The sequence below is a fragment of the Schistocerca nitens genome, chromosome 7 (genome assembly GCF_023898315.1).
Source record: "Schistocerca nitens isolate TAMUIC-IGC-003100 chromosome 7, iqSchNite1.1, whole genome shotgun sequence".
In the NCBI taxonomy this organism is placed as follows: Eukaryota; Metazoa; Arthropoda; class Insecta; order Orthoptera; family Acrididae; genus Schistocerca; species Schistocerca nitens.
The window spans coordinates 237,859,852-238,004,030 of NC_064620.1; the positions used below are offsets into that span (position 1 = coordinate 237,859,852).

Sequence of the window (144,179 nt, forward strand, 5' to 3'; positions counted from 1 at the left end):
CAGAAGTTTGTGTGAAACCAGTTGTCTGCGACTATCCATTGACTTGTGTTGAAGGTTTACCAAAGTCCTCAGGTCTCCAAAACACAATTCCTTGAAGCTTCTGTTGTCAAATTTGTCCTTAAATGTGAGGCAGTGGGGCCTCATGTTGATCATTTTGGTTATTGCATCCTTTAAAGTGGTATCAGAGCCGAGGACGAGTGTGAACTTCACTTGAAAGCTCCCGCTGAAGTCGTAGAGCTGTCAAGACTTGAAAGAAGGTTGTGCCATTCATCTCTTCAGCTTGCAAAGAACTACTGTGCAGAGAATGTTCAATCAACATCATCCTTACAGTGCTTGTTGATGAACCAATGCTCCCAACATATTACTGTTGAATCTTTCCTGAAACATATGAACTTGGTATCTGTTGTTTCAGCCGTGTCCAAAAGAACACATACCATTGGTAATCTTGCAGCTCTCGAGGAACGAAATTACAGTGAAATCTAGACCGTTAGCTGCTTACAGGCATTGATGAATATCAACAAGGACAGTTGAAAATGTGTGCCTCCACCAGGACTCGAACCCAGGATTCCTGCTTGTATGGCAGATGCTCTATCCACCTGAACCATAAAGGACACAGAGGATAGTGCGACTGCAGGGAGTTATCTCTGGCATGCTCCCTATGAGACCCATATTTCCAGCTTACTGTCCACACACTACATTTGTAGTGCTCCTGACCACTATACTCATTACTCATGGCAGCCAATATACCAATTCTCATAAGAGTTTGAGCAATGTGAGTGCATCCGTACTGAAGAAGATCACTGGCTGGTAAGCCTTGTCTATATGAAGATGGTATCTGTTGTTTTGGGCATGTCTAAAAGAACAGATGCCATTGGTAATCTTGCTGCTCCCGAAGAATGAAATTACAGTGAAATCCAGAACATTAACTGTTAACAGGCATTGATAAATCTCAACGGGGACAGTTGAAAACATTTTCACCTGTTCCATTGATATATTTAAACGCCCGTCAGCAGCTGAAGGTATTAATATATAATTCTAATTTCATTCTAGATAGCTGCAGGTCATCAATGGTATCTGTTCTTTCAGACATGTTTGAAAGAACAGACACCATACCCATATAAGTATATATTTCTGGCAACACTGGCCATGACCTTCTTCTTCTGTGTGGACGCACACATATTACCCGAACTTTTCTGGGACTTGGTAAGAATGTCTTCCATGAATTATGAGTGTGTTGGGTAGGGACACTATGGATGTAGTGTGTGGATATATAAGGTGAGAATGTAGGTCTCGCGAGAAGCATGCGTGAGATAGTCCCTGCAGTCACACTATCCTCTGTGCCCTTGGTGGCTCAGATGGATAGAGCATCTGCCATGTAAGCAGCCGGCCGAAGTGGCCGTGCGGTTAAAGGCGCTGCAGTCTGGAACCGCAAGACCGCTACGGTCGCAGGTTCGAATCCTGCCTCGGGCATGGCTGTTTGTGATGTCCTTAGGTTAGTTAGGTTTAACTAGTTCTAAGTTCTAGGGGACTAATGACCTCAGAAGTTGAGTCCCATAGTGCTCAGAGCCATTTGAACCATGTAAGCAGGAGATCCCGGGTTCGAGTCCCAGTCATGGCACACATTTTCACCTGTCCCTGTTGATATATATCAATGCCCGTCAGCAGCTGAAGGTATTAATATATAATTCTAATTTCATTCTAGATGGCTGCAGCTCATCAATGGTGTCTGTTCTTTTGGACATGTCTGAAAGAACAGACACCATATCCATATATCTGGCAATACTGGCCATGATCTTCTTCTTCTGTGTGGATGCACACATATTATCCAAACTCTTAAAGGACTTGGTAAGAATGTCTTCCACGAGTAATGAGTGTGTTGGGTAGGGACACTATGAATGTAGTGAATGGACGTATAAGGTGAGAATGTAGGTCTCACGGGAGGCATGCGCAAGATAGTCCTGCAGTTGTACTATCCTCTGTGCCCTCGTTGGCTCAGATCGTTAGAGCATCTGCCATGTAAGCAGGAGATCCTGGGTTCGAGTCCCAGTCTTGGCACACATTTTCACCTGTCCCTGTTGATATATATCAATGCCCGTCAGCAGCTGAAGGTATTAATGTATAATTCTAATTTCATTCTAGATGGCTGCAGCTCATCAATGGTGTCTGTTCTTTTGGACATGTCTGAAAGAACAGACACCATATCCATATATCTGGCAATACTGGCCATGATCTTCTTCTTCTGTGTGGATGCACACATATTACCCAAACTCTTAAAGGACTTGGTAAGAATGTCTTCCACGAGTAATGAGTGTGTTGGGTAGGGACACTATGAACGTAGTGAATGGACGTATAAGGTGAGAATGTAGGTCTCACGGTAGGCATGCGCAAGATAGCCCCTCCAGTCATACTATCCTCTGTGTCCTCGGTGGCTCAGATGGTTAGAGCATCTGCCATGTAAGCAGGAGATCCCGGGTTTGAGTCCCGGTCGAGACACACATTTTCACCTGTCCCCGTTGATATATATCAACAACCGTCAGCAGCTGAAGGTATTAATACATAATTTTAATAAGTTGGAAATGTGGGTCTCATGAGGATTGTGTCAAAGATAAGTCCTACAGTCGCACTATCCTCTGTGTCCTCAAATGCTGAGCCAGATAGAGTGTCTGCCATGTAAGCAGGAGATACAGGGTTTGGTCCTGGTCGAGGCACAAATTTTCAACTGTCCCCGTTGATATTTATCAATGCTTGTAAGCAGCTAATGGTCTGGATTTCATTGTAATTTCATTTCCTGAAACAATCGAAACTATAGCTGTCTTGTCTTCTGACCCCTTGGCATGAGTACAGATGGGCTGTCACTGAGATCAATCATTTGACATCTTCTTGCATGCTACATCTCCTGAAAACCTGACACAGTAGCCATGAGTGAAGGCTAGGAGGGAGAGTGACTAATCCAGTGTTAGTCTACTTCTACATCTACATGGTTACTCTGCAATTCACACTTAAGTGCCTGGCAGAGGGTTCGTTGAACCATTTTCATACTACTTCTCCACCATTCCACTCTCGATTGGCACATGGGAAAAAGGAACACCTTAATCTTTCCGTTCAAGCTCTGATTTCTCTAGTTTTATTATGATGATCATTTCTCCCTATATAGGTGGGTGTCAACAAAATATTTTCGCATTTGGAAGAGAAAGTTAGTCACTGAAATTTCATAAATAGATATTGCCACAAAGAAAACTGCCTTTGTTTCAGTGGCTGCCACCCCAACTCATGTATCACATCAGTGACATTTTCACCCCTATTGCACGATAACATGAAACAAGATGCCCTTTTTAGCACTTTTTTGATATCCTGTCACATCTTCTAAGTGTTCTGCCAACAAAGTGCAGTCTTTGTTTTGCCTTCCCCACAATATTATCTATATGGTCTTTCCAATTTAAGTTGCTCGTAATTGTAATTCCTAGGTATTTAGTTGAATTGACAGCTGTTAGATTTGTGTGATTTATTGTGTACCCAAAATTTATCGGATTTCTTTTAGTACCCATGTGGATCACCTTGCACTTTTCTTTGTTTAGTGCCAATTGCCACTTTTTGCACAATACAGAAATTCTCTCTAGATCATTTTGAAACTGGAATTGATTGTCTGATGATTTTACTAGATGGTAAATTACAGTGCCATCTGCAAACACTCTAAGGGGGCTGCTCAGATCATCACCTAGATCATTTATGTAAATCAGGAACAGCAGAGGACCTATGACACTACCTTGCTGAATGCCAGATATCACTTCTGCTCTGCTTGATGATTTACCATCTATCACTACACACTGTGACCTCTCTGAGAGGAAATCACGAATCCAGTCACACAACTGAGATGATACTCCATATGCACACAATTAGATTAGTAGTCGCTAGTGAGGAACAGTATCAAAAGCCTTCTGGAAATCTAGGAATATGGAATCGATCTGAGATCCCTTGTCATCAGCACTTATTACTTCATGGGAATAAAGAGCTAGCTGTGTTGCACAAGAATGATATTTTCTGAATCCATGTTGGTTATGTATCAATAAGTCATTTTCCTCAAGGTGATTCATAATGTTCGAGTACAGTATATGCTCCAAAATCCTACTGCAAATTGAGGTCAGTGATATGGGTCTGTAATTCAATGGGTTACTCCAATTTCCTTTCTTGAATATTGGTGTGACCTGTGCTACTTTCCAGTCTTTAGGAACAGACCTTTTGTCAAGTGAGCTTTTGTATGTGATTGCTAAGAAAGGTGCTATAGTGTCTGCATACTCTGAAAGGAACCTGACTGGTATACCATCTGGACTGGAAGACTTGCATTTCTTAAGTGATTTGAGTTGTTTTGCAACACTTAGGATATCTACTTTAATGTCGCTTATGCTAACAGCTGTTTTGGTTTCGAATTCTGGAATATTTACTTTGTCTTCTTTCATGAAGGAATTACGGAAAACTGTATTTAGTAACTCTGCTTTAGTGGCACCATCATTGGTAACATTTCCATCACTATTGCACAGTGACGGTATTGACTGTTTCTTGACACTGGTGTACTTTATACATACGAAGAATCTCTTTAGGTTTTCTATCATATTTTGAGACTATGTTTCATTTGAGCTTCCATGAAACTTAGACTGTCTTGGGGATTTTGCGTTCTTCTGAATTTGGCATGCTTTTTTTGTTGCTTCTGCAACAGTGTTCTGACGTGTTTTGTGTACCATGGTGGATCAGTCCCATCTCTAATTAACTTATGCGGTATGAATCTATCTGTTGCTGTCAATACTGTATCTTTGAATTTGAGCCATATCTGGTCTACACTTACATAATTAGCTTGGAAGGAATGGAGACTCTCTCTTAGGAAGGCATCAGCGAATTTTTATCTGCTGTTTTAAAGAGATATATTTTGCATTTATTTTTAGTGGTTTTAGTTGATATGGTTTTGAGCCTCGCCGCAATGACCTTGTGTTCACTAATCCTTGTATCCGTCATGACGCTCTCTATTAGCTCAGGATTATTTGTGGCTAAGAGGCCAAGTGTGTTTTCACACCCATTTACAATTTGTGTGGGCTCATCAACTAATTGTTCAAAGTAATTCTTAGAGAAAGCATTTAGTACAATTTCAGAAGATGTTTTCTGTCCATCACCGGATTTGAACATGTATTTTCGCCAACAAATCGAGGATAGATTGAAGTCTCCACCAATTATAACTGTATGAATTGGGTACTTATTTGAAATGAGATTCAAATTTTCTTTGAACCATTCAGCTATTATATCATCTGAGTCAGGGGGTCGGCAGAAGGAGCCAATTATTATTGTGGTATGGCTGTTGAGTATAACCTCTACCCATAGTAATTCACAGGAACTATCTATTTCAACTTCACTACAAGATAAACTACTACCAACAGACACAAACACACCACCACCAACTTTATTTAATCTATTCTTTCTGAACACAGTTTGCGCCTCTGTAAAAATTTTGGCAGAATTTATCTCCGGCTTTAGCCAGCTTTCTGTTCCTATAATGATTTCAGCTTCAGTGCTTCCTATCAGAGCTTGAAAAGCTCTGGTTCTTTTCCAACACAGCTACAACAATTTACAACTACAGTACCGACTGTTGCTTGGTCGATTCTCGTCACTTCTTTGTCCTGTACCCTTTGAGACTGGAGCCCTTTTTGATCTTTCCTGAGACTGTCTAACCTAAAAAACCATCCAGTCCACGCCACACAGCCCCTGCTACCTGTGTATCCGCCTCCCGTGTGTAGTGGACACCTGACCTATTTAGCGGAACCTGAAGCCGCACCACCCTATGGTAAGTCAAGGAATCTACAGCCTACACAATCGCAGAACAATCTGAGCCTCTGATTCATATGCTCCACTCAGCTCTGTACCAAAGGTCCACAATCGGTCCTGTCGACAGTGCTGCAGATGGTGAGCTCTGCCTTCATCTTGCATCTTGGATGACTTCCCCAGTATGCACACGGAGTGCACATTGGCTTTCTTCCCATCCTTCCTTAGCTGCCATATCCCTAAGGGGCTCCATCACCTGCCTAACACTGGAGCTCACAATGACAAGCAATCACACCCTCAGCGTTTGTCCGGACCTCTCAGGAAGACCGACCACTGCCGCAACAGGCGAGGCCACCCTTGCTGGCTCGGAAGTACTTTCAGCAGTGGGCAGTACCTCAAACCTGTTATGGAGGCATAAGGGGTTCAGCCTTGCAACCAGCACCAACTTTCACCTTCTGCCCAGGGATTTGCGACCCCGCCATAGTTCGCCAATCACCGTCAGGCAAGTGTCGACCGGCAGAGACATCTGAATTCGAGGGTGCAGTGGCATCAGAGATCCCAGGTGATGCTACAGGTTCCCAAGGTGCCAAAGCACTCGCCTCAGGTGTCCCAATGTCACCAAGGCCCAGGGCAACAGCCTGGAGCCTGTCAACCACGGCCAACACGGCTTCCAGCTGTTTACGGATGGTGGCCAATTACCCCTGAATACATACACAACAGGCGTAGTCCCTATCCATCCCTAACAATATTTTTTTCCCCCTCTCTTTTATCTCACAAGCCATTCAAAACAAACAGATGACTGACAACGATGTGAATTTATGCTACACGGGTACTAAAAAGTGATGCTACAACTCTCAAATACTATAATACACCAAAAATTTGCAAATTAAACTACGGAAGTACCCAAAAACATGCAAAGAAATTAAGAATTAAACTACGAAACAACTAAGTGAGCTAGGAGTATGACTTGCTGCTGGCTGCTGCTTATCCAACGGCGGCAGGGAGCTCACAGTGATTGCCACTGGTACCCCTTAGCAGATGCACTTGGGTGACTGCTGGATGCCACACATTTTTAATCTTGCTTCCAAATCTTCGATGATACTGGCACCAGTTACTTCCTTCTACCCATTCCTTGTCTTCCTGTTCTTGAAGAACAGTTTTGGTATGGCACATGGGATGTAGTCTGGCATCTGCATGTGTTCAAGTGCTGCTATTTGGGTGCTCAGCTCATGCATGCTGACCACCAGTTAATCAGTTGTTAGCACACACATGCTGGAGGTAATGGGCAGCCCCATCCCTAGTATGTACAGTCTGGGACTATACATCGTGTTGTCGTTTGCCTCCATGCTGAAAACATTATATTGCAAGCTGTTTGCTAGGCTTATGCTTTATCTGCCAGAATGCTGAAATACAACTCCATGTTAGGTGGTTAAATAATCTGAATGTTAGGCAGAAGTCATTTGAGTCACAACATGCGGATGCAATTTTCTGGCAATAAATCTGTCTGTGCCAACAACTTAAGTTCCTTCAATAACTGTTTGGGATATTTGTCTTTTAATTGTTCATCTCCAAGTAGTCTCTGGAGCCATATCTGCACCATGTGTAAGAAATCTTTGATGAGACAGTTTTTAATTCAATGTATCACTGAGTTTGCAAGAGTTCTTCCACTTGAACTATATGTGTTTCATTTAAGTATGCCACAGTAAAGACAAATGAATATGCACTATCCTTGACACTATGCTGTTGGAAAATGCGCTCTGGTTGTCGAACCATAATTCTGGTCTTGTTGATCATAGTGGTGACAATTTGAAGTGGCTAAGAATCATACCCCTAGTTGGTGTTGTAAATGGCCAAAAGTGCTGAACAGTTGATAAATTTACATCAGAGTACTGTATGGTTGGTGAGCTCTGCTAGATTACCTCTTCCTTGACATCATTGTTGGTACTGACATTAGTCACTGAGTAGCACTTCTGAATACTCTTGCATTCGTTTTATGGGCTTGCCACTGCGGGACTTTTACTTGTAAGCTGCGTGGAAACCTACTCTAACTAGATAAAACACTATCTTGAATAATCCACCTTCATTTCACAATAATTTAACATTGACAAAAGCATTTCACAACTGAGAACTGTGCTTCAAGCTGCTAGAACAAAAGAAAGTAATCTTAAAGATATTACACACTAAGAGTATGCTTCATTGTACATGACTGATAGGTCGATCATTGAGGTTTAGATTAGATTTGTTTTTCATTCCATAGATCCATGCTGAGGAGATCCTCGTGGATGTGGAACATGTCAAATTTTTTTTTCCTCTCTCTGTTGGGAGGAGCACATCACAGAACTGCAGAAACGCAAATCTGTATTTGCAATTCGAGTGTTAGCTGACATAGGTCACTAGAAGGGCATTCCTGGCCAAAATAAGTCTGCTAATGTCAAACAAAGGCCTTAATTTCAGAAAGAAATTTCTGTATAGTAAGAAAGAAGACATTAACAGGAGAAATGGAAATGAGCGTACGGCATTGTGGGCTGGGAGTCCCTCGTTCGGGGAAGTTTGGCCGAGGGCAAATACTTATTGCATCTGATGCCACATTGAGCGACTTGCACTTCAGAGATGGTGATGCAATGATGATGAGGACAACACAACACCCAGTACCTGAGCAGAGAAAAATCTCCTGCCCCAGCCGGGATTCAAACCCGGGCCCCTTGGCATGGTGTTCCGCTGTGCTGACGATTCAGATAATGGGGGCAAACACTGTAGGAGAACCAGAACAGAAGAGAGTCAAAGCATGTGAGATGTGGTGCTACAGAAGTATGCTGAATACTGGAACATCTGAGAATGTATGTTTGGAACACAGTATTGTATGGTAGTGAATCATGGACTGCAGGGAAACCAGAACAAAATAGAGTTAAATTATATGAGATGTGGTGCTACAGAAGGATGCCGGGAATGGGGTGGACTGATAAGCTAAGAAATGAAGAAGTTCTCCTCAAAATTGCTGAAGAAAGAAACATATGGAAAATACTGAGAGGAAGAAGAGACAGGATGATAGGACATGTGTTAACACATCATGGAATAACTTCCATGGTACTTGAGGGAGCTGTAGAGGTAAAAACTGTAGAGGAAGACAAAGATTGAAACACACATCAACAACAACTAATTGAGGATTTAGGGTGCAAGTGCTACTCTAAGATGAAGTGGTTGCACAGGGCAGGAGTTCATGGTGGGTTGCATCAAATAGTCATAAAGGTGATGAAAAATACAGAGATAGGTGTGTGTGTGGGGAGGGGGGGGGGGAGTGAAACAGCCGTCTAAATCTAACCAGAAGCCCTGTATACAGATGAAACACTGAAACTTTCTGACACATTAAAACTGTGTGCCAGACCAAGACTCACACTTGGGACCTTTGCCTTTCACGGGCAAGTGCTCTACCACTGAGCTACCCAATCATGACTCACGACCCATTCTCATGGCTTTACTTCCGCCAGTACATCACCTCCTGTCTTGGTCCGGCACACAGTTTTAATCTACCAGGAAGTTTCATATCAGTGCACCCTCTGCTGCAGAATGAAAATTTCATTCTGGAGATGAAACACTGTCTACCACTGATCATGGCCAAATTCAGTGGCTGGAGATCAAACAAAGGAAGATATTAAGAAAAATCCTAAGCCCACACTACACAATGACAAACTAAACCACATCAGAAATGAAACCCCATACCAAAAAATTCTCAGACAAAATGAGGAAAAGAAGAATTGATTTTTATGGATATATCCTCAGAATGAACCCAAATTGACTAACCCAAAATTTTTTACCACTTCCACAGCAGAAAAACCAAACCAAATTCATTTAAGGAAACAGAGAAGGTCTTGTGGGAGTATCAGTCAGGATGCACTCTCCAGAGACCTTCCGCCACAAGAAGAGAATGATCCTTGGACTGTACAGAGAGAGGGTGGTGTGGTCTGAGTCTTGATCCGAGGCAGTTGCATATATTTGTGTTAGCTAATAAAGTTTATGTAAATGTATACACTGCATTTGTTATTCATGGTGGTCATAAGTACCAGCTCATACTGTGATTTATCCACATTGATGCCCCGTGTCAGTCATGAAATGCACAGTTCTTCGTATTTTTGCCACTTTTCATCATAACAATACAGCTATTACTATCACAAAACATTCTGACCAGTGCACTGCATCTGGATTGCAGTGCAGAATGTGAAGTGTTCTCAGTGTACATAGAAAGTGTTGAAAACCAAGTGCACTGAGAACTCGAGACTTGCACCTACTAACGTCATCAAACCTTTGATACATCAGCAGTGCCTACCATTTATGAATCCATTCTCACACTGTGAGTAAAACTACATTAATAATAGTGTTACCAGTGGACAATGATCCCAGAATGTTTGTAGGAACATTTTCACATCATCTGTGCCTTCTGCATTGTGTATACAATGGGAACATTTCCACAGCACCCTGCAACAACCATTTGTGTGTCACAAACAATGGCAGGCATGTTTCCTCACACTAAGGACCTGCTTTTAGATTTGGAAGACAGTGCCTTCATGGGCAGTGTTCTTGTTCAAAACTTAGTGTAACATATATGTGACACAAAATGCATGCCTTCCACATCATGAAACACAAGCATCTAGATACTCACCATTCTGCTGCAACAAACCAGGCTCTACGCACAATCGACAGCCTCCTTGCCTGCCGCAAGAGGCAATGTTGAAAATTCAGCCTTCGCTTTGTGTCTGTAGCTTAGTACACACCTCAAATTGCCACCTTTTGATGTTACGAACTCCACCTTGTGGTTCATCATGATGGACAATTATTTTGTGGCACCAGGAGTCCTTAATGATGATGCTAGATGCATTAGTTAACTCTGCCATCTAGGGGGTCAAGCAGAAATCGTTAGTGATGTCATAATGTCACTGCCCCAAATGAACAAGTACAACACAGTAAAGTTCGCAATCCTACAATGTGTCTATGTACCCCTGAACAACAAATACAGAAACCTATGTCCGATTAAAAGATACACATCTTGAGACATCTCCAAGCAACTATAGACTGTGTCTCCATGCTGGGCATAGTATTATGGAATCTAACAATGGTTAAACTACCATTTGGACTACAACTAGTCATGATTATGAATGAGTCTGGACCTCTTGACAAACAGCTCATGCTAGCCAACCTCACGTTCCCCATCATCCATTACCATCAATTAATAAATGAGAATGATGACATGACAGGCAGCAGTCAGATGTTATCGTCTTCAACTCCAACCACTGCCATCAGAGCCAGCTTAACACAACCTGAAGGTGACATTATATCTCCATGTCCAGCACCAATATGCCACAGCAAGAACGCCCTGCCCCTACCACAGGACAAGGAAATGTGCAGTGATACAACCTCTTCACAACTGTTATTCTGATGGTTTCATACTGCCTTTAGGCAGACAGTTCAGCAAAACATAGTTGCCTATCATCCTCGCATGTTGCACAGGCTCATGTCACCTCTATGGCACCCCTGGATGAATGCCTCTTCATTCAAAACCTAACTTGCCTCTTCATTCAAAACATAACTATTAAACAATTCTTCCTTGTGGATATGGGCTCTGATCTTAGTTCCTTGCCCCATGACAGCACACTCAGTTTTGATCCATCATTGACTATTAGTCTACACTCCGCAGATGACTCGGATATCTCCACCACCGCATACAAAATTCAGCTTACATTGGATTTACAATGTACAGTTTGTGTGCAAGCCTATTATCAGCATGGACTTCCTATGCCACTACAAACTTTCGCCCAATGTAGTTCATATGACATTAACATACCACACTGCCATGGCTTGGGTTTGAGGATGGTTCTCTAAGACTTCACCTACTACACATCATTCTGCAGGACATGTTTCTACACACAAGTCTACGACAGAAACAATCTGCCAGTGCATCTCTATGATTCAAAGCATTATCTCCACTCAGCAGCAATACAAAGACTGCTTCACAGAAGCACGACTAATTCTCAATAAAAATTCTGACCTCCGCCACTACATCAATCCATCAGGAGCTGAACTTGCAACAGCACACACACATATACTTGAGCTTGCTTCACAAAGGCCAGCTGTGACAAATGGGACGCAACCCCATGCCACACACCCACCTCACACCTACAGCCAGATTTCATAGGCATGCCACGTGCAAATGCCGGATGTCAACAATCACTTCAAAATGGTCACAGCATACAAGGTGCCTACTTCCTCCTCTCTACCTGCCACATCATCAGTCTCAATACAGCACTCACCACATGCCACAGCCATTGCCGTTGCCTGACAACAACACACCCCTCAAGGTCGGTATGCCATTACCTGCAGTGTTAGTAAATAGTGCACTAGCCACTGTCGGATACTCCAAAAAGGACTGCAGACGTTTGTTATCTTGCTTCACGGCAACTCCAAGACAATCTCCCTCTCCAGTCTCAATTATGACTGGGTCCAACAAGACACTCTGGCTGCATCGCATCCCAAGGGCGACACTATTGTCAGCCAAAGCACATTCCAGCTCTGTTCGCCACCAGCACAGTCACCTCTTAATGACTGATCTAATGATCTGCCACCACATCCAACTTTGCTGTCCAGGACACATTACGGCCACCCACGACATCCCCTGCAGCACCTGGTGCCCTAACACATCTACAATCTATTCATCAATTATGTCAATCACTCAGGAAACGCTCTGGCCATGGCTACTCAAGCGCCAGCCGCAACACAACCAGTCAACCACACCTTCACCTTCACCCCCTCATCTACCGCTATACTCGACGCCGCACCACAACATATGCAAGGTGCAGCCCCCACAAAAAACCGTCCTGTCATGTCTCCCAATGTGTCAGCAACGACATGACTGCTCAAGCGCAGCTGTGCCGACCGCACATGAGGACGCAACTAGCCCACAGAGCTCCACACTCCCGACGGAGGGTTCTGTGGGAGTATCAGTCTCCTCTCAGTTTCCAGAGACCCTGGTCTACGAGAAAAAAAAGATCTTTGGACTGTGAAGAGAGTGGGTAGTAAGATCTGAGTCTTGGTCTGAGTCAGTTGTGTGTGTTGTTGGTGGCTGATAAAGTTTACGCAGATGTATCTACTGCATTCTTTATTTATGGTAGTCGTAAATATCAGCCCATACTACGATCTACCCACAGACTTAAAAGAACTCCATGTCACAGAAAATACGCTCACATATGAAAGCGAAAAAAAAGTAACCCAAGATAAGAGAGAGAATATTCTAGTGAAAATCAAAACCAAACAATACTCCAAATATCTGTAGAAGAAAGTAAAGCCAGATCAGAAAGAATGAAACAATACTGGGCTAACAGTAAGGCTAAGATCATTAAAAAGTGACTGATGTAGCGTAGGTCTACCTCAAAGACTGATAAAAGAAGTAGATACTAATATTTTCAAAAACGTATGCTTAGGTTTCTTGGACTACATCCTCGTAATGTATTTCATCGGCAAGAAATGTGCTGCACTGTATGGTAGAAACAGATATAATACAGTGCTATACCTGTGCTTCTTTACCTAAGAAATTCCGGGCAGAACTATTTAACGTATTAATTTAGCTTATCTGGCAGCAAACAATAATTACACGTTCCTTATTGCGCAACAATAAACAAAGCGAAAATATGCAAAATATACCAACTCATACACAATGGAAAATGCTTCCACCACCACGTTGAGTGTCAATTTAGTATGTGCAAACATTACTTCTGGTGTTAGCAGATCATTGTTGCTTGTTTGAAATCACATATATAGGTCTTTGTGAGACCAAGGCATGAAGTGTTTAATGTACTCCAGTTTTAGGACTCTCCAGCAGTCAGAACTGTACCGAGATAGTTCTACATCATTGGCAGATCTGCCGAAGTTGCCCACCCCCCACTCTTCTAAAATTTAAATAATTTCTTTCCGTAGTTTTTCCTACAGATTTAGCAAATTTTGTGAATTTGTTAATGGATTTAACGAGAATGCAGCTTTATTGAAAAATATAACTGGAATCAGTTCCCATGAACAGCAATCTGTCGTTTCACTTGTGCTTTGAAAGTCATGGGTCGAAATGCTGGTGTTTGTCGATGACGTTATCTGAATGCAATCCTGTAAGTTATCTGAACATTTGTCACGGAAGAAGCTCAAGTTTCGGAGCAAAAGCACTGGCTGTAGGTGCAAGAATATTATTGCGGTCCGATGTAAGGCTTCTTCACGTAGGCAGAATGTAGGAACACGAAGGACAGGTGACCTAAATGTACCTCTCCTGATTGTTAAGCCAGTTTTCTATCTTGCACTTTTCTCCGGGCAGTTTTGCGCCCCCCTCTTTGCCTGCGCCCTTGGCGTGGACCTATCTGGGCCACGCTCTCGACACGGCCCAAAGACGTTGTACGACCCTGTCTGCCGTGTTATCATCTGAACTGTACCCGGGAAAAAGATTGAGTGCTGTGCCTTTATTGTTGTGTCAGCAGCAAACAGTTTTCACAAGCAAGTTCACAGTACGCATATGATCAGATCGATAGTCCAAACAAGTTAACAGCACGCATATGATCAGATCGATAGTCCACCCAAACTCTCGTTTCGCATGCCACGATATAAATTCCTCAATCTTAATTGTTATAGAAGCAATAATTCGGTTACCACATTTTGACATATAGTTTACGAACTCTTGAATCAAGAATTTCGAAAACAGGCATTGAAATTCCAACAAGACAAAAATTAATATTATCTTGAGACGTTACAGATTTAACCTAGTATCCCGCATTGCTTTATGTCGATAAATCTTGGTCATACTGAACAGCTTTGTATACCCTAAAAACTGACGGAGCATTTTGATTATATAAAAAAAAATCATGTGATTATAGTTGGCGGAAATCTCTCCTACTATCGTGAAAACGCTGTTTACAGAAGAAAATTGAGGTCACTGCATTTAAAAGAGAGTTTACAATTCTTTTAAATGAGGTATTCTAACTTTCAGGTACTGTTACGTTGTCGACCTGCCACGAACCTACTTTTTCCGCATTTTAATTTTCCCTATTGAGGGGACTGGACAGGCGACTGAGAGATTTCAAATTTTATTTTTTCTGTCTGGAGAGATTTCTTCCACTGAGAAATTCAAAGTATACACACTTCCGTTATTTACTGTTATAGACGTTACAGGAAACCCAAAGAACTAGTAAAGCTTGGAGATTTTTAATGCCTTGATCCCAAGTGACATTACTGGAGACGTCTGTTATTATTCTCACAACACTATCTTTGGCCAAATTTCGGTTCTGCTGCTGCAGTTGAAATTGTAGTTCTGCGGAAATTCACAATCGGATTGTTAGCATTAGAAGCTGCAAGTTGGTAAACATTTACAACATTTTTGCGTATTTCAGTTGTTTCGTCTGCTAAATACGTCGTCGCAATATGCTTGATAGGCTGCTGTCATGGTCGGACAAATTTTAAGTCGTCAGTTGCCCTTAGACAGTTTACGTACAATAGCAGGTTAGTGCAACTGTTATGGTAAGAAGTGTTATGAATTAGAGCCGTCACTGTGTAAAATACGCAGTGTGCTTGTATGAGACTTGCTATGTTTTTCTTCATAAAACCATATATAATGGTTTCAAAATCTTGCAGGTTAGCAGCTCCTATGACTCACTTCTTCGCTCTTGTTGCTGTAGGTTGTGTTTTTTACTTGAGCTTCAACCGTCAGTTCGCGATGGCTTGGAGGTCTCACGGAAAAAATAACAGTGACATGGTCCGCAATTTACGCGGTAATTATTTCCGTTTGGTAGTTGCGCACCGGTATTCAATAATGTGTTTATAGAATATTTTATTGTATATTGTTTGTCTGTGCAGCTAATGGAATAATTCGTAGTAAGATTGTGGAAGAAGTTATGGAGCAAGTGGACCGTGGAAAATACGCGAAATTTAACCCATACATGGATGCACCTCAAGGGATTGGTTATGGCGTAACTATCAGCGCCCCTCACATGGTAATTTGGTACATTATATTCCTGCTCGAAGGGCAACCTATCTGTCTAGAATAATATTAAAATTTACGTACTTTTAAGAAATTACTAAGCATAAAGGTTTGTGCAAACAATACTGTACCTTTTTACTCTTTAAATTCGATCGGTAAGCAGCAACACTCCAATTATTCTTGAAATGTCGTGATTCAGCAGTAACATACTCTGTGTCCGTAAGGCAACACGGAATTTAACATAATGCTATTATTCTTCTGAGCTGTTTTTCGTGTTTCATCTGGAATAATGAGCTACGAAATTCTGTAACTCTCAGCAAACTTAACAATTATGTTTTGAAAATATGAACAGTCACTGGATGTTGATTGTCATGAAAAGTTATAAAGTGGAAAGACTGCTAACTGTGAGTTATGATATTAATGTTGGAAATTCTTAGACTACCAAAAGTATTTTTATATGAAGATGAGATAATTCGATTTTTTTTTTCTTTTTAAATAATTTACTCTGTAACCCACATCCTGAATATTCACATGCTCGGGAAGTGGGAACTGCACACTGAACTGTTGATGGTGGCCATTTGAAAGAATTTGCTGGAACCATGAGATATCATAAAGGAGACGGTTACACCTTGTAGTACATGTGAGATACTAATTATTTGTCCCACCCACCACTGCTTGTCATAGAGACAAGAAATTGAGTTGCTCACAACAAAGTCTTCTAAAATATACTGAAGCCTCTGAATTTCACACACAGTGACAGGTTGCATTGCATGGAGAACTGTTCTTGGAATGTATATGCCACTCCAGGCTGCAACCCAGTAGGGACTTCACTGAATTTTTACCAGTGGCATCATAGGAGATTACCGTTGTTGTTGTGTATATGTGTGTGCGTGTCCCCCCCCCCCCCCCCCCAATGTACGTTCATTTAAAAGTAAGAGTTCCATGTTTTGTAATAGTTTTGAAATGACCTATACGAATCCAATAGCACCTCTTATAGCATTAAGAGCTTCGCGCTGGAGATAAAATCTTGTTGCTAGATGTATGGGGTTCCCCGAGGTTCAATCTTAGGTCCACTACTGTTTCTCATATATTAAACTATCTTCTGTCTAGGATACAACAAGCAAGAATTCAGTTCTTTTTGCAGATGACACTAGTATTGGAATCAGTCCAAGCATACATACAGAAACGGCAAAAAAGTTCTTTAAAAGTACTAGTTTCTTGCAAATGGTCTCACCCTCAATTTTAAAGAGACAAATCATATTTATTTCTGCATATCAAGAGGTACTACATCAGTGAAGAGTGTAACACATGGTGAGGAAATAATGAATAGCGTGGAAACTTCAAAATTCTCAGGGGTCTATATTGATGAGAATTTAAATTGGGGAAAAAACACATTTTGGAATCCATAAGGCAATTTCGTTCAGCCACATTTGTGCTTGGAGTCGTTGCAAATCTTGGGGAGAGACAAATCAATAAGTTAACATATTTTGCATGTTTTCATTTGATAATGTCATATGGAATAATGTTCTAGGGTAGCTCTTCTTTAAGAAAGCCCTCATAGCTCAAAAGAGTGCTGTAAGAGTGAATAATCATCTTATAGGCATCTGTTTAAGGAGTTGTGCATTCTGTCTACTGCTTCACAGTATCAATATAAGATTAAAAAGCAAACCTGTTGCAATAAACGTTACATATATTGACCTAGGTTTCAACAACTACTGGGGGTATCAGCATTACATTGCTAAAAAGCAATAGTCAGAATTTGGAGCAGCAATGCTCAACTCAAAAATAAAACAAAACATTGTAGCCTTTGCCACGTGTACCCAGCTGGGAACATCAGACAGTGTTGTTGAATAACAGCCATTTTCAAAACTGTAAGGCTTCACTATATATTTATTCCCTCATGAGGTTTGTTGTTAATAATCCACTAAAGTTCAAAAGGAATAATGAGGGACATAATTACAACACCAGAAGGAAAAACTCCATTCATTACTCCACATTAAGGTTTCTTTAGCACAAAAGGGGTACACAGTGCTGCAACAAAAATTTTTGGTAACTTACCCAGTGATATGAAATAAAATTTGATAACTAACTGATAAAGTCTCTCCTTGGCAGCACCTTCCATTATGTAGAATCTGTTGAAGAATTTCCATTATTGTTACGTGTAAAAGGTGGTGCGTAGGAATTACTAACTCACATATGTATGTCATTTTGTAAAAATAAATAAGTCTTAGAAATGTTCAGAATGTAACAGTATGTGAATGTTAAATGACTCATTCCACATCATTACAATCTATCGTGCAAAATGATCTATGGAACATTACAGAGACCTCCTGCCCCATCACATGCACTTTTCCGATCTATTGTAGAAAATATGCATTTTTTGTCTTAATTCCTGTACAGCGTTTTCCAGGCTCATAAAGCTGAAAGCGGTTTTTAAAATTTGATGCTGCACCTTCAGTCACATACACATGTTTAGGAAATATATGACCTCTAGATGCTGTATTGTCAATTATCATGCTGCCAGCATAGCATGCATGTGCACCGTCATGAATGAGGTCACTGACAATAGTAAAACTGTGTGATGTTCCAAAAAAGTGAGAAACATCTGTGAATATTGACATTTGTGATGTGTGCCAATAGAAACTTGGAACTTCATTCTGCAAAGCATCAGACCAGTTCTTATCAAAGTCTAAATGAATAACTAATGTTTCAGTATTCTGCAAAGTGGCTAATTTTATTTCTGTTATGACCTGGCTCAGAATGCTGTGGATATAATGCTGAGCTATTCCTTTCATGACCCAATGCCTAACCCCTGTAACAAACTTCCTTAGCTCCACTGTCTTCATCAACAACTCCCCTCCCTCCCACAGTGCATAGGTTATGTCACTGTCCATATCCTGAAGGTATAACACTTCAGTGGTCGTCCCTTAAACACCAAGACGCACTGCACACTCCTCAACCATTTCTCTTGTGGCTCTTGACACCTACACAAAAACATCTAAACAAAAGCATCAGGTCACCATCTCTGTGTACTTCAGTCCTGTGGCACTGCTTTTGGTGGAAAAAACAAGTTTGATTAGTGTAGTAAATACATGTGCATACTCCCTTCACTGGCTGGCATTTTACACATTTTGGTTCTAAGGATAATTATTTTGTGAGACCAGTTTATAAATTTGGGTTCTCCTTTCCCATTAGGAGATATGCTGCTTTTACTGATCTTGTTGTGTATCGTTTTGCCTTTTTAACTTTTCCACTATTTTCATTAACAGAGAAGATATCAGCCTGATTTGGCATCATTTGGGTAATATTCCAGAGCAACATTAAACATATCATATTGTAATGGATGGTCACAGTAGGAATCTGACATGCTCAGATACCTTTTTCGGTCTTCTTTTTATGAGCTTTCGAAGTAAATAATGTGAGGAAGTGGGTATGTATTTCTGTATCTGCTGTTTGGCGTAACTATCTGGTATCAGATCAGTGTCGATAATTGTACCTTCTCAGTATAGGTGGGTGCCAAGATAGCAGTGTTTAGGTTCTTCAGTGCATATATGACTACTTTCGGTTTCTACATTATACATTTCACAAAGTTTTGAAGATGTTGCTTGTGTACAACTTATTTCAATTTCTTCTACTTTTCTTTGTGCATACTATTTTCTTCTTTTCCATCTTACCTTGTCTGGGTGTTTAAGGGGGGAGGGGGGGGGGTCTATATGAGGGACTGAAACAGAAATGCTAACATTCAATGCATCAATAACTTCCCAGGAATCTGCACTGTCTTCTTCAGTTTCACATTCCAGTGATTGTGATTGTTCAGGTGGGTTATCACTAAGTTTCTTGCTGGAGTGAGTAACTACTAACACATTAACCAAACAATATACATTTTGTGAGAGAGGTTTTAGAGAAAATAATGAAAAAAACATAGAAATGCATTTTTTAATTTTTTGTAATAAATATTTACATAATATAGCTAGCTATAACAGAGAAGTGTTGTCTATATCAATTGTCTCTGGTAACAATAAGGAAGTTCTGTGACTTTCCAAATTAGTAAAAAAATTAAATTTTTGTGTGTTTACTACTTAGGTTTGTAATTAAAAAGAAAATGCATAATTATGTATGTGTGTCAATTAAATTTGAACATTTAAAGAGGGAGCTTTGAAGCAAAATATCTGCCAGGTCTCTGTACTATCAACCTTGGTTAATTAGTTATATTTCTTTTTAGTTCTGTACTGTTTTAAGAGTTATTTACAAAATATACGTTTTTCGAAGAACTATACCATTTACAAAAACAGATAAAATGAAAAAATCCTGTTTCTTAATACACTTGGTACAGAGGTCTAACATTTTTTTGGAGAAACTGACATGCCCTATATGATTTGAGATTAAATTGCCTGACTGCATTTTCTAATTATGTTTTTAGGCATCTATCCAACAATGTCTTGACAATCACATAAGCAGATCATAAATCAACCTGCTTCCCCCCTGCAGGTCCAGGGGTTAGAATAGGCCTGAGGTATTCCTGCCTATTGTAAGAGACTACTGAAAGGAGTCTCACACATTTCGGCCTTTAAGTGATGGTCCCCTGTCGGGTTTGGCCCCCATCTTTCTAAATTTTCCCGAAGAGCGAGCCAATTGGGGAAGATCGCCTTACATGGTGCATTGTGTCCATCTTGCATTGCAATCCCCCTCATTCTTCATCTCTTGGGCGAGGACACCTTCCTGGGTGTGTTTTCCACCATGCACTGTGCGGTGTCGCTTTCTGTGCCGACGATGACCATGGACTTCTTAGCATCTCATCCAGCACAGTAGCCAGTCCATTGTGGTGGGGCCGCCATGTACCCTGTTGGTTGTAGCTCCCTTACAACACAGTGATCGCTCTTTTGATGATGCCTGTGCCGTTAACTCCCCACATTTGCCATGGAGTACCTAGATGCCCATCTCCATGGGGCATCGGGACTCCCGGCAATGGCCACCTGCCAGGTGGCCCTTGCTGAGGCTGGGTGGCACCTGTGTGGTGGGCCCCTGGTTGGAGTGGGTGGCATCAGGGCGGATGACACGCCATGAAGCATAGTACGTCATCTCTTGCTGGTGGTCCGCCACCAGCAGTCTCTAAGCGGGCAAAGTCTAACTTCAGTGCTAAGAAATATTACCCCAAATTGTTCCCTTCACTGGCCTTACCATGGGAGGAATGTCAGGCTAAGGATAGCAGCGAAGCTTATTCACCCCGGTACCTCATATGTACGAGAGTTGATGGGGAATCTTTCATGTCCATGAAGCCTCAGTTTTTAGTGGAACATTTGGAGAATAAGTTTGGGGAGGTGGAGGGCTTGTCCAAAATGGGCTATGGATCAGTCTTGATAAAAACAGCATCCTCCGCCCAGTCAGGGGCATTACTCACTTGTGACAAGTTGAGGGATGTTTCTGTTACCATCATGCCCCATAAGAGCTTAAATATGGCACAGGGTATTACATTCCACTGGGACCTTCTTTTGCTGTCTGACAACGAGCTATGTGCCAATTTAGAGGGGCAAGGTGTTCATTTCGTCTGGCACGCCCATAAAGTCCGTGGGATAATCAGGTTGCCACTGGTGCCTTCATATTGGCCTTCGAGGGTGACACGTTGCCTGAGAAGGTCAAGGTGATGGTCTACCGCTTTGACATCAAGCCATATATCCCTCCCCCGATGCAGTGTTGGAAGCTGAGCCATATGGCTTCCCGCTGTACTTCCAGTGTCACATGTCAAGATTGTGGATGTCCATCACATCCCAATACTCCACGTGCCCCACCTCCCATCTTTGTGACCTGCAAAGAGCATCATTCACCTTGCTCACCAGACTGCAGAATTTTACAGAAAGAGAGGAAAATCATGGAATATAAGACCCTGGACCGACTGACCTACACTGAGACTAAGAGGAAATTTCAGCGCTTACATCCTCTGGCTTGACCTCCTCTTACATCGCTGCTATGAGAACAATTGTTGCCCCATCAGTTCTTCGCATTCCTGTCGCATCTCAGAACCAGAAGACTACACCTGCTCCCTTGATGGTAGGGGGTACTTCCCTCCCTGTTGCTCCTGCACCACCTACTTCTGGAGCAACATCCCCCTCCCCCACCCCCTCCAACCATTGGGGACATCGGTCCCCACTTCTGAGCCGGAGAAGCATGAGTCCTCTTCAGCTCGTCTCACTAGGAAGGGGACTCCCTCAGGTCAAGTGACGACCTGTGTGATAGTGACCATTTCCCAGTCTTCCTGCCACTGCCCTGGCATCAGGCCCATGGAAGCATACCCAGATGGGCTTTAAACAAGGCAAACTGGGAAACTTTCATGTCTGCTGTTACTGTTGAATCTCTCCCACATGGTAACATCGATGTGATGGTTGAGCAGGTGACTACAACAATTGTTTTTGTTGCAGAAAACACGATTCCTCGCTCTTTAGGATGCCCTTGGCGAAAGGCAGTCCCTTGGTGGCTGCCGGAAGTTGCTGAAGCAATTAAGGAGTGTCATAGCTCTACAGTGGCATCCTTCCCTGGAGCACCTCATAGCCTTTAAACACCTCCATGCCCGCATATGCCGACTTATCACACGACAGAAGCAGGAATGTTGGGAGAGATAAGTCTCCACCATTGGGTGCCATACGTCACCTTCCCAAGTCTGGGCAAAGATGAAACGTGTTTTTGGGTACCAGACCCCAACAGGTGTTCCTGGTGTTAACATAAATGGCGTTTTATCTACCGACGCAAAAATGATTGCCGAGCACTTTGCTCGAGCCTCTGCGAGGGAGAATTACCCCCCCCCCCCCCCCCCAGCTTTTCGACTCTCAAACGTCGGCTGGAAGGGAAAGTGCTCTCATTCACTACATGCCACAGTGAATCCTATAACACCTCATTTACAGAGTGGGAGCTCCTCAGTGCCCTTGCACATTGCCCGGACACTGCTCCTGGGCCAGATCAGATTCACAGTCAGATGATTAAGCATCTCTCATCTGACTACAAGTGACATTTCCTTGACATTTTCAACCGGATCTGGTGCGATGGCATCTTTCCATCGCAATGGGGGGAGAACACCATCATTCTGGTGCTCAAACCTGGTTAAAACCCACTTGGTGTGGATAGCTGATGGCCCATCAGCCTCACCAATGTATTTTGTAAGCTGCTGGAATGTATAGTGTCGGTGCTTGAGTTGGGTCCTGGAGTCACGTGGCCTACTGGCTCCTTGTCAGGCCGTCTTCTGCCAGGGTCGCTGTACCACTGATAATCTTGTGTCCCTCGTGTCTGAGATGCCAAGGTGGTTGCCACCTTTTTTTGATTTACAAAAAGCGTATGACACCACCTGGCAACATCATATCCTTGCCACATTGTATGAGTGGGGTCTCCAAGGCCCGCTCCCGATATTTATCCAAAATTTTCAGTCTCTTCGTACTTCCCACGTCCAAGTTGGAGCTTCCCATAGTTCTCCCCATATCCAAGAGATTGGGGTCTCGCAGGTCTCTGTATTGAGTGTGTCTCTATTTTTATTGGGCATTAATGGTGTAGCAGTAGCTGTAGGGCCATCTGTCTCACCTTCTCTGTACGCAGAGGACTTCTGCATTTCGTACTGCTCCACCAATACTGGTGTTGCTGAGCAGCACCTACAGGGAGCCATCCACAAGGTGCAGTCATGGGCTCTAGCTCACGGTTTCCAGTTTTCATCTGCAAAGTTGTGTGTTATGCATCGTACTGTTTATCCAGAACCAGAACTTTATCCTACTGATGATCCACTCACTGTCATGGAGGCATATCGATTCTTAGGACTGGTTTTTGATGCCCAATTGACTTGGCTATATCACCTTTGTCAGCTTAAGTGGAAATGCTGGCAGCACCTCAATGCCCTCCACTGCCTGAGCAACACCCACTGGGGTGCAGATCACTCTACGCTGCTGCAGCTCTACAGAGCACTTGTTCAACCCCGCCTTGACTATGGGAGTGTGGTTTATGGTTCGGCAGCACCCTCAGCGTTGCGTTTACTTGACCCAGTGCACCACTGTGGCATTCGCCTAGCGACAGGTTCTTTTATAACGAGTCCGGTGACCACTGTCCTTGTGGAGGCCGGAGTCCCTCTGTTGAAGGTTAGACATGCACAACTGCTCGCCAGTTATGTTCTACATTTTCTTAGATCTCCTGCACATCCGAATTACAGTCTCCTTTCCCCACCCGCGGCAGCCCGTCTCCCCCATCAGCAGCCCAGGTGAGGACTAAAGATTGCGGTTTGCATTCAATCCCTTCTGTCTGAACTGGAGTCCTTCCCTTTACCACCTATACTTGAGATCCATTCACGTACACCTCCATGGTGTACACCTAGGCTGCGGCTTTGCCTGAACCTTTCACGTGGCCCTAAGGACTCAGTTAACCCTGCGACTCTTCGCTGTCACTTCCTCTCGATTCTCGGCATGTACCAGGGCCATGATGTGGTTTACACTGATGGCTTGATGGCTGATGGTCACTTTCGCTTTGCCTATGTTCATGGAGGACATATAGAATAGCACTCCTTGGCTGATGGCTACTGTGTTTTCACTGCAGCAGAGCTGGCGGCCATATTTCGTGCTCTTCAGCACATCCGCTCATGCCCATGTGAGTCATTTCTCCTGCGTACTGACTCCTTGAGCAGCCTACAAGCTATCGATCAGTGGTACCCTTGTCATCGTTTGGTAGCGACCATCCAGGAGTCCATCTATGCCCTAGAACGGTCCAGTTATTCAGTGGTGTTTGTCTGGACCCGAGGTCACGTCGGAATGCCAGGCAACGAACTTGCTGGCAAAACAGGCTAAGCGGAAACCGCTTCTGGAGATGGGCATCTCTGAACCTGACCTGCATTCTGACTTACGCCGCAGGGTTTTTCGGCTTTGGGAGACAGAATGGCATAACAGTACACACAACAAACTGCGTGTCATTAAGGAGACTACAAATTTGTGGAAGTCTTCCATGCAGGCCTCTCGCAGGGAATCAGTTGTCCTCTGCCGGCTCCGCATTGGCCATGCTTGGGCGAATCATGGTTACCTCCTGCACCTTGAAGACCTGCCTCAATGTTGGTGCGGCGCCCGGTTGACAGTGGCCCATCTTCTGGTGCACTGTTCCACTTTGACTACCCAGTGACGGAACCTTGGGTTGCTGGACTCGTTGCTGCCAATTTTACCTGACAACGCCTCATTGGCTGATTTAGTTTTGCGTTTTATTTGTGAGGGTGAGTTTTATCATTTGATCTAAGTTTTAGCGCGTTTCCTTTGTCCCTCTGTGTCCTCCACCCTAGTGCTTTTGGGGTGGATGTTTTAATGTGTCACAGAGTGGCTGGCTTTTCCTTTTTATTCTCGTGGTCGGCCAGTCATATGCTCTCTTGTTTTTACCCCTTCTACTTGTTTCTTGCTTCTCTCTCTCTCTCTCTCTCTCTCTCTCTCTCTCTCTCTCTCTCTCTCTCTCTCTCTCTCTCTCTCTCTCTGTGTGTGTGTGTGTGTGTGTGTGTGTGTGTGTGTGTGTGTGTGTGTGTGTGTGGTCCTTTATTTTCCCTCCATAGCAGTGTTGGTTGTCCTTCTGTCATTCTTCCGGTTCTTCCTTTCTCCTGTTATTGTGCTGTATGTCTCCTTTCTTCTTTCTGTTCCTCTTTCCCTTGTGTAATTGTAGTTTGGTCCCCTTCCTCCCACCCCACCAACCAATTGACCTGCTTGCCCAATAACTTTTGAATTTTTTTGGTCATAATATAATATGGAATGGTTTACTTAGGAGCTGTTTACTTCATAGAGAAGCATCTGCTCACTTAAATTTTCACAGCAGACCAAAGTATGGCACATATCTACATGAAAAGGCTCTCTTGATGGTGCCATCATACTTGACTCATGTTCAGGAGGATAACGGTTCGAACCTGCATCCGACCATCCTGATTTAGGTTGTCCGTGATTTCCCTAAATCACTTCAGGTAAATGCCAGGATAGTTCCTTTGAAATGGCATGGCTGACATCCTACCCGGTCCTTCCATGATCCAATGGGACCGATGGCCTCGCTATTTGGTTCCCTCCCCCGAACCAACCAACCAACCTATGCCATAAAGGACTGATTGTGCCATTTTGTATTGTGTTGAGTGGTCTTTAGTAAGGCAGGCCTACTTCTTGCTGAAGCTACACACTATGACACAGAGAAGTTTGTTCTTCATAATTGTATTACATTTAAATTGAGTTATGTTTAACATCTACTTTACCAAGTACCTATCCTCTGCGTATGTTCCTGAATCAGTAGTTCTTATGTGGGACTGTAACTATGACTGACATTGAAGTGACCGGAATGTTACGTAGGTGGTGTTCCCTAAAACTATGAAACAGGATGGGAAATTCTCAAACCCTCACATAGGATATACTTCTTGACCCAGAAGGCATGAATGATTATGTACCATGTTCAGTAAGTGAACTGAAAAACAAAATTAAGGGGGGTAGGACGTCAAACGGGCTGACTTGGAGCAGGAGAGGCACCAGAGGACATTTTAATTTACACTGTCTATACTTTTACAAGTAAATTCATAAAACTGTGTCAGCATGGCCAGGAAGGATTCAGGATTCACACTCATAACAGCGGAAGTTCAAAAACATAACGAAATAATTTTTTTACATGTGAAATTTCATTATTTTTTCACTTACTATTGGCTGCATTTTGTTGCTATAGGTACACTTTCCTTCATAAGTAAGAGAGAATGTTTGATGAATTTTGCACAGCATACAAACCATACTTACAGGTGTCTGAAACTCTAGAATCTATTTAATGTATGAAAAAAATGAATGAGCTGTTACGTTTTAAACTTTATGTTTAGAAAAAAAATCAAATTTTGTAGTTAATCATCTCAATTTTTACCACAGTTTTTAATAGATTTGGAAAATTCCAATGTTTCATACACCTGTAAGTATGGTTTGTATGCTGTGCAAAATTCATCAAAGAATCTCTCTTACTTGTGAAGAAAAATGTACGTATAGCAACAAATGCAGCCAACAGTAAGTGAAAAAAATGATGAAATTTCATATCTAAATAAAATTATTTTGTTATGTTTTTGCACTTCCACTGCTATGAGTGTGAATCCTGAATCCTTCCTGGTCATGCTGACAAAGTTTTATGAATTTATTTGTAAAAGTATAGACAGTAGAAAATAAAATGTCCTGTGGCGCCTCTCCTGCTCCAAGTCGGCCCGTTTGACATCCTACCCCCCTTAAGGAAAATGGCATATATGCATCAGATGTGCTTGCTGCTGAACTCCTAGAAAGGTTTCGGACTCCAGAACTGTAGAGTATTGTTGGTTGGTTGGGTGATTTCATGTTCTATTGATCATTTGCATGACAAATTGTAATGTGGAACAAATCATTTTATCACATCGCAAATTACTTTGTCAATGTGGCTACATGTTGATCATTCACAAGTCTCTCTCTACGTTATATTTCACGAATACAGGGTGCAGCAGAACCGACTAAGCAGTTTTAAGGAGCTATAAAAAGTAAATCTGATTGTATAGAGAAAAAATGTTTTTATTTTTAAATTGGTACAATATAACATTTTACATTCATTTAATTTTGAAAATAATGTTCTCAGGATGGTGGCCATTAGCATTAATACATTGTTGTAGGTGATCCCTGAAGTTCTGAGCAGCTCTTGCAAACACAGTGCAGAATAGGGCATAATGTCAATAATCTGCTCTTTTAACTCTGGTAAGGTATGAGGGCAGCTTTTGAAAACCTTTTCCTTCAGATATCCCCAAAGAAAGCAGTCACAAATGCTCAAATCTGGTGACCGCGCAGGCCACTCGACATCACCCCTCAAAGAGACGAGGCATCCCGCAAACATTCCTCTCAAAGCATCAAGTGAAATTCAAGATGTGTGAGCAGTATCTCCATCCTGTTGGAACCACAAGTCCCCCAGTCCATGTTCTTCAAGAGTCTGGTCCATTCTGGGTTTCATAAAATTTTACAGCATTGAAACATAACGTGTGGAATTCATTGTCACGGTCACTCCTTCCTCCTCAAAAAAGTAAGGGCCTACCATACCAGATTGTGATACGGCACGCCATACTGTCACTCTAGGAGAATGTTGCGGTCTTCCATGAATAATTCGGGGGTTATTTTCAGCGAATGTTTTGAGTGGAATGTAGAACTGTCGCTGAAAAGCTCATTGTGTAGCGATCACAGATATGTTGTTTTCATAATAAGCGTGAACGGCAAAACCACGATGTGCACTGGTGCAGACCATGTTGGCTACTGAAATGGGGTCAGTGACTGAACAAAGGCAGACCACGTGCAACTGCCTATCCCCACCACAGCCCCAGTGGTAATCGATAGAAACTGTGTAGTTGGTTCTGCTGCACCCTGTACTTGTTCCATAGATCATGAATATGATATTCTGTAATGAAGTAGAACATGTTGGTTTAATTCATCTGTTGGATAAGAGGAGTTGTCATTCTGAAATTATTTTAATTTGTTTTTAAATGTTGGTTGGCCACCTGTCAGACTTTTAATGATATTTGTCAAATAACCAAAGATTTTTATTGCAGCACAAGTCATCCCTTTCTGTGCCAAAGTCAGATTTAACCCAGAATAGCGAAGATCATCCTTTCCTCTAGTGATGTAGCTATGCACTTCACTATTATTTTTGAATTGGGATGAGTTATTTATAACAAACTTTGTAAGTGAATATATGTATTGCGAATGTACTGTGAATGTCAGAGTTTCTTAAATAAATGTCTGCGAGGTGGTTTTTGGTGGGCTACAGCTATCATTCTGATTACACACTTCTGTGCAATGAATACTTTTTCTCTTACTGATGAGTTATCCCAAAATATGATGCCATATGAAAGTAGGCATAGTAGACTATTTTCCTCTCTTGGCTCTGTGATCAAAAATTGTGGTTGCAGCATTGTGCACCTTTTTTGTGCTTAAGACAACCTTAATATGGCATAATGAATGTTATTTTTTCCTTCTGATATTGTAGTTATAAACAACATTGTTCCTTTTGAACTGCAGTTAATTGTTTACATAAACTTCACGAGGAAATAAGTACTGTAAAGCAGTAGTCAAAATGCGTAACTCCTTAAACAGATTTCTACGAGATGATCATGGGTGAGTACCACATTTTATTCTTACAGTGCGTTTGTGGGCAATAAAGACTTTCTTTGTTAAAGATGAGTTACTCCATAACATTATTCTGTGTGACATTATTAAATGAAAATATGTCAATTAATGATTTGCATCTCCCAAAGATTTGCAATGATTCTAAGTGCAAATGTTGCTGAACTAAGTTGTTTTAGTAGTCTGAAATGTTTTTTACCAGTTTAAAATCTCATCAATATGGAAACCCAATAATTCTGAAGTTTTTTACCCTATTTATTATTCATTTACCATGTGCTACATAGCTCTAGTACATCTAGATGTGCAGAACTGAATATGTTGAATTAATAAAACTGACAAGGGGAGGCCGCCAATTGTGAAATTCAGATTAGGTTCATACTGCGCATAATAAAATCTCATGGCCAGAGGTGTAATGTGGCAAAGCACCAAGATGCACTTCTCAGCCGTTGTCGAGAAACTCGAAGGTAAAAAGAAACTGTTGCGTGAAATGCTCTGTACGATTAATAATTTTCTACAGCATCGTGGCGCAAAGGTAAGCGCTCGGGTTCGTAATCCGAAGGTCGCCGGATCGAATCTCGCGCCATGCAACATTTTTTTATTATTAGTTTTTTTGTAATTCAAATATATAAACTACTACTGAATTGCTTATGCATGTTGGTGAAGGCGGATCGCTCTCCAATTGTACCGCCTCCATTTTTCCGTTTGTTTAACGGGGTGTACCAAAGCTCTCACGTCCGCACTGATTTTCGACGATGTTATAAGTTGCGCTAGGGACCACATCTACCTTCTTTCGAAGTTAGCAGGCAACTACGCTGTTATGCGGCGGCTCGTTTCGAAAGATGATGTGACTTACCAAACGAAAGCGCTGGCACGTCGATAGACACACAAACATACACACAAAATTCAAGCTTTCGCAACAAACTGTTGCCTCATCAGGAAAGAGGGAATGAGGCAACAGTTTGTTGTGAAAGCCTGAACATCGTGTGCATGCTCGTGTTTGTCCGTGTGTCCATCGACCCGCCAGCACCCTCGTTCGGCAAGTCACATCATCTGTGTTTTTAGATATATTTTTCCCATGTGGAATGTTTCCCTCTAAAAACTAAGATGATGTGACTCACCAAACGAAGCGCTGGCAGGTCGATAGACACACAAACCAACACAAACAAACACACAAAACCCAAGCCTTCGCAACAAACTGTTGCCTCAACAGGAAAGAGGGAAGGAGAGGGAAAGACGAAAGGATGTAGGTTTTAAGGGAGAGGGTAAGGAGTCATTCCAATCCCGGGAGCGGAAAGACTTACCTTAGGGGGAAAAAAGGACGGGTATACACTCGCGCGCACACACACACACATCCATCCACACACACATATCCATCCACACACACATATCCATCCACACACACATATCCATCCACACACACATATCCATCCACACACACAAGCAGACATCTCACAAGCAGACATATTTAAGGCAAAGAGTTTGGGCAGAGATGTCAGTCGAGGCGAAAGTGAAGAGGCAAAGATGATGTTGAATGACAGGTGAGGTATGAGTGGCGCTAACTTGAAATTAGTGGAGATTGAGGCCTGGTGGGTAACGGGAAGAGAGGATATATTGAAGAGCAAGTTCCCATCTCCGGAGTTCGGATAGGTTGGTGTTGGTGGGAAGTATCCAGATAACCTGGACGGTGTAACACTGTGCCAAGATCTGCTGGCCGTGCACATTTGAATGGCAAAAAACAAATACTAAAAAAAAAAAATTTGCATGGCGCGAGATTCGATCCGGCGACCTTCAGATTACGAACCTGAGCGCTTACCGCTGCGCCACGACGCTGTAGAAAATTATTAATCGTAGAGAGTATTTCACCGCAACGGTTTCTTTTAACTGTAGATTTTCTCGACAACGGCTGAGAAGTGCATCTTGGTGCTTTGCCACATCACGCCTCTGGCCATGAGATTTTATTATGCGCAGTATGAATTGAATCTGAATTTCACAATTGGCGGCCTCCCCTTGTGAGAGAGATCATTTGTACAAAACCAGTCACTCATACTTTCCAAAACACTGTTTACTATTTCTCCTGGTTCTCAAATTTTGTAATTTTTTAAAAGAAGTTTCTGTCAACCACTTAATTTCATTTTTAATTAATGTTTGAAATCTGGTATTTTTCCTGGTAAACTCAAAATTTTTATGGTGATATAAATCTTCAGAAAGAAGGATAAGCAGCTGTCCAACTACTGAGCAGTTTTTGTTGTTCCAGTATTCCAGTCTCTTACGTACAGCCAGCTTAATAAATATTTTATAAGCATGTTCTCTCAAACAGCCAGTCTGCCTTTGAAGTTAACAACTAGGTGTTAACTGCATTTTGAAAACAAGGACCTGTTTGTCATACTTTGTGATCTCACTAAAGCCTGTATACCATTTAGCACTACACCCTACTTGCAAAACACAAAGTTTATGACACACACACACACAACCCAACTTTAACTGTAATTTAGTCCTGTTTAAACAACAGGAGACAGTTTATCTTTATTCAGAATAGATGCTAGTTACTGAAGGAGGTTCAGACTGGCATGCCACCTAGCTTTTGGCTCTTGGTTCATTTCTTTCCATTATTGCAGTAACAATTTACCTTCCCACATAGGAACTAATACAGTAGTATGATAAGCAGATGACACACTGCTTTATACATGCTGCGCCACCATAAAATTGCAGCAGGCAATTAAAGAAAAATTAAAACTAGCAGTGAAGTAAAGTAAAGTAAAGTGAAGTTAAGTTCTATGTACTGACTTGGCAGAAAATCCTAAGAAATATTACTCTTATGTCAAAGCAGTAGGTGGCTCAAAACAAAATGTCCAGACACTCTGTGACCAAAATGGTACTGAAACAGAGGATGACGGAATAAAGGCCGAAATACTAAATGTCTTTTTCCAAAGCTGTTTCACAGAGGAAGACTGCACTGTAGTTCCTTCTCTAGATTGTCGCACAGATGACAAAATGGTAGATATCGAAATAGACGACAGAGGGATAGAGAAACAATTAAAATCGCTCAAAAGAGGAAAGGCCGCTGGACCTGATGGGATACCAGTTCGATTTTACACAGAGTACGCGAAGGAACTTGCCCCCCTTCTTGCAGTGGTGTACCGTAGATCTCTAGAAGAGCGTAGCGTTCCAAAGGATTGGAAAAGGGCACAAGTCATCCCCGTTTTCAAGAAGGGACGTCGAACAGATGTGCAGAACTATAGACCTATATCTCTAACGTCGATCAGTTGTAGAATTTTGGAACACGAATTATGTTAGAGTATAATCACTTTTCTGGAGACTAGAAATCTACTCTGTAGGAATCAGCATGGGTTTCCAAAAAGACGGTCGTGTGAAACCCAGCTCGCGCTATTCGTCCACGAGAGCCATAGACACGGGTTCACAGGTAGATGCCGTGTTTCTTGACTTCCGCAAGACGTTCGATACAGTTCCCCACAGTCGTTTAATGAACAAAGTAAGAGCATATGGACTATCAGACAAATTGTGTGATTGGATTGAAGAGTTCCTAGATAACAGAACGCAGCATGTCATTCTCAATGGAGAGAAGTCTTCCGAAGTAAGAGTGATTTCAGGTGTGCCGCAGGGGAGTGTCATAGGACCGTTGCTGTTCACAATATACATAAATGACCTTGTGGATGACATCGGAAGTTCACTGAGGCTTTTTGCAGATGATGCTGTGGTGTATCGAGAGGTTGTAACAATGGAAAATTGTACTGAAATGCAGGAGGATCTGCTGCGAATAGACACATGGTGCAGGGAATGGCAATTGAATCTCAATGTAGACAAGTGTAATGTGCTGCGAATACATAGAAAGATAGTTCCCTTATCATTTAACTACAAAATAGCAGGTCAGCAACTGGAAGCAGTTAATTCCATAAATTATCTGGGAGTACGCATTAGGAGTGATTTAAAATGGAATGATCATATAAAGTTGATCGTCGGTAAAGCAGATGCCAGACTGAGATTCATTGGAAGAATCCTAAGGAAATGGAATCCGAAAACAAAGGAAGTAGGTTACAGTACGCTTGTTCGCCCACTGCTTGAATACTGCTCAACAGTGTGGGATCCGTACCAGATAGGATTGATAGAAGAGATAGAGAAGATCCAACGGAGAGCAGCGCGCTTCGTTACAGGATCATTTAATAATCGCGAAAGCGTTACGGAGATGATAGATAAACTCCAGTGGAAGACTCTGCAGGAGAGACGCTCAGTAGCTCGGTACGGGCTTTTGTTAAAGTTTCGAGAACATACCTTCACCGAAGAGTCAAGCAGTATATTGCTCCCTCCTACGTATATCTCGCGAAGAGACCATGAGGATAAAATCAGAGAGATTAGAGCCCACACAGAAGCATACCAACAATCCTTCTTTCCACGAACAATACGAGACTGGAATAGAAGGGAGAACAGATAGAGGTACTCAGGTAACCTCCGCCACACACCGTCAGGTGGCTTGCGGAGTATGGATGTAGATGTAGATGTAGAAGTGGTTTTATTCTAATGAACTCCTTTGTAAATGTTAGATTGATACTTACCATAAAGATGACACGTTAAGTTTCAGATAGGCACAATTAAGACCCTTACACATAAGCTTTCCACCGCAGTCTTCATCAGAGAAAGAAATGGAATTAAATTGAAAGAACTTCTGTGTAAAAGTGCAATTATCAATTGTGTATAGGATGATTAAAGCTTTTGCACTGTTAAGTGGCCAGTGGTTAATAAAGGGCATATTTACGTCTCCATGACAAATACAGTGATGTGCTGGTTTGTCATGCAGCTTAGGTTTTACCTCATAAATCAGCAAGCCATCTTATCTGATACGCTTTAGCTCCATAACCTATTGAACGTATCATAGTGCACAACTGTAATTTACAGTAAGCAACTGGCAGGCAAGAAACACAATATTTATTTTTCCCTACCATATGTATTCATTTCAGAGATTCTATAGAGTTCAGTAGTGCTTGAAATTCATCATAGTTATTTCATTTTCATAGACTTTGTTTTGGATATTTCACTGTTATGTGAGACAACTGATTTAGCAAGAGAAGAAATACATAGCTTGTTTACATAAGTAACATTTACTTACATTAAGTGTAATCTGCTTTTATAATTTATTTATTTATTTATTTATTAATTCAGCTGTTTGATGCATTAAACCATGACATTTTGATTGTACAGTGAAATTTATGTAGTGTATTCTAGAATAAAGGTCTAGGTCAGGGCTAGTTGTGTACTTAACTTTGTTTGTGCAGCAATCGTATCAGTACTTTCTGTGAGATATGGTGAGAAGGAAAGAGGGTGTGACAGCTGCTGGGTGCACACAGCCAATGAGAGAGCAGTGAACAGATAATGCCTTTAGTCAAATCTTTTGACATACGTACATATTCTAAAGGCTAATTCTTTGTCAATGCAATGACTTTCGTCTGTCATTGGCTGTTTGTTTTTAGTTCCCTTTTATTGTCTGATCTTATCCTTTCTCAATGTCTTCGAAATACACTTCATCTTAGGCAGTCTTATTCATGTCCTTCCCACTTCTTCTTTTCTTCTTCTTCTTTGGCACTACAGCCCTTGGTGGGCCTTGGTATCCTCAACAATCTTCCTCCATATTTCTCTGTTCTCAGCCTTTTTCTTTCATTCAAGGATCCCCATCTTGGCAAGGTCAGCCAGCACGTTGTCCATCCATCTAGCTCTTGGTCTGACCTTCTTTGTGGTGGAATACAGTATGGCATTCATTATTCGTTTGTGTATCCTGTCTTCTGTCATCCTTTCCATATGTCCTAACTGTTATATCCTAGCCAGTAATGCCAACCGAGCCCGCTGCCGAAAAGGTTGGCAGCATCAAAGTCCGGACGCCGTCCGCATAAGCAGCGCCAGCGATACAGGAAATCGCCGCAAGTCTGCGCGCGCCACCGCTGGCTTCTGGCTTCTTAAGCGCTGGAGTCGCGAGCGCTAGGACAGTTCTGGATTCGCCGCTCAGTTGTAGACTCGCCACCGAATTGTGTACTTGCTAGTCAGTTGTGTGTTCATCGCAGCAGAGTTGTTGTTTGTCGTCAGCCGACGCTGACCTAGCCGCACCGACTCGAACTAGACAGATTTCTGTAGACCATGTTCACCACTGTGTTCTGTATCGTCGTTAATAAAGATAAGTACCGACTTTCATTTAATCAGAGTGTGTGGGTTTTCATCTTTCTGTTCACTGTTCCAGCGGACCGGTCGGCCCGCTATTAAAAGTGTGGCGGTGACTTCGTAGGCCGTTTCTACAGCGAAGTGTTGTCGCTATGAAGGCCGCCACAAAACTAACCAACGTATTCTTTGAGATTTGATAAATTTCACTGTATCTTTCCCTTGTATAAGCTCTTGTATTTCATGGTTGTATCTCACTCTCCAACCTTCTGCATCTCACAGGCCCATAGATTTTTTGTTTTGTAAGATTTTCCTTTCAAATGCCCTTAAGCTGTTACTGTCTGTTTCTGTCATTGTCCACATTTCTGATCCATATGTGGCAACAGGTCACGCAAGGTAATAATATACTCTCAATTTAGTTGTTCTTTTAATTAGTGTTCTAGAATATCTTTAGGTTTGCATAATAGGCTTTGTTTCCTGCTTGTTAAATAATGGAAGCATCCAACAGCTTTGAAACATTTATCAGAGATCTTCAGGTCCTGTGGTGTCCTTCTAGCTTCATAATCGGACAAAACCATGTATTTTGTCTTCCTTTCATTTACAGTAAGACGAATTCTTGTTCCTTCTGCTTCCATTTCTCCATATATTTCTTTAAGCGATGTTACATCCCTTGCCACTAAGGCAATATCATCTGTATATGCACCTATCTGGGTGGACTTTATCATTATTGTTCCTTTTTTATCTACTTTTTGATGATACTTTGCAGTGCTAAGTTAAACAGGACTGCAGAGAGGCCATCACCCTGTTTCACTCCGTCCTCAAAATCAAACTGCGTGGTCATTCTCTTATTCACTTTTACTTTTGCGTCCTTCATTGTTAGCTCGATTAACCTTCTCAGTTCATCACAGATGCCCAATTCTTTCAGTCCTGGACTATTAATACTATCGAAAGCTTGTTTAAAGTCAATGAACAGGAAGTGGAGATCTATATCATATTCATAAAATTTTTTCATTATTTGTCTAACAACAAACAGCTGGTCAGATTTACCTCCGTTTGGCCAGAACCCACATTGGTATTCTCAGAGTATCTTTTTAGCGCACTTCTTTATTCTTTCATTGAGCAGTCCAGAGGAAGTCTTATATACTGTACTCAGTAGTGTTATGCCTCTATGGTTTTCACAATTGAGCTTTTCTCCTTTCTTATATATTGGGCATATTATTCCAGTATTCCACTCTTCCAGCATGCTTTAATTTACTCATATGTTCTTTATTAGTTCAAATGTTTCACGTCTTAAGGTACCACCACCACCACCAACCAATTTTATTGGTTGTGACATGATCCCATCTTCACCGGGTGCATGCTTATTTTTTAGTTTATTTATCACAGTTTCCACTTCCAGCATTGTTGGGTTTTGTGCCTCATCTCTTTCAATTTCTCTTGCCTCTGTGTTCTCTTCCTGTTTCTGTGTACCTCTTGGGGCCTGATCTGAGTTTTTGTTGGGTGTATCTTCAAAGTATTCTTCCCTCCTCTGCAATATTTCTTGTTCATCTCTTATTATCTGTTTCTTGTTCATCTCTTATTATCTCGCCGTTTATGTTTTTGCATGAACGTTGTTTGTGTTGAAACTCTTTTTCTAATCTTTCCCACAGCACGATAGAGAATTCCTTCATTTCATTCTGTTCATTTAATTCTTCTATCTCCTTAAACTTTGATTTCAGCCATTCCTTTTTCTTTTTCTTGCATGTTATTTAGGCATTGCATCTTATTTCTCTGTACACCTCCATGTTTCTTCTTGTTTCTCTCTGTATCATTGTCAGTCTTGCTGCATTTGTATGTTCTATACTAGCCTGCATTCATAATCAGACCACTAATTTCTTGCATTTCTTCTCATCCCAACTACATCTCCTGCTGCCTCTTTCACCTCTTTCTGGGTGTTAGTCCATCTCTCTTGGATTCCCATTGTTCCTTGCTGGGAATCAGTGCATCTCTAACTTTTGCTTGGTATGCTTTCACAACTTCTGGGTCATTCAGTTTTTCTGTGTCCCAGTTTGTATTTTTCTCCATTCCAGCTTTAGGTATTTCAGATAGTTTCTCTCACTACAGCTTTTACAGCATGTTGGTCTGAGTCACAGTTATGGCCCCTGCAGCTTCTCACATCGATAATTGATGTGGCATGTCGTGCCTTTACTAACACTTGGTGTATTTGACTGACTATTCCACTTGCATTTTATTTCCATGTTCCGAGATGTATTCTTTTATGTGGCAAATGTGCTCCTGATGATTAGATTATTTGTAGCAGCAAACTTACATAACATTTCTCCTTTCTCATTACTTTCTTCATGTAATGTGCATATCCCAGATATTCTTCCATATTCGCTTGACCCAACCTGTGCATTAAAATCGCCCATAACTAAGAACAGATCATACTTTTGTACTTTGCTGCATGCCCTTTCTAGATCTTCATAAAATTTTTACTTTGTTTATTCTTCTGCTACCTCTGTTGGTATGTACACTGTTATTATCTTTATCTTTCTGAATTTCCTTTTCACTCTGTCTGCTAAGTCTGTCATTTATGGATTCAAATTCCAAAACACCAGCCTCCTTCGTTATTATGAATTCTGTTCTGGCTTGCCCTGTTCTTCTGTCTGGTCCACTGTACAGCAGAGAATACTGGGGCATATCTATCTGTCCTTGTCCTTGTCCTTGGCTTCTTATTTCTTGTGGTGCTGCAATGTTGTACTTTAACTTCATGAACTCATCAGCTGTTTCTTTCATTTTTCCAGGTTTCAACATTGTTCGCACATTCCATGTTACTATTGCCAAATCTTTTGTCCTTTTTCTTTGCTGAGGTCATGTTTTTTGTGTCTCATCCATCATCCGAGGTTCTTGTCGAGGTTCTGTAATACGTCATTTTTACAGTGTGGGGTTATCGGCCCCATGCCCAACCCCCCATCTTGGAGGACCTGGATTTCTTTAGGGTTTACTCCCCTAGGGAGGTTGGCTTCCCTATGCCTACAGAGCTGTACCCTGCCCTATGTTGCGGGACACACTTCGTCTGGCTCCTCAGCCAAGACCAGTCTGGCTTGAGTGACCCTGCCAGTGACTATGCTACCGCCGGCATAGCTCTTGGCTTCATCGGGGCATGCAAACCCTCACGCCTTGACACTGAAGGTGCCTACAATAAGGCAGTGTCCCCTGGGAGGAGTCCTTCCTACTACTTTGTCTTTAAAAATACTAATGATGAAGGTCTTGTATTGGATGACTCGTACAATAAATTTTATTTTTCTCTCTTCCATATCATTTAGTAATTTTCTCTCTTTGTTTTATTTTCCTTAAGACTTCAAGGTTGGTTTTCCTTTGTGTCAAGCTCGTTTTTGTCATTTTCCACCAAATCAACATTTCAGCAGCCTCAAGTCAGTTCCTTTCCAATTTCCTCAGAGTCTGACTTTACTTACAAAGGGTGATACATCCATACAAATGATGTTACGACATCTGTGTTCGTATGTTTGTTGGTTAAAATGTTTTTCGTAGTCATAAGTGTCTGTTTTCACTTCCATTAAGCATGTATTATCCTCTGTATTTACATTACCAAGATAACAAAATTGTTTACCCTAATCGGATCTGATGTCAGTTTATGTATTTCTTTTAATTTCTCCCATATTTTTTGTACTACCATTATGTGCAGCAGTCTGTTAATTTCTTTTTTGGAGTCTGCAACTATCACGGTGTCGTCAGCAAATATAATACAATGTATCATTTCATCATTGGCTTTTATGCCTTTTGTGTTCTCCACCGTGATCTCAATAGCTTCCTCAATGAACATATTAAACAAATATGGAGGAAGGGGGGGGGGGGGGGACCCTTGTGTCTGACTCCTCCTATAATTGTGGCCTTTTTCTCTGCTTTACTGATGTTTATTTTTGTGCTTTGGTTCTGTTACAGTTAATCATTCTTCTGTCCTTCAAGTTATGTCCAATTTTTATTTTATTTTTATTTATTTATTTATTTATTTATTTTCATAGTTCTAATGAGTAGCTCCCGGTTCACATTGTCAAAAGCTTCTTCTAAGTCAATGAATATTTTAATAACTGAGATGATTAATTTAGTTCAAGCAGTGCTGTTAGGTACTAGCCTAACCACCACCCTGTAATTCATGACATATTCAAAAGAAATAAATGTGTTACAATAAAAATTATTAATTTAATTTTTTCGAGTAAAACTATAGTCCAACCTAACATAGGCCTCGGGCTAAGCTACAGATCAGTCGGTCACTACAAATAGGTATTTTAGCTTTCACATTACTGTGTAAACACAACTTTGTAATTGGTAACATGCTTCGGAAAAAAAAGCCAAATATTTGCAACAACAATGAAGAAACTGGTTACTGTTTTGGTGCTAGAAATCCTTTGCCTCTTTTCTTGCCTTCATTGGTTACATGAAATTGTCATCCCACTGGGTATGTGAAACTGCCGTGTTGCCAGCCTACAACTAGTAGGGAAACACTGCCATAATGCCTCTGGCCCTGGTGGGAGTTCTAGCCATGTCCTACGATGTAGTGTATAAATAGAACAAATTACAGCATAATAAGTAGATGACATTTTATAGTGCATTGGGATCTTGTGGTACATGAGGCTGTTCCAACAGACTAGTTGTAGAAATGGTTCTCTAGTGAAACATAGTGAAAAATTTCATCAGTGCAACTGATACATTTTCAGGTGTGACCGAAGCCTCCTGTTTATGGCAGTCTGAATAGGAAATATGCATGTGTGAAGGGGCCAAATTCAGTGACCAATAGCGAAAATCAGGAATTGTAGCACTGACTTACTGTCTAGGCAGTGCATGTTTACTGATTTTAGGGAATGTTAACAGAAGTCATTTAATAAATGAATGCCATTTATCCCAATGATATGTTCAGTGAATTAGCACTAGAAAGCTGTATTCAGTGTTTGGATTAGTGGCCTGGTGTACACATCAGCAAAATTAGGGCATCCCAATTGTTCATTTTCACAAACTTTAAATTTCTTACGTACAACTGCCCTTTTGAATACTGTTTTTAGGGTATGTGCTAGCATACGTTGTTGCAGTGAAGAACAGCACCCTCTTGTGTTGCTATAATTTGTATTTGTGTTGTAGGAAAGTTCTTGTGGAATATAAATATTTTTGGATTAAAGGAGACCACTTACCGAAAAGCAGAAAGCATCAGCTTGTCAAAGGTGTACAAAAAAAGAAACACTTGGTAGCTTTCATGCCCCCTCCTCCTCCTCCTCCTCTCTCTCTCTCTCTCTCTCTCTCTCTCTCTCTCACACACACACACACACACACACACACACACACACACACACACATGTTGGGGCATGGGGAGGGGGGGGGATTAGCAAGTTTTCTTTCTTTTGTGTGTACCTATTGACAACTCATGCTTTCTACTTTTCGGTGAGTAGTTTCCCTTCATCCAAAAGCGTTTATAACTTATATTTTCTTGATACTCAGGGATAGAATAAAACAAATCTGAAAAAAGGAAGAAAATGGCTATATAGCCGAGACGTTTGTCAGTAGATACATAAATCAACAAGACAGCAATCCCAGTAGTTCAAAGAATTATTTTTCTCCAGAGTGAATGATCCAGGATGGGTCATATACATTTTGAATTTCTCATCGATGGTGGTCCAAAGTAATTTCTTTTTTTCTTTTCCAGGCCAACTAGTTATCTTTTACTTAGAGAATTTCAAAAGACAAATGTCGAAACAGAGCAGAAAGTTACTGACAAAAATCAACCCAAAGAGCATGCTGTAAACTCTTGGAAGAATAATTCTAGAAAGAATTAAGGGCAAGATCAGTGGATACACCCCTTCATATCAAGCCAGTTTCGTTGTGAGATGCTGCTGCATAGAACAAATACTGAGCTGCACCTCCTACAACTTCACAGGAGTAGATTTCCAAGCAGGCCTCAAAATATTAGCAGCATTCATAGACGTGATGACTGTGTATGGCACGGGTAATGCATGGATTAGTCTGCTGATTTTTAAGTGTTTCATCTAATCAAAAATTGATCTAGTTCCTGAATAATATGCTAAGAACCAGGCTATTTCAAGTGGTCACGGGTGACCAGATCAGTAACATGAGGCATCTACAAAAGAAACTGCCTCAAGATCATCCTTGCCACAGTCTTGTGTAACATATTTAAGATTTGAGCCAACAGAATGCTAGAATCCATATTTTTTTAAACTTCTGCTGACATCGTGGTCCTAGTAATGAGAGGAACTTCTGTAGCAGCAATGGAACACATTATAATTAGTGAAAGTAGAACTCCAGGGATGCATTATTTTAAATGTAGACCAACATTCAACTTGCGTGAACCTGCTTTCCTCATAACAACACAGATCAACCACCAATTGAAAATGTGTTTTAATAATAGCTTGCCTACACACAACACTGTCCTAAAATATTGTAAGTGTTACTTTGGGTAATACCTGAGCCTTCAGGCAACATCTTGTCAATTCCTGGGGACCAACAGCAACACCCTGACACACTCAGCCTTTAACTCTTTTGTGTATCATAGCTGAGTTATCAATGACTAAAAAGCACTTAAACATACTAGAGACTTCACACCTGACTGAACTGTCAGCTACAGTCCACCTTCCAGTACCTCTAACCTACCAACTGTTAGCTATATTGCTTCACCTACTTAAAAGACAAGAAGCTTTGTTATCAATATTCCATAACTGCTGTCAGTACATGTGGATATAGGTGCAGCTGCTAGTTAAGAGACTCAGGACCTGAAGCTTACTGATCTGGACTGGGGAGAAGCTTTGTATGAATGCTTTTGACTTATAAAGTTTTAGGACATCCTTCCCAGAATAATGACAAATGCTACACCCAGTTGATTCATTCATGTTTGCTTCATGTTGAAAGAATTGTAACAGGATCTGCACTAGCTATGCTACACAAATGGTGCATGTGCTTTCAGCTGAAAGGTTGTGTCTATGTTATTATAACTATAAAGTGTGTTGTACAGAACTGAAAAGTTGGAAATATCCAAGAAACGTGTTTCTTTTTTCACCCACCTTACAAAGTCAGTTGGAACATGAAATTGTACTTTGTGCTGTAATAAAAATTAACATGATTATGATAATCATTTGTTTAAAATTATGGTATATTGTTATGTGATAGTAATTTTTGTTTTATATTACTTGTTTTGTACTATTATCATTGAAATGAGACTAATTCACTTGGAAACACCTACTGTAAATAAAGGAAATAATAAATTTGCAGTAGTTATTTATCTATGCAAGAATGTAACAAAAGTGTGCATTATCTTACAATATTTCTTTAATTTAGCATGCTCATGCCCTGGAACTCTTGAAAGATCACCTGAAAGAAGGTGAGAGAGCATTGGATGTTGGATCAGGCAGTGGTTACCTTACTGTCTGTATGGCACTCATGGTGGGTGAAACAGGACGAGCTGTTGGCATAGATCACATCCCAGAGTTAGTTGAATTTTCACGAAATAATGTTCGCTCTGACAAGCCAGAGCTGTTAGATTCTGGAAGAGTCAAACTGGTTGGTAAGTTTCTCATATTTTCCTTTCATTTGTTGGCCCTTAGGTTACACTCTTAACTATTAATATTTGACCCTCATAAGTATCGCTTAATGAAATATTTGATCTGAAAGTGCTGTTGTTCTTATAAAATTCTGGTTTAGTGGGGCTGATCTGACAGTGTTGAATCACTGTTGTACTGGGAAAATGGGGCAACTGGCAATTCCTTATGAGCAGTCTCTGTTTTTTTAATGTAGTATAGATGATTTGTACTTTTCTCTATGTGAGTATTTGGATAGTGAATGGACACACATGATAAACTCTGTAGGTTTGCTGAAATGCAGTTCCTACTTTGATGTGTGATTGGTGCATGAGAGAAAGAACAACATTTATGAGACTAGGAAATTATTTGAATTTGAGAGGGGGCTGCATTTTTCTTTTTCTCTCTCCCCCCCCCCCCCTCCCCAAGAAAGTGTGAAGTGAATTGTTTAGTCATAAGGTAATAAAATATAGAAGAGAGATTTACAGTAACTAGACTACCATTTGGCTTGAAAGGGCTTTCACAAGGTAACGAAAATAGGACAAGGAGAAATAAAGGAAATGTCAAATAGAAATTAATTGGATTCAGTCAGAAAATAAGTAAATAGCCCAATGTGAATTCTGAGAAGGCGAGTTCTAAGCTATGGGTATTTGTTACTGTAAGTGGCACATGAATTGCAGCATGATATTTTCCTTTGTCCAATCATTCATACTTCATGAATGAAAAGGCTAGATTGCTACCCACCATACAGTCAGACACAACGAAATGACTGTTGCACATTACAGCTTTTGGTCAATGTCTTCTTCACCAAAGGAAACACATACACTTTCACACAAACAAGGATACATGACCATTACCACTGGAAGCTCCAACCAGAATACAGCTCTCACGTAAATGGCCATTAGGAGTTGAACGAGGAAGGGGGAGGGATAGCAAGGTGCGGGTGTGAGGGAGAGGGGGCTGGGGGTGTGAGAGAGTACTGCCTTCTGGTGGGGTGTGCAGGAACGAGAAACTGCCAGGTGCACAGTTGGGAGGTGGAGTGTGGCAGAAAAAATGGGGAACGGAAAAGGAGAGGGGCACGGAAGGTGAAAGAATGGGCAGGTGCAATGTCAGAGGGCAGCACACACGGGGTAAGGGAATGTGAAAAGGTAGGTGGTGATAGAATGAGGGGGTGGAAACTGTTCGGTAAAGGGTGTGGGGGCAGTAGGTTACTATAGGTTGAGGCGAGGATAGTTTCAGGAGCAGAGAATGTGCATTTCAGAAAAGCTGATGGTGGAGGGAAGGATCCAGGTGGCACAGGTTGTGTAGCGGCCATTGGAATCAAGCATGTTAAAAGCTGCATGTTGTCCCACAGGTTGGTCTGCTTTGCTCTTTGCCTCAGTTTCATGGTGGCAGTGTCCTGGTGGACAACCAGTTGGTAGTCACACCAATACAAAAATCTGAAATGGGTGCAGTATTACTGATATACAACATGGCTGGTATCCTACCTGCAGTGTACCTCCTTGTCGAACCCCTCATAGCACCAGCCTCTGCGTAGTGGACCTTTTCAACTTGCCTATCCCCCAAAACTCTTTGCCAACACTCCAAATCCAGAGCACAATCAATCCTGCAACACTGTTCTTAACCTTTGCACCAAAATTCTCAGCCCCATAGAAGTTTCAGTTCCATCCAAAGGCCTCACCTTTAATCCTACACCCAGTTTCAGCCATTCTGGACTTGTCAAAGACCTACTCTCCTCCTCCCAATCCCTCAATTGAAACACTTCTTTGCCACCATCCCTCCAACCAAAGCCAACCCAATTCCAACACTGAAACCTTCCTTTCCCAGCTCTTACCACAATCCAACTGTAATCCTCCCCTACTCCCACCTAACCACCTGGTCACTTCCAAGAATTCCTTGCCTCCAATTTGGCTTCACCATCCTTCCCCAGGTCCCTTCCTAGCAACACCAACCTTTCAGCAAAGTAAAGGACAGCCACACAGTCTCAAAACATATACTGACCTATTGAACCTCCGTGCAGGCAAAGGCTCCACCACTGTTGGAATAAGTTGCAGTGACTACCAAGCAGAAAGCGTCTTCCAATTGGCTGACTTTTCCACTTACAAACTCTGCCAGAGTGATCCTCCCCCTGCGGGTCTGGGGGTTAGAATAGACCCGCGGTATTCCTGCCTGTCGTAAGAGGTGACTAAAAGGAGTCTCAAACGTTTCGGCCTTATGTGAAGGTCCCCTGTCGGGTTTGACCTCCATATCTCAAAATTCTTTTGAAGAGTGAACCGACTGGGGAAGGGCACCTTACATGGTGCATTTTGTCCACCGTGCATTGAGACCTCTAGCCAGCTTTACCGTCGTCACATTACCGTCCAGCTCATTCTTCATCTCTTGGGCGAGGATGCATTCCTGGGTGCAATTTCCATTATGCACTGCGTAGTGTTGCTTTTTGCAGAGGCGACAACCATGGACCTAATATCCAGCACGGTAGCCAGTCTGTTGTGGTGGGGCCGCCATGTACCCTGTTGGTTGTAGGCCGCTGACAACACAGGGATCGCTCTGCTGATTCCTGCACTGTTTACTCCCCATGTATGCCAAGGAGTAGATGCCCATCTCCCTGGGGCATCAGGACTCCCGGCAATGGCCATCCTGCCAGGTGGCCCTTGCTGTGGCTGGGTGGCACCCATGGGGAGGGCCCTTGGTCGGAGTAGGTGGCATCAGGGTGGATGACATGCAATGAAGCATGGCACATCTTCTCTTGCTGGTGGCCAGCCACCAGCAGTCTTTAAGCGTCTGAGGGCTCATTTTAAAGCTAACGTTTATGACCCCAAATCGTTCCCCTCCCTGGCCACACCATGGGAGGAACGAAAGGCAATGAATGAAAGTAAGACGTATTCGCCCAGGTATCTCGTCTTTACCAGAGCTGATGGGGAATCCTTTGTATCCGTGAATCCTCAGTTCTTCATAGAGCATTTAGAGGACAAGTTTGGGGAGGTGGAGGGCTTGTCCAAAATGCGCTCTGGCTCAGTTTTGATAAAAACGGCATCCTCTGCCCAGTCACGCAGGTTACCTGCTTGTGACAAGTTGGGCGATGTTAACGTTACCATCACACCACATAAGAGTTTAAATATGGTCCAGGGTATTATTTTCCATAGGGACCTACTTTTGCAGTCTGATGACGAGCTGCGCGCCAACTTTAGAGCGTTGACATGTCCATTTCGTCCGGCACGTTCATCGGGGTCGGAGGGACAATCAGGTAGCTACCGGTGCCTTCATCTTGGCCTTCGAGGGTGGTACATTACCGTAGAAGGTCAAAGTGATGGTCTACCGATGTGACGTCAAGCCCTACATCCCTCACCCGATGTGGTGCTTTAAGTGCTGGAAGCTCGGCCACATGTCTTCCCACTGCACTTTCGCCTCACTTGTCGCGATTGCGGACGCCCATCACATCCTGATACTCCATGTGTCCTGCCTCCCATCTGTGTCAACTGCGAAGAGCAACATTCCCCTTGCTCGCCAGACCGCAGGATCTTACAGAAAGAGCACAAAATCAGGGAATACAAGACCCTGGACTGACTGACCTATACTGAGGCCAAGCGGAAATATGAACGACTACATCTGGTATGAATGACTTCCTCCTATGCTTCTAAGCCGGAGAAGTGTCCAACTTCTTCGGCTTCTCATGTTCGCAAGGGGTCCTTTGGGTCCCTCCCTTCCCAGGTTTCCACAAGCGGGAAGGCTGACGACCGACAGTGGCGTAAGTGCCCACAATCAGCTGGTCGTAGAGCTTCGCGATCCTCCTCCGTCCCGGAGACTGAGTCGGTGAAGCCCTCCCAACCAGTGAAACCCAAGGAGCAGCGTGAGAAATCCAAGAAGAAGAGCTCTAAGCCCAAGGAACTCGCGGTGGCACCCACCCCACCACAACCTTCCAGCTCTGCGTCTGAGGACGAGGTGGAGATTCTGGCGTCGGCTGAGGACCTCGATCTCGCCGGTCCCTCAGACACCATGGATAGCACTAGCACAGGTGCTCAATCGGAGACAGCAGGTGACCCAGCGGCTTAATCTGCCTTCCCAGTCCCTTCACACCATTCTCATCCATGGACAATATCATCCTCCAGTAGAACTGCAGCAGTTTCTTCCACCATCTAGCTGACCTCCTACTACTTATCAGCCTTCTGCATTGCTCTTCAGGAAACTTGGTTTCCAGCAATGCGAACCCCCGTCCTCCGTGGCTATCGGGGTTATTATAAGAACCAGGCAGCTTGTGAAAGGGTGTCTGGTGGTGTCTGCATCGATGTCCTTCACTCTCTTCACAGCAAGTCTGTCCCTCTACAAACACCTTTAGAGGCTGTCACTGTTCGGGTGTGGATGCCACAGGCTGTTACCGTCTGCAGTCTTTACCTTCCACCGGATGGTGGTGCCGCGCAGCGTGTCCTGGCTGCGCTGATAGCCCAATTGCCGCCACCTTTCTTGTTATTGGGCGACTTAAACGCCCATAACCCTCTGTGGGGTGGGTCAGTGGCAACAGGTCGAGGCGCCACAGTTGAGCATGTATTGGCACAGCTCGATCTTTCCATTTTAAATGATGGTGCCTTCACACATTTCAGTGTGGCGCATGGCACATACTCCGCCATCGACCTTTCGATCTGCAGCCCTAGCCTCTTACCTTCTGTCCAATGAAGTGCGCATGATGATCTGTGTGGTAGTGACCACTTTCCGATCTTTCTGTCACTGCCACAGTGTCACTCTTCTGGGCGCCCTAGTAGATGGGCTATGAATAAGGCTGACTGGGACTTGTTCTCCTCCATTGCTGCTATTGAGCCTCTCTCTAATGACGCCATCGATGCGGTGGTTCACTCGGTCACCACCGGCATCGTTGCTGCTGTAGAATCTGCCATTCCCCATTCTTCTTGGTCTCCTTGGCGGAGGACTGTGCCTTGGTGGTCGCCTGCGATCGCCAAGGCGATTAAAGATAGCTCCAGCGTCACAAGCGGCATCCATGTTTAGAAAACCTCGTCGCCTTTAAACGGCTCCGTGCGCGGGCCTGCCGCATCATTCGCCAACACAAGCAGGAGTGCTGGGAGCGGTATGTGCCCACCATTGGCCTCCATGTCCCTCCATCGCAGGTCTGGGCCAAGATTCGACGCCTCTATGGCTATCGGAACCCTGTCAGCGTCCCTATGCTGTCACTGAATGGAGCAGTTTGTACTGACTCCGACGTAATTGCCAACCGCTTGGCAGAGCGTTTTGCTCTGAGTTTCACTTCTGCGAATTACCCACTGGCTTTCCGCTCCATTAAAGAGTGGATGGAACATCGGAGCCTTTCATTTTGCACCCACCATCCTGAATCCTACAATGTTCCATTCAGTGAGTGGGAATTTCACAGTGCCCTAGCCGCTTGCCCTGATACCGCTCCTGGGCCAGATCGCATCCACTGTCAGATGCTGAAACACCTTTCAGTGGACTGCCAGCGATGCCTCCTCGACCTTTACAACCGTCTCTGGGTCCAGGGTGAGTTTCCGTAGCGATGGCGGGAAAGCATTGTCATCCCCGTTTTGAAACCTGGCAAGAACCCTTTGAAGATGGACAGCTACCGCCCCATTAGCCTCACCAACGTTCTTTGCAAGTTGCTCGAACAGATGGTGAGCCGGCGATTGAGTTGGGTACTCGAGTCTCGGGGCCTCCTGGCTCCGTCTCACGGTGGGTTCCGTAAAGGCCGCTCTGCCACCGACAATCTGGTGAGCCTGGAGTCCGCCATCCGTACGGCCTTTGCCCGCCGTCAGCACCTCATCCTTGTCTTTTTTGACATGCGGAAGGCGTATGATAGGACGTGGCGCTATCACATCCTCTCTACACTTCACGATTGGGGTCTTCGGGGTCCGCTGCCGATTTTCATACGCAATTTTCTGTCACATTGTACCTTCCGCGTGCAAGTCACGGCCTACCATAGTTCCTCCCTAGTTCAGGAGAACGGGGTACCACAGGGATCACTCTTAAGTGTCTGCCTGTTTTTAATTGCGATCAACGGGCTCGCTGCAGCGGTGGGAACGTCTCTCCCCACTTCGTTTTATGCTGACGACTTCTGCCTCTACTATAGCTCCATTGACATTGCCGCTGCTGAACGTCAGCCGCAGGGCGCTATCCGCAAGGCGCAGTCTTGGGCTGTAGCACATGGCTTCCAGTTTTCGGCTGCCAAGACCTGCGTTATGCATTTCTGCCAGCGACGCACTGTTCACCCGGAGCCGCAGCTTTATCTTGACGGCGAACTTCTTGCTGCGGTGGAGTCACATAGGTTTTTGGGTGTGGTTTTTGATGCCCAGTTGACTTGGCGGCCTCATATTCGGCAGCTTAAACAGATGTGTTGGCGGCATCTAAATGCTCTGCGATGCTTGAGGCACACCAGCTGGGGCGCCGACCAATCTACCCTCTTACCGCTCTACCAGGCGTTAATCCAGTCCTGTATGGATTATGGGAGCCTGGCTTATGGTTCAGCATCCCCTTTGGTGTTGCGGGTGCTGGACCCACTCCTTCACAGCGGGATACGACTTGCCACTGGTGCTTTCCGGACCAGCCCTGTGAACAGCTTACTTGTGGAGGCAGGTGTCCCTCCACTGCAGTTACGGCGCCAACGTTTACTGGCCACTTATGCTGCCCATGTTTTTAGTTTGCCCGTTCATCCAAATTATCGTCTTCTGTTCCCACGGTCAGGTTGTCCGATCGCGGTCTGAGTCAGAGTGCTTCTCTCAGGGCGTGAGGTTTTCCCTCTTCCACCTCCTTTCCGGGCCCCTCTGCGTACACCCCTATGGTGTGTGCCCCGCCCTTGCCTTCGGCTCGGATTGGCACAGGGCCCGAAGGACTCAGTCCCCCCAGAGGCCTTCCGCCGCCACTTCCTATCAATCCTTGCCACGTATCTGGACTCTGACGTTGTTTATACTGACGGTTCGATGGTTGCTGGTCTTGTCGGTTATGCTCTGACTCTAGGGGACCACTACGAACAACATTCCTTGCCGGCTGGCTGCAGCATTTTCACTGCTGAGCTGGTCGCCATCTTTCGTGCCCTAGAGTATATCCACTCCTGCTCAGGTGAGACCTTCATTATCTGTAGCGACTCCCTGAGCAGTTCATGAGCTATCGACCAGTGCTTCCCTCGCTCTCGTCTGGTGATGGCTGTTCAGGCGTCCCTCCATACTCTTGCCTGTTGCGGCCGCTCTGTGGTCTTTATGTGGACCCCTGGTCATGTGGGCATCCCGGGCAATGAACATGTTGACCGCCTGGCCAAACAGGCCGCCAGTGAACCGACTTTGGACATTGGCCTCTCGGAGACTGATTTGCGAGCTGTCTTACGCCGTAAAGTTTTTGAACTTTGGGACACTGAATGGCGCGCCCTGCCTTCACCAAACAAAGGAGGATAACGGTGTGTGGCGCTCCTCCTTGCCGGTCTCTCGCAAGGAGTCAGTTGTCCTCTTCCGGCTGCGCATCGGGCATACACAGATAATGCACGGCCACTTATTGCGATGTGAGGACCCACCTTTATGTCACTGCAGATCTGTTTTGACGGTGGTCCACATTTTGTTGGAGTGTCCACTTTTAGCTGTGCTCAGGCAGTCGTTCGCACTGCCTGACACGCCCCCTGCCCTTTTAACAAATGACACTGCCATGGCAGGCTTAGTTTTGTGTTTTATTCGGGCAGGGGGTTTTTATCACTTACTCTGAGTGTTTGTTATGTTTTTTTATGTTGAGTCTGGCCTTTGGCCTACGATTTTAGATTGAGTTTTTAATGTGTTTCTCGGTGGTTGGCTTTTCCTTTTTTTTCTCTCTATGGTTGGCCAACCACCGTCACACTCTGTGTGATTTTAATTCGTGTTGTCTGGTCTTTGTCTAAGTTTCTCTTGTCCTGTGTCGTCTGTCATCTTTTCCTTGTTTGCTTTTATTCTGTGTGGGTGTTTTTAAGTTTTGAAAAAAGGGACCAATGACAGTAGCAGTCCGGTCCCTTTAATCTCCCAAACCAACCAACCAGAGTGATCCCGTCCCAGATGTCCAACATAACTTCCAGTCTATGTTTAAAGCCTTAGGATCTTCCCAGTATCTGTCCACTGAATACGTTTCCCTCCTCAATCCTGCACTGCCCTGCAGACCCACCTTCCACATGCTCCCCAAAATTCACAAACCCAACAATCTTGGATGCCCCATTGTAGCTTGTTATTGTGCTCTCACTGAAAGGATTTCAACCGTCATTGACCAACACCTCCAACCAGTTGCACATAATCTAACCTCCCATGTCAAAGATACCAACCATGTCCTTCACCAACTCTCCATCATCCCCACCCCTTTACCTCCTGTTCCCGTACTGGTCACTGTTGATGCCAGTTCTCTATATGCCAACATCCCTCATGCCCGTGGCCTTGCAGATGTCCTTCAGACTCCAAATCCACTACCTCAGTCCTCATTCACATAACAAACTTTATCGTAACCTGTAACTACAACTTCATTGAAGAGAAAGTATACAAACAAATCTGTGGTACAGCCATCAGCACCCTTAAGGCACCCTCTTGTGACAGCCTGTTTGAGTCTCCAAGAGAAAACAGTCCTAGCCTCCCAAAACCCCAAACCTCCGGTCTGGTTCAAGTTAATTGACGATACCTTCATGATTTGGGCTCAAGGCCAAGACATTTTATCCTTATACTCCTTCACAACCTCAACACCTTCTCTCCCATCCGCTTCACCTTGTCCTCCTCAATCCATTGTGCCACCTTCCTAGATGTTGACCACCTCGTCTCTGATGGCTCCATCCTCACTTCTGTCCACATTAAACCCACCAACTAACAGTACCCAAATTTTGACAGCTGCCATCCTTCTGCATTAAAAAATTCCTCCCATACTGCCTTGCCCCCTTACCCAGGATGCTGAAGGTCTCACCAAGATCTTCATGAGCATGTACTATCCCCTGGACTTAATGTGCAAAAAGATTTCCCGTGCCATTTCTCCACTCACCCTTAATTCTGCCACCACCCATCAGAGCCAGCTACAAAAGCCCTTTGTCACCCCGTACCACCCCGGAGTGGAACAGCTGAAACACATCCTTCGTCAGAATGTCATTTATCAGCATGCCCTGAAATGAGGGACATCCTACCCAAGATCCTTCCTACTCCTCCTAAAGTGATGTTCTGTAGCCCACCCAACTTCCACAACATGCTCATCCATCCCTATGCCCCTGCCAAACCCAACCCCTTGTCACAGAGACCATATCCCTATGGAACACCCAAGTGCAGGATGTGCCCAATCCACCTACCTGCTACTTCATATTCCAGTCCTGTAAAAGACTTATCTTACTCCATCAAAGGCTGGACCACTAGTGAAAGCAGCCAAGTTGTATACCAGCTCTGCTGCAACCATTGCATAGTTATATCAGTAGGACACCAACCAACTGTCCAAGAGATGGGTTGGCACCCACCAAACTGTGACCATTATTCAAATTAAACAATTTTACTATGGAAGAATGGGAATGCAGATGAGTAACAGTAAACAGATGATGTACTTTATGCCAGTGCTATTGATTAGATGACATAAACTGTTTGTTCTAAAGACCCGTAGTGAAGTGATGATGGCCAAGGAGGTAGAAGATGACAGAAAAACAGAAACACGCAATACGTACTCATGTGAATAATGTATTCCTTCCACAGAGATAAGTATGGAAAAACTAAAACAAAACGAAAGTTCACTTTGTCATTTACACATTAGTTAAAGTTCTGGCCACAAACACTTAAATCTATGCATAGAATGTGCATGTGCTAATTCTTACGCTAGTTTAACCAAGCATCACAAAACAACAATACTATGAAAAGCTGATTTACACACATCACATTGCTGTGTAGCTGTGCCTAAGTCAGTATAGAATCCATGTGATATAGTAAGTGTATCAGTAGGTTCTACTGAAACATTCTCATTGGAGTAGAACAAATTGGCCTCAAGTAAATCACTTAGGCTCCTGTAAACTGTATTTTACTAGTAGCTAAACTTTTTATGGTTGCTGGTGAAGCTACTGAAAGTGTGTATTCCTATAAGCTGACAACTTTATGGACCAAAATAAATGACTTCAGCCATTATGAAAATTTTGTGAGTTGAGCTTTTCGTGCAACATTCTCACTTTGTGTCCTAATAGGATTACACAGGGTAATACTGATTCTGTGGCATGGAATTTATTAATCCATGTGTTGTGACTTGCCGATCTTTCAAAGTGCCGCCGCGCAGTTACGCGCGTCCTCTACATGGCCTGAAATGAGGGACATCCTACCCAAGATCCTTCCTACTCCTCCTAAAGTCGGTCAACTAATTTTAAGGAAGAATATCAAAATGTTAATCTTGTTTTAGTAACAATTTCATTTCACCAACAGCAGTGGTTAGTGTGTGTAGATTTAAAAATGGTGAATTACAGGAGCCTAAGTGATTTACTGGATGCCAATTTGTTCTACTCCAATGAGAATGTTTCGGTAGAACCTACTAATACACTTACTATATCACATGGATTCTATACTGACTTAGGCACAGCTACACAGCAATGTGATGTGTGTAAATCATCTTTTCATACTATTGTGCCACCTAAGCGGCCAGCCAGACTTGGACTCAGTTCAGATTTGACTGTTAAAAGTGTACACACGTCTTACTTTGTTTACTTGATCTGTGACTTACATGTATTGTGTCGTCCTTGAAATATGTTTGTTAAACTAGACGTTATAACACCATGTCAGGAAATTTGATCTGCTGATTATGAAAATAATAATGTTTTTGTTGAATTGACTCTAATTATTGAGGTAAAGGCATAGATTTATACTGGAAAGAGAAGACTTTTTAAAACTTTAAAATAAAAGTTATCAAATGATTTCAAAGAAACGAAGTGCTATAAATGATACAGAGAATAATAAAATTAATAATAACAAAAAACAAATCAATAAGAAAACAATTTTCTATGGGAATTTTTTTTTTTCCTGGGCAGTCTCTGTGCAAGTTCCAGGAGTAGTCTGCCATCGTATGGTGATCCCAATGATCTTTTCTCTGTTATCTTGATGTCCTGGTTGGAACGTACCCTTTGTTCCTGCCTGTAATCGCCCAAGTTGTCAGGATATTTATCTAAGTGACTATGCAAAAAATGCAATTTTATACTCATTAGCTCCTAGTTTTTGGAAATTCTGGAGTGTTTTGTTTACATTTCAGAGTATTCTTCGATTTGTGATTCCCCAAAAAATTTTTGAGTCGTCCATGCTTCCAATTCACCTTGAATCATGTAGTTTGTGAAATCATCATTGTTTATAAAAGTACAGACTTGTGGCCCACAATAAATTCCTGATTTTTACTTTCCTACACTGAGACCAGGAAATGATTGACAAATATATTTGAAGCAATCGCCATTGCTGTCTAAAGCTTTAACAAACTGTTTTATAAACCCTAGTTTAATATGTAATGGTGAAAGAATGATTACTTCCCCGACTGATCAACAGTTCGTGAACAGTGTTATCTTTTCCTATAGTCAGGCTCTTGGCTGCTAATCTTTAGTGCTCCAAAGTTTATTTTTCGCACGACTGTCCCACAGACAAAGAAAATGGGGTTATCTAGTGTATCCACATTGCTGACCCAATAAAAAATTCACCATTTTTAAATCTACACACACTGACCACTGCTGTATGTAAAATGAAATTGTTACTAAAACAAGATTAACATTTTGATATTCTTCCTTAAAATTAGTTGACCAAGCTATCGGGATCGAAGCTAATTTGTTTTCATTATGCAGTAACATACATATAAAACTTTTTTTAAAGCTATCTAGGAAAAGTGACCAGTCTTTGGTTGGTATATTATAAGATCCATTTAATTTAAAAGTCCAGAAATATCACTACACTATACGATATCATTCGTCTCATTCGAATATGGAAGAATGTCACGCTCTCTAGTTCGATAGGCTGTTATTGATATGCCAGGCTGAAGGCAATGTTTTTCTTTTAGTCTTGATGCAAGAAGCTCAGCTAATTTCTTACACAAGTTTAAAACTCGAATCAAGTTGTTTAGTTTGCCCTGAGGAAAACCTTGCGGTGTAGGACTGCATTCTTCAAATTCCCTTTCACCATTATGTTTACTCTGACTGTTTAACATTCTAACATCATCACAGTAATTGTCTGATAGGAAGTAAATACCAGTATTGGCAAATCTTTACTATCCATTATGAGATTTTCACTCTGCAGCGGAGTGTGCGGTGATATGCAACTTCCTGGCAGATTAAAACTATGTGCCAGACCCAGACTTGAACTCGGGACGGGGTGTGAGTCATGCTTTGGTAGCTCAGGTGGTAGAGCACTTGCCCGCGAAAGGCAAAGGTCCCGAGTTCGAGTCTCTGTCCGGCACATAGTTTTAATCTGCCAGGAAGTTTCAAATCTTTACTATGCAAGATTGGTGGCTTAGCGGATTGTATGTTTGGGTAAATCCAAGAGCACTTTTTTTATCAATTCATACCTTTTACATTCATACCACAAAAGTGGCAATCGTCAAGGTGGTTTCTTGGCTCTGTCCATGTCATTGGTATTAATTCAAACAGAAGCCCTTTTCATCCTCCATCTTCAGTATCAAAATGACTTTGTAGTGTCGGCAGACTTGCCAACACTACGCACACTAATTGAAAGAGGCGGCCAAGATGCACGCGCTAACTCACGAAGGATGGAGTGAGGTCTGAAACAGGAGACTTAATGAATGTGATAAAGAAAATACGTATCTTTGGAATATACTTAACTTTTAATACATCCTTGTATACAATTGGCGCCTTGCTAAGTCGTAGCCATTAACTTAGCTGAAGGCTATTCTAACTGTCTCTCGGCAAATGAGAACAAAGGCTTCGTCAGTAGTCGCTAGCAACGTCGTCGTACAACTAGGGCGAGTTCTCGTACGTCTCTCGAGACCTGCCGTGTGGTGGCGCTCGGTCTGCGATCACACAGTGGCGACACGCGGGTCCGACATGTACTAATGGACCGCGGCCGATTTAAGCTACCACCTAGCAAGTGTGGTGTCTGGCAGTGACACCACATTCCTCCCCCGCAAATCGGCGAACGGTTGTGTTATAAGGCTTCCGCCCGCTGTGGAGAGGACCCCATGTTGATGTATGCGATGAGGTGGGGAGCCTAACAACAGGCGAAGCTGTGCCACCCGCACCCGGCCATTCGGTCCGAGGGGAGCTAGGAAACACCTGAAAACCTAGTCCAGGGTGCACGTCAACATGCGGTGTATGCGCCCGTAGAGAGACAGGAGGGGCCGAAGGGTCGACCTCCATGTGGTCGGGGCACCCGACGGGCGAAGACGACATCTGGTCCGGAGCGGGCAAGAGTTCCATGGTGGAGGACATCTGGTCATGGGAAGCGATCGGCGGCGCGTGACCCAGGGAGGTGCCATGCGATTGCAGTGACGCATCCACTGCGGGCGGCGCCGGCGGGAGAACAGGCGGCAGCGGCCCGTCGCCATGGGGCAAAATGGAAGGCAGCGTCGGTAATACCTGGGGATGAGGCGAGCCAGTAGATGGGTCCCCAGGGCGCTGACCGGACGGCACCGTCGCTGAAAGCAGACGGGGAGCGGCAGAACCCAGGCGACGACAGAGGCGCAGCTGAGTGAGATGCCGACGCACCTCACCAGAGGCCCCTAAAACTAAATACATCGCGCGGCCGAGGCAGCGAAGAATGCGCCCTGCGAGCCAACGCCGTGAACCTCGATAGTTGCGATAAAAGACAACGTCGCCAGGAGCAAAAGCAGTAGTCTGCCGCTGCACTGGACCCTGATGCGGCGGATGCAGCAAAGACATCAAGGTTCGATGAGGACGACCATGGAGCAACTCAGCCGGCGAGCGACCATCGCGGGGCTGAGAGCGATACGAAGACAAACAGAGCAACAATGCGTCCTCCCTAGAATGCGACTCTTTCAACTTCAACATCTGTGACTTGAAAGTCCGGACCAACGTTCAGCGGCACCGTTTGACTGAGGCGAAAACGGCGCGGATGTCAGATGTTGAATACCATTGGCCTTGCGGAATGACAGAAATTCTGCGGACATGAATTGTGGGCCATTGTCGGAAACAACAGTCTGGGGAAGACCTTCAATGCAAAAAATAGCGGACAACGCGTGGATGGTGGCAGATGACGTCGTGGAAGACATCCGGACAACAAAAGGAAAATTACTGAAGGAATCCACCACAACCAACCATCGAGCATTCCAGAATGGACCAGCAAAATCAATGTGCAAGCGTTGCCAAGGGGAAGTGGCTTTCGGCCATGCAAAGAATTTCCGCGGCGGCGCGGATTGTTGTTCGGCACACGCCACGCAAGAAGAGCACATATTCGTAATCGCAGCATCGATTCCGAACCAAGTACAGTGCTGATGAGCAAGTTGTTTCGTGCGCACAATACCCCAATGTCCTTGGTGAAGAAGCCGTAAGACAGAGGACTGTAACGAACGTGGGACCACTACTCTGGACTGATCATTATCAGAACGCAACAACAAAACACCACGTCGTACAAAAAGTCTCTCCTTGTGAGCAAAAAATCGGCGAACCAACGGATCCTCGATCTGTGACTTGGACAAGGGCCATTGCGTAGCAACAAAACGCTAAACAGTAGCAAGGACAGGGTCAGAAGCTGTGGCCGTAGCGACACGACGAAAATCAATCGGAAACGATTCGACCACGTCATCGGTTTCCGAATCAATGAACATGCAAGCAAGTTCGGAAGAATCGAATGCTTTATCCTCAGCAACAGGCAAACGGGACAACGCATCAGCGTTTCCGTGCTTAGCAGTGGACCGATACAAGATATCGTAGCTGTACTGCGAGAGGAAAAGTGACCAGCGAATGAATTTCTGCGCTGTACGTGGAGGTACAGGCTTGTTCGGATGAAAAAGCGATGTCAAAGGTTTGTGGTCTGTGATGATGGTAAAGTGACGACCATACAAGAAATCATGGAACTTAGTAACACCAAACACGAGAGCTAAAGCTTCTTTCTCTATCTGTGAATAATTGCGTTGCGCAGACGAGAGCAATTTTGAAGCAAAGGCAATAGGACGATCATGCGAACCATCTTTGTGCGCAAGCACAGCACCGATCCCGAATTCCGATGCATCGACCATCAACAAAAGGGGTTTCTGGGGATCGAATGGCGTAAGGCAAGTATGAGAAAGCAACGCCGATTTCAACCGGCGAAAGGCGCGTTCGCATTCCGTCCAGACGAACGGAACATCTTTACGGCGTAAGCGATGAAGCAGAGCTGAAATGGAAGAAGCGCGCGGCACAAACCTGGCATAGTAGTTAATTTTTCCCAACACACTCTGGAGCTGTTTCAAGTTCTGTGGCGAAGGCAACTCCTGTATGGCACGGAGGTGCTCTGGACTCGGATGTATGCCTTGGGCATTTATGACACGGCCCAGATATGGTAAGTCACGAGCAAAAAACACACATTTGTCCTTCCTCAAGCGAAGACCATTTTGTCGCAAGACCTGAAATAACGTTCGTAGGTTGGCTAAATGTTCGGCTTCTGTCTTTCCGGAGATCACAATATCGTCCAGATAGTTCGCAGCAGTAGGGACCGACGCACAAACAGTTTGTAAATATTGCTGAAACAATGCAGGGGCAGATGCACACCCGAATGGCAGTCTTTTGAATCGGTACAATCCAAGATGCGTGTTAACCACCAAGACGCGCTGGGATTCTTCGTCCACTGGTATTTGCAAGTACGCATGTGCTAGGTCCAATTTCGAAAAGTATTTACCCGGGCACAATTTATCAAAAAGATCTTCCGGGCGGGGCAAAGGAAAAGTTGCAGTCACAAGTTGGGGATTCACAGTTGCCTTGAAGTCCACGCAAAGTCTCAATTTTCCGGAAGGTTTTGGCAAAATTACTAAGGGTGAGGCCCAGAGAGAAGCCTGCACACGTTCAATTACACCTTGAGATTCTAAATCGTTTAATGTTCTTGCGACCTCATCACGCAATGCGTGGGGAACATCGCGCGCTCTGAAAAATTTCGGTTGCGCATCCACTTTGAGTTCCAAATGTGCTTCATAGTTCTTAGTGCAACCAAGGCCCGGTGCAAAAATGTCTGCAAATTCCTCACAAAGATTAGAAACACTGGCGGAAGACACAGTCTGATTCACTGATAGGACCTGATTGACTATAGACAAGTTAAACAACTGAAATAAATCTAAACCAAATAAGTTCACTGCAGTAGAAGAACGAAGAACGTAAAATGACACAAGTTTTGTTTGTCCCTTGTATGTGGCAAGAAGGCTGCACTGTCCTAACACAGGTATCTGCTGTCCTAAGTAACTATTGAGCTGAACATTTGCGGCACGCAACGGAGGTTTGCCCAGTTGTTTGTACGTGTCTTGATTGAGCAATGAAACTGCAGCTCCGGTATCGAGCTGGAATGGTATCACTTTGCCTCCAAAGTCTAAGTCTACAAAAAGTTTATTGTCCTGCTGACGACAAGAGCGACGTTCACGTGCAATTTGGACTGATACAGGTACAGAAGCACTTGCGACTTTACTGGATTTCCGGCGACGTCGACGCACACTTTTTGTGGGACGAACACAGTCACTGTTAGATAAAGTGGCACTGGACGGGGTGGAATTAACGACATGAATGTCCATGGGCGAAGGGCCACGAGCCTGATTGTCCCTGGTTCGATTCCGGCGCGAAGCAAAGGGCCTGGAATCGTGATTGTCGGATCTAAGCCTTTCCTGGCAAACACTTTGAACATGTCCTTTCTTATGACAGTAAAAGCAAATAGCTTGGTGTGACGGGCAATTCTCACGCGAATGTCTAGCTGCACACTGCGGGCATGATTTTAGAACTGCATTGGCATGCTTACGCGGCTGGACTCGTGTTTGCGAGCTAGGCTGCAGCTGCTCGGACGTGCGCGAGGGCCGTTTAACGGTCCGTGCTGCGTGCCCGGCGGGCCGGTTAATGTGACACACTGCTGGCGAAGTTTCAAATGATTCCTGAGCAAAGTCAAGTGTGTCTTGCCTATCTAAAATGTCTATCACTTGTTGAAGGGAGGGATTTACTAGTTTCAAAATCTGTTCCCGTATGCGAACATCAGAAACGTTCTGTGCAATTGCATCACGCACCATAGTATCTGAATACGGAAGTCCACATTCACATGCAAAATCACAATCCCTAGTAAGTCCTTGCAATGTTGCAACCCACTCCCTATTAGTCTGACCGGCCGTACGTTTGGTACGAAAGAACGTATACCTTTTTGCAACTACATTAACTGTTTCTTTGAAATAGGCATCTAAAGCAGACAAAATTTCTTCGTAGGACAGAGTTGCTATGTCGCGTCGGGGAAACAATTTCACTATCACACGGTAGGTGGACACACTGACACAAGAAAGCAAAAACGGCTGCCGCTCATTACCTTGAATTCTGTAGGCTGCTAGATGGAAGCCAAATTGGCGTGACCATTCTGGCCACGTTTCGTCGTCCGTGTTATACGGACGAAACGGTGGTGCAACGGCGTGTTGTGGCTGCGGTAGCGATGAAGCGGCGGCGGCCGCATCGGTTTGCAGCGCACGTTGACCCTGGACGAACTGTCCCAGGGCATCCAATAAGGCCTGCGTCTGCTGATTCTGCAAGCGATAAAATTCGGACAGTACATCTGGCGAAGCCATGACACAAGTAATGTAAGCAAAGCAGGAAGAACGAAGACCGTTTTTACGCTCGTCGCCAAAATTGTAGTGTCGGCAGACTTGCCAACACTACGCACACTAATTGAAAGAGGCGGCCAAGATGCACGCGCTAACTCTCGAAGGATGGAGTGAGGTCTGAAACAGGAGACTTAATGAATGTGATAAAGAAAATACGTATCTTTGGAATATACTTAACTTTTAATACATCCTTGTATACAATTGGCGCCTTGCTAGGTCGTAGCCATTAACTTAGCTGAAGGCTATTCTAACTGTCTCTCGGCAAATGAGAGCAAAGGCTTCGTCAGTAGTCGCTAGCAACGTCGTCATACAACTGGGGCGAGTTCTCGTACGTCTCTCGAGACCTGCCGTGTGGTGGCGCTCGGTCTGCGATCACACAGTGGCGACAAGCGGGTCCGACATGTACTAATGGACCGCGGCCGATTTAAGCTACCACCTAGCAAGTGTGGTGTCTGGCAGTGACACCACAGACTTCACTTAAGTTTTACAAATGTTGTGTGGGACCTAACATTTATCTTGTTGTCCAAGTTGTTTTACAAAATTATTTATATTCCGTCGTTTTTCTTGACAATATTTACCACATACATAGCAGAAATGGTCGGGATTATTAACACGTCTTCTGTGAAGAACTCATATTTCCTGAAAAAAAAAAAAAAAAAAAAAAAAAAATGCCCAAACAGGACAGTTGCATGAAGTAACTGACACAGTATCAAGTTCGTAGAAAAATTGTAAAGAACGAGTAATGTGAGAAGCTTACCTGCACAAAATAACAACAACTGAATGGCAAACAACAAAAGCTCACCTGTGAAATGGCTCATGGTCACGGCATTCTCTGTGAGAAGCAGAAATAGTTAACGTAGTTTGTCAAATGCGTGCCATCTGATGGATTCCTGTCATAGTCACCAAGACAAAGGCACTAGGCCACATTGAGTTCAATTACCTTACTTCAAAAAAGGCACATTAATGAGGGTAGATTAGTAAACAACATGTATTTTTTATAGAACGGTTTATCGTGAGAACCAGAGTCTATTCAAACAAAGTAATTTATAGGCTAAGTACTTCATCATCATACGCATCTAAATAGACTCCGTAAACTTTTGCTTTAAAAAAAAAAAAAAATTGTTGCCCTCTGTTATCAGAACAGCAAGCACACGAACATTGGCAAAGAGCTGTGATCTGATGACAGTTTGGCTCCACTGATAGACTTCTAAATCAAGTTGTTTTAAATATACCTTGTACATAGACATAAAAGGTTGGCTATCATTGTGTATGTTAGAAACCATTCAGTCCCCATGAGCACCACTTTTTATAAGAGTTTATGTTGTTTCAATATATCTTATCGGCAAAATTAAAGTGGAGAGATAAATTTGCTCATTAATGACATCTGAAATATCATATGGTAGGCATGTTAATATATTTTGTATGTTGTCTGTATCGCATTTAAAAAGTTATATTTGTGGAAGTTGCGTAGTAAATATTTATCCTGCTCTAATCATTGTTCTGAATTCTGTGAAACAGATGTACTGGGAATTATTTTTTGCTGCAGGAAGCATTTCTACTTTTTAACTGTATTCTGAAGTTTGTCTTTTATATGAATGTATCTTAATATTACAGTTGGTGATGGCCGTTTGGGATGGCCGGAGGATGCTCCATACAATGCTATCCATGTTGGTGCTGCTGCTGCAACATTGCCACAGGCTGTAAGTTTGGATTTGCCTTATTTTTGTCTCTGTTATGTTTGGAGCTTTCATATATGCTATAAGCGCATTATTTCCTCATATGTTGGTGAAGTGTACATTGACTCAGTATAAATTTAGCACTTAGATAAAGTGGTATCAGAGTGTACAAAGCATTGTTTGTTTGTCTGTGTCTGTGTCTGTCTGTCTGTCTGTGTGTGTGTGTGTGTGTGTGTGTGTGTGTGTGTGTGTGTGTGTGTGTGTAGGTTTTAATGTTTCCTGTGGCACAAAGCAACCCCTTCATTGGTCTATTTGTGTGAATTGGCGTGTGGGCATGATACAGTGGTAAACCAGCTGCCTGCATGAGATAACAGAAGAAAGGGAGAAAGGGGAACTGCACAGAAGATACATTGGTTGTCTGCTAATGAGTATTCTTGCCTACTTCAGCAAAGTGCCCTAGTCTGATGCCACAAACAATACAAAAATGTGCTTTTAAGAGGAAGCATGTCGGTTAATTCTGTAAGTAATAATGGGGGACAAAACCTGCAGCAAATTGTTTTCTCACTAGCTATAGATGCTCACTGACACTCACACCAGGTAAAAGGCAAGTTCTAAATTTAGCCTTCATGTTTTTAAAATACAGCTGAACAAATCTGTGCTTCTGTCACTTAAAAAGGCAGTGCTGTTGTTTGAGCAGACCAGCGTGCATAGGGTGGTGTACTTTGTCATCTAAATGTCAAAGTACTTGTGGGCTATAATTCTTGGAGACATTACTGTAAGACTCCACGAGAATACAAAAGCAGCTCTGTATTTTACCATTAGAGGGTAAGCAAACCAGGACATAAGCTTCATGGGTGCCCAGTCTACATAAATATGGTCTTCACACAGTCCTCATAGTTCTATTAAGAAAAATGTTATCCATGAAGTAAGATCTGACAGTTCTGGAACAACTTGTTTTTTAGTTGTCAAGTGCAGCCAAATACCTAAGTACTCCCCTAGTTTGCTGTCAATCAGCAGTGGTGCTATTTGAAAGAAGCTTTTTCCCTCTCTTTCTTTCTTTTCTAGGTGCAAGTGTGCTTATGCAGGGTGGCGATTTCGTCTGGACAACCAGGAATTCTCAGGGAATAACATTTTACCTGTAAAAAACAGGGAATTTTAGGAATTTCATAAAAACTGAGGGACTTCTGTATTTTTAACCTAGCATTGAAATTGAATTTTATAAATCACACATTTTAAAGTACTTAATATTTCAGTGTGTTTTCATTATATGAATATTATTCCATATAAATTACCGATGTTCAAAAACTACAGTTAAATTGCAACTTATGGCTGATATACAGCTCAGCTTAGAGGAAAGAAAAGTCATTATTGTGGTATGCTGCCCATTCCCCCACTCACCATTGATTTCCATTATTTTATCAGAAGCTTCTTGACACATTCTTCCTCATCACACCTGGATTTCTCAGGAATTTTTTTTCCAAGTTTGAGTAGCCACCCTGTTATGCATCATTCACAATTGTGAGTAAGCTGTTTTTTCTTATCTTCAACCTAGATTTTACGTTATGGTAAGATTTGGTTTCCTTTCCTTTAAATTAGAAGCTTTTCTGTACCCAAATAAGATAAAAGGTTATTATTTCTTATGGCCCTTGGATTTTTTTATTTATGTTTGTTTTTTGATGGTATGACTTGTTTATTGTTGTCTGTGCAAAAGCTTTGGTTCTTCAAATCATTGCATTCTTTTATAAAATCATAAATTACTTGGGATAGATAATGCTGCAGATACCTGGTTTCACCTTCCTTAAAAGGAAGTAAATGCAAATAAGTTCTCCCTTAACTTCACTGGAAATAATGGGGGACATTGAAACAACAGCTTCATATTTCATTTGTTAACTATTGAAATATAACATAAAATATCCATTGCTATTTGGAAATAAGTGATATTCATAAATATAGTATTACTCTTTGTTAGAGTTGTTTGTAACTCAGTAATGATTGCATTATATGGACACAAAAAGGGCTCATTTGTGCAGCAATATAAAATTTGACTAAACAGGAAAAAATACAAATTTTTATACCCCCAGAGAACTACTCCTGATGCTACAGACAAAATTTTTAATTAGAGATGCCAACATGTGACACATAGAATTCACTGGTGTGTTGACATCGTGTAAAAGAAATTTGTTTGGCAGCTAATAGACCAACTGAAGCCAGGTGGTCGACTGGTAGTTCCTGTTGGGCCAGAAGGAGGAAACCAACAGTTGGAGCAGGTTGACAAGCTGCCCGATGGATCAGTACGGAGGACACCACTCATGGGTGTCGTCTATGTGCCACTCACAGACAAGGACCATCAGTGGCCTGGCAGGTAGGAAAGACTATCCATATATCTGTACATCCTTGAGTGTGAAAACATGTCATTGCTGTTTCTCCAGTTTTTGTGTAAAATACATGGCAATAACCCTTCCTGTTCCTCAACCACCCTCATAATGGCTTATTTCTGTAACATATTCCAGTCATATTGATGTCTAACAAAATCATCAGAGCTGTGATAATTAATGTTCATTCTTCACCTTGATCTCATCAAACCTGCAATTGGTGTTAATTTTGTTATAGTGAACTGTGAGTGGTAGAACATGTGTAACGAGCTGTGAATGGTAGAAAATGTTGTACAAAAAATTATTAAGAAAGTAGAAGAAATCACTCTGCATTTTTCTGCACATGGCGCACGCACGTGCTTACACACACACACACACACACACACACACACACACACACACACACACACTGTTGAAGATTTAGTCTTCTGTGATTCGATTCTATCTGTGTTCCATCTCTTTAATCCTTGTTATCTGTACATACTGTGCTTATTTTAGCTGTGTAAGTATTTAACACAAGCACTCTTTCTTTTGCTTTTGGGCTCAAAATTACTGGCCACAAGCAGACGTCCAGTTACTGCAGGACGTGTCAGGCTGGAAAAAGCACTGGTGAGCATATTTGGGTGTGGGTGTGTGTGTGTTTTTTTCTCAGTTTGTGTTCGTGAAATCAGTCAGAAATCTAAAATTGTTTTATCTTTGCATACATAAGCTTTTTTAGTACAAAACAAGAACAGAACACTGCACTCACGAATAGTATTGAAATTAACACTCACATCAAATATTAAATGCTTTGATGATTATGATATTCCAAAGTAAATTTACCATTAAACTTTAGCGATCCATTATTGAGATGTTCTCTTTTTGCCTTTATATAATGAACTTTTACAATACTTTTGGTTTAGTGCCTTGTACTGATTTTATTATGGATGGGTTATATTCAGTTCAAATACTTCGTTAAATACTTCAGTGTCTTATCAGTCATATTTGCGCAGAATACAGTAGGCGTACCTACCTGAGGAGATTACTCTTCAGTAACTAGTTTTGACATGAGGCTCAAAACTGCAACACAGTTGGTGAGTTCTCATAGAGGAATGTGTTTAGGCCACATTTGACCTATACTTCATTCAAACAAACTGGAATGCGTAGAACAGTAAAACATTAGGTGCTCAAAATCAGTGTGCTTAATGCTGTCACTACACCCAGTAACATAAAATCTGACAGGCTATGTCGTAGCAACTGTTGGATGAGCATCACATTGTAGTGTTGCACCTGCACTGCCCACCAGTTTCTGTAAAAAGTGGAATCCAGGGAAAGAAATTTTGATCCATATAGATCCAAAAACATCATGGGTATATACGTGAACATAAGGGCAGTATTGTAATCATAACAATACGCAGAGCTGTAATTTGACTCAATAACTGCAGTATATTGTGCATTAAACAGTTAAATTTTCGGAAACACAGCTGATGAATAATTTGTGCGTAAATTGTAGGATAAAATTTTCAGTAGTTACCATCAACCATTTAAGTGTTGTTAACACCTTGGAAGGATTTTAGGAGAAGCACATTTCACTTTTGGCCATCATTTTCTTGAACCATTCTGGACAAATGTGGGAAAAGTTCCCCCAAGAAGTTTGCAGCTTGTCCTTCCTCAGGCTTTGTCCAGGCATAATCCGTATCACTTCAGGCAGGGGGGGTTACCTTCATAGCCTTGAATTTTATTGAATATAGCATATGTTACAATTCAGGAGTAAGTAAAAAACACGTATTCTTTTGTTTTCTCCAAAAAAATTCCTGCCCTGAGATACTGGCCTCCAAAGATGACACTGCGAACACAATTTTGAAGATGTGAATTTTGGAAAAAGTTTTATAATGCTGTATCTCTGGAACAGTTCTAGATATTTTGTTTATTATTATTATTATTATTATTATTTGAAAGATAATTGCTTTATGATTACAGAGAGATACTCCACTTGGGCTTATCTGTCAAAGTCCTTTTACTATAGCGTTCTGAACTTTTTTATAATTTATGGATTTTTTTCCCCCATAAATGCCAGTCAATAAAATTTTGATTTTTTTTTCCTGTTGATTAGTATCACATAGTTACATGTTCCCTGAAAAGGAGAGCTTCCACTTGTAAGTTGGACAGGTTTTATTTTTAAAAATAATTTTTTGTTTAACTTTAAAGGGCAATATATGTCTACACTGAAGTTGTTTCTTACTAATTTCTTTGTTACAATGTTTATTTCTATTGTCTTTGTTCCAGTTATTTCTTTTCACTTTCATTGCTGCAGATATTTCTTACACTTTGTTGTAGTTTCTTTGTTGTAGTTGTTACAGTGCTAATTTGTTTACTGAAGAGGCTTCTCAGAAATCTGTGAGCATCCAGTGAGTTCTATGTTTTCGTGAGGAACTTACCAATTGACACAGTTGCAGTGTGTTTTGTGAAAAGGACTGTTTGAAATGTCTTCTGGCTGGGGTACAGGAGAGTGAAGTGTGCTCACTATTTGCATAGCCATAAAATAATGATATATCTAAAAACAAAGATGATGTGACTTACCGAACGAAAGCGCTGGCAGGTCGATAGACACACAAACAAACACAAACATACACACAAAATTCAAGCTTTCGCAACAAACTGTTGCCTCATCAGGAAAGAGGGAAGGAGAGGGAAAGACGAAAGGATGTGGGTTTTAAGGGAGAGGGTAAGGAGTCATTCCAATCCCGGGAGTGGAAAGACTTACCTTAGGGGGAAAAAGGACGGATATGCACTCTCTCACACACACACACACACATCCATCCACACATATACAGACACAAGTAGACATATCCACTTGAATTTTATTGAATCTAGCATATGTTACAATTCAGGAGTAAGTAAAAAGCACGTATTCTTTTGTTTTCTCCAAAAAAATTCCTGCCCTGAGATACTGGCCTCCAAAGATGACACTGCGAACACAATTTTGAAGATGTGAAATATGTCTGCTTGTGTCTGTATATGTGTGGATATATATGTGTGTGTGTGTGTGTGTGTGTGTGTGTGTGTGTGTGTGTGTTTGTGTGTGTGTCCTTTTTCCCCCTAAGGTAAGTCTTTCCGCTCCCGGGATTGGAATGACTCCTTGCCCTCTCCCTTAAAACCCACATCCTTTCGTCTTTCCCTCTCCTTCCCTCTTTCCTGATGAGGCAACAGTTTGTTGCGAAAGCTTGAATTTTGTGTGTATGTTTGTGTTTGTTTGTGTGTGTATCGACCTGCCAGCGCTTTCGTTCGGTAAGTCACATCATCTTTGTTTTTACATATATTTTTCCCACGTGGAATGTTTCCCTCTATTATATTAATACAAAGAATGATATATATAAGACAAAAAAAAAAAAACAGACTTTGTTCAGGTTGGGAATAAGCGTTCTCATTTGAAAACTGTTTCAAAGTGAAGATATTTCCAGTGATGGCTTTTTGTGTTTTAAATGTTTGACAGAATAACAGTGATAGTATCTGAACAAGGTGAAGCCTCCTACGGTGCAGGTGATGCTGATTTTGCATCATTAGAGGAAGAATTAAATACCCTGAATCAGTCACCTACAGAGGTGGGTGTTAGTCCTGTTAAGAAACCATTTGTGTGTGTGTGTACTGTGCAAATTTTGAACTTTGTGTGGTAACTTTGAAGAACTTACTGGAGCACATGACATATGACACCTTGGTTGGGTGTGTGAAGTAATTAGTGGTCTGTGACGTAAAGCGAGAGACTTGTTTGTTTCAAGAATGTGGTGACTGCCGTAGAAAGGCAGGACTGTCTTTACAGACACATGGCCTGGAACACTCTGCAGAAATGACATATGCAATGTTGGAGGAAAATAAACGAATTAAGAAAATTGTTGCCTTTGACAGTTTCATTGATGAACTTGGTAAATGGTCAGTGAAAGCAGTAACTCACCAGCATCTGAAGAAATTGCAACTACACATTGCAGAAGTGAAAGGGTGTGTGCAGGCTGAAGAACTATGTTTAGTACTTCACTGTGATTTTGCTGAGAACGGGTCTGTGATTCTTCCACAAGAAGTACAACGGTATCATTGGAGTAATGACCATGTTTCAATTTTTACAGGAGTGACATATTTTCAAAACAAGACCACAAGTGTTGCAGTTAACAGTGATGACACAGGACATGACTCAGCATGTGCTTTGCTAGCAATGTACAAAATTCTTAAACTGTAAACGGGCAGCGAAATCTTCATTATTTCTGGTGGTGCTTCTAGTCATTTTAAAAATCGTTACCAGCTGTTTGAATTGAGTAAGTTACTTGTGCCCACTGACTGGGTATACAGTGCTACTGGTCATGGGGAGGGGCCTAGTGATAATGTAGGAGGCCTGCTGAAGCACCATGCTACAAAACAATCTTTCCAGACCAAAAATAGCTGCGATTCAGAATGCTGAGTATTTTACACGAGTCATGAAATCTTACACATCCACAACCCTCATTCTTTTGTCCAAAGAGGAAATAGAATAATTCCATGAGCAGAAAAAGAAGAATGGTCCAAACAAACCACTCCTGTGAAAGGAATTCAGAGGACACTTTTCTGGAGTCAAAGTGATGGTTGAACTCATATTGCAAGACTTTAAAGAGCAAGAAAGAAGAAATTTTGTTCGTTTGGCCAACACCTCAAAAACAGCAGGATAACATTCAGATTCACAACCTGAGAAGGGGGATGTTTGTCGTGTTTATGACCGTGACTGGTGGATTGCAGAGATTATAGACACCAGTTATGAGTTAAAATTGTAGTGAACTTTATGCTACCACGTGGACTAGCTGCTGAAGGACAGAAACAATGCCATCAGTGCTCACTTCCTGTTCACAATGTTTTGAAGATTGTAAGTGCTCCAGTTCCTGTTGTTTCAACAGGAAGGCATCACTCTACATCAAAGGAAGATACTGAAGCAGTGGAGCACATTTTTAGTTCATTGTCTGGTTAAGTTCAGTACAAAACAGAGTGCACAGAAGTTGTATGCATTGAAACCTTGAAGTCTTTGGACCTTTCATATACATTTTGGAACCATTTAAAATGGTTGAAAAATGAGTCTCTTACTCATCTTTTAAAACTAAAATTATGTTGAATAAAGCTAGGTTTTGATTTTTATGAGCCTGTTTTGTGATAATGTGGTAATAAAACAGGTTTTGTGTATGGCATAAATTTCAGTTGTTTATAAAACCTGAACTATATGTTACTAATCAACAGAGAAAAGTCAAAATTTTATGGATTAGCATTTTTGAAAAAAACAAAATTTTTCATAAATTATAAAAAAGGTTCAGAATGCTTTAGTAAAAGAACTTTGACAGGTAAACCCAAATGGAGGATTTCTTTGTAATCATAAAGCAATTATCTTCCAAATAAAAAAAGAACAACAAAATATCTAGAACTGTTCCAGAGAGACAGCATTTTAAATTTTTTTTTCAAAATTCACATCTTCAAATGGTATGTACAGTGTCATCTTTGGAGGGCTGTATCTCAGAGCATAAATTATTTTGGAGAAAACAAAAAAAATAAGTGTTCCGTACTTAGCCCTTCATTTTAACATATATGCTAAATTCAATAACATCCGAGACTACGAAAGTAAGACTTTTTCCTAGCCTGCTTGAATTTATATGGTCTATGCCCCCAGTACCACTTCTGATCCATCTCAAAGGTCTTGTCAGGGAGTTGGTATCCTGAATGCTGACAGATGGTTAGTTTGACTTCAGAGAACTCTACACTTGGCTACTTCGCATGATACAGAGTAGACACAGATGACCTACTCTGTCCAGTCTCATGTCACACCACATGGTATACAAATTCCAATTTGGGTGAATCTAGTGGCTGTGGGAAGGAGCATGTTAAACACATCATGTAGCTATTTTTAACGTAGGAAGTCATTCCGTCAGTAATGTGGGATATGTTGTGGGCTTAATCTGTAGCTTATTATATGGCAAAAGGACAAAGTGGAATTTGTTAATGTAGCTTGCGGCATAGTTGTTAATCATCATTAATGATGTGTCCTGTTAGGGATTCTGTCTACACTCATTGACTGAGGCAGCTGTGACCTTTTTTCATGAAACTGATTTAGTACAGTATATGCTGAAGTAATTTCAGTGGATAAAATGTTGTCTCCCTGATTTGAATTGTGGGGAACACATTAATACAGGAATGACCCTTGGTAAAACTTTGGTTTGCTATGGCATGAGCAGGACAGCATCCAAATGAGTCTAGGACTTTTCGACTACTACTGCCACAGCATGTGATACAGGCTGGCTGTATACTTGAATTCTGTGTATGCTTGTAACACTGTTCCAAGGATTGAAATGTACCCATAACTTCACAGAGTCATCTATAGCATGCCCCAGTCCTTCAAAGCATTTTGCTGTGATGAACATCTGGCAGTCTACAGGATGATTATAAGTAAACTTTTGCTACTCGATCCAGTGTAGGTGGAAAACTATTTACAACGTAGGTACCCAACTTATAGGAATGATATTCAGGTTGTGTGCTGCAGGATTTGCGTTGTTATAGTGTTAAGTGTCCTGACTTGCCATTTGGTACCAGTACTGGTATGGTGATGTAGGTTTGAAACACAAGCATCAGCCCGCCTTACAGCTGCTGACAGTTAACGTGGGTCTGGGCAAGGTGAGCAGAGCTTTACTCGTAAAGCTGTTGTGTTAAAACAATAATAATAATAGTGCTGCTGCTCTTTGTGTCAACACATTAAAGGAATACGGAGAGTTCCTCTTTCCACACTGGGGTTGAAGAATACGATTCAGAAGTCGGAATTAAATTGTGATTTGGGAATTGCTCTCTGAAGAGGCTGAAGACCAATTGCAGTACAGACTGCTGTAAAAGTTACTGTTGCCATGGCTGAGATTGTTGGACACAATGTGCGGTCTTCAAGCAGTACACAAGCTTTGTCATGATAGCCAGCATCCCACCTGAGATGTTTTAGGTAGCAATAAAGCAGTCTGTAGTGCGGTTCCAAGCTGTCGTGGATGCAGATAGTCCTCACATTGTGCATTGTTTGTAACATGGAACATAAAAATGGTGCACAGTTAACAAATGTTACTCTCTCAGGTGGAAATTAAGATGTGTTTCTTTCAGTGGTTCATTCGTTATTTCTCTTCAGCAAGTTGCTACATATGTTTCAACATAGTTCCATTGTACTACAACAGGATCTCTCATGTAGCGAACATTTAGTTAGAACCACCTTGTATTATTCATGTTCAAGCAAAATGTTACTTGTCAAGTATGTATGAAGGTTGTCCAGAAAGTAATGCTCTACATTCTTTTTTTCTCAGCCAAAAACAATGCTACGAATATGAAACATTGTATATTTGTTACTGGAAGTCTCCAGAGCGAACTCATCAAGTTTCCATCAATTCTGACAGATAGTGTAGCTACAGGACAGTTTCAAAATGGTGTCTGTAGGTGATGTACGTTACAAGCAACATGCCAACATTGAATTTCTCACTGCGGAGAAAGAAACTGGGGAATATTCATAAACGCTTGTGAAAAGTCTATGGAGCATCTGCTGTTGACAGAAGTACAGTCAGTCACTGGGTACGGAGGGCAAGGTCATCAGAAGGCGGTTCGGCGGAGCTCCACGATTTGCAGTGGCTGGGGAGACCATCCGTGGCTGTCACACCTGACATGTTGCAGCGAGCTGATGTCATTCACCATTAAAGGATGCAATTCATGGAAGACATTTTCATGACAATAAGGAGTTGATTCACACAGTGAAGCACTGGCTCCGCCACCAGGACAAGGATTGGTACTAACAGGTTGAACACGCCCTTGTTTCACGCTGGAGAAAGGCCATAGAAAGGGATGGAGATTACGTGGAAAAATTGGGTGTGTAGGTAAAACACTATTCTTTCATGTGTGTAATTCTCATTATGTTCAATAAAGAATTTTTGAAGGAAAAAAATGTGGTACATTACTTTCTGGGCAACGCTAGTAACTCACTTCCATCCTATCACGCCCTACTGTTAGTGTTTCTTGTCGTTTGTAATGAGGCAGCTTTGTGGAAGTAAATGATAGTCTCTTCTGTGGAACTCACTGAGTGAGGTAACACAGCTGGTAGCACACTGGACTCTCATTTGGGAGGATGACAGCTCACATCAGCATCTGGCCATCCCGATTTAAGTTTTCCATGATTTCCCCGAATTGAGTTAAGGCAAATGGTGGTTCTCTTGACAAGGGCATAGCCAATTTCCTTCCCATCCGTCCCTAATCCATCTCTAATGATGTTGATGTCGACATGATGTGAAATACTAATACCCTCCTCTTCCTCCTCCTCCTCTTCTGTGGAACTTCACTCCAAATGGCCTCACAATATTTTTTCCTCCAAAGCGTCAACTCAGGAATGGTTCAGGAAGACTAGTTTTGAAAGCAGTTCCCTTAAGTGTGTCTATTTGGGAATTATGCAGTAAGGATCAGCTTGACATACTGCTTCATAGTGAAACAGTTTTTAGCTGTTTGGGACGTGCCGGCAGTTCCAGTATGCAGTTGTGTTTCTGTCACAGTTTGGATTTGTGTTCCTAGTTTGTTGCCTATTCATGTGAAATTGCTGTCAGCAGCTGTTGTGATGCTTATAAAGTAGCTATCAATTCTTTTGAGAGTGCAGTCTCAAAAATATGTATTTGCAAGGCAATTTTGTATCATTGGTTGCATCTTCAAGGCAGCATTATGCCCACATCTCAAGCAGTTGTATGTGTAACAGTGAACAATTTTTTGCATATGTCATGTGGCTAATACTGGAGATGTCCACAATGATAGAGAAGCCACATGTATGAAGGGACTTCAAAAAGTAAGTTACACATTACTGTGGCAGGCCAAGTAACTTTTATTGAATGTTGCATTACATTTCAAAGTGACACAGATACATGATCTATTTTTCAATGTAGTCACAAAGTCTCCGTAAACAAGTCAGAACGTTCTACCAATTATTCACTTCCTCATGATATATAGCCATTTCTTGGTCATGGAGCCATTCGAGAACTGCTGTATCAGCGTCATTGTTGGACTCACTTTCCTGCCAAATGTTCTTTCAGCTAGCCGAAAAAATGAAAATCACACCGTGCAGAACTGGACTTACTGATCAACATCACCCGTGTCTGTCTATCCTTGGTTAAATTGTCAGCACAATATCGCTATGGCTGGACATGACATTGCATTTGGTCAGTATATCATCAGAATTCAACAATAAATCTTGTGTGTAAATTAGATTTTCACTCACAAGGATTTTACTGCCTCGCGCACTTCAGCTTAGGTGCACATATCCAATTGCCACACCATTTCACTTCCACACTTTGATGCATCTGTTGTCTGTACTGCAGCAGAACTGTGTCTGCAGGACACACAGAACATATGGTTTTTTGTTGTGCAGTGGTCATGACATGGGACAGCATGTGTAATTTACTTTCTGAAATCCTTACATATAAGTTGCATATACCACCTCAGGTTATTTGGCAAAGGCTTTGTTTATTCGAGTGTTCAAGTTGTGTATATGTGCTCACTCACAAATATGGTACAATTTAGTTAGCATGATTAGCTCATTTCCTAACAAAAAGGCCTGTTGCCAAAAAAATATCAATGCTATAATCGGTTTAAAGAAACTGTTATTTGCTACCAGCATCGGTGAAATTGTTTTGTGACAGCTTGTAAAAAATTGTTATTACACTCGGCACTTTTCATAAAACTTGCTTGTGTGTAGGGGTGGGGGGTGTAGGCTACGTGTGCCATTGGAATCTAGTATCTTGTACAGTGGCATGTCGTGGGCATACATTCTGGGTGTTCCCAAATCTTTAGGTTCAGATAAATGTGAGAGTGTGAATTAATAGCGTCTGCTGTATAACAGTTATGCTTACAACATGTCTATACAACTGCAGCCACTGCCAATAATAATAATAATAATAATAATAATAATAATAAGTTGCATAACTTATCTGACAAAATAAAGAATTGTTTTGTGGAATTTTGTTGTTTTGTGAATAATTATGTACAGTTCAGAGAAATAATGAAATGACATAAAAGCTTTCAAAACTCTCAATTTCTCATTTTTGTTTAAGTGGCAGTTTTCGTGCTTTTCAATTTTTTTGGACAAGTGTGTGAGATCCCCAACAGATGTATTAGTTCACAAATGTATGTTCAGGTTGAAAATCAGATTTTTTTACACTGCACTCACACATCAACTTGTGCTAACACTTCCTTGTTAAATGTGTGCTTGTAGTCACGCTTATTTGATTTCGTCACTCTCCCGGTCCAAGAATCTGTTGTCAGAGGCCCTAGTTCCTTTGTGGCTAAGTTTTCCTGGTAATTTACTTTTCTGTTCACAACCCCAAGTCAACCAACCAACCAGAATGAGATTTTCACCCTGTAGCAGAGTGTGCACTGATATGAAACTTCCTGATAGATTAAAGTTTTGTGCCAGACCAAAACTCGAACTCGGGACCTTTGCCTTTTGTGGGCAAGTGCTCTACTGACTGAGCTATCCAAGCATGACTTACAACTCACTCTCACAGCATTACTTTTCTGTTGGCATTTAAAATAGATTCAACGTAAGTCATGTTAACACTGCACACGAAAGCCAATTCCCACACAGTAAACAAGAAACTTCAAAGACAGTGTCATTTGTGGAAGTGATTAAAATAGAGTAGTAATGTCAACCAACAAGGTCACTTGAGTAGAATACAAATGTGGCACTGAGATCCAAAAGGGCCTAAAGCACACCACTGTCAATCCCACATTTAAGGGAATATCAGAGAAACCAGTGTTAAAACTTTTCATGTATACAATGTGGCCTACAGCACAGAAAACTTGATTCACTTTAAGATCAACAGATTCCAGAAGCATGAATAACTTCAACAATCTCACAATTGACGGTGATGTGTGTTAGGCCCTTATGATTCTCAGTGTCTCAAATGGGTTACTGTGTGATAAAATTCATAACTTAATACACTAAAACTCATTCAGAAACCTACAAAATTGGTTTACTGTCAATACACCTTTAACATACACTGGTGTCTGATCTAATTTTACAATACTATATAGTGAGTCGTTTTCTTCCATTGGCACTACATCCCGGGATGGGACTTGGCCTCCTCACTATATAGTGAGTGAATTAGCATATCTGAGGAGTGTACAATCATCTAGCAGGATTTATGTTTAGCGAGCAGAGATATTTGGCCCATAAGGCAATTATGTCATGCAAGTTACGCATGCGCAAAACTTCCTTAAAATGTACAAAACTGAAGGTGTGCTCACAACCTTGTTGGCAAGTTTCATGGTATCTATAGAGAAGCAGTAGCATGGTAGATTTAAGTGCTGTATCTTTCAGATTGCAGCATCTATGTCACATTTAACAGCATTCAAAGAAAAATAACCACTAAATCTGCAAGTTGTCAAAAGTTGGTTTGTTCACGTTCTCTTTTGCTCTTACAGCACTGGTCCGATACCTGAAAAGGCTCAGGAATATAGGGGGCAAATGTTTACTTTTATATTTCATGTTGAAGTGCCAGTTGCTTCAATTCCAGTTGTTAATGTTCTGGAAATTTAGTAGATGTTATTCTTGCTTTGCATTTTCTTGCATGTATTTATGCAATTTTGTGTCAGCACTGGTGTAGCCCTCCATAATAGGCAATAATGAGAAAGGGGTTATCTGGTAAGAATAAGATTTACACGTAGGGATACTGTGTTTAGTAGATGACTAAATTAAAAATGTTGATTCAGTATTCTGTTGTACTATTTGAAATATATTCGGATTATTAATATACCGTAATATTCTGATTACTTTCAGAAACTTTTGTAAACTGGAATAAATAAATTTGTCATCGTATTGCATAGAGACTGTAATTTTTTCTTAAGCATATTGGAGAATTGTTTCAGTTTCTGCACACTTCTTTGGATTTCTATTTTACAGTTGAGCTGTATGCTAATTTAGTGTATACTGTACTTAGTGAAAGTCAATATTCGTTGTTGTTATTTGAGACGGGTTCATTAGCTGCGCCTTCATTCAGTTCAAAATCTGTTTGTGAAATTCCTGTTCTTAGTGTTAAAAATATTTATGTAGTTTGTAACAAAACAGGAAAGACAGACTAGAAAAGGAAAAACATAAATTTCTTAGACATAATTTAGTGTTCAAAACATAGGATCTTATTGGTTTGTGTATTTAGTATTTTAATTTGCAATAATCATGTTTGTTATAGTTTCCATAATATTAATTTCATTTTCATTTCTACATAGGTCATAGCAGAAATGCTCCTACATTCCAGCCGACAGAAAAGGGCTGATGACTGAGTACTACACGCATATGATCATCTAGTCTTATTCTGAGAGTTGTGTAGGAATCTATGCTGTTCTCCACTTGGAATTCATTCTAACAAAGCCGCACTTAACATTGCTTCCTTGCTGTGTGTAGCATTGCATGTGCAGTTATCAGTGCTGTCAGACAAAGGGAACACGGCTTTCATGCGTGCCTGTTTTCGTTGCTGTTGTATTGCGAAAAATGTGGATGGTGTGAAATGTGAACTAATTTGTATGTAGATAATGGTACATTTTCCTCTATTTTCTTCCCTGCTGGTGTTTTTACCAGTTAGGAACTACAGTAAAAATGTGTTTCCTTTTCTAAGACATGTTGTACTTCAGTACATATTCATGTTTTTTGTCTATCAGTTGATGATGAAGCAATGTTGACAGAATTAATCCCAATAATACCACTTTCATTATCTCATTTCAGGTGTTAATCTAGTGTCATCCATTAATCTATACCTGTTTGCCAGTGTTGCTAAGCCTGGAAAGTTATTATTCCTATTTTGATAAAAAATTTCCAAAAGTGCAATTTCTCATGAAGTGGAATTAGTAGCTAGTGACATTTATCTGCACTTGCACATCTCTTGTTTACTGGTGTTGGAAATGCGTGTTCGTTATTCTCATGATAAGCCACTGTTTCAGAGTTTATTTGGATAAATAACTTTCAGAGTAATAAATCGTAATACTGTGTTTCGCTTTAACAAAATTATAGACAAGATTTCATAAGCACACAACTGACTCCTGTCTAAAGAAAGTACTGTAATGCTGTGCTATTTTCTTTCAGTATGACCTACTGTTCTTTTTTGGAGATTTCATATAGACGGTTCTACTCACAGTGTAAGCGTATGATAAGTCAGTTATTCACCGAAAGTGCTTTATGTGTTACATTTCTAACAGCAGGTTATAGTGTGGTTGCAGTTGTTGTATGTTGGTGTTTGCATAAGTTTTCTGTGTGATCTTGACAACGTAACATTGTGCTGTTGCATGTTCAAAATACCAAAAAACTGTGGTTATTCATAATTTGTGTGTGATGGACACCATTGTATTTCATTCAATTTCTGATTTGGAAAACCGTAAAGTTATGAGGAATGTTTGTTGTTAAAATATGTGATTGCTTTTAGTTTTGCGTTTTATTTACAGAAGTTTTGGTTCTTCATTATGTGTCACTTCCCAGATAATGTGATAGTGGAAAGATCAGGACTAAAAGTTAATATTGGCAGTAAGTGCCAAAAAGAACCCATTGTAATCTTTAATTGTCCTCCCGTTAATATAGGTCTGCATTAGTTGCATTGTTTGCATCTGACCATCATCCATAATTGTGTTGTAGTAAATTTTTAAAAATCTGTGAAGATCTGATTTTTTTCTTTTGCAATTTCAGTAATGAACGTTTTAGTAGCTTGGAAGCTTTGTTACCTGTCGTTTAATTTATGTGTCTGTAAACAATGCAATATATTTTTTAAGTATCACTAAATGGCAGGAATTTTTGTAAGGATATTGCCATGTTAATTTCAAGTTTGTTTTCTGTTGTTTGCCGTTTTCATCAAACAACACAGAAATCTTTGATGACTGGCGTGACTCATTGCAAAAATTTTCTGAGTTACAAAAATAAATTTTGTATGTGATAGCAACAGAACAACTTTTAAATGCTGCTATATTATGCCATATCAGTATCAAATGTTAGGCTCAAGATTTATCTATTAGTTAATATTCAAGTAAGTTATTTTGTTGAAGACTTATGTGAAATAAGCCATCTGTCTTGTTTTGTATTGCTCCAGTAGAACTGAAGAAGAAAGGCTTGTCAAGATAGTTTCTCATTCCTAAAATCATATAAGCTGAAAAATAAATTCATTGGTCACAGGGATAAATGTAATTTACAGTGATCAGTGTTATGGTCTGAATACAGAAAGTTTGTGTAGCTGGATATTTCAAAAGGAATGTTCTCTCCTAAGTAAAAACTGAAAAATAAGTGAAGATAGGAAGCCGAGATCGCAATATTGAGAATAATGCGACAGGATTTTGATACATGACTTGCAATATGTACAATCCGATATATGCCAACACAGCATTCTCTCCCTCCCTCCCTCCCTCCCTCCCTCCCTCCCTCCCTCCTTCCTTCCTTCGCCTCCTTGCCGCCCCCCCCCCCCCATATTATATTATTTTCTTTTGTTCTTCAATTCTTAGGCTGTGAGGAAAATGCATCTACTATGGAGCTCTTTAAGTTAATTTTGTAATTATTCTCTGTATTATTCGTGAACATTTTGTATTTGTTTTTACTCCTAATAAATTTCGTAGAATTGGGTTAATTTTTCCACCAATTTCTTTGTATTAATTTTTCATGTGCTGTTGTTTAGTTTGTGGTTCCTGATATAAACTTGTAACATGTCATATGTGTTCAGAATTTTAGTTTCCATGTTCAGTTACATTGGGTACTGCATAGCTCTTCATGAGTGGAACCTAAATAAAAATATATTGGTATCAGAACTGTCAGTTGTAGAAAACGCTAGTACCAGAGCATTTATCTGCATCATTTCGCTGTTTACTTGCGACAAGAAAAGATAAATTCTCAGGCACAAGTTTTGTTTTAAGTTATATAGTCCCTAAGAAACATATGTAATGAAGGTTTTATTCTTCCAGATTTGTTTGAGAAGATATGTCTCAAAGAACTGCTTACTGTTCAGCATCTGATTGGACTATATAAGTATTTAACAAAGCTGTAGGATAACCAATTAATTAAAAGAAGTATTGAATTCCATACTGTCAGATTGATGTTTCTGCAGTTGACTGTTACAGCATGTGCACAGATTTTAATAATGAAACAGGTATTATTCCAGTTTCCATACTACTTGACTGTTTCAGTAGTGTATGCTTAAAACTGTGAAGCATCATCATATAAAATGCAACAAATTGTACATGAGTACACAGCGGAAGTTCCTGCATGTAGCGATCACAACAAACTCTTTATTGACATTGTAAAGGTGCTGCACATTGTATTTTGATGAAAGTGTGCAAGGGAAATGCAGTTTTGAAAGGAATATTTGACACTAAGATTTGCTACCATGAGTCAGCACAGTGTGTGTTAGGTTATTACAAAATTTCCTTCAAGAGTATTCCTGTCCTCATTTTTTAGTTTGTTTTATGATTCCTCCATACCCCTTCCATCACCCCATCCATTGTTATTCCAGAAAAGAGCTGTGATGATGCGTGCGTGACCCCACAAATTTGGTCACCCAGGTCCAAGGATGGTGGCAGCAGTGCCCAGTTGGGTGCCGGCGGGCAGGGACATGCGGGGAGCGGCATGGCGGTGCAGCCCCGTTGGCAAATCCCCACACTGCTCATGACCGTCTTACTACCAATGTTGTTTGCGTTTACTTAACTGCAGAGTGTGGTTTAATGTGTAGCATGATACTGATATCCTTTGCTGATAAAATCCTTTCTTCATTTTTAAAAACTGTGGGAACTAATTTGTATCTATTGATGTTTACTTGAACGAGTTCTGTTTCCTGAAGAAGCAGTAATATGTCAAATCAGTGGTGGCAGTTTTTGATTGTGTTATTGCCACAAGAAGTGGTATTCAGTTCGCAAGTTAGATGTTAAATTTTTGTCTCAGATACATATTTGTATGTAGGTATACTTGCAGCAGGTTTATTTATCATGTATGCTCCCACAAACAATGAATTACGTGACTGCCAATGAAATAATTCCTGGGAATAATTAAACTGGTGGCATAGGTAATTTTTGCATTCCAGATCCTTGTGCTTGGTATGCTGCCAGGTGTGTGTACCATTTTGGATGATGGTGTCTCATTTCTTCTGCACACTTACCACATCTTGCAAAATACTGTCGTGCAGATTGCTTACTTTTACCTAGTGATTTCACTATCAGTTCCCTTTTTACGTCTGTCCTGTAAGAAGTAAGTGTAATAATGATTTGCAGTGATATGGTGCAGAAAGTAATTTGAATCATTGGCCAATGGCCAATACAGATGGAAAAAAATCAGTTGAAATGTTTATCTCTGGTGGGCAACCTGCTGTTAGAATACCATACCATAGCTAAGAACAGGGAATTTTGTTTTGCTATTTTGTATATATTAGGTATTCGCAATATAAGTGTCTTATGTGTGAACAGAATGGAACTGTTGGTCACTAGCATATTAAAATATGGCTAGTGCATTGAGTATTCCTTTCTCTTGTCAGTTTCTTGTTGCACATGGATGACTAGCGAGACTTGGTATGGTTTTCTTTCATCCATATGTAATTGTGTCAGATGTTCAGAATAAACATTTACAAGGTTTTCTTTTTCATAAAAATTATTGCAGTTTGATTAATTTCCTTGTTAATAATAGTGTACACATCAATGAAATTCTAGTTTCTACATTTGTTTTGTAGGTGTTCGGTTCACTAAAGGGGCAACCAAACTTCATTCAGAAGGCACTTCTGTATTCTTTTTGGTGCTTATTCTTGAGTATTTTATTGTAGTTCTCTAGCGTTTGCTCTGCTCATTCTCTTACAGTCCAACATTTATGTTGGGTTTTTTACTATGACTGTAGTTTACATGACAGTTGTGAAATAATGTGTAAAAATTAACTTGCAGTTCTTTTACCTCATGTAGATTGAATAAATATAAGAAAATGTTGTGTAACTTGTGAGCCAAGTAATAGAGAAGACTAGGAGAGAAGTTAAAACGTAATATATTGTCTTCATAATGATTGTCCTTCAGTGTTGTTGACTGAACAATATCACTTTTTCTTGTATAAGCAGCTAGTATTTGTACTGATTATCTTTATGTAAATATCTTTGTTCATTAACCATATTGATCTTTTGTTAACCTTCTTAAGCTCGTAAAATTTCACAAGTTGATAATATTTTTAAGTTCACTGTCCAAAGTACAGTGTTATCAACACTGCAGAAAAATAAATGTCTGAAGTTAGTAAGGTTACAATGTTAGTAGAATAAAAATGAAATATATGTCCCATTCCAGTAGTGGACAGAAATTGATAGCAGATGGACTTGTATTGTTTTATATATATTCTGTAATATCTGAAGTTTCTTGTCCTGTTAACAATCTGTTAACAGTTATGACTTTTTTCTTTAAAATATCACTTGAATGAAAAAAGTATTTACTGATATTTAATCAAGAAACATATGCATATTATTCATAAGATGTCTAAAATTTGAATACTGTTCAGCATTAATTAAAAAGAGTCTCTGTCAAGGATTATTGTTTTTTATGCAAGCTCGTGTACTTCCATTAATTATGCAATGAAAATGTTACTGTGCGTGAAGTAGACTAGGCTTCATAACTACTTTCTCCAAGGCACAGTCAATGCTCACGTACACAAGTGAACTGAAGAGGCAGACTTTGATAAATCGAGCAGACACATTGCATAGTTGTAGAAAAAACTATTGCAAAAATCTCTTCCTGTTGCATTGTTTTACTCACATAGCATTGAGCACATGAATTGTAAAGGTTTACCAAATTAAAATAAAAAAAATTGTGTTATTAATGTGCTCATGAGTATTGTGCTGTGTTGCACTCTATTTTTGATCTCTGTAACAAATAAAAACTAGTCAGCAATTGAGAAAAGTGTATTTTAAGGTTTGCTTCCAAAGCAAGTTGAAGATACAAATAAAACACAAAATTTTGTTTGCGGGCAAAAACAGTATATATATCCAAAAGTATTTCATCCTAGAAGTCACATAAAATAAGTTATTTGCGAGAATCCACCTGGTGTTATGCATTATACACAGTTTTGTGTGCTAGTTTTGTCTTGATAAATTGTTAACTTTTTCTGCAGAATTTGTATTCATACAAGCACAATCTTTGCTGTTTCATTTATTGTATTTTGTGTAGTTAAGTTTAATGTACTAATAAAATTCTTCTGTGAGCGATATAATTTTTTTCTATGGTAAGATTTAAATTTTAACATCCCTCTACCTTTAATTGAGATAAAATACGTGCATGTGCCTCTGCAAAACTATGGAGTGTGACTTGTGATAGTATATTGCAGCTTGAAAAGGAAACAGTACTTTCTGAATTTTGTAAATAATTTAGGAGTAAAGGAGACCGCCCACTGACTAGCAGAAACAGAGTCATCATCAGGCACACATGAAAGAGAATGGAAACTTCGGTAGCATTCAGAAGGAATCCTTTGACAGTGCATTGTGTGTCCAGCTAATGTGTGTGGGTGTGGGTGTGGGCGTGGGTGTGGGTGTGGGCGCACGCGCGCGCTCCTTTGAGTGGACTCCTTTATTACTAAGTTATTTACAGCATTGTTTGAACTACTTATATCATAAGTCCAGTTGTTGAAGATGACCAGATGAACCCTTGCTTGATGCAGTGATGTAGTGCCGAGTTATATTAGTTGATATTGTTGGTATATCAGATAAAAAACATGTACACGTCAAATATATCCTCATACTCTTAAACTTTTCTGACACAATTTTCAGTAAAAAAAAAGGTCAACTTTGGCATGATCCCATGCACTCAGCATTTGCTAAAATGAACTTACCTGGTTCCGCAGGCACAGCCACCTAAGTATAAATAAATTTTTAACAGCCAGGATCAGTTCACCCATTGTTTGCAGGAATATTTTAACTATAATTACAGAAAATGATTACAAGAGTTACTGAATGCACCACGAACTACTTCAAGAAATATATGGATTTTGTTGCTAGAATTAAGTAATTTACATTCTTTCGGCTCCAAATTTCAGTAGCGAGTGTTTTTTAACAGTCATATTATCAGATTTTAACTAAGCACACAATTACTTTACCTGTAATTTTGCTAACATTTGAGTCTGAATGTGCATTGTATTGAGTCGTGTTGTATCTTTAACTCTATGTGGAATATGAAAAGACTAAGAATATAGCAGTGTTTATGTGACAGACAAACACTGGGTCTACAAAATTTGATGATAATGATTTTTAATTATGCTTACATATAACATAATGAATCAATAGTTACAGTGTGCAGAAGGTAAAAATTGCAAAAGCATTTATGAACAAAGTACAAGGTGCATCAACTTGTTTACTGAAAGGGTTTATTGTATTCTACAATTAGTTCGTCTGTCTGTACATTTCACACACACACACACACACACACACACACACACACACACACACACACACACACACTAGAATTTATTGCATAGATGAGATTCTTCCACTGTATGGGTTGTCTTCTCAAATTTGTGTTGTGTATAATACATATGATACAAACTTAAAAAATATCATTAATTATTTTTGTCAATCTCCTTTTTTGTCTCTCTGCTCTTGAGATCATTCACCCGTCATCACCTACTTCACTCAAGCTCTTGATAGCCTCCAGGTTCATTTATAAAATCAGTTTGTGACACTTAACATTATATATTTATTTATCAATATACTCAAGTACTAGATAGAAGATATAAATCTTGTATTTTCGATTAGTTCAATCCTAGTTTAAATAGATGATTACTTAATGTATACACTAGTTACACGCATTATGTTAACTGTGGGTAGCATTTATGGTATAAAGAATTATGAGCAAGTATCAAAGAAACTTACATACATCATCTGCAAAACATTATAAATTCCTGCAAAAATTATATCACAGTTGTACTTAATAAGTAACCACTTCAGTAATAATAGCAGTGCTGGAAGAGATACATGATTATTGCAAAACAATTTCACACTTTGATTATCCTACAGATAACAGCTTAGTGTTACTATGTACAACATATGACATCAAATTAGCTTTGAATCATTATCCCAAATACTGCTCAAAATAAGTGCTACAGTCACCTGATCAGTTGGAATCTTGTGACCATTCGACAGAGTGCTCTCGTAGTGTAGCATCTGCCAGGTTGTCAGACAAACGTGCCTGGAACGCTAGCAGTCTGTGCTGCAACACAATAATTTAGTTTAGTTTTTGTTTTCACTTACTTCTGTGAAGATGTGAATTATAACTGTGTATTTCAGTATGTGGTCATGTTTGATAACTTATTCAAAGATTTTTGCTCAAATTCTAGTTCATTATTTTTGTGCAAGTCAAGTTTTTTAGTGTAATAGAAACCAGAGGTAGTGTACAGTAAAATTTAGACTGCACCCAGTGCCTTTTTCGTATTTGTGTTACATTACTTGTGGCATAGACAAAAACTGATTAAAGATGGGTAGGGACTGCACCTGTTTTGTGCAGATGTAGAATTGCCCACTGTCTGTAAACATATGGAAGCTGTGTAGGCCACAGTTGACGGGCTGAAGGCTGCTGCCCAGGGCTGGCATTCGGGTACCTGAGACTAAAGCTTTGGCACCTCTGCAATTCCTGATACCCTGGCACCTTCAAAATTGTGTTACCGACCAATCAACTTATACCTGACTGTGATTGGGAACCAATGGCAGGGTTGCAAATCTCAAGGTGGAAGTGGCTACCAGCTGCATGTCTGAGCCAGCATCGGATGCCTTGCCTGTTGGGGCAGAGGCCAATCTTCTTGATACGTCCAGACAAGTGCAGAGGGTGAGATTTCTTGTTATTGGGAGCTCCAGTGTTAAACGAGTGATTGAACCCCTGAGATAAATAGTGTGCAAGTTGGGAAAGATTGCCATGTGCATTCTGTTTACATGCTGGGGTCTCACCAGAGATATGGAGAGGATCTTCCAGCAGCAGTTGAATGCACTGGGTGCACTTCGCTGTAAATTGTGTTTCAAGGCAGCACAAGTGATACCTGTGCCTGAGTTCAGATGCTGCCATCCTCAAATCGTACAGGCAGTTGACTGATTTGGTGGAGACAGCTAGCCTGGCATAGGGGGTGGAAGCAGAGCTACAGTTTTGTAGCATCGTTTCCGGAACTGATGGCAGTCTTACGGTTTGGAGCGGAGTGGAAGGCTTAAATTATACGTTCAGACGATTCTGAGACAGTCTTGCTTGCTGATTTCTGAACCTCTGCTCTATTGGACTGAGATATGTAGAACCCCTAAATCCTAGGGTAGTGGAGTACATATGGCTTGCACAGTGGGGGTTTATTAGAAAAGAGAAATCCCTCCACAGGCCTCAAAGGATGCGTTCTGAGTCCAGACAGGGTAACATTCATCACAGCAGATCGGAGAAAGAAAATGTTAATACAGTATTAGTTGAAGGCAGGAACATCAATGGAAAGATCCCAGAACTAATCTCACGTATAAATGGTAACAATGCCCTGATAATAGGAGTAAAAAGCTGGATGAAAACTTAGATTAATACTAATGAAATTCTAAACTCACCTGGGATGTATATTGCAAAGATAGGTAAAGTGCTGGTGATGGAGGCATGTTTATAGCTTTAAAAAATATAGTAATATCAAGTGAGATTTGTACAGGTGTGGAATGTGAAATAATTTGAATGATTATAAGTGTTAAAGGTGGATGAAACATAACAATAGTGTGCTTTTATATTGACCCCTGTCTTTGCAGCAGCAGTAGCAGTGGTGGATCAGTTGGCGGGAAACTTGGAGAATGTTTCAAATAAATTTCCTGGTCATATTATAGCTTTAGGCAGAGATTTCGACTTGCCAGCTATAGAATGGGAGAGAAATGGTTTGGGCAGGTGGTAGGGATAGGGATGTCTTACATGAAAATTACCTTCAGCAGTTAATCAGAACAGACTCATGAGGATAGCATCTTAGATCTCCTGGTGACAGACACATCCAGACTTTTCGACTCGGCATAGAAAAGGGAATCGGCAATCATACGGCCCTTAGAGAATCACTGAATACTGCTGTAAATAGGAATACAAAGAAAGGTAGGATGATCTTTCTGTTTAGCAAGAGCGACAAGAAACAATTTCAGATTACCTTACAACTAAACATGAAAATTGCATCTCCAGCTCTGCCAATGTTGATCATCAATGGACAAAATTCAGTAGCATTGTATGATTCATATTGCTTTTCGGAACACCCTGGCGGCTCTGCTCCATTGCAATCAGCTGTTGCCAAATGGACAACCAAGTTTAAATTTGGTTGCCAAGACAACTGAGATGATGATCCACATAGTATTCAACCAATATGTGTCACAGTGCCAGAAATTATAGTAAAAATGTATTAAATGGTCATTAAGGATTGCCAACTGAAACTACGAGAAATTTCTGAAGCTGCAGGGATATTATCTGCCCAGGCATATCACATTTTAACAGTGGAATCGGATACGAGAAAATTATCTGCAAGATTAGTGCAGCAACTCTTTAAGACAAGATCAGAAATGCATCAAAATGGAAATATTTGACCTACTTTCAGAGCACCACTGCTTGAATACTGCTCAGCAGTGTGGGATCCGTACCAGATAGGGTTGATACAAGAGATAGAGAAGATCCAACGGAGAGCAGCGCCCTGTGTTACAGGATCATTTAGTAATAGCGAAAGCGTTACGGAGATGACAAATAAACTCCAGTGGAGGAATCTGCAGGAGAGAAACTCAGTAGCTCGGTACGGGCTTTTGTTGAAGTTTCGAGAACACACCTTCACCGAGGATTCAAGCAGTATATTGCTCCCTCCTACGTATGTCTTGCGAAGAGACCATGAGGATAAAATCAGAGAGATTAGAGCCCACACAGAGGCATACCGACAATCCTTCTTTCCACGAACAATACGAGACTGGAATAGAAGGGAGAACCGATAGAGGTACTCAAGGTACCCTCCGCCACACACTGTCAAGTGGCTTGCAGAGTATGGATGTAGATGTAGACGTAGACTGGAATTGGGTAGTAGGAAAAGGGAGAGAAGAAAACGTAGTAGGTGAATATGGATTGGGGCTAAGAAATGAAAGAGGAAGCCGCCTGTTAGAATTTTGCACAGAGCACAACTTAATCATAGCTAACACTTGGTTCAAGAATCATAAAAGAAGGTTGTATACATGGAAGAAGCCTGGAGATACTGACAGGTTTCAGATAGATTATATAATGGTAAGACAGAGATTTAGGAACCAGGTTTTAAATTGTAAGACATTTCCAGTGGCAGATGTGGACTCTGACCACAATCTATTGGTTATGAACTGTAGATTAAAACTGAAGAAACTGCAAAAAGGTGGCAATTTAAGGAGATGGGACCTGGATAAACTGAAAGAACCAGAGGTTGTACAGAGTTTCAGGGAACAATTGACAGGAATGGGGGAAAGAAATACAGTAGAAGAAGAATGGGTAGGTTTGAGAGATGAAGTAGTGAAGGCAGCAGAGGATCCAGTAGGTAAAAAGACGAGGGCTAGTAGAAATCCTTGGGTAACAGAAGAAATATTGAATTTAATTGATGAAAGGAGAAAATATAAATATGCAGTAAATGAAACAGGCAAAAAGGAGTACAAACGTCTCAAAAATGAGATTGACAGGAAGTGCAAAATGGCTAAGCAGGGATGGTTAGAGGACAAATGTAAAGTTGTAGAGGCTTATCTCATTAGGGGTAAGATAGATACTGCCTACAGGAAAATTAAAGAGACCTTTGGAGAGAAGAGAACCACTTGTATGAATATCAAGAACTCAGATGGCAACCCAGTTCTAAGCAAAGAAGGGAAAGCAGAAAGGTGGAAGGAGTATATAGAGGGTCTATACAAGGGTGACGTACTTGAGGACAACATTATGGAAATGGAAGAGGATGTAGATGAAAATGAAATGGGAGATACGATACTGCGTGAAGAGTTTGACAGAGTACTGAAAGACCTGAATCGAAACAAGGCCCCAGGAGTAGACAACATTCCATTAGAACTACTGACGGCCTTGGGAAAGCCAGTCCTGACAAAACTCTACCATCTGGTGAGCAAGATGTATGAGATAGGCGAAATACCCTCAGACTTCAAGAAGAATATAATAATTCCAATCCCAAAGAAAGCAGGTGCTGACAGATGTGAAAATTACCGAACAATCAGTTTAATAAGTCATGGCTGCAAAATACTAACGCGAATTCTTTACAGTCGAATGGAAAAACTGGTAGGAGCCGACCTTGGGGAAGATCAGTTTCGATTCAGTAGAAATATTGGAACACGTGAAGCAATGCTGACCCTACGACTTATCTTAGAAGCTAGATTAATGAAAGGCAAACCTACATTTCTAGCATTTGTAGACTAAGAGAAAGCTTTTGACAATGTTGACTGGAATACTCTCTTTCAAATTCTGAAGGTGGCAGGGGTAAAATACAGGGAGCGAAAGGCTATTTACAATTTGTACAGAAACCAGATGGCAGTTACAAGAGTTGAGGGACATGAAAGGGAAGCAGTGGTTGGGAAGGGAGTGAGACAGGATTGTATCCTCTCCCCGATGTTATTCAATCTGTATATTGAGCAAGCAGTGAAGGAAACAAAACAAAAATTCGTAGTAGGTATTAAAATCCATGGAGAAAAAATAAAAACTTTGAGGTTCGCCGATGACATTTTAATTCTGGCTGAGACAGCAAAGGACTTGGAAAAGCAGTTGAACGTAATGGATAGTGTCTTGAAAGGAGGATATAAGATGAACATCAACAAAAGCAAAACGAGGATAATGGAATGTAGTCGAATTAAGTCGGGTGATGCTGAGATTAGGAAGTGAGGCACTTAAAGTAGTAAAGGAGTTTTGCTATTTGGGGAGCAATACTTTGATGATGGTCGAAGTAGAGAGGATATAAAATGTAGACAGGTAACGGCAAGGAAAGCGTTTCTGAAGAAGAGAAATTTGTTAACATCGAGTGTAGATTTAAGTGGCAGGAAGACATTTCTGAAAGTATTTGTATGGAGCGTAGCCATGTATGGAAGTGAAACATGGACGATAAATAGTTTGGACAAGAAGAGAATAGAAGCTTTCGAAATGTGGTGCTACAGAAGAATGTTGAGGATTAGATGGGTAGATCATATAACTAATGAGGAGGTATTGAATAGGATTGGGGAGAAGAGAAGTTTGTGGCACAACTTGACTAGAAGAAGGGATCGGTTGGTAGGACATGTTCCGAGGCATCAAGGGATCACCAATTTAGTATTGGAGGTAAGCGTGGAGGGTAAAAATCGTAGAGGGAGACCAAGAGATGAATGCACTAAACAGATTCGGAAGGATGTAGGTTGCAGTTGGTACTGGGAGATGAAGAAGCTTGCACAGGATAGAGTAGCATGGAGAGCTGCATGAAACCAGTCTCAGGACTGAAGACCACAACAACAACATCTATTATGACAGTAATGTTTTAACTTAATTATGATAACAAAAAATTATTAGAGTTATTGAAATGCATTATGAAGTACTTGAAAAAATTATAATTAAGTAGTTTACATTCTCTCAGCTTCAAATTTTAGATTTTAACTGCTTTTAACAATCAGATTTTTGTTACACATACTATTCCTTTATCAGTTTACCGACATTTGTTCTGTTCTTGACATTGTTTTGAGTTATGTCATATGTTTAATTGTATTTGGAAGTATGGAAAGACTAGGAGTATAACAGTGTTTGCATGACAAAAAACATTGGTTCTACAAAATTCGGCAATAATGGTATTAATTAGTCTAGCATGTAACACAATGAATCAATAGTTATGTAATAGTGGAAAGTAAAAGTTGCAGTAATAAGCAGTTACGTACATAGTACAAGGTGTATCAGAATTTTTTTTATTAGAAGAGTTTATTGTATTCTAAAGTTAGTTTATCTTTTTTCTGTTATATTACAGTATTCACCAATGTATAGTTCTGCATTTTGCTGATTCAATCATGGTAATGTCTAATGGTTTGTTTACAAAAAGTGAGTTCAGTAATAGCAACATTTTTTACACTACATGGCTTGTGGTACAGGTTCATTCATTCTAAAGAAGTATGGTACCAAAAGCTTCTATGTTTTACAGATTAAAAATTAGTTGTGGGCAGAAGTCAAGAATTGAGTCATATGTCATTGCCTTGACACACTTTTCATTAGTACTGTGTCAGTTAATTTCCTCTGTAAGTTCATGTTCTCCAATTAGATGTACAAGTAATTATCCAGGGTAGAATTACTTTTGGTAGTTAACTTCATGTTTTGTTACATGATGGGGTTAAGTTTCACTGCCAAGCTGGGTCTTATTTGTACAGGAAATTTAATTGAAATCTTTTATTTGAAACAGGTTTAAGAGGGCTGTCAGAGCTGGTTTTGCACTTTAGAAATATGAGAAATTGAATGTACATTACGCTAGGCAGTAATTATGAAACCATACCCAACAGTCAACCATATAGCTTTATTCTGTAGTGAATACTGAGAACAGTGATTTATGTGAAGTTGGCTAAAGGTAGGTAAAAATTTTTGAAAAGAAAATAACTATGTGAAATCACAATAACCATTCAATTAAGAATGAAGAAAGCTTCACATTGATGAATATAAGATTTATCAATATGCAAACTAAAATTAAAAGTTGAGACTAACTCATAACAAACATACTCAGTTTTCATACCTACAAATGATACACTGGGTTTGAGTGAGAGCAGAAAATATGAGACTGACGAAAGTGCAGTGGCTGCAAAGGTTGGACGTACGTGTTAAATGTGGTCAGAATGTCAACATCGGCTTAAACACAAACAAAAATGATTCATATAAACAGCCTGGTCATGGTGAATGGAAGATAATGGTAGTCTCAATTATCTAAAATCATCAGAGCGGCCAATAAATTGGAGATGGGAAATGTGAAATGGTATTTAATCATCTTGCAACACACAATTTTCAGATCCTTTGATTTGGTGTAAAGGAGACATGCCAAGATATACAATAAGTAACATTTTTAAAGGAAATACAAAAGTTTACATTGTTTTATATACATTTATGAGATACTGCTACGCAAATACATACTACAGTTGCCAGAATATAAACATTAAAATGTACAATTACCTTGCTCAGACTGTGAAAATGTCTTCAATGAATTCTTCAATAGAGTAGTATCACTTTTCCACCAGAGGAGTATAGAGTTATCTCTTCAGTGAACTAAGCTCCAGGTTAAGGATTTTATTTTAACATAAGATATCAAATCAACATACTCTGGTGTTAGGAAGCATAGTTTTAAATGGTTTGTTGGGAGTTTAAAATTCTCTCTGTGATGACTGCTGTAGTTGTAACTAAAACGGAAAGATTTATGCTGAACCACACAGTTAAGACCTAAGATTTACAATCTTCGTTCATAATGAGTGTTTATATTGTAATATGTCCATTTTCTCTGATATGTTCATGACACTTCCAAGGGGCATCACCAAGGCATAAATGTCCATGTCCAGCAAGTCCTACGATGCTCACTACACTGCACCCTGTCCCTATTGTGTATGTCACCACATATGCACCACCTGCACAGGTCAAGGACTGGGGCATGCATAGTGTTCCACACTACATAAAATATTTATAAAAGATGGAACCATATTTCACCAGCATGAGCATCCTTATTAGAACACAAGTCATTTTCACGAATAACCTATGTTACACTACAGATTCCCTCACTGAGACAAAAGACGTCATGCAAAACTCCTTTAACACACTCTTTACAATTAAATGCACAGTAACATACACTGAAGTGCCAAAGAAACTGGTATAGGCATGCGTATTCAAATACAGAGGTATGTAAACATGCAGAATAAGGTGTTGTGGTCGGCAACACCTATATAAGACAACAAGTGTCTGGCACAGTTGTTAGATTGGTTACTGTTGCTACAATGGCAGGTTATCAAGATGTAAGTGAGTTTGAAGGTGGTGTTATATGTTGTGTCAAGACAAGACAGCCTAGACACAATGAGAGGAAGCCGAAAGGCACGCGCTTAAACTCACACAGGCTGGCGTGAGGTCTGAAACAAGATACGCAATGAATGCTATAAAGAAAAGTACGTAGCTTCTGGAATACTTAACTTTAATCCACATTTGTAGAACATCGCTCTTGATGATACATTAATAGAATCTCAATATCAATTGAATACGGCGCCTTGCTAGGTCGTAGCAAATGTAGCTGAAGGCTATGCTAACTATCGTCTCGGCAAATGAGAGCGTATTTGTCAGTAATCCATCTCAGGCAAAGTTGGCTGTACAACTGGGGCGAGTGGCAGGACGTCTCTCTAGACCTGCCGTGTGGTGGCGCTCGGTCTGCAATTACTGACAGTGGCGACACGTGGGTCCGACGTATACTAATGGACCGCGGCCGATTTAAAGGCTACCACCTAGCGAGTGTGGTGTCTGGCGGTGGCACCACATTATAGTTGATGCATAAGTGACGGGACTCAGCATCTCTGAGGTAGCGACGAAGTGGGGATTTTCCTGTATGACCATTTCACGAGTGTACCGTGAATATCAGGAATCTGGTAAAACATCAAATCTCTGAAGTCACTGCGGCAAGAAAAAGATCCTGCAGGAATGGGACCAACGATGACTGAAGAAAATCATTCAATGTGGCTAAAGTGCAAACCTTCCACAAATTATTCCAGTGCTAGGCCATCAACAAGTGTCAGTGTGCGAACCATTCAACACAACATCATCGAAATAGGCTTTTGGAACCGAAGGCCCACTCATGTACCATTGATGACTGCATCACACAAAGCTTTATGCCTCGGTTGGTCCTGTCAACACCAAATTGGACTTTCGATGACTGGAAGCATGTTGCCTAGTCGGACGAGTCTGGTTTCAAATTGTATCGAGTGGATGGGTATGGAAACAACTTCATAAATCCATGAACCCTGCATGTCAGTAGGGGACTGTTCAAGTTGGTGGAGGCACTGTAATGGTGTGGGGCATGTGCAGTTTGTAACATAGCAAGTTATTATGAAATAACATTCGATGCAATAAGGCATGCAGCCAAGTAGCACAGTGGCTTCAGGATGGCTATGTTTTTTCTTCGCTCTGACTCACAGTTCAGCTGATGTTTCCAGCTGTGAGAATGATCTCAAGTAACATTCAGTCGATACGCAAATTCATACCCCCTACAAATCTAAATAACCCATAGTAATTATCATCTGATTTTGTACACAATTGGTACGCAATCTTTTGTTACTAAGGAAGGGATCATGTCCAAATTTCATATTTTTTTATCTATTATAGTTACGGAGACTGAGAAAATTACTCAAAAGTCCTAAAACCGACACTTATGTTTCAAAACTCGGTTAGGAACAATAACGAAATGTCTTTTATCATCATCTAAAGTCATATCATCTGAAGTCATATCAATGCTCTAAGTATATAAAATCACATACTGTAATTGGAATTTTATTTTCAAAACTCTAATTACTCTACATTTTGTAGTATAAAAATCATTCAAAATTATTATTTGCTTATTATTTTTGGGTGTGAATACATGGAAATGAATGAGAGAGTGTATGCAGGACATGTGTTAAACTTAACATCATTTTATGTAAAACCTTATAAAATTGAACTGTGGGAAAATTGTTTTGCAACCACAATGCTGATGACATATGTCGATGTGTGCTTGCTTTTGTAAGAGAGCAGCCAGAATAAAAGTCTGAAGTGGAAAAAGTTTCTATATTACTTTAAAGAATATTTGGCATTTCGTTCTATTTTAGTAAACAATATACTAGAAATTGAAATTGTAATGACGTCAAGGACTATCAGATTAGTGGTTGGCTAAAGCAAGTTTTGCCGCGAGAATGATCTGAAAGGACCATTCTGATTGGTCATTCAGATCAATAGTCAATCAGAATTAAGCCGTTCCCACATGCAGATAGATAAATAGGCATAGAGGAGAGGAGCATCGAGAGAGTCGCTCACTAACCTGCTTCCGAGTAACACCATGCTAGATGTCTCAGCGAAAATAGTATGTAAAATGAAGAGCTAGTGCGATCATTTCAGATAGAATGTGTCGCGACTAAAGCAGTTTAAGTTACAAACATTTTGAGGAAAGTGTGATGTTTCGGAACTAATTAGTTGAAGTTTTATAAACGTGTGATCTTTTGGTCGTATAGACAATTCCGCGTGGCATATTCTGTGTTCTTGATGGAATACTTTGGCGAGCACTTTTGACATAGAAGACCATTGAAATGACCAAAAGTTAGACTTGCTAATAGTGGTGGGTCAATGACTGTTAGATTGCAAAAATTCATTGGGGCGGACATGCAGGAATCCTATCTGCTTTTATGTGTGAAATATGTTGGATAAACAGTGAACTTGGAATGATAAAGGATATGCATCATTAAATATGGACTTGATAGCCATATTCTTGTGCTTCCTTATGAATAAGAAGATGTTAATAGAATTTTCAAATGTTTACTGCAAGTAAACTGCATTCTCTTACCGCCCAAAATTTTTGAAAATGAACTTGCAAGAACTGATTTGCAACTTGAGTTACGCAGCCTAGAGGTAAGTGAACTGTTCAATGAAAATGAGTGATAGAGCATAAGGAGACGACAGAAAGAATGACTGACTGACCCCGCCCCACCACAGTTGGTGCATTTACTGTCCGGGAAATGATAAGTTGAAGCATATACAAACTTCAAAAGCAGCAGTGTAACTAACCCGATAAATGAAAGACCCACACGCGCATAAAGGAACTTTAATAGGACAGCAGTAGCAAAGTGGAGAATATAGCGGTGAGAACGACCGGTGTAGAAAGCGGCTGACGACGTCGGCAACAGCTGAACATCATGTGGCAAGGAGCAACAGCAGCCGGGAGTCTGCAGCAGTTGGCAGCAGTGGCCAGAGTGTGGACCCAGAAATTACACCTGTGGGGGCAGAGCTTGATGAGTGGACCTGCTGTAACATCTCTCCATGCTGATGACGATAGAGAAAAGCTAAGTAGTACTCTACTTCATTTGGTGTGTGTGAGTGTGTGCGTGCAAAGAAACTAGTGAAGATGGTGGAAAATAATAAGCCTGAGATAGTAAACGAGAAAGTGGGGGTGGATTTAGATAGAGTAAAATATGAAGATGATTCAGTGACTGGTGAATTTAGTTTTGATGTATCACAAGCAAATGATAGTGATTTGCCAGATTCAGACTATGTTTATTATGGGACAGATAATGAGCAGAACATTTTTTGAAGTTAATGGATTGGGTGCTGAGATGAACACTAGAATGAGTGGGTTGCATTCTGAGGTTAATCAAGGGTTTACTAACTTGTCAGTAAAAATGGAGTCCAGAATGGAAAATAAAATTTCAAAATTAAGAGATTCATGGAAAAGTGATATGACTTTATTTAGTGATAGTATAAGTGGTGAGATTGGTTAGGTAAAACAAGAGTGTAATCATGCTGTTGTAACAGTAAAAAGTGAATTGACATATCAAATTAAGCAATTTGCTGATGACAACAATCAGTTAAAAGAACAAGTAAATTCAGAGTTAGATAAAATGTAGGAACAAGTCAATAATGTGGGAAAACAGTGTGAGGATAATCACACTGTAATGGAAAATCAAATTAAGGAAGGAAAAGATGCCTGTGCGAAATTTGGAGTGCGAGTGGCTACTAAAATTACTAACCTGGAAACTAACATCAATCAGTTTAGTACAGATGTAGATGAACAACAGTGTAACCATGAAGGTAGACGAACCAGAGTAGAGCGAAGTGTTAATAACGGTAGTGGTAGTGTGATGTCTAATGGTGTAGTAGAATCATCCGAAATTGTGTATGTGACTCACCGGAAATTTTTACAGTTTGATCTGAGTAAAGGAATTTTGGAGTGATTCTGAGGACGTCTTGCCAAAGTCTTGGAAGACAAACAGAAAATTGGTTTCATTAAATCAAATTTGAATGGGGAAGCTAGAATTTGGGGAAATTGGGTATCAGATAAATATGACAAATTAGAGGAGTTTAAGGAGGCCTTTTTCAAAGAATATTGGGACAAATGAAAGCAGATGGCAATTTTGAACAAATTTTGGTCAGGGGAAAGATATGATCCAAAGAAAGAAAGTATTAAAAGATTTGTGCAAAAATCGGTAACAACTTTATCATATCTGAACTCAAAAGTGGAAACAGAATAGATTATTATGGGAATAGAGAATAAGTTGCCGTTATACTGGCGGAATAAAATAATTTTGGCACCTAGGGATGATATCGCCAAATTTATTCATAATCTGGAGATAGAAAATATTTTAAAAGAGGAGGAGGGTGCAAGAAGGGATTATAGGACTCCCGTTAGGCGCCGGCCGCAGTGGCTGTGCGGTTCTGGCGCTGCAGTCCGGAACCGCGGGACTGCTACGGTCGCAGGTTCGAATCCTGCCTCGGGCATGGGTGTGTGTGATGTCCTTAGGTTAGTTAGGTTTAATTAGTTCTAAGTTCTAGGGGACTTATGACCTAAGATGTTGAGTCCCATAGTACTCAGAGCCATTTGAACCATTTTTTGAACTCCCGCTGGGCAAAGTGAAAATAGAGCTGAAGTAAATGTAAAGAGAGTAAGAGTTCAAAGATCCAATAATTACAGAGGCACAGCAAGCACCTGACAGGGCGAAGGTGCGAAGGTTGCCAGTTGAAATAATGCCAGGGCCAATGACCATGTAGAAGAGGAGTAAAACTAATGGCAGTCTGTAATGGCGCTAATGTTTGCAAACGGAGAGAGATACTAAAAAATTGTGTTTTGCAGGGAAATGTAGTGGAATTTTGCGAGAGAAAAAGTCAAAACAGTGTTTACAGGAATCATGTTAATGAGGAACAATTAGTAGAAAGTAGCGATTCAGAACAGGATGTGAGGGTGAATGAGCACTGCAAAGCAGTTGACGGGCTTACAGTGAACTGTGGAATTAGCACAATAATAGAGGAAATGGTACTGGAGGTACTGGAGGAAGAGTATAATAGGGAAGAGGAAGTTTTGTATAGATTAAATGGAGTGGTTTCGAATAGTGAGGAAGAAGAAACAGAAGAGGAGGAAGCAGGGGGGTAATTTTGAAAATTCTTACAACACCATGGGAAGGGTTGCAGAATCTGGTGATATTATTAAAGAAGGGAAATATTTGGAGAAGTGCTTCTAGTTGTCAGTAGTGGGCAGACTAATGAAAGCTGCCACAATTAAAGAGGAAGAGGACTCAGTGGACATGCATGTAATTTCCTCAGACGGCATAGATTTCAATAGATGTGATGTGGTGCAAGATTTGTTAGATGAACCTGATTCTGAATTTAGAGAAAAAACTACAGGACAACCTATAATTGAAGTGATGATTTTTAATGAAAAGGTTCCTTTTTTATTAGATAGTGGTTCTGGAATATCGGGGTCTTAACACTTTATAATATTTATTACATTAAACTTATAAATGATACGTCAAATGAAAGAGCAACTCAAACAGCTGTGTTTGGCACCAGTGTGCATGGGCAGAGCGCAATGTTTCTGCCGCAATCCGCTAGACAGCGGTAGTAGTGAGGATGGCAACTAGTGAACAGAAAGCATTTTGTGTTTTGCAGTTTGCAAAGACCGAATCTGTAGTTACTGTGAACGTGCATTCTGGCTGAAGTTCGGTTGTGATCCTCCAAGTGATTTATTTATTTATTGTGTCAAAAGTACAGAAATATATAAAATACCTAATAATTCTAATAAAAATATCTAAAATAATTAATAATTTTACACAAAAGAAGACCAAAAATTGGACACTTCACGTGCATTTGGTGTAGCTCTCATAAGGTCTTGCATGGTGCAGGTAGTTGGTTATGAGGAACACTGAAGGAAATGGCTGTTAGTCTGCTCAACGCCACACTGGCAAAGAGCTGAGTCCACAGACACCCCAAGTCCGCAGATTGGTCTTGCATCTCGTTGTGTTTGATCGTAATCTATTGAGAGACCTCCATATTGACCACTTCTCCGAATGTCCAGGGGGAAGTTCTTCCTTTGGAGCTGTCCATTCTCCCAAATACCAACATTTCTCCCGCCATCATGAGATCCTTGCCGTACGTGGATTCTCAATGAGAGCCTCAGTAGTTGTCAAGAAACTCTTTCTTGATTTCAGCCTAGGATGTGTGGGCTGCCAACCATATTGTGGATGGGCTTCCTTCATTGTGGCCTTACTTTTCTCATACCTTGCAGCTTCCTCACATCTGATGTCAGGAGGAGCTTTGCCAGCAAGGCAATGGAGTTTGTCCACAGGAGTAGGTCTTCAGCAACCCATGATAATCTGGCAAGACCATTTAGAGCCACATCTACGTTCCTCGCATGACTGGACTTGTACCATACCAATCATGCATATTCAGCAATGGAATAACATAGAACAAGCGCAGTTGAGTGCACAGTGCATGGATTAGCACCCCATGATGTACCTGTCAATTTTTGCGCTGTGTTATTTCTGGCTGCCACTTTCTGTTTGGTGTTTAGGCAATGCTTTTTATATGTTAGCGTGCAATCCAGAGTTACTCCAAGATATTTGGGAGTAGGGTTATGTTCGAGTATGATGCCTCCCGAGGATATATTTAAGGATCTATTTGCGTGTTTATTTTTCTGGTGGAAAGCACAGATCTGAGTCTTAGCAGGATTAGGTTTCAAGTACTTCCCATGATAGTAAACGGTGAATTCTTCCAAGGATCTTGATAGTGTATCTTCTACAGTCTCAAAACAGTCAGCCTGAGTAGTGATTGCACAGTCATTAGCATAAATAAAGCTTCGAGTTCCTTCAGGGATAGGTTGATCGTTGGTACAGATGTTGAATAATAGCGGTGCAAGCACGCTGCCTTGTGGTAGCCCACTTTTCTGAGTTCTCCATCTACTTTTCTTACCCTGAAATTCCACAAAAAATCTGTAGTTCTGGAGAAGGTTTCTAATATTGCACATGAGTGTGAAGTCTTTAGTTATATCATAAACTTTATTCAGAAGGAGCCGATGGTTGATTGTATCATAAGTCACGAATAGATCGTTAAAGACAGCACCTGTAATGAGCCATTTCTCATATCCATCTTCGATATGTTGTGTTAAGTTTAATATCTGAGACGTGCAACTTTTCCCTTCTCTGAAACCTTCTTGCTGTAGTATTCGAAGAGGCTCCACCTTTCTAATCATTCTCTGAAGAATGAGCCTCTCCAGTATTTTGTAGAGGTGACAGAGCAAGGAGGTAGGTCTATAATTTTTGGAATCTTTCCTATCCTTTCCTGGTTTCGGTATGGCAATTACTCTTGCTTTTCGCCTTACTTTAGGCGATCTTGCATTCTCGAATACAGTTGTTCAAAAACTCCAGTAACCAAAGCATTGTATCAGGACCAAAATTCTTGATTTTTTTTGAGCTGTCAACTCGGTACAGGTAGCCTCTAACTTTTGGTTGATACTTTCTTCTAACTTCTTAAGAGTAGCATCCCCTTGATCGTTACTGGTAGCTACCAATTTGGTTTTTAATGGCTTCCTGTGAGTTTCTTAATACGTCTTCTAATTTCTTGTTAAATGTTCTACTGTTTTCCTCTATAGCTTTAGTGTTCTGTTCTACAAATGACTTAAACCAGCTGTCATTTGTCTAGTCCACTCAGGCATTCACTACTAATTAAGTTCTCAACTAATTAGTTAAACTGGGTGTTCACTGACTTTCTTCTGTCACAGACATCAGTAAGTAACACACACAATAGAATAAAAAAAAATACTAAACTGATAAAATCACAGCTCACCCGATGTGTAGAGCGGTGAGCTGGGGATACTGCCATCATCTGTGCAGGCAAAGCTTGTGCATTGTGCTCCAGTGGGCAACTGCTATGCTGTCAATGAGCTGCTGACATGATGTGCCACGAAGACGTGCACTGACGTAGTTGGTGCATCGAGCTGAACTGCATTCATCCAGTCCACCTGCTGCTATCCTGTCATTACTCTTCCTCACCAAACCCACTGCAACTCTTCCAAGTCATAACTGACACATATGTGAGTGTCATTTGAATGTTTTATAAACATGCCCAACAGTGGCCTCAATTAGTGTGAACAGCTGTGATTATTTAATTTCTGGCTGTGAAAATTTCTTCTTTTCTTCTTGTTATCTGGAATATATTAGCTTGTTCAAGTTAAATACCTTTTTGGGGCATTTCACAGCATATGCTCAGTTTCTTCTTCCAATATGGCTGCCTTTTTATTTTGCTTTTGTGGTGTAGCTACTCTGTACCACAGTCGAGGGCAAATTCATTCCTCTTGACTTTGTTCGAGGCAGGGTGACAGAATGTCTCGTACTTCTAGCTACTGAATGACAAACACATCTTCAGTGATAATCTTCAATATTGTTTCAATCATGTACATCAATTGTGAAGGCAGATCCAAGATACATCAATAAAGCAGAGATGCTGAGTCACAGGTAAGCACAACAAAAAGACTCTCACAATTATAGCAGAAACACACACACACACACACACACACACACACACACACACACACACACACACACACAATGCAAATGAAACTCACACACATGACTGCAGTTTCAGGCAACAGAAACCACACTGCAGTGTGTCTATTGCTGATGAAGGCCTTAACGGATGAAAGCTGTAATTGTGAGAGTCTTTTTGTTGTGCTTATCTGTGACTCAGCGTCTCCACTATTGGTGATTAGCAACTTTCCTTCTCATTATACTGTTAGATTCCATCCTGGGTTTTCCATTGTTTAATACATCAATAAATATGTCGGACTACACCAAACTTAGGATCTAAGATTTACAATCTTCATTTGTCTTGAGCATTTACATTGTAGTATGTCTGTTTTCTCTGAGGTGTTCATGAGACCTTCAAGGTGTGTTATTAATGCATAAATGTCCATGTCTAGCAAGTGCTAGTGCACTCATCAAGCCGCACCTTGCCTCTGGTGTGCTATGTCACTGCACATATCCCGTCTGCACAGATCACAGATTGGGGTGCGCAAAGTATATTTTTCACACTATGTGAAATGTCTATAAGAAACATGACCATCTTTCACCAGTGTGAGCATCCTCAGTGGAACATAGGTCATTCTCACAGATAACCCATGTTATAGTGCATGTTCCTGATAATTGTCTTTTGTGATCTAAGAAGTTTCATGACATTTGCTGAATTTCCTGGGAAGATTATGCCATAACTTTTGATTCAGAGCAGCAGTGGTAGACTATCTTTTTGGTGTCCATGTTTGAGGCACCTGACAAAATACACATTGATGATTGCAAGAAGAAATGAGAGGAGCAGGCTTAAGCATAGAGTGAATGACAATGAATCGAAGAAACATTCACAGGTAAACTACAAATTAAGAAGAAAATAATAGAAAACAGTGAAAATACATGAGACACATGTCTATAAGATAGTTGTAAATTCAAAAATGAGATATAATCAAGGCTCAGAAATATTTAGTACAGTGAGTTGAGAAAGGAAAGACAGTGCAACATGAGGAGTAGTAGACTAATGGTGGCAGAATGTTTGTTTGGTGTTATAAGTACTACTTTCAAACCTCAAGGAAACTGGAGACTGGTTGGAATGACCTGTCTGGTCAGCAACTACGCTGTTATATTTGCATGAAGTTGTTATCATTTTCATCATACAGTATCATCTGTTAAACTATCCACTTACTTCATTATGTTCACACACACACACACACACACACACACACACACACACACACACACACACAAGTGCAGTAGTCCAGAAGTAATAGCAATTTGGGAATGGTTGTACACCAACTAATCTGCTCCAAATAAATGTTACATAGGAATGATCCAGGACATACGTCGTATGTAACTAAGTATTGCAAGAAAATATTCTCAGTTAAAAGAATCAGGTTGGCAAGTTACGGTGGTCATTTTGATAGTAACAATAAAAATTTTCATCCAATTTTCAATAAGCCAATGTTTGACGACATGTATGGAGCAGTACTTAACATGAAAATCCTATCAGATCTGAAATCGACACTGGTGTGGAAAAGCTACATCTCACATTAAACCAAAAAATATTAATACTTCTCTGGACAATAATTCCTTGCAATGTCTGTAGTAACTGATCTCTTTGTTTCCAGGATCAATAAAGTTAAATGACCTTAGCGTGCAAATTACTAAAAATTGTTCACAGAATAATATTGTTCAGTGGATTGTGTTCATCAGACCACTCGGTTATTGATTATTCCTAGTCCATAAGTCGCTAATATCATCATTGTCCAGTATGCTCATAGAAGGCCCTACTTATTACAGAAAGTGCACACATGTGTTATTGTGGCACGTCTTTGACATCTGATACAAGGTTTAAAATGCAATTTTGCCATTGGTTCAGTTCAGAGACTCTGATAATCAGATGATCCATGTGTAATCTTTTGCCCCTGGAAAGCATTCCTGCATGCATGACATCATCTAGAGTCCCCTGTTTACTGCAAGCTCTCCACAGGCAAATAATGTGCAGCACTATATTGCCATACAATACCAAGCCAACTGGGTTGAACCTAAACTAATAACTCAGAAAGTCATTAAATGTCTGAGTTCACATGAATGAACTTGTTTTTACAATCACTAACAAAACTCGAGAGAGCGTCGTCCATCGTGCGCATTGCTAGGCATCTCCACTGGAAGCACTGCCAAGAAGAATGCCTGCTGCAGCATGGCATTTTGGGAGAAACCCCATTCTTGGCAAAGAGGTGAATGCAAGATATATGACTGCTTGATACTACACATGGTCTACAATGCTGTGAGCACCAGTTGATGTGTCGTCTGCGTGGTGGTCGCCCATCTCTCACAGAAGATGGGTGATGCATACAAAGATGGATCTGTCATCACCACAAAGTTCCCCCCTTGTGAGAGGTGATGGTCAGCAGACAAACAAGGTGAACACAGCCGGTGTTGATCAGCACTTTGAGGTGAGCGATAGTGGATGCAAGTGGTATTGTATGCAGCAGCCTTCAGAAGATCATCTGGTGCTGGGTGTGGGAGCAGCCACATGTCAAACTACCAGTCAGGGAGATGGGCATTGAAGTTTCACAGCCCACTGGCAATGTCAGATGGGCAACAGAGTGCATGATGGTCCAGAGTGCATGCCTCAGCATGTCATACAGCGTGGTGATGCACTATGCATCCCATGTGGGTGGTATACCACATTCCGTCATGTACCGCTGCCACAGGCTGGCAAAAGTGCAGGTCATGCCCTGATGTGTGTGTGGGCCTCACAGGGTTGGTGAACCATCACTTGGTGATGGTTGTGTAGTGCAGGCATCCCACAAGTCATGTAGGTTAGAGGTGAGCAGGTTTGGTGTCTGGTACATGGCAGCAGTAGATGTTGTGGGTAGCTCTGCAGGAGTAGGTGATAAGGGCAGCAGCACAGTCCCCAGGTCAGAGTCCTATACGTTGGCTGCTGGGTCGCTGGTGGCAGCCAGGGTATTGTGAGACCTTAACTTTTCCGGGCAAATTGACTGTTCAAATAACTTACGGGTTTGCTGCTGGTGTTCGACAACGTCACCCGGCAGCAAACCCGTAAGTTATTTGAACAGCCAGGGTATTGCCTGCAGCAACCAATGGCAGCTCGATTTGGGTGTTGGATAGTGTGCATGGGCTGGGAAGGTCCAGTGTATGCACCAGCTTTAGATGGTTGATGAAGACTGTAGTGGGTTTACCATGGAGGCGCATGGAAAAACATCTTCTGTCCTCTATTGAGCACCAATAGCAGGCTGGAATACTGTTGGCGGAGGGGTACCTGGTTTGCATCCACTCAGAGCCTAACCACATGCACCTCCAGAGGTCTTTGTGCATGAAGGACTCTTGCTCACCATGGTGCTGCATGAGTACCAGACAAAGGCACACCATGCAGTTATGGAGTTGTTGAAAGAAGGCTTGTACTCAGCTGGTGGCTGGTATTGGCTGATACTTGATGAAGTGTCCTGGAATGACTGGTTGCCCATAGATGATATTGGTGGTGGATACATCCAGATTGGCTTATTGGGCCACAAGCAAACATAGGAGAACTAGCACTAGAGCAGTTGATCAGGTTGTATTATGACATGTAAGGGCAGCTTTCAATGATCTGTGGAACCTCTCCACCATGCCGTTTGTGGCAGGGTGGTAACTGGTCATGAAATATAGGAGTGTGCCACATGTTGTGGCTAATGTTTTAAATAGGCTTGATGTGAACTGTCATCTGCAGTTTACCGTTACATGTTCGGGGCACACCAAATGTGAGACCTAAATGTCCACGAGAGCTGTAGCCAACATATTCACCATAATTTTGGGTAGTGGTATGGTCTCCAGCCACTGGGTGAACCTATCAATGACAGTGAGTATATACCTGTGGCCATTTGATGATGGGCCCAACAGGGTCAGTATGGACTTGGGAGAAATGAGGGTCAACCGGAGGAAAAAGGGTGACTGGAGTGTGAACATGTGGCATGCTGACAAAGAAGGCAAGAGTGTGCCAAGATGGTGCAGTCCTGTAGTACACTAGGTTGTATGAAGTTTTCTTGCATAAAATTCACAGATGCTTGAAAAGCAGGAAGAGACAAACTGCGGAGGTGTTCTGAAGTCAACCAGTAGGAGTCATAAGAGTAGGTAGGGGTGTATGCATTCATTAGGACTGTCTATATGGTCAGAATTCATATGGAAATTGTACCAAATGTACAACGCCATACCTGGGATCACATACAGATGAAGGTTGAGTCCAGTGTCCGGATAGCTATGCAGGCTTTGTAATTCAGAGTCTGCTGCCTAAGTGGCTGCCAGGCCAGTGTAATGGGGAGAGGTTTTAGTGAGGTAGAAGCAACTAAGACAGTTGATGACAATATTATCAATGCCTGTCATGTGTTGTATGTCAATTGCAAATTGTGCAATGTTTGCTCATTGGCGGAACTGTCCAGCAGAAAGTTGGCTGCTGCATTTTTGCCAGAAACCTGTGGAATGCTGTAAAGAGGCACCCTTCTACAGAAGGCTGGGAATACTTTATTGCCTCATACATGGAAGGAAGTTCATGATCTTATGTGGCCCACCACTATTTCGGCTGAGACAATTTCATGGAGAAAAATACTAGCAGTTGCTAAGCACTTTCAACATGTTGCTATGGAACTGTGCCAATGGTGGATTGCCTGGTCTCTGCAGAGGCAGATGGGTGGGGCTGAGCTAATACAATGGTATCAGAATGACTTTACTTTGTGAGGTCAAAACTATCTGGATTGGGCCTATTGTCTTTGGTGTGGGAATGAGTGGTGTATGGATACTAGCTGCATTGTTTAGGCAGTGTCAGTAAAAATTCAACATCCCAAGGAATCTGTGGAGTTCCTTAAATGTTTTGAGGTGTGGTATCTCAGCGATGGTGAGAGGCTTCTCATGTAATGGGAGAGAGCTGGTAGGTGATATTTTATTCCGCAACAAATCAATCACTGAGACACTGAAAACACACTTTTCCAGTTTGATTATCACTCCTGCCATTTGGAGGCAGGAGAAAACCTTCTGGAGGATTGCTTTGCTGAACTGCACAAATAAATGAGGACATCATCCAACTATGGAAAGCAACCTGAGGTGCTTTGCAGTATGTTATCGAGGAAATGCTGCCAAGTCTGGGTGGTGCAGTGAAGCCAAAAGGCCATCAAGACACTTTCAAATAGGTGGTTATTGCTGTCTTCTCCATCTCTTCCAGGACAATCAGAATTTGCATAACAGCTTTTTCACACAATAATTTGCTGAACACAGTAGCACACAACAGGTTAGCCCTGTTGCTGGACAATAGTGGGACTAGGTGATGGTCACAAACTGTTGTTTTGTTAAGAGCATGGAAGTAACTGCATGGGGGCCAATTCCCTTCAGTTTTGGGGAAAAAGTGCAAGACAGGGGCATTTTGATGGACATAACATCCCTGTGGCGATGGCTGCCTCGATTCTGGGCTGCACGGCCCTGTGTTTGGTAGGTGGGAGATGGTAGGGGTGGTAGAAAACTAGTGGACCCAGGATTGTTGCATTTTAGTGCAGCGTATCGTGGCATACCTCATGGGGGCACTGGAAGTGTAGGTGTGGAGTGGCAATTCAGAGAGGAGGTCAGCAAAGGGGTCAGAATAGGATAACTGTCTATTGGTGAAATGGATGTTGGTGTGGGAGTCACAGGGCATGGACCAGCGGGAAGTGCTGTTCATGACACACAGTTTGCCAGATTGAGGAGAAGGCCATAGTAGGAATGAAATCTGCACCAAGGATGGGGGTCTATAAGGGCGACAATGTTAAAGGTCCATGCGAAATCTCTGTCGAGGCTGAGGTCAGTGGAATTGGTGTGTGAACAGTAAGTGGCAATTGGTGAGCAGTTTGCTGTGGGAAGGAGTAGGGGAGAGGGTGGACAGTGGCCAGCAGGGACCAATAACCAGTGGAGGTAGAAGAAGATGTCTGAGCCAATTTCAAGGAAGTATGGAGTTGAGGAAAGTAGGCTACCATGATAGTGCATGGACAGGCACTTTGACACTGCAGAGCAGCCAGGCATTGTCACTGTAGCACTTGTGATACCAGTACAACCCACTTGCACCCAGGTCACCCCAGTCACTTCTAGTTGGAGGGTAGGAGATGCAATGGGAGGGTGAGCAGGCAGGCATTCTGGTGATTGCGGGTTGGGAGGAGAGAGGGGTGCATCATGCAAGGAGGGCATGTGGCAACACAGATACTTGTGGTGTTAGCATGGTGTGGGACTGGATTTGTGCATGCTTCCCATGGTGGAGGTGAGGTTGTTCACCTCCAAGATCATGTGGTTCATGAGCTGTACCAAGTGTGCAGGTCATAAAGGGAGGTAGGGGGTGAGGAAACCAATACTGTGGGTGAGTGGGGGCAGCTTTGCAGAGGGGGTTTGCGCCACTGTGTTGGCAGCGATCACAGTGTGGGTGTTGAATGATTCGAACACCCTCTTGGCAGTGATGGCTGCAGCATCAGTGTTTATATAGTCCCGTGTGGCCAGTACCATTCGGACAACAGGGGGCAGACATCTGCATCTACGTCTACATCATACTCCACAGGCCACCTAATGGTGTGTGATGGAGGATACTTTCATACCATTATCTGATCCCTCCAGCCCTGTTACACTTGTGAACAGTGCGTGGGAAGAATGATTGTCAGTAAGCCTCTATGTTGGCTCTCATTTCTTGAATTTTCTCCTTTTGGTCAATATGCGATATGTATGCGGAGGGAAGTAATGTGTTATCCAACTCTTCCTGAAAAGTGCTGTCCTGAAATTTCAATAGTAAATCTCTCTGTGATGCACAATGCCTCTGTTGTAACGTCTGCCAGTGTAGTTTTTTTAGCATCTCTGTAACACTCTCTTGCCAGCTAAATGATCCCATGACGAAACACGCCACTCTTAATGGTGTGTGATGGAGGATACTTTCATACCATTATCTGATCCCTCCAGCCCTGTTACACTTGTGAACAGTGCGTGGGAAGAATGATTGTCAGTAAGCCTCTGTGTTGGCTCTCATTTCTTGAATTTTCTCCTTTTGGTCAATATGCGATATGTATGCGGAGGGAAGTAATGTGTTATCCAACTCTTCCTGAAAAGTGCTGTCCTGAAATTTCAATAGTAAATCTCTCTGTGATGCACAATGCCTCTGTTGTAACGTCTGCCAGTGTAGTTTTTTTAGCATCTCTGTAACACTCTCTTGCCAGCTAAATGATCCCATGACGAAACACGCCACTCTTTATTGGACCTTCTCTGTCTCCTCTATCAGTCCTTCCTGATAGGGATCCCAGATAGATGAACAATACTCAAGAATAGGGTGAACAAGTGACTTATAAGCCACTTCTTTTGTGGACGAGTTACATTTCCTTAAGATTCTTCTGATGAATCTGAGTCTGGTGTCTGCTTTTCCCACTATCTGTTTTATGTGGTCATTCTACTTGAGGTCGCTCCAGATAGTTTCGCCTTGATATTTCATGGCAGACGCTGTCTCCAGCTGTTTGTCATCAATAGTGTAGCTATACAGTAGTGGATTCCTTTTGCTATGTATGCCCTATATGTTATGTTTATTTACATTCAGTGTCAACTGCCAGAGTGTGCACCTTTCATAAATTCTCTGCAAGTCATTCTGCAAATTCTTACTCTCTTCTCACATTGCTGCTTTGGTATAGACAACTGCATCATCTGCGAATAGCCTTAAAGAGCATCTGATGCTTTCTACTAGATCATAAATATATATTGTAAACAGCAACAGTCCTATCACATTTCCCTCCAGATATTACCTTTACATCTGTTGATTTAGTTCTGTTAAGAGTGGCATGTTGAGTTCTATCTGCAATAAAGTCTTGAATCCAATAACAGGTCTGCTCTGACACTCCGTAAGCTCATATTTTTTTTCATTAAATGGCAATGTGGGACAATGTCAAATGCCTTACTGAAATCAAGGAACATGGCATCAACCTGAGTGCTGTTGTCCACTGCGCTGTGAATCTCATGGAGGAACAGGGCGAGCTGAGTTTCGCAGGATCTCTGTTTGCAGAATCCAAGTTGATTTTTGTGGAGAAGATGTTCATTTTCCAAAAATATCATAATTCTTGAGCATAAAACATGTTCCATAGTTCTACAACAGATTGACATCAATGATATAGGTCTATAATTGTGTACATCTGTCTTATGACCTTTCTTAAAAATGGGGATGACCTGCACTTTTTTTCCAGTCGTTAGGTACCTTCCATTGCTCAAGTGATCTACGATAAATGCAAGCCAATTTGCGAGCAGCAGGTTATATGGAATAATCATGGGTTCAACCTGAGCACATATATGTCACAGGAGCTGTGAGTGCTGTATATTGGTGCATTCCTCTATTCAAAATAACATGCCACTGCACTGCATCTTAGATGATACCAACATGTCTGTGAGTTGGTCTTGGAGCACAATGAATTTGCCCAATTCAGGTGTGATCGAGCACTTTCACAATGACCAAGGGCCCCAGCTGTGAACTATGTAGGTTTTTTAGTCACCAAAGAGCCTGTGACAGTATCTTCCGCAGAGGCAAACTACAGTTGTGGGTTCCGAGAATTAAAAGGTGGCAGGTGGATTACCACATGAGCTGCCTGGGTAGTGGAAGGCAGGATGTGAGCAGTGGTGATACAATTTTGAGTGAGCTGGGCATTTTGGTTGAGGAATGGGTGCAATGCAGCCACTGGCTCTGTTATTTTGGGCGAGTTGGGGAGATCAGGGTGCTGGCTGGGGCCGAGCACAAAGGGAGGGGTTGGCCAGCTTCAGACTCATTTCCAGTTTGGCTTGTGATGCTAAATTTGTAAGGTGTCTGCTCTGTGGCCTGGCATGGTTACTAGTGTGGAAACAGTTGTGTGTTTCACCAACTAATCTACTCCAAAAAAATGTTATACAGGAATCGACAGAATTGAATGGCCCAGGACATATATTACATGTAGCAACTTACTATGTATAAAAAAAAAATAAAAAAATAAAAAAAAAAAAAAAACATTTAGTCACTTAAGAGAAAGGAACTCACTGAGAAGTCATAGTGGTCACTTTTCACTTTGACAGTGACAATGATAATTCACATCTGATTTTGAACAAACAAATGTTTGGTGCTGTATAAGGAGTGATATATAACTTGAAAATGCTATCAGTTTTGAAATCAACTCTTGTGTGTAACAGCTAAGTCTCACGCTAAAATGAAAAATATTAATAATGCTTCAGACTACACATGTTGGACAATGGTTTCTCACAATGTCTATAGTAACTGATCTCTGTTTATTCAGCATCAATGTTGTTAACTGAGATTAATGCACAAATTACTAACAGTAATTCACAGAGAAATATAGTTCAGTGGATTGTGTCCATCAAAACACTCAGTTATTAATTATTCCTAGTCCATAAATTTCAAATATCATCATTGTCCATTATGTTCATAGAAGTGCCTAGTTAGCACAGCAAGTGCACACGTTTCTTAGCATGTCACCTCTTTGCCAACTGATACAAGATCTAGAATGCAATATGAGCCATCAGTTCAGTTGAGCAGACTCCAATAATCAAATGTTCCATGCACATAATATTTAGTCCCTGGTGAGCATTTTTCTGCATGTATGAAATCACCAGAGGTCATTGTTTATCTACTGCCAGTTCTCGATAGGCAAATGCTGTGTGCCGCAATGTTGCTATCAACTTACCCACACGTTATCTTCTGGCTCGAACCTAAATTAATCACTCAACAAGCTGTTAAATGTCTGATCTCACACAGATGAACTTATTTTTACAATCATTAACAAAACTTAGGAGAGCATGTTCCATCACACATGTTGCTAAGCTTCACCGCAGGAAGTGCTGCTGAAAAGAAAGTCTGCTGCCCTATTGTGTTTTGAAAAAAACCCAATGCTTGGCAAAGGGGCAAGTGCAAGATGCTTTTATACTACTGCTTGATGTTACATGTGTGGTTTGTGATGCTGTGTGTGCTGGTTGATATGTTGTCTGTTTGGTGCAAGCCTGTCTCTCACAGCAGACAGGTGCCGTGTGTGAAAATGGATCACCAGTGACAATCAGCCATACAAGTCATACAGAAATTCATCCTGGCATGGTGTCAGTTAACAAGTCAACATTGAGTTGTACAGTACTGTATTTCCCTCATTGGTCGCGAGCTTAAAATGATAGCAAAGAAAAAGACAATAGCAGTGTCCCAGTATAAAAAGTTAAAGGCACTATGACCAGCAATTTGTTAGTCATCTGACACCATTTGCACTTTGGAAGAAGAGGGTGGAGGAAGTACTGGTGATAATGTTTACCCACTGGAATTTGTTAAAGCATTTGCAAACATTCTATGGTGCTCAAGCATAGGTATTAATATTATGAGAAGGAGAGTTGCTAATCACCATATGGTGGAGCTGCTGAGTCACAGATAGGCACAACAAAAAGACTCTCACAATTATAGCTTTTGGCCGTTAGGGCCTTCGTCAACAAGAACACACACACACACACACACACACACACATATGTGCTCAAATGCAACTCACACGCATGACTGCAGTCTCAAGCAACTGAGGTATTAATAATAGTGTGACTTCTGATCATGCAGTTACTGGTGTTAGTTCATCTACAGATAAATGAGATAGTGATGGTGGATTAGAAAAAGAAGCTGGTGGTCAATCTTGAAGACACTATGACATGTAAGGGCCAAGAAAATATTGGTGTACTTGGAATGCCTCTTGGAAACTAGTTCAACCACAGTAATGCTGGTGAAATGCCTGCCTGATCTTGCTGCACATTAAAAAATATGAAGTTGGATCAAAAGAAACGTACTGATTACTTCAGTGCATAAAACTTTCTTTTCTTCAGTATCTGTTCACATGTGAATATAATGCACTTTTATGTATTTACGTGAAAACAAATATAATGTGTTGTTTATGACATAATATTTTCCTGTATTTCTGGCTTATTGATAGTCCAGATAAGTGTACACAAAATTTTTATTTCAGTTTCTTTCTCCTTAAAATGGCTGTGCACTACACCAAAACAGGGTCTCATTACTTTTACTTTTTTAGTAATACTGAAAGTGAATAAAGCCAGTTGGTGATTTTGTGTGAGTTACACTCTTAGAGGGAGGAAAAAACCTGCAAAGGAGTTATGCAAATTGGTTACAGATTTATATGCACACAGGTATCAACAGAGAATGCAAAATTGTAAACGTTGGTGGCTGATCGGTGAATCTGTGAGACTGCAGTGCAATTTCACTGTGCAGCTGGCAATGATAGTAAACCGGACATGTCAGTATCAGGGCATAAAATCTTTGTGAATTTCATTCTATGTACTCAGCTGGACAGTAAGTATGCCACACAGACAAACACATAAACAAGATATGCAGATGTGAGTGTTTGAGAGAGGATATGTAACTGGGCTCAAAGAAGCCAGTTGGAGTAATCAGCAAGTCACTCAACATTTGAATAGGAGGAATGCTACTATTTGACAGTTTTGGCAGGAGTGGGTGACCCATGGCGAAACACAGCGTCAAGAAGGAAGTGGTTGACCTAGAGAGATGACAGAATGAGAGGATTGAGCAATCATTGAAGAGGCACTCAGAGCCCTGGATTCATCACTGTCATTGAACTGACATGTATTTGGTACTTCAGTGACCACAAGGACCATTAATAGACAGCTTACAGAAAGGGGGCTGAGCTGATGACACCCCTTGCACTGACTACCACTGACCTCTGTACACCAAGAAACCCATTTCTGTACAATGTGCACATTTGACCTGGAGTTTCATTGACTGGAGTAGGGTTGTCTTCAGTAATGAGTCCCACTTTGTACTTAGACCCAATGACCAGTGAAGACATGTCTGAAGATCATGACAAGCCCCGGAGAGTGGTGGGATACAAATCTGACTGTCACCTGCCATACGGCCTGACAACCAGACACAATGGTCCTGGGCACAATTTTATTTAATAGCGGAACCCATTTGGTTGTCATCTGCGGCACCTTTACAGCATGTCGGCTTGATGACGGTATTCTACACCCCATTTTGTTGACTTCCACGTCAAGCCATCCTGGCCTTACATTTATGCAAGGTAAGGCCCACCTGCACATAGCGAGAGTTTCTACTGCTTCTCTTTGAGCATGCCAAACTCTATCCCAACCAGCAAGATTGCTGTGTATACTGCCAAATAACATTGCTTGTGGTACTTTTTAAAATTAGTCATGCCTTCGTTATTGGGAAGGTGAACTAGGGTAACTAATTATTACATTTTGTATCAGTGCTGTGTACCACATTGTTATAATCAGACTAATTTCCCACATCTGCATCTACATCTACATGGATACTCTGCAAATCACATTTAAGTGCCTGGCAGAGGGTTCATTGAACCACCATCACAATTCTCTATTATTCAAATCTCATGCAGTGTGCAGAAAGAATGAATACCTATATCTTTCCATATGAGCTCTGATTTCCCTTATTTTATCATGGCGATCATTTCTCCCTATGTAGGTCAGCATCGTCAATATATGCATTTGGAGGAGAAAGTTGGTGATTGGAATTTCCACAATGAAAAATGATGTCCATCCCAAATCCTGCATCATTCCAGTTACACCTTCTCCCCAATTCACGATGATACAAAATGTGCTGCTCTTCTTTGAACTTTTTCGATGTACCCTGTCAGTCCTATCTGATAAGGATCCCACACTGTGCAGCAGTATTCTAAAAGAGGATGGAAAAATGTAGTGTAGGCAGTCTCCTTAGTAGATCTATTACATTTTCTAAGTGTCCTGCCAATAAAATGCAGCCTTTGGTCAGCCTTCCCCACAACATTTTCTACGCATTCCTCCCAATTTCTATGTGTTTTGTTGAATTTACAGCCTCTAGATTTGAATGATTTATCATGTAACTGAAGTTTAATGGATTCCTTTTTGCACTTATGTGGATGACCTCACACTTTTCGTTATTTAGGGTCAATTGCCAATTTTTGCACCATACAGATATCTTTTGCAAATCATTTTGAAATTTGTCTCGATCTTCTGATGACTTTACTAGTTGATATACAAAAGCGGCATCTGCAAACATCCTAAGATGGCTGCTCAGATTGGCTCCGAAATCGTTTATATAGATAAGGAACAGTAAAGGGCCTATAATAGTACCTTGGGGAACGTCAGACATCTCTTCTGTTTTACTGGATGACTTTCTGTCAGTTGCTATGACCTGTGACCTCTCTGACAGGAAATCACAAATCTAGTCACATAACTGAGATGATATTCCATAAGCATGCAATTTCACTACAAGCTGCTTTTATGGCACAGTGTCAAAAGCCTTCCGGAAATCCAGAAATGTGGAATCAATTTGAAATTGCTTGTCAATAGCACTCAACACTTCATGATGTTTTCTAAGTCAATCCCTGTGTGTCAATAGACCATTTTCTTCAAGGTAATTCATAATGTTTGAACACAATATATGTTCCAAAATCATGCTGTATATCAACATTAATGATATAGGCCTGTAATTTAGTGAATAACTCCTAGTACTTTTCTTGAATATTGGTGTGACCTGTGCAACTTTCCAGTCTTTGTGTATGGATCTTTCATTGAGTGAACTGTTGTATATGATTGTTAAGTATGGGGCTATTGCATCAGCATACTCTGAAAGTAACCTAAGTGGTATACAGTCTGGACCAGGTGACTTGCTTTTATTAAGCGATTTAAGTTGCTTCACTACTCCAAGGATATCTACTTCTACGTTACTCATATTGGCAGCTGTTCTTGATACAAATTCTGGAATATTTTACTTCATCTTCTTTTGTGAAGGCATTTGAGAAGGTTGTGTTCAGTAACTCTGTCTTCGGTAACATCTCCGTTGCTATCATGCAGAGAAGGCGTTGATTGTGTCTTGCCACTAACATACTTCAAATACGACCAGAATCTCTTTGGATTTTCTGCCAGGTTTCAAGACAAAGTTTCATTGTGGAAACTATGATAAGCATTTCACATTGAAGTCTGCACTAAATTTTGAGCTTCTATGAAAGATTGCCAATCTTAGAAATTTGCATCTGTTTAGATTTGGCATGTTCTTTTTGTTGTTTCTATAACAGAGTTCTGACCCATTTTATGTACCAAGGAGGATCAGCTTCGTCATTTGTTAATTTATTTGGTATAAATCTCTCAACTGCTGTTGATATTATTTCTTTGAATTCAAGCCACATCTAGTCTACACTTATATTCTTAATTTGGAAGGAGTGGAGATTGTCTTTCAGGAAGGCATCAAGAGAATTTTTATCTGCTTTTTTGAATTGGTATGTTTTGCTTTTATTTTTGGAGGATTTGGGGGTTACAATATTCAATCTTGCTTGTGTCATGTAATATTTTGTGTAATGTAATATCTTGTATAGACACCTTTTATTAACCTGACACGTTCCACATCATTACGAAGTGTCGTATTCATGATCAATGGAACAAGTACTAATCTAATCTAATCTAAGCTATCATGACCCTGTGTTCACTAATCCCTGTACCAATTTTGATGCTCATTATTAACTCAGGATTAGTTGTTGCCAAGAGGTTAAGTGTGTTTTCACAACTGTTTACTATTCGCATGGGCTCATGAACTAACTACTTGAAATAATTTTCACAGAATGCATTTAGCACAATTTTGGATGATGTTTTATGCGTACCTCCAGAATAAACATGTATTTTCACCTACATAATGTTGTTGTTGTGGTCTTCAGTCCAGAGAATGGTTTGATGCAGCTCTCCATGCTACTCTATCCCGTGCAAGCTTCTTCATCTCCGAGTAACTGCTGCAAACCTACATCCTTCTCAATCTGCTTAGTGTATTCATCTCTTGCTCTCCCTCTACAATTTTTACCCTCCATGCTGCCCTTTAAAACTAAATTAGTGATCCCTTGATGCCTCAGAACATATTCTACCAACCGATTCCTTCTTCTGGTGAAGTTGCGCCATAAATTCCTGCTCTTCCTAATTCTATTCAGTACCTCCTCATCTACCCATCTAATCTTCAGCATTCTTCTGTAGCACTATATTTCAAAAGCTTATATTCTCTTCTTGTCTAAACTATTTATGGTACATGTTTCACTTCCATACACAGCTACACTCCATACAAATACTTTCAGAAAAGATTTCCTTACATTTAAATCTATACTGGATGTTAACAAATTTCTCTTCCAGAATGAGATTTTCACTCTGCAGCGGAGTGTGCGCTGATATGAAACTTCCTGGCAGATTAAAACTGTGTGCCCGACCGAGACTCGAACTCGGAGATGAGGTACTGGCAGAAGTAAAGCTGTGAGTACCGGGCGTGAGTCGTGCTTCGGTAGCTCAGTTGGTAGAGCACTTGCCCGCGAAAGGCAAAGGTCCCGAGTTCGAGTCTCGGTCGGGCACACAGTTTTAATCTGCCAGGAAGTTTCAAATTTCTCTTCTTCAGAAATGCTTTCCCTGCCATTGCCAGTCTATATTTTAAATCCTCTCTACTTTGACCATCATCAGTCATTTTGCTTCCCAAACAGCAAAACTCCTTTACTACATTAAGTGTCTCATTTCCTAATCTAATTCCCTCAGCATCACCTGATTTAATTCAACTACATTCCATTATCCTTGTTTTGCTTTTGTTGATATTCACCTTATATCCTCCTCTCAAGACACTGTCCATTCTGTTCAACTGCTCTTCCAGGTCTTTTGCTGTCTTTGACAGAATTACAATGTCAACGGCAAACCTCAAAGTTTTTATTTCTTCTCCATGGGTTTTAATTTTTACTCCAAATTTTTCTTTTGTTTCCTTTACTGCTAGCTGAATATACAGATTGAATAACATTGGGGTTAGGCTAAAACCCTGTCTCACACCCTTCTCAACCACTGCTTCCCTTTCATGCTCCTCAACTCTTATAACTGCCATCTGGTTTTTGTACAAATTGTAAATAGCCTTTTGCTCCCTGTATTTTACCCCTGTCACCTTCAGCATTTTGAAGAGAGTATTCCAGTCAACATTGTCAAAAGATTTCTCCAAGTCTACAAATGCTAGAAACGTAGATTAGCCTTTCCTTAATCTATCTTCTTGAAGTCTAAGTGTTTTTCACCTGTCTCATACATCTTGCTCACCAGATGGTAGAGTTTTGTGTTGGCTGGCTCTCCCTACATTATCAGTAGTTCTAATGGAATGTTGTCTACTCCCAGAGTCTTGTTTCAACTTAGGTCTTTCAGTGCTTGTCAAACTCTTCATGCAGTATCATATCTCCCTTTTCATCTTCATCTACATCCTCTTCCATTTTCATAATATTCTCCTCAAGAACATCACCCTTGTATAGACACTCTATATACTCCTTCCACCTTTCTACTTTCCCTTCTTTGCTCAGAACTGGTTTTACATCTGAGCTCTTGATATTCATACAAGTGGTTCTCTTTTCTCAAAAGGTCTCTTTAAATTTCCTGTAGGCAATATCTATCCTACCCCTAGTTATGTATGCCTCTACATACTTACTTTTGTCCTCTAGCCATCCCTGATTAGCCACTTTGCACTTCTCATCGATCTCATTTTTGAGACGTTTGTATTCCTTTTTGCCTGCTTCATTTACTGCATTTTTCACCAACATATTTAGGGTAAATTAAAGTCACCACCAACTATAATTGTATGAGTCGGGTAAGTGTTTGAAATCAAACTCAAGTTTTCTTTGAACCTTTCAGCAATTGTACCATCTGAATTGGGAGGTCAGTAAAAGAATCCAATTATCATTTTATTTTGGTTGTCAACAATGACCTGTGCCCACACTAATGCACAGGAACTATCTACTTCAATTTTGGGACAAGATAAACTATTTCTATCAGTAACAAACATGCCACCGACAACTGTGTTTAGCCTATGCTTTTGGAACACCGTTAGGTTCTTCGCAAAAATTTCAGCTGAGCTTATCTGTGGCTTGAACCAGCTTTCAGTGCCTATAACAATTTGAGCATCAGTGTTTTCTATCAGCACTTGGAGCTCTGGTACATTCCCAACACAAGTATGACAATTTACAACTGTTATACTGATGGTTCCTGTGTCTACGTTCTTCTTATATTTGGCCTGCACCCTTTGTGACTGAATCCCTTTTTGTGTTTTCCTGAGACCCTCTAACCTAAAAAACTATCCAGTCCATGTCACACTGCCCCTGCTACCCAGCCACCCTGTGGCACAAGTCAAGGAATCTGCAGCCTACACAGTCACGCAGAGTCATCTGAGCCTCTGATTCAGACCCTCCACTCAGCTCTGTACCAGCAAGCAAGACTGGCAGCCTTTACCACTTCTTTTAGCCACTCAAAACCAGTGAGAATCTCTTCCATTCCAAAGTGGCACACTTCATTTGTACCAACTTGAGCCACCACCTGCAGTTGGCTGCACCCTGTGCTCTTTGTGGCATCTGGAAGGACCCATTCCACATCTGCAATGATTCCACCCTGTATGCACACAAAGTGCACATTGGCTTTCTTCACCTTCTTGGTAGCCATGTCTCTAATGGGCCCCATAATCCACCTAATGTTGGAGCTCCTAACTATCAATAATCCCACCCTCTGTGATTGCCCGGATCTTGCACGCTGAGACAGTTCCTTTGAAACGGGACAGGCAATGGCATCTGGCTGAGCAACAGTTTCAACCACAGACAACACCTGGAACCTGTTTGTAAGTCTGACCATGGAAGGCTTTTGCCACCTGCTATGCCCCCAGGTGACCTCCCACTTGACCACAGGTGAGGAGTCAGTCTCCGTGTAAGCAGTAACTGGGCTTACCACTGGTGAGGACCGATCGGAGGACTTGGACATTCTAGATGTGAGAGTGAAGTGTCACCAACTTGGCTCACATCTGCTCACAATCACAGTACCTATCCATACAAAAGACCGTGGAAAACTAAACTACCTAGATAAACGGACTATCACCACATGCTGAGGATCTCTACTGTAGACACTGCAGGAACTGTATCTAATAAATTAGATTAATACACAGAGATTCAAAAACCTAACTACCAAAACACTCAGATGAAACTAAATAATTCACCTCTGTTTAGGAGCTTGTAATATGTCAAAAAATCAGTTTACTTTCCAACGCAAACAAAACGTGATAATTGTGGCTATAAGATATTGAATTAACACACAGAAACTCAAGAAACTGTACTATCAAAGCACACAGATGAAATTGTACAATTTGCTCCTGGTTAGGAACTCATAAAACTCACAAAATTGGTTACTTTCCTGTTGATCCATCTGTCTGAGCAGGCTGCTGCTGCCTGACTAGTTGACTAACGCCAACAAGCGGCCACTAGCTTTCAAAACAAACAAACAAATGACTATCAACTCATGCTATGTAACTCTACTGTAAACCGTGATGAAAACACAGGAACTGTTGGTCTCTCCTTAAGAATTTTAGCTTCTTACTTGACACATAATAATATAACTGGCAAAAAACAGTCTCTCTTGTTAAAACTCTTTGTGAACAGTTCCCTGTCCCCCTATCTTGGATTTACACATTGTTTCCTTTGTTTGAGGTGGACTGGGGAGTTGGAGTGCCTTCCTCAGTTTATTTAATCTCAGATCTTTTTTTACAATGTGTAACAGAAATGAATTATTTGCAGAAGAATGGAAAAAACTGATAGAAGATGACCTTGGGGAAAAACAGTTTGGGTTTTGGAGAAATGTAGGAACACAGAAAGTGGCACTGACCCTATGACTTAGATTAGAGGATAGGTTAAAGGAAGGCAAACCAACATTTGTAGTGTTTGTATACTTAGAGAAAACCTTTGACAATGTTGGCTGGAATACCCTCTTTGTAATTCTTAATGTAGCAGGATAAAATGCAGGGAGCAATAGGTTATGTGCAGCTTGTACAGAAATTAGATCGTACTTATAAGAGATGGAGGATACGAGCAGAAAGCACCAGTTGAGAAGATAGTGAGACAGGCATGGCAGTGAAGTTAATGGAAAGATACTGCTGTCAGAAAGCCTACTTTTATAGCAACTGAATGTGATGACTGCATTTAGTGTCCGATGCAGTACGCACTCTGAGTATTCATTCATTCCACTGTTTGTGTTAGAAAAGATAATATGTAGCTGTTTCCTTTTGTAGTGGGTTGTACTCTGGTGCAACAAGGCAGAATACTGAGATGATGTGATTGTCCACCCACCTTGTGTCTCACAAAGACATCCTTGTCCCTGTGCAGATGTACCACTTAGCTCTCAAATTCTCCGTTTTTGAGGTGAGGCTGTAAGAAACTTGCTATCAAGTTGGTTAAGGCTCTGTACATTATTAAATGAGTATCCAAAGTTAACTGGGATGCCAATGGCTTTTTATTTTATTTATAACACATGAAACAGATAAAACCATAAACTACCAGCAATAATTACCAACACACACCTACAAAGTCACACACATTGTAGTTCATGTATGTAACACTAGTATTTAGGTATACTAAATACATTGTTGAATTAATTCACAAATCAGTCTGTAGGTTCTATACTCTGCTTTTATCTGCATTTCTCACAGATCAGCCATTATTTAAGATCATTACCTGTGGCACGTAACTCAGGTCTTAATTGTGCAGTTCTTCTGTACTGATCTGCTCCTATCAGACTGCCGTATCAGACTGCTCATACTTGACTTATTTAGCATGAATTACTTTACTCAGTGATGATTGTTGGTGGAAGTCGATGATGAAGAGCTTCACCTGAACATCGTTATTGTAATGATACTGAAAATTGTTTCATCTGAAGCAAGTGGATGACAGATTACTAGTGAGGGCTGATAGCATGATAAGAAGTTAAATCTGTGTTATACTTTTAAAATATTAATAAATGAAACTTTAAGATGTGGCACACTGGCTCCTGTTGTGGAACAGTTTCTCACGGAATAGGTACCCACTGTACCATCTGTTGTCTGCAGCTCACTGCAGTTTTTAAAGCACACATCAGCTAATGCAGTCTCATCTAAAATATGAAGTGAAACTTGGGGTAGGATATAATGGCTCCTAAAATCAGGGATGTCACACACCCCCTGCATTTTGAGATTTCCAAATCTGGAATATTCTCACAAACAACAGACAGTTTTGAAAAAAGTTGTGCTTACAGAACTATGAACAAAACTGAAAAAAAAACAAGTATCTCTCAGTAGCAGTTTTAGCACATTGAGGTTCTGTTTCTATCAGGAACCCAATATTAATTTGCACAGTTCTTGAGTTCAATTAACAATATTAGGAAATACTAACCAAATATTTAGTTAGTATACAATAAACAATTAGAGATTTTATCACAACTGAAGCAAATCATTTAGTGACCACTTCATTAAGTTTATTTCTGTAACTTGACACACTAGTTTTAAACAGAAAAATAACCTTCAGCACCTTAATTGTTGTGACTCGCCTATCATTCAAAGTGCCACTGCACAATTACGTGCATCCTCTACATCTGGCGCTGTCTGCCAGCCATGCAGCAGCAGCGCCACCTAAGCGGCCAGCCAGCCAGACAGCAGCCGCTAGACTTGGACTCAGTGCTCATTCAAATGTTACCGTGTTCACATGTCTTGCTTGTCAACTTGCTCAGTGACTTATATGTGTTGTGTCGTTTTGAAATATATGTGTTCAACTTGACGTTATAACAATTGGCGATGAGGTAGTGGATTTTTCCTTTTCATCGTTGACCCACAGGTTTCCATGGCTACTGTCGAGCAACTATTGCAAGGTCTCATTGAACAGCAAACGCTTCTAACTTCGGTGATTTGTGATTTCGGCGCGGCGTCAAATGTGGGGCGTTTCTCGTCGTTGGCTATACCTCCTTTTCCTCCTTACAACGAGATGGCCGAAGACTGGTCTGATTATGAAAAAGTCTTTGACAGCACTTCTTGGCATTTCATGTCATGGATAAACAAACTTGTAAGTCTCTGTTCCTTTTCTGGATTTCACCTCAAATGTATCGGTTGTTGTCGCAGTTGGCTCCTTTGAAAGATCCTGCATCTTTGTCCTTTGCTGAAATGTGCTCACTTCTGTCTGTTTATTTTCAAAACCAAACGCATGTGGTAGCCTCTCGTGTTGCCTTTTATTGTTGTAAAAATCAACCACATCAACCCTATCGTGCTTGGGCTGCTGAACTTCATGGCCTCAGTTGAAAGTGTCAATTTGTTACTGACGTTCACAAAGAATCCTATGCCAATTCCTTGGTACGGGATGCTATTATCCGGTCGGCGCCCGACAAAGAAGTTTGGCAACATGCCCTTCAGTTGGCAAACCCGACTCTAGATGATGTCCTATCCATCGCGCAGTCTTTTGAAATTTCTTGTGCCGCTGGGGTGCAAATAGAGGCGTGGGGTGACGTCGGGGAAATACAACCTCTGTGCGCTGTTGACGACGCGAATGGCGCGTCCCTGCTGGCCGACGTGGCCGCAGTGTGCTCCCACACGCAGCCTTAGCCTAACCGTAAACAACCCTCTAAGAAACTGCAGCAAAACCCCCGGCAACTTCCTTCATGTCCATGGTGTTTTACGAAACATTCACGCGAGTATTGTCCCCAACATTGGGCTGTGTGTCACAATTGCAAAAAGAAAGGTCATGTGTCTTCTGTTTGCAAATCAAACCGCATACATGATGTTCATGAACATGACGCTGATTCTGATTCTGTGTTGTCTGTCAATTGCACTTCTTCCCTTTCAGGGAAGTTATTCCTCACTGTCCAAATCCTTGGTCGGGATGTTCGCATGCAGGTGGATACCGGTTCTGCTGCCACTATAATTAATTCTCAGACATATCTTCAGTTGGGTTCTCCACTCCTATCACCTGTCACTCAGCAATTACGGATGTAAAATAAACAGAAGATTTCCCTCATGGGTCAGTTTAATGCTGAGGTATCTTACAAATCTGTCGTTCGCACTGTCCCCATATTTGTGGTCAACCATAGTAACGCAGAGAATCTTTTTGGTTCCGATGCCTTTCACGTTTTTGGGTTCTCCATAGATGACTCTGTCAATATCGTCTCTGATGCTATTCCTTATGCTCAATTGGATTCCTTGTCGACGACATTTTCGTCCCTTTTTTCTCCTGGGTTGGGCTGTGCAAACGGCTTTGAAGCTCATATCACGCTCGGCCTAAGTTTTTTCAGGCTCGGCCCATTCCTGTGGCCCTTCGTGATTGGGTAAAATGGGAGCCGGATCGTCTCACTATTTCAGGGGGCTTGCTTCCTGTCACTTCCAGTGAGTGGTCCTCTCCTGTTGTTGTCGTTGCTAAGCCAAATGGTGATATTCGTCTCTGTGGCGATTTCAAAGCCACTGTAAATGCTCAATGCCTCATCGACACTTACCCTATGCCCTGACCTGAAGAACTGTTCATTAAACTTGCTGGAGGCCAGTATTTTTCTAAAATTGACCTGTCAGAAGCTTATCATCAACTTCCTCTTGACGCTGCTTCCCGGCAGTTTCTGGTCCTTAACACACCTTTCGGCCTCTATCAATACCAACGATTGCCATTCGAGGTTGCTAGTGCCCCTGCTCTCTTTCAGCGATTCTTGGAACAATTATTGCTCCCTGTCCCTGGGTGTATCCATTACATGGACAATATTGTTGTCACTGGCTCCACCACTGAAGAGCATCTTCAGAATCTCTGCACACTTTTTCATGTCTTACAGACTGCCGGTCTTAAGTGTAATCTTCAGAAATCACAATTTTTTCAGGCATATATCACGTACTTGGGGTTTTAACTCTCTCGGAATAGTATTCGTCTGCTTCAGCAAACTGTCACTGCGATCGATGCCCTTCCTTGCACTACATCTGTTAAGGAACTGCAGGCCTTCCTGGGGAAAATAGCATACTATCACAAGTTCTTACCGTCTGCTGCTTCGGTGGCTCAGCCATTGCATCGCCTGTTGCATAAAAACGTACCTTTTCACTGGTCCCCGTCATGTGATGTGGCTTTCCAGAAATTGAAGACTATGCTGAAACAGGCCCCGTGCCTGGCTACTTATCGACCTGACCAACATCTTGTTCTTGCCATGGACGCCTCTCAATACGGGGTCGGTGCAGTCCTTGCGCACCGTTTTTCAGACGGCTCTGAACAACCCATTGCTTATGTCTCCAAAACACTCACAGATGCCCAACAAAAGTATTCTCAAATTGAAAAAGAAGCTCTGGTCATTATTTATGCTCTTCATAGGTTTGATGTTTTTCTCTATGGATCCAAATTTCATCTTGTTATGGATCACATACCGCTTGTTTCCTTGTTTCATCCATCATCGCCACTTCCCGACAAGGCTGCACACCGCCTCCAGCGTTGGGCTCTTTACTTGTCTCATTTCAATTATGAGATTCATTTCCAGCCGACGGCTCAACATGCGAATGCTGATGCACTGTCTCGCCTTCCCATGGGTCCTGAACTGGCATTTGATAAGGACGAACTTTTGTGTTTACATCTGGATGTTGCCGAGCAACAGGTTGTGGACGGATTCCCCATCACAGGGGACTGGCTGGTGGTGGCTACGGGTTCTGACCCTACCCTCTCCCGGGTTTTACGCTGTATTCAGAAGGGTTGGCCAGATCGTCCATCTGCTAAGACTTCTGACCCGTTGCGGAACTACTACGCTTTGCGCTACCGTCTCACGGCTAGGGATGGTGTTATCCTCCTTTCCACTGACAATGCTTCGCTATTGTTATGGTACCTGCATCTTTGCATGCTTTGGTCTTGCGCCTCCTTCACCAAGGGCACTGGGGTGTGTCTCACACAAAATCTCTGGCGTGCCGTCATGTGTACTGGCCTGGCATAGACTCAGAAATAGCACACATGGTCGCTGCCTGCGGCCCTTGTGCATCACAGGCCACTGCCCCGAAGTCATCTTTGTCACCATGGCCTTTTTTAGGTACTTATTGGCTCCTCATAATTGACGCCTACTCTAACTTTCCTTTCATTGTCCGTTGAACATCGCCTACCACCGCAGCAACCACAAGTGCTCTCACCCGCATTTTTTCTTTGGAAGGTCTTCCCTCTACTCTTGTTACTGAAAATGGTTCGCAATTTGCCTCTTTTGAATTTGCGGATTTTTGTGCTCGTCACGGCGTTATGCATGTCACGGCCCCTCCATTCCATCCACAATCAAACGGTGAGGCTGAACGACTGGTCCGCACATTTAAGGCTCAGATGCAGAAACTCCTGACTACTTCTGCTGCTGATGATGCACTTCTCCAGTTTCTGGCTTCTTACCGTTTCATCCCCATGTGTGACCACAGCCCGGCTGAGCTCTTGCGTGACCGACAGCCCCGCACGCTACTTCATCTTCTGCGGCCTTCCACCTCCCGGCCACGGGTGCCTTCGCATGGCCGGTTCACTGCCGATGACCTTGTCTGGGTATGGGGATATGGCAGGCGGCCAAAATGGAGTCTGGGCTGCATCTTAAGACACCGTGGCCAACGCCTGTATGAAATACAGACAGACACGGGTGTTGCAGTGCGTCATTCAGACCAGCTTTGGCCTCGTGTGCCGGCAACACCTGTTCCGAATGCCTCTACACCACCTTCAGCTCTACCGGACACTCAGGATCTTGGCGTCTCTCATTACTCACAACGCAGCCCTCTCACCATCATCTCGGTGCCAGTACAAGAACGGACACCACCAGGAGACGTGCCCATGCAGGAACCGGATGACCATCATCTGTCGGAGCCAGTCTACTTGCCTCCTTCTCCTACGGACGCCGACACATCGCCCATGTCTCCTGTTATATCAACTGGACTTGCTGCAACGGGCAGATTGGCGCACGGGGCCCTAGCAGATTTGCCCCCTACATCTCCTGTCATCTCGACCCGTTATCATTGGGGACACTTCCGTCTGTACGGTAAGCCTCCTCCTCGAGACTTTACGGCCATTCAAACAATGCCTATGGATGTTAGCAATCTACAGGCTACCTCCATCAAGACCAGTGAAAAAATTTCAAAGGGGGGAAAAGTGTTGTGACTCGCTGATCATTCAAAGTGCCGCTGCGCAATTACGCACGTCCTCTACATGCGGCGCTGTCTGCCAGCCATGCAGCAGATGCGCCACCTAAGCGGCCAGCCAGCCAGACAGCGGCCGCTAGACTACTCAGTGCTCATTCAAATGTTACCGTGTTCACATGTCTTGCTTGTCAACTTGCTCAGTGACTTATATGTGTTGTGTCGTTTTGAAATATATGTGTTCAACTTGACGTTATAACATTAATACATCAGTAACTAGTTTAATTACACTACAAAATCTTAACACTAAGATTTTATGTAACATTTTCCAGATGGAATTGTGCGTGAGTAGTCCTATGATCACACTGATAAATTTAACTGCAACACATGTGTTTGTTACGTGTAATCTTTTTTTATCTGCACAGGTGTGTAATCTTTCACACTTTTGTAAATTAATATCAGTGATATACATTCTCTTCCTATAAAACACTACACTTAAACAATTTATAAGGACTTTCCACATATTTCTTTGATGTAATTTTTTCAACAAACAAGCACTTTTCATAGACTTGAAGATGAAGGAAACCTAGAAGTATCAGTATAAGATCAGAAGAAATGCCTCCCATAGATGAGAGTATTAAAATCCTAATGGTAATCTGCTAAAGCATTAACAACAAAGTGCCAGAGTTTGAAGTGCTCCTGAAAAGCAGTGAAGTTGATGTAACACTAGGTGCAGAAACCTGGTTGAAACCCGAAAGTGATAGCAGTGAGACTTTTGGGGAACATTTAAGTTTATATCAAAAGGATAGGCAGATGGGAAATTGAGGTGGTGTATTTGTTGCACTAGACAAGAAACTCAAATCTACCAAGGTAGACATTGAAGCTGCTTGTGAGATTGTTTGGGCAAGATTCAACATCAGGGTTGGGCTAAGGCTAAAATGATAATTGGATCCATCTATCAATCCCCAGACTCATCTTCTGATTCTGATGTAACTGAAAACTTCAAAGAAAACCTCAGTTCACCTGTACGCAAGTTCCCCAACCATACTGTAATCATCAGTGGAGACTTTAATCATCCAAAAATGAATAGGGAAAATTACAGTTTTGTTAGCAGTGGGTACAATAAAAACATCCTGTGAAATTTTACTAAATGCCTTCCCTGAAAACTATACAGAAGTAACTGTTAGGAACTCCACTCATGACGGAAATATGTTGGATCTAATGACAACAAGCAGACCTGACCTCTTTGAGGATGTCTACATCGTAATTGGTATCAGTGACCATGACACAAGTGTGGCAACAATGATTACCAAAATACAAAGGACAACTAAAACCAGCAGAAAGATATATATGTTCAGTAAACTAGACAAAAAAGCAGTAATGCCATATCTCAATGAGGGACTTGAAACTTTCACCACAGGGCAGGAGCATATAGATCTGGCTCAAGTTTAAAAGAATAGTTTACCATAAACTGGACAGATATATGCCCAGTTGAACAGTTCATAATGAGAGGTAATATCCATGGTACACAGTCATTGTAAAGAGACTTCTAAGGAAGCAGAGATTATTGCATAATAAGTGTAAAACAACATGTAGGGTTATAGATAGAGAGATGCTGAATGAAGTGCATTTGTCTGTCAAGAGAACAATGCGTGATGCCTTCAGTGACTATCATAGCACAATATTGTCAAGTGATCTTTCACAGAACTCAAAAAAATTCTGGTAATGTGTAAAGGCTGTTAGTGGCACCAGTGTTGGTGTTCAGTCCCTGGTGAATAACACAGGAACTGAAATTGAATGTAGCCAAGCAAAATCTGAAATGCTTAACTCTGTTTTCAGATGTTCTTTTACAAAGAAAACACAGGAGAATTGCACCAATTTAATTCTCATACTACTGAAAAGGTGAATGAAATTAGTGCTAGTGTTAGTGATGTTGAAACAGCTGATATCATTAAAACCGAACAGAGCTCCAGGGCCCAGTGGAGTACCTTCCAGATTCTATACTGAATTTGCAGCTGAGTTAGCCCCTTTTCTAACTATAATTTATTGTAAATCTCTCGAACAAAAAATTGTGCCCAGTTCTCAGAAAAAGGCACAGGTCACACTTGTCTAACAAGAAAAGCAGAAAATCCTTGACATTTCTGAGCTCAAACAAAATGAAGTATCTTGAACAGAATGACCTCCTCAATGCCAACCAGCATGGATTTCAAAAACATCAACTGTGTGAAACCCAACTGGCACTTTTCTCACATTACATACTGAAAGCTTTGGATCAAGACAGTCAGGTAGATGCTGTATTTCTTGATTTCCTAAAGGCTTTTGACTCAGTACCACACCTATGCCTATTGTCAAAAGTATGATAAAAAAGGGAGGAAAAGTTGAAGACCCTCAATGTGTTGCCAATATGTTCAATGACTACTACATTAACAGCGCTCAAAACTTATCAAGAGCCTGGGGAACTCTAAAGGTAGTAAGTCAGACGTTCCACCAAATGAAAGGATAATGTTTTTGTACCCAGTTACGCATTCAGACGTAAGAAATGCAATTAATAAGCTGAAAAATAAAATGTCCTGTGGATGTGATGGTATTCCTGATAAGGTCATAAAATATAGTGCAAACAAAATAATAATTGAACTAGTTGATATTATTAATACACCATTTAAAACTGGTGAACTCCCTTCTGCACTTAAAAAATCAACAGTAAAGCCACTTTATAAAAAAAGACTCTCCATATACTATACAAAATTATAGACCATCGTCACAGCTTTCAGGTTTTGCTAAAGTAATTGAGAGGATTATGTATGAGAGACTGTTGAGATTCCTAAACAAATGCAAAATTCTAACCAATGCACAGAATGGATTCAGGAAAAACAAGTCTACAGAAACAGCTGTATTATCACTTCTTGGAACAGGTTTTAACTGCAATGGATAATAAGGACTTAAACTGTGGAATATTTTTAGATCTATCCAAGGCATTTGACCTCATCAGCCATGATATTTTGCTAGAGAAACTGTATTGCTGTGGAGTACGTGGAAAAGCATACAGCTGGTTTCAATCGTATCTGTGCAACAGATATCAAAGTGTTGAAATAATACGTAATGGCACAAATATTACTCAACATATCTGAAAGTCAACTGTGGTGTACCCCAGGGTTCTGTTCTAGGCCCTCTGCTCTTCTTAGTTTTTATTAATGATTTTCCTAACCATCTAACAAGAGCAGAATCAGTGCTTTTCACAGATGATATGGGCCTTTTTATTAAGGGAGTTAGTGAAGCTGACCTACAAGAAAAAATAGCTTTAACAATGAAGGAGGCAGCTGAATGGTTCTTTTTATTTACTTAATTATAAATGACAAAAAACAACTTGGATGAACTTTAGGCACATAAGGAACAAAGTAAAAAATAACATAAGAGTAGAGGTTAGGAAATGTCTGATAGAACAAACTAATTTTACAAAATTTTTAGGTGTATGGCTGGACAATAACTTCAGATGGGAAAAACATGTTGAACTATCGATTAAAAAACTTAGTAAATACTGTTATATATTAAGAAAACTTAAAGAAAACTGCAATTTTGAAACAGTACTATGTGCCTACTACTGTTACATTCATAGTAATCTAAGATATGGTATTATATTTTGGGGGAATACAGGTTTCGCAAAAAGTTGTTTTAAGCTCCAAAATAGAGCTATTCATATTCTGAAGGGTGTTGCCTACAGAGATCCATGTAGAGGACTCTTTAAGGAGTTAGAAATTTTGACCATCCCTAGTTTATTCATCTATGAATCAGTATGTTTCCTAAAGTCAAATCAAGAATTCTCTTCTCTAAACAGAGAAGTACGTAACTATCAGACCAGAAACAGGCATGATTTCCATAGGAACATAATTCAAAACCCCTATACCAAAATAGTGTGATGTATCTACCCAAAATAATGTTCAATGCCTTACCAAAAGAAATAAAAAGCATACAAAACCTACATATATTTAAAGAATTAAAGAGGCTACTATTAGGTCAGAGTTTCTATAACGTTGATGAATTTCTTTGCTATCTGAACAGATAGTGCTCATCTTTCGATTTTTCTGCATAATCCTTTATTTTTTTCCAATTTGCATGTAAATAGAAGACAAAATATGTGAAGTTTAATTAAGAAAAATATTTAAGTGTAATTAAGAAAATGTTATTCACCTTAATGGATATTTCTTTGTATAAACCTTGTAAATTTTTTTTCTCATCTTTCATGTAAAAAGAAGACAAAATATGTAAAGTGTAACTAACAAAATGTTGTTTCCCTTAATTGTTAAAAATATAAATCATGCTCTCTCTCTTTATTTTTATATGACAATTCCTATATCATGTATATGATAAAATGGGTGACAATAAATTGAATTGAATTGAATGATCACAAGGGGTTCAGGAGAAATTTGTGACTGGACTGAGTACTTTTTGGTAGCGAGAATGCAGCATATTATCTTGGATGGAGAGTCACTGTCAGCTGTAGACGTAACTTCGGATGTACCCCAGGAAAGGGTATTGGGACCCTTGCTGTTCATGCTGTATATGAATACAGACAATATTATTAGTAACATCAGTATTTTTATGAATGATGTAGTTATCTATAATCTGAAAGAAGCTGCATAAATGTTCAGTCAGATCCTGATGGGATTTCAAAGTGTTGCAGAAATGGAGTCCTGCTGTAAATGTTCAGAAATGTAAAATTGTGCACTTCCCAAAATGAAAAAATGTAGTATTCTACAACTATAATATCAATGAGTCACTATTGGAATTGGCCTACTGATACAAATACCTGGGTGTAACACTTTGTACGGATATGAAATGGAATGATCACATAGTTCAGTCATAGATAAAGCAAGTGCTAGACTTTGGTTTATTGGTAGAATACTAAGGAAGTGCAATCAATCTGCAAAGGACATTGCTTACAAATCACTCATATGACCAGTTCTAGAATACCGCTCAAGTGTGTGGGACCCATACCAGAAGGGACTAAAGGGTGATATTGAATGTATACAGAGAAGGGCAGCACAAACAGCCACAGTTCGTTTAATCCATGGAAGAGTGTCAGTGAGATACTGGATGAACTGAACTGGAAGATGCTTGAAGATAGATGTAAACTTTCCCAAGACAGTCTATTAACAGAGTTTCAAGAACCAGCTTTAAATGATTATTCTAGGAATATACTAGAACCCCCTATGTATCACACACATTGGGATTATGAAGATAACTACATGCACAGAGACATTCAAACAATCATTCTTTCCACCCTCCACACATGAATGGAACAGGAATAAACCTAAATAACTGGTACAATGGGACATACCCTCTGCCATGCATCTCACTGTGGTTTGCAGAGTATAGATGTGGACGTAGAAGGATTCCTTTAATTCAAACAACTACTGGGTTCTGGTGTGCCATCTGTAGCATGACCTTGCATTGTGTGACATCAGACTGTCCCATGCTGCAGCCAGAGTGATTGTTCTGGCTGTCTTTCACCTCCAACATCAGCATACAGGACTCTTAAACATGTACAAGCAAGACATGAAGAATAGCATTGGTTAGTAACTTACTTTACATAGCTGAAGCCAGAACTGAAATATATCACAATGAATCCTAACAACACTCTTTGCTCTTTAACATTTACATTAATATGTAATGTAATCCATATAATCTTTTTAAATTATTTAGTTTAGAAGTACAGTCTGAATTCATAGTGTTTAGTGGTTAATGATACTTGTGGATTTAAAGCATGTGGCTTCATCTGAGATTGTCACTGTGACAGCAAACAGCTGACACTAATGGCCTTCACCTCTTTTGAGTCATGTGGGTCCACTAGTCTACCTTCACATTGCCTGTGTGTTAAATTCATCTTATAATAGCCACCATATGGCTTGCCTTACACTACACCATGTCACTTGCCTGCTCCAGTCATTTCATACATTAATATTTGTGCCATGTTACATAAACCTTATAAAATGTCACATTCAGGTATGTGTTTGTTTTACACAGTTTCTTACACATAGTATGTATATATTTTGCTTGGACAACAGCAGTTTGCCTTATGAATTGCATTGACAGACACAAGTATTTCATATTTGTTTTGAGATAACACTGTAGCCTGTAGGTCAAATAATTTCTGACAATATGCTTTCATTTGACAGTTAGATGTTCATTCCTGTTGCTGTAGTGTTACCTGTGATCTCTTATCATTCTCAGAAACCTATTAACTATCTGTGATGCAGAAAGAGAAGCCAGAGTTGCAACAAAAATGTATGTTTGTTTAGTCAGTGAGTAGTTGTGGGCTATGCCCATTCTCAAAACAACCAAAGTTTTTGTGAATCATGTGTGTTAATGTGTACATGTAGATCAGCATCTCAAAATAACTGTCCTCTCTGTGTTAGTCTCTCAGTTGGAATAAGATGTTTTGTTATGAAAAGTGTGGAGCATCTCAGAGGTTATGCAAATATTCTGCCACCGGCTTAATCATTTGTGCAAGGTAAACATGAGTTTTGTTAAGTGTACAACACTCCTGTATATTCACTGCATATTGTAGCTTTATTCTCAGTATTTTTTATCTACAGGTTCTTGTCTCATTTGCATCCTTTGTATTGCCAATGCTGTGTCTCACATTTATCAGATGTTTGTATCTGCTCCCTAACATTTCATTAATCTTTGGTGGAAACCACATTGCCCCATACCTCAATCTCCATTAATCAATTGGTTGACCTACAAGTAACTTTAAATAATATGCATGATCACAAATCTCTTTGGCTGACTAATCTTGCTTTGGCCAACTAATCTGTTGCCTTGTAAATTTTGCTAGTACACCATAAACCTCATTGGCAGGACCCTCCTTTGCCTATAAGCTTCAAAATAAATCATATTAGCAGAAATAACTGTCATGAAGTAAACTCTCATTATAACAGCATACCATTGTTCAAACTTAATACAAACTTTGTTAAGACTACAAGACAGTGTGTTAGCTGTACCATCTTCTATTATCATCTATGTGAATTTCAGTTACTTCATGGCTTTATTATTTCATCATGACACTCACATTGTTCTGTGTAATCCACTTCTTTCTTCTGCAGCAAACTTACACAGTACTGTACAATACAAGGTATTTTCGTTAGCATTTGTTTGTTAAGAGCCTTTGTGATTGTATATTAAACCTCTCGGTTTTACTCAAATTTATGTGTCCATTAATAAACTGCACTCATTAAGGGTTCTGTTGCAACTGTAGTCTGTGTACATACTATGAAAAAAATGTTCCATTGTATAATTTGAGCCATAAATGTTTCAGCCTTACTTCAATCAACTAACATCTTAGCTTACTGCTAACACAAATATAAAATGTGTTCTACAAATCAAGACATGTTATTGCTTGTTGCTTTTCAGTAGAATCTAGTCCAGAAGCATTAGTTCCATTTGATCACTCCAGATTACCATCACATACTGGTATAATATCAATTTTTGTCATGTTGTATCTATTCTGTAGCCTCCTCATATTCATTAACACATCTTTCACCTTATCCTCTTACCATACTTTCATCAAATATAGTGTGGAGACTTCCTTCCGTCATGTTTCATTACGTTCAACATTATCCATAGCATTGGTAGCCTGAGTAATGTGTCTGCTACTATATTACTGTCTAGTGGAGTTATATTCCTGAAGAGCCAACAACCACCACATTAACTCCTGTGCGTTAACCTGCAGTCAGTTAGGAACACCAAAGCCTTATGGTCTGTAAATGCTTTTACTTTTTGTTAGATGACATAGTACCTAAACTTCTTAAAAGCTTATACTATGGCTAGTGGCTCCTTTTCCATCACTGATTATCTTCTTTGCCATTTATTCAGTACACAACTAGCAAAACTGATAGACTTTCTTTCTACTGTTTCCTCATTTTCAACAAACTGACAGTAGTAGTAGCAGTAGTGTCTTGGTTTTCTGGAATTCTTGCTCACATTCTTTGGTCCAAATCCAAGTGCATTTTTCTTTGTTAAGTCCATTAAATCTTTCACATTCAGTGCTTGTTTACTCGCAAATTAACAATGAAATCCAAGGTTCTTAAACCTTGCTTAACAGTTTCTTTCTCCAAAATGTCTTGTTCAGTTATTTCTACTCGAATTTGTTAGTTCTCTCAATTTTTCCATATTTAGTTTTCATTATCTTGGATGCTGCTTTAATGTTAGTAATAAATTTGGTTTTCTCAAAGTAGATTTGTAACTGTGGTTTTTCAGTTTTTTCCTTCAGCAGTTCTCTCCATCTGGTACCAGTAGCTGTTTCCATTGAGTCAGAAAAAATACCAAGTCATCTGAAAATGCTAAATGATCTATTTGTAGGTTGTCCCTTTTGTAACCTAAATCCCTCACTGATTTGACTTGTTCGTAGTGACACATGCTGGTGATAATAATTCATTACTTAAAGGTCACTCAACAATTACAATGTTCACATTAGCTGTTTCAGCAATTAGTTGCCATTTTCAGATGTGATTAATTCACTAACAGCTATGTTACAATATGACAATTTCTTCATGTACTCATGTAAAATATGTAAAATATGTCATCACATATTAAAAGAGATTACATATAATTCACTGACATATTTTATGACTTCATGATGTTCAGAGTGAATACCTGCAATTATTATATAGCATGACAAAGCTGCTAGGTTATTAATTATACCTGAAGATGGCAATCAGCTGCCAAAACTAGTAATGTGAACTGTATGGTTATTAAGTGATCTTGACATAATAAGTTATTATATAATGATTTAAAAGGTCACATACATCCTTTTTGCAATATGTCACTTTTTTCTCTTTTTTTCTTTTTCTGCCATCTCAAGATGGTAAAATACATTTTCACAATCTTATTCTCTTTTCTAGTAGGTATGAACCGTCTGCCAGAAAAGTGAAAGTTGAACTGGGCAGAGCCACTGGTCAGAAAAGTCAACAGCTGAAGACCACTAGACGAAAAATTCTTTAAACAAGATGGCTGGATGTTGTTTAACTGACAGTCTGTCATCATTATGGTAGATTTATTGAGCATATACACATCAATATATGATCCTATGAACTTCTGTTTGTACAAAATTTTGCAAGAATATATTTGATTTGTTCTTTGGAATAAGTCTTAATAATATAATGATTTCACTTTTATATGGAGCCACAGTCATACAAAACTTTCTGAAAAGTGTAGCTGCCATTTGAATGTACAATAGGTTTTATTTCACAATCAGCCTTAGGCCATTATCAAGTGTTACAACTGCAACAGATTAAAGCACAACAAAAGTACAAATATCAAACAAATTATCAGAAAAATAGCAGGGCAAACAGTTAAATCAATGTATGGGCTGTCTGCTCTGCTTTTTTTCTGATGCTTTGTCTGATACCTGTACTTTTATTATGTGTTGATCTGTTGCAGTTGTGACACTTGATAATGGCCTAGGGTCAAAATCTAGATTTGAAACAAGAGGGTTAGCAGACTGGTGCAAAACAGAATTATCATTAAAAAATAAGAAGCAAGTGATAATAACAATTTATCCACTAAACAGGGGAAACAGTAAGATAATGAACTGTGAGAAAGAACTGCTGGCTCTTCAGGAGGCAATGTATGGTACTGCCTACATACAGGTATAAAAGTGTGTCTTGGCAGTAGTACACTTCTTAGCTTTTGGACCTAGTACTTCCTCTGTGATGGAGGAGAAAAGTATAGGTTGGGGAAAGTTAACAAGGGAGGAGAGATCATTCAGACCTCAGGATGAGAGAGACCTACCTTTAAGGTGGGGCAGAGTTTAAAGATGAAATGTTGAGGTCTCAAAGAGAGTAGGTCAGAGATGGTACATTGGTGGTGGTCAGAGATAGTAGGTCTCTGACACAGACATCTCTGTCTGCCATGCCCTCTCCCTTGATCTTTGTCTTCCTTTGCCATCACTACAGGCAGGTCTCTCTCATCCTGAGATCTGAGTGATCCCTCCTTCCTTTTCAAACCTTCCCCAACCTATTCTTCTAGCCTCCCTGGTGAAAGAACTATTAGGTCCAAAGGTAGGTAGTGTGTCTCTCTTACTTATACGTGTGTCTGTTGGCAGTAGTACACTTTCCACCTCCTGTTTTTAAATGCTGGCTAGCAGTTCTGTCTCATACTGTATAATTTTTCTTGACTGAATTTTCCTCTGAAACTGTAGTTCAAGAAGACAAGGAGGACAAAATAACCAGTCAGCATCTCAGATTGTAAAATCTGCATTACTATTAGATCTATATGGTAACCTGGAATAATAATCCAAATACTCTTTCCCAACCACGCAATAACAGTAATTCCTGGCAGCCTTTTATTTTATTATTATTATTATTTTTTAACAAATCAGGCTTCAGTTGTGATTAACTTTACTGTTATTCAGTGAAGATCATGGCACTCTTCTCACTAGGATCATGAAAGTAAAGGATGTCCTATAAAGAATGTAGCCTTTGCTAATCTATAAATTTATTGATGAAATTAAGTAAGTTACATACTATTTCAGTGTATGCAATGTGTGATTATGAATGAAATACAGTATTAGTGAAATACTCTGCACAATTCTGTAGATATACTCTTGATCTTTTGATGAAATTTTCCACAACTTTACAGCATACTTGCACCTCTAGTTCTGAAATTACATGCTGAATCAAAGCCTTGTGCTCTGGAAGTGATTGTGGTTTGTTGGTGTATACACAAGATTTCAAATACCCCAATGTTAGAAATAACATGGTATCAAATCACAAGATCTAGCTGGCCAATTCATGTCACCTTTGCGAGAAATCATGGTTGGGGAACCTTTTTTGTGACAGCTCCATTGTTATGCCCTCAGCTCAAATACTGCACTTCACAGGCACTTGTGGATGTAATGGTTTCTATATGACTGCTCAAGGGTTTTCTGTGGCCTGAAGTCCTGCAATTTTGTTTGTTCATGAAGCTGTTGAACAGAAAGTACATTTCATCAGAGAAAAAAAATTGCTTGATTAAATTATTATCCTCTCTTATTTTGCAAACACCCAATAGCCTAATGCTTGTTGCTTTTTGTGATCATTGGCTTCATTTTTTGTGTCAGTCGGATTTTATAGGCTCTAAGGTGCAGATATTGTTTAAGAATTCATTGAATGCTCGTTCTGGGAATATCCAATTGTGATGAAAATTGGCAAATAGACTACACCAGTCTGAGGCTATAATGTCCATAACTGAACCAGTTTTCTAAAATTTAGTGATCAGTGTCATCATAGTCCACTTTTTTGGTGCATTACATTGACCAAACATTCCATGGAGCTTACAAGCTATCTCCACAGAACATTCATTGTGTTTGGCATAAGTTTTCACTATGACAACATGCTATTCCATCATGAAGTCCCTGTTACTAACCAAAAAGAAAACAGATGAAAGTCATGCAATGTTCATTGCTGCAAACTTAAAGTAAAAAGTAAAGCTGTCATCAATCTGAAGCTAGTTGTAACACCGTTTCCTTTGGACGAAAAATGAAGAGTATAAAAATAGTACCCGAAAGCCCAAAAGTCCCAAAAATCAAGTTCCAAATTTCATAAATGAAAAAAAGTCCCTTTTGGAATAATGTTTCTTGAATAGTAGCATGTAGATAGAAAAGAAATTCAGTACCAAGTAGCTTAGTGTTTTGAAAAAGAAAGAAAGAAAAAAGATTGAGTCTCATTAGTTTCAAAATAAAATTATAGTAGATTGCAAAGTACCATAATTAGAAATCACGGAGTAGGATGAATGATCTCAAAGAATACTCCTTGAGAATTGTGTGTAATACCTAAGAAAGTGTCATGCATTGTTACTATGTTACAAGAGTTTGCCGGAGCAAGTCATACCTCAACATTTGCTTGTAAACGTGGGCGCAATGAGATTGTTTTTTGAATGCTAAAGATTTGCGGTCTGCTACGACACCCTGAACTTGTAAGAAGTAAATCAGTAACTTCAAATAGGATATCACTTAGAATCCAGATAGTGAAAGATTCAAAATTGTCTTAAACTGAATATTTTCAATGAAAGACTGGATATTACTCAAAGTTAGAAACTATTAATGATGGACCGATATAGAGATTAAACTTTGAAATTGAATTGTGAGAAAGGAATTAACTTTTGTATTAGTTAATGGACTCTGGAACTTGCATAATATCTTGGACTGAAGTATACATCATTAATTCCACCCAGATAGGAAAAGCTACTTCTTTACGGCAATGTTAGGATGTAAAAATAATGCAATAAACCAGCATTCAGTGTTATTACTGCGTTAATAACTTCTTTCAATCCATTCAATATTGTGTACTCAGTAAATAATTACCTGTGTGATGACATTGATTGTCCAAGGAACATGGCGTGCGTAAGCACTCTTTGCTGCATTAACAAATTATCACTCTGTTATGATCTATTAGGCTCAAGTAAACTGAAAAACTTTACTGGAGATATTGGTGTTGTGTGTGTACTGAAGCTATGATTAATACCGGAATAGGAACTGATATATCCCTATGTGTAGCTGTGTTTAAATATGCCAGGGAGCACGTAATTGTTTGACCTGAGCGAGACAAATAATCCGCACTCGGTGTGATTTCAGTGCAGCCCAAATAGATTTTTTATATAATGTCAATATATACAGCTCTACCACTAGTTAGCCAGACTGTGACATTATATTGTGAATGCTGCAGTGCTTTACTAGGCCCAGTCCTGTTGGTGATGGTATGCCGTTGCCTTCCTCTGACATTTCGGGTGGCTTATGCAGCCTATTATAGGGCTACCTATAGTTTAATGTTTATTCTGAACTATGGCGTAACTCAGCAATTTTCACATCAGCACTGCCAGAGATGAAAGAAGTGGTAAGTGGCTTATAAAAATCCAAGGACTGACTGGGGATCGGACTGAGATCTTTCGGTTTGTACTCTAGCACTTGGCCATTGAGCCACTGCTGCCAAATAACTGGAATGGATATGGTGGGCATTTCAATACTTGTTTCTTTAAGGTCATCCTTCAGTTATAGCCCTTATAGAGATCTAAGCAACAAGTGGTATGAACTCTCTGATCAATTTTAGTTACTCTATATTAGAGTTTATGTATGACACGGTTTGGGCTGTTTACACTTGCAATTTTGGCTGACACAAGGCCACCTGTGTTTACAGATGCTTTTTTTGGTTATCATCTACCTGCTACTCAGCCAGTCAAAGTTATGCTTGAAGTTCTCTAAGGCTATAGATACACAAATAAGGAATAGCTCAGTAGGCACTACAGTTAAAACAGAATGGATATCCCTAAAAAGGGTGATAACAGAAGTTGGGGAGTAAAACATAGGTACAAAGAAGCTAACTGTGAAGAAACCATGGGTAACAGAAGAAATACTTCACTTGATGATTGATGAAAGGAGGAAGTACAAAAATGTTCTGGGAGACTCAGGAATACAGAAATACAAGTCACTGAGGAATGAAATAAATATGAAGTTCAGGGAAGCTAAGACGAAATGGCTGCATGAAAATGTGAAGAAATCGAAAAAGAAATGATTGTCGGTAGGACTGACTCAGCATACAGGAAAGTCAAAACAAACTACGGTGACATTAAAAGCAAGGGTGATAACATTAAGAATGCAATGGGAATTCCACTGTTAAATGCAGATGAGAGAGCAGATAGGTGGAAAGAATACATTGAAAGCCTCTACGTGGGGTGGAGAGATTTGTCTGATGTGATAGAAGAAGAAACAGGAGTCAATTTAGAAGAGATAGGGGACCTGGTATTAGAATCAGAATCTACAAGAGCTTTGGAGGACATAACATCAAATAAGGCAGAAGGAATAGATAAAATTCCATCAGAATTTCTAAAATCGTTGGGGGAAGTGGCAACAAAATGGCTATTCATGTTGGTGTGTAGAATGAATGAGTCTGGCGACATACCATCTGACTTTCGGGAAAATATCATCCACACAATTCCGAAGATGGCAAGAGCCGACAACTGTGAGAATTATCACACAGTCAGCTTAACAGCTCATGCATCCAAGTTACTGACAAGAATAAGATACAGAAGAATGGAAAAGAAAATTGAGGATGTGCCAGGTGACAATCAGTTTGGCTTTAGGAAAGGTAAAGGCACGAGAGAGGCAATTCTGACGCGGTTAATAATTGAAGCAAGACTAAAGAAAAATCAAGACATGTTCATAGGATTTGTTGACCTGGAAAAAGTGTTCAACAATGTAAAATGTTTGAAATACTGAGAAAAATAGGGGCAAGCTATAGGGAGAGATGGGTCATATACAATATGAACAACAGCCAAGAGGGCTGACCAAGAACAAAGTGCTCGTATTAAAATGTGTATAAGGCAAGGAATTAGTCTTTTGCCCCTATTGTTCAATCTGTACATTGAGGAAGGAATGATGGAAATAAAGGAAAAGTTCAGGAGTGGAATTAAAATTCAAGGTGAAAGGATATCAATGAGACAATTCGCTGATGACATTGCTATCCTGAGTGAAAGTGAAGAAGAATTACACGATCTGCTGAATGGAATGAACAGTCTACATCTACATCTACATCTATATAGATACTCTGCAAATCACATTTAAGTGCCTGGCAAATGGTTCATTGAACCATCTTCACAAGTCTTCATTATTCCAATCTCGTATAGCGCACAGAAAGAACGAACACCTATATCTTTCAGTACAATCTCTGATTTCCCTTATTTTATTGTGGTAATCATTTCCCCCTATGTAGGTCACTGTCAACAAAATATTTTCGCATTCGGAGGAGAAAGTTGGTAATTGGAATTTCATGAGTAGATTCCATCGCAACGAGAAATGCCTTTCTTTTAGTAATGTCCAGCTCAAATCCTGTATCATTTCAGTGACACTCTCTCCCATATTTCACAATAATACAAAACATGCTGCCCTTTTTTGGGTACAGAGAATTGATTGAGAGTAAATTGAAGAAAGATGAAGGTAATGAGAAGTAGCAGAAATGAGAACAGTAGAAACTTAATATCAGGATCGATGGTCATGAAGTAGATGAAGTTAAGGCATTCTGCTACCTAGGCAGTAAAATAATGAGTGACGGATGGAGCAAGGAGGACATCAAAAGCAGACTAGCTATGGCAAAAAGGGCATTCTTGGCCAAGAGATGTCTACTAATATCAGCCTTAATTTGAGGAAGAAATTTCTGAGAATGTACATCCGGAGTACAGCATTTTATGGAAGTGAAACATGGACTGTGGGAATACCAGAACAGAAGAGAGTGGAAGCATTTGAGATGTGGTGCTACAGATGAATGTTGAGAATTAGGTGGACTGATAAGGTAAGGAATGAGGAGGTTCTGTGCAGAATCGGAGAGGAAAGGAATATGTGGAAAACACTGATAAGGAGAAGGGACAGTATGATAGGACATCTGTTCAGACATGAGGTAATGACTTCCATGGCACTAGAGGGAGCTGTAGAAGGCAAAAACTGTAGAGGAAGACAGATACTGGAATGCAAATAATAGAGGACGTACATTGCAAGTGCTATTCTGAGATTAAGAGGATAGCACAGGGAAGAATTTGTGGCAGGCCGCATCAAACCAATCAGAAGACTGATAAAAAAACTTTGTAACAGTCCTATTAGGATCAGCACTAATATCTTTTTAAGCTCTACTGCAGTACTATATACATAAAACGTATGTGTTTGACTATCTAGGTCTTCTGGCACATTATGTGTGTCTTGAGCAGTCAGATTCTTTTCCTAATTAAAGAACAGGCAATGTCTATGCAGCATTTCCATACATTTCTTAAGGCCAAAATGTCCACAACTCAGGTAAATAGGTATACAGGGTGTTACAAAAAGGTACGGACAAACTTTCAGGAAACATTCCTCACACACAAATAAAGAAAAGATGTTATGTGGACATGTGTCTGGAAACGCTTAATTTCCATGTTAGAGCTCATTTTAGTTTCGTCAGTATGTACTGTACTTCCTCAATTCACCACCAGTTGGCCCAATTGAAGGAAGGGAATGTTGACTTCGGTGCTTGTGTTGACATGCGACTCATTGCTCTACAGTACTAGCATCAAGCACATCAGTACGTAGCATCAACAGGTTAGTGTTCATCACGAATGTGGTTTTGCAGTCAGTGCAATGTTTAAAAATGAGGAGTTGGCAGATGCCCATTTGATGTACAGATTAGCACGGGGCAATAGCCGTGGTGCGGTACGTTTGTATCGAGACAGATTTCCAGAACGAAGGTGTCCTGACAGGAAGACGTTCAAAGCAATTGATTGGCGTCTTAGGGAGCACGAACATTCCAGCCTATGACTCGCGACTGGGGAAGACCTAGAACGATGAGAACACCTGCAATGAATGAGGCAATTCTTCGTGCAGTTGACGATAACCCTAATGTCAGTGTCAGATAAGTTGCTGCTGTACAAGGTAATGTTGACCACATCACTGTATGGAGAGTGCTACAGGAGAACCAGTTGTTTCCATACCGTGTACAGCGTGTGCAGGCACTATCAGCAGCTGATTGGCCTCCATGGGTACACCTCTGCGAATGGTTCATCCAACAACGTGTCAATTCTCATTTCGGTGCAAATGTTCTCTTTACGGATGAGGCTTCATTCCAACGTGATCAAATTGTAAATTTTCACAATCAATATGTGTGGGCTGATGAGAGTCCGCATGCAATTGTGCAATCACGTCATCAACACAGATTTTCTGTGAACGTTTGTGCAGGCATTGTTGGTGATGTCTTGATTTGGCCCCATGTTCTCCCACCTACGCTCAATGGAGCACATTATCATGATTTCATACGGGATACTCTACCTGTGCTGCTAGAACATGTGCCTTTACAAGTACGACACAACATGTGGTTCATGCACGATGGAGCTCCTGCACATTTCAGTCGAAGTGTTTGTACGCTTCTCAACAACAGATTCGGTGACCGATGGATTGGTAGAGGTGGACCATTTCCATGGTCTCCACGCTCTCCTGACCTCAACCCTCTTGACTTTCATTTATGGGGGCATTTCAAAGCTCTTGTCTACGCAACCCCGGTACCAAATGTAGAGACTCTTTGTGCTCATCTTGTGGATGGCTGTGATACAATACGCCATTCTCCAGGGCTGCATCAGCGCATCAGGGATTCCATACGACGGAGGGTGGATGCATATATCCTCGCTAACGGAGGACATTTTGAACATTTCCTGTAAGAAAGTGTTTGAAGTCACGCTGGTATGTTCTGTTGCTGTGTGTTTCCATTGCATGATTAATGTGCTTTGAAGAGAAGTAATAAAATGAGCTCTAACATGGAAAGTAAGCATTTCTGGACACATGTCCACATAACATATTTTCTTTCTTTGTGTGTGAGGGATGCTTCCTGAAAGTTTGGCCGTACCTTTTTGTAACACCCTGTATAATATGGTCATGTCATATATAGCCTGTACTGGAATACAGTGTACTTTTTCCACTTTATATATGTTAGTCCTTCTACACTCACATGACAAAACATTATGACCACCTACTTAACTATGAGTTTGTCAAACTTTGGAATCAAATATAGCAGCAGTTCTGTATGGCAAGCATTTAATTAATCCTTTGTAGCTTTCATTAGGTTTTGGCACAAAATGTGTAAGTACAGGTCATACAATTCCTGAAAATTATGAGCTGACGATTCATGGGTGCTGAGCTGGTGTCTGATCCTGCGACAGATGTGTTTATGTGTTATGTTGGATTCAAATGACAAGAATTTGGTTGCCAAGACACTAGCACAAGTTCACTATCATGCTTCTCAAAATGCTGTAGCACCATTATGACCTTGTGATATGAATAATTGTTCCGCTGGACAACACTATCAGTATTGGGGAAGATATCAAGCATGAAGAGGTGCTATTGCTATGCTGTAATGTTCATATAGTCCATAGCTCACAGGGTGCTTTTAATTACTACCATAGGTCCCATGGAGGGCCAAGTGTATGTCTTCCATTATAATACTGCCCCTATTGCCATGCATCTGTGGCATGGTGCATGTTTTGAGCAGCCATTCACCTGGATGATAGTGTATCCATACGCTTCCATTGATCTGGTGTTACAAGAAACATGGTCTAACCGACCAGGCATCACATTTCCATAGTTCAATTACATGAATCCACCACTGTAGCAGGAACTGCAAAATCTACTGCTGTTGCTGTTAATAAATGACAGAAATACAAAGACTAGTGTTTATCCTCACTGCAAAATATATTTTTCAACGTGCTTCTGTTAATGAGAATTTCAGACATTCTGTTAGAAGCTAGTGCATCACAATACAATAGGCAGCTGGGTTCCTTTTTCTTATAGTAACATTTAAGCACAACATAGGTGTCAG

General features: G+C 40.9%; 1 protein-coding gene across 10 annotated transcripts; it reads left to right on the forward strand.

Moving 5' to 3' along the window:
- The first annotated feature begins 15,010 nt into the window (after positions 1 to 15,010).
- Positions 15,011 to 82,615, forward strand: LOC126195826 (protein-L-isoaspartate(D-aspartate) O-methyltransferase). Of its 10 annotated transcripts, XR_007538615.1 has the most exons (10): positions 15,011 to 15,318; positions 15,495 to 15,587; positions 15,673 to 15,809; positions 42,409 to 42,634; positions 61,968 to 62,053; positions 64,219 to 64,391; positions 64,968 to 65,010; positions 76,657 to 76,753; positions 79,357 to 79,541; positions 81,108 to 82,615. XR_007538615.1 is itself a non-coding variant. In XM_049934471.1 (9 exons), the coding sequence occupies exons 1-8, from the start codon at positions 15,261 to 15,263 to the stop codon at positions 76,708 to 76,710; spliced, it is 870 nt and encodes a 289-aa protein (XP_049790428.1). In that variant the 5' UTR covers positions 15,011 to 15,260; the 3' UTR covers positions 76,711 to 76,753; positions 81,108 to 82,615. The 10 variants fall into 10 exon arrangements, 9 of the variants coding, with proteins under 9 accessions (XP_049790428.1, XP_049790430.1, XP_049790429.1 ...); XM_049934471.1 differs by lacking the exon at positions 79,357 to 79,541; XM_049934472.1 differs by lacking the exons at positions 76,657 to 76,753; positions 81,108 to 82,615 and having other exon boundaries at positions 15,012 to 15,318; positions 79,357 to 80,096.
- The last annotated feature ends 61,564 nt before the right edge of the window (positions 82,616 to 144,179 follow it).

Excerpts from the sequence above, each read along its gene's own strand:
- LOC126195826 (XM_049934469.1), top strand. The coding sequence starts at position 15,261 with ATGGTCGGACAAATTTTAAGTCGTCAGTTGCCCTTAGACAGTTTACGT. Across the intron at positions 15,319-15,494 it reads CAGTTTACGTACAATAGCAG|GTTGTGTTTTTTACTTGAGC; the intron begins GTTAGTGCAACT and ends TTGTTGCTGTAG. Across the intron at positions 42,635-61,967 it reads TGGAAGAGTCAAACTGGTTG|TTGGTGATGGCCGTTTGGGA; the intron begins GTAAGTTTCTCA and ends TTAATATTACAG.